Below are 144,179 nucleotides of genomic sequence, written 5' to 3' on the forward strand. Positions count from 1 at the left end.
CACAACAGGGAACCTTTCTTTACAACCTTAGTCAGATAGATGGTTTTTATTACAAGTATTAAAGAGGTCTCATGAGTCCATTTTGTGAGGGAAATGACAAATTTTTCTAACTCAAAGTAAATTACCAGACATGGCCAACAAGCACACAAAACACTGAGACTCCTAAGCCTGATTCATGCAGGCACACATCTTTGAAATGTGCTGTTTCCCCATCCAGTGACATATTTTAAGGCAGGTGCTGAACAATGGGAAGGACATGAGGGGCAGAGCACAGCCCTATCTTGCAGCTCCCATCAGAGCTCTAAACAGCCTTCCCTGGGACTAAGAATAGAGTTTTCTCCCACACAGAATGCTGCACAAATTTTCAAGAGTTTGATTCACAGTACTCTTTGAAGCAGGAAGGAACTGGGACCCTCCCCAGCCTCTGCGTAGAGTGTGCACAGGAGAGTTGTCTGGATGATGCTGTTCACTGAGGCTCGGGGAACCTTGCCCTCCCCCAGGGCAACAGATCTGCAGGGCTAAGAATGACCAACTCATGCCATGGCAAGATTTTCCCTGGGCCAACAAGTGCACTGGGCATTTCCACTGCAATGCAGTGACTCCCAAAGACAGTAACAGCACTGGGAAAGGGCATTTGGATACCTGGGTGGCCAGTCAGGTGAGGGGCAGCACTGCCTGACACAGCTGTGCTAAGTATGTCCCTCTGGAGCTAAACCTCCAGCGGATCCCACTCATTGCCTTCATCAGGTCTGGCAGCAAGGATATCACACAGAAGCACAGCAACACACTTGGTTTACTCAAACTAAATCGTTTAGCTTCCCTTCAAGAAATGACTGAAAATGCACCAGTCTGGAATAATCAAGGCTGGGAGCATTGCTCTGCGTTTTGTATAAATAAAGTGATCCTTTACAAGACATTGTGGTAATGCCCATGGGTGGGTCTGCTATGGCAGAGATGTGGACTCTCATGAATACAGGTTTTGTTCCTGGAATAGAAAAATTGCAAATAAATGATGCATGTGCATGACTTTCTGTTTGTATTGCACTGAAGGAAAGGGGATGGAAGCAGCAACCTAGATGTACTGAGTTGCCTCAGTAAACCCAGGGCACAATCCACCACATGATTCCATCACCCAATTGTGAAAGCTCAGCAACTTGGTTCCTGCTTGCTGCTGCTCTTGGTAGACAATTTTGAGGTGTTTCTATCTGTGCCAGCCATCTCTGCCTCTTTTAGTTTCTGTCCCAGGGTGTAGATCAGACTATGAGTTTACAAAACGTTCCATCATGATTTCAGGACCAGTGGCAGCCTCTCATGTACTGGAAATAATTCTTCAAGTTTGGCCATAAGAAACCTGATACAATGTGCTTGAGAGGAAATGAGATTGTCTGATATACATGCAGGAAACTCATTTTGTCTGTGCCAGACTCAGCTGCTACAGAAGCACATATTTTTGAGGTAAAAAGATATGAGTTGGAGTCTTAGAAGGCACAGTCACATCCCCAAGTTCACTTTCTGCTTTGCTTCCCTCATTCTACTAAGCTGCAGAATGGATTCTGAGTGTTCAAGCACATAGGGTGTGAACTGCAGCAGAAATCTTTAAAAATTTCAGTTAACTGGGGTGTGAAAAGACAAGGAAAGATTTTTGGCAAAATGCACCTCTAAATACTTATTTAAAGCATCAAAGAAACCTGGAAGAAGAAAAAAGATGAAGACAAAGAGCAAGAGGAAGAGGAAGAGGACGAGGAAGAAGAAGAAGAGAAGAAGAAGAAGAAGAAGAAGAAGAAGAAGAAGAAGAAGAAGAAGAAGAAGAAGAAGAAGAAGAAGAAGAAGAAAGAGAAGAAGGAAAAGAAAAAAAAAACAAAACAAAAAGTAATGCCAATTTGTGGGGTTTTGTCTCCAATGCCTCAGCCTCATTTAGCAAGGAATGGATCAAACTTTGCAGAACGGAAGGCTCGGTGTGGAAAATGGACTTTGCACCAAGGCACTGAAGGTGTGTCTGGCCCACTAAGAATGTCCAATCCATGGCAGAGCCTGGAGCCTGGTGGAGGCTGAGGCCAGGACCCAGGAGTTGAGGCCCCTGGGGCTGAGGTGGCAGAGTCTTTGCTGCACCCTGGTGGCTCTGCCTTATTGGTCCTGCAGGGCTGCAGCATGGATGCGGTGGTGGAAATGGGTTTAAGGCAGGAGGTGCAGGGCTCCTCTGCATGCTGCACACTCCCTGCTTGGCCTGAGCACAGGAAGATTCAAGTCCTCCTTGCTGGAAAAAGAAACTCTGAAGAAGATTCTGGGTGTCCTCTATGAGACACAGATGAACACAGTGACTTCTCAGGTAGGGAGGGCAGGACACACACCACAGCGGGATTCACATGGCTTCATATCTTGGGGGTTTAAAAGTTAGTCATGAATGATGTGTTGCCTTTCTGAATAAAAAGACTCCTTATTTTATGTAACTATAAAGTGAAGCTTGAATGTTCTTCTATATGCATATCCTACATTACATATAAAAGAATACTAAGTCATCCATTTCCACTTACCTATTCAAAAAAATACCAACTATTTATTCTTAAGTGAATTGAACAGAAGTAATACTGAATGGAGCACTATAAATAATGCAGTGAAAAATAAAATGGAAAAACCCCAAAGGCATCCCTCCCAAGATGACAGGTCTGCCATTGACCAGATCCTTTCTCCTGTCCTCACCTGCTGTGCAGGCCTGTGTCTCTTCACTGCTGGGTGGAGAGAGAGCCAGGACACAAGTTCTCTTCCATCTCAGGAAAGATCAGGGACATGACCTTCTTTCAGCATTTTCAGTGGCTGTAATTTATAATTAACTCAGCAGCTGTGCTGTGGAACATTCATTGTTTCTAACAGTCCACTCCTTAACTGATTAAGAAGAGAATAAGGTGTCTGTCAATGTCATTTTTATAATGACCCCTTGAAGTGAAATTTCCAGGTTAAATGTATATAAGATGAGCTTGAGGGTCGCAGATTTTACACTTGAAGCCTCAGCATAAAGATAGAGCCTGGTAGAGGAAGACTGAGTCTGCTCAGATCTATGTGGAGATCTAAAGTCAGAGAGATGGTCCAGGCAGAGGTGCAGGACACAATGGCACCTAGCAGGAACCATGGCTAAAAAAGGCCCAGGTGCAGGCCACCTCATCCTTGACTAAGTTCTCAGGAAAGCATCACACACTGCACGTTGGACAGGAGAGAGCTGGAATGGTTCCAGAGCTCCTCCCTACATGCCTGAGGCCCCCTCTCTCACTCAGGGGAGCTCTGTATGAGAAGGTCAGTCTGTTACAGAGCCCAACCTGACTGAATGTTTTCCACCCAGATGCAGATCTGAACTGCCACATGTGGACTCACCATAGCTATGGAGCAGGACAGATGTTTACAGGGAGCAAGTCAGGAGATGGGGACACTGCAGGCAGGTCAGGGTATGAAGCCTTAAATAAGAGACCAGGCCCTCACCAGCCCCAGTTTCCTCCAGCATTAACCAAACCCTGCAAGAGTGTGCATTAAAAACTGAGTAACTGAAAGGAGTTAGTCACAAAATTATATATTATAGTGATAGCTTGAAGATACAAAAGTAAATGGTAGCATCCGTAAGTAAAATGAGATGTGACCCTTAATGGATATGTGGTGTCCATTGATGTCCCCAAACCACATGCATCAGAAGGAAATAGCCTGATGAAGAGAGCAATAAGGAGCACAGACAATGTGTAAAAATCACAGCTACTTAATAACAACAAAGCTGGTATACAATAAGTGCACCAGTGAATTTTATCCAGTATTTAATAAAGAATAAATACTGATTGTTTTTCAATTCTTCAATCAAGTTGAAGGAAAAACCACCACCAACTTCTTTTATGTGACAAAATAATTCTGAGAATGAAGCCAGATAATAATGTGTTAAAAATAATATAAATGAAAACACTCTGTTGGCTAATATTCCTACCAAACATACAGAAACATGTTCAGCTTAATGTTTGCCACGTTAACTAACCAGCATATTCAAAATTAACTAACATGATCAATACTGGGCTAATCTCAGTGGTGCAAGTATGATCCCTCTCTCACAAACTATCTGTTTCCACTGGTTTTAACATGTTGTATCTTACTATATTTTACTATATGTGATAGTATAAAGAAAATTTTTTAGAGGCAAGGAGGTAATATAGAAACCATTTTTTGTTTTCTGTTAACTGGTTCTAAATACCCTGTAATTCTTTCATTCTCTTGAATGGCTTCACACTGTCTTGATATGCTTGATGCTATAGTATACAAAGTTATACTCAAATAATTCAAGGAATGAGGCACTATGGTGACTACTATTATGTTACATTATCTGGGAGTGAAATACAATGATGCTTAAATTGTTCCATTCTGACAAGTGTTGTTCTATTACAATGTCCTCTTTTATCTCAATCTCCATCCTTTTTTAAAAAATTAAACTATGATACCCTTTATAGTTTGACTATTATCTTCTTTTGAAATCTTGTAAGGTCTCCAGTCTAGGTTTTATTGGTCTTGTTCTGTACTGTTTTGATCAATTCTATTATACCTGGTGATATAGGAAACTCTTTTTAAAAATAGAAAGAGGCACAATGGTAACCATTTGTGATCATCTGATACTCTATTTTTGCATCATGTCCTATGCCCACCCTTCTGTTCTAACCAACTCTGTTTTATTTAGTCATGTTAGGATTTATTCTCTTCAAAAAAATGTAATAAGAACTGTGGGAGTAAAAAAAAACTCAAAAAGTGTAATTGTTATTGTAAAAAAGAGAGAAAAGGAAGGTGGTCTAAGGGATATAACTGCATGCTTGAGTGTGTAGGATGGAAAACCATATTACTGAGCTTTTGTTGGATCATTGAACAGAACTTTCTGCAATCTCACTGTATGAATGTCCACTTTATATGCTTTAATTTTATAATTTGGACAACTGTTTCTAAGGTGACAAGATGTAACCTATTAACTAGTGATTTCTTACTGAATTTTTTCTTGAAATTCTGTATTACTTGTACCCTTTTACTGCTTTGTTTTTTATTTCCTATCTTTGTTCTCTTTAATTAAAAAATAATCAAACCTGGAATGGATATCTTTTATTTATTGATTGATTGATTGATTTATTGATTGGGCACTGGAGATCCAGCTCATGACCTCACACATGCCAGGCAGGTGCTTAAGCCACTGAGTTAAATCCCCAGCCCACCAATGGATATCTTTTACATCTTGTCATCTTCTGAGAAGTTGCCTCTTCTCTTGAACTTGATACTAGCAAGCATACCCACAGTGAATAAAATCAGTCAAGGCCAAATAACATTCAAACAAACCAGCTTCAAAGAAGATCAGTCATAGAAGACAATGTAAGTAATATAGGATTTCAGTTTTAGTTAATAGGAAATTAAGGATAGTTGCCATGGTATAACCTGCTATTTTGGGGTTATCTCTGTGTGCCCTCAAATCTAATATGAGTAGACAGACAAGAACAAAATATAACCAAACTAAATAGAGCAACAAGACTACTGTAGATTTTAAATCCTGATACACTTTTAACAATGTCCTCTGCCTTCTATTTTTAGGCAATTCCTCACCTTTCTCCTTCTCCGGATACTATTATTCACTGTTCAGAGTGATATTAGTCTAGTCTCTTATGTTACACTGCAGTTTAAAAGCTTTCCCACATTATTTACATGCGTAAGAGTTTGTCTCCAGTGTGAATTCTTTCATGTTTCTTACAACCTCCCCATGTGCTAAAAGCTTTCCCACATTGCTTACATACATAGGGTTTCTCTCCAGTGTGAATTCTTTCATGTTTCTTACAATTTCCCCATGTGCTAAAAGCTTTCCCACATTGCTTACATACATATGGTTTCTCTCCAGTGTGAATTCTTTCATGTTTTTTACAATATCCATGTTTGGTAAAAGCTTTCCCACATTGCTTACATACATATGGTTTCTCTCCAGTGTGAATGCGTTCATGTTGCTTACAATGTCCAGAACTAGTGAATCCTTTTCCACATTGCTCACATACATAGGGTTTCTCTCCAGTGTGAATTCTTTCATGACCGTTACAGTTTGCACGTGTGTTAAAAGCTTTGCCACATTGCTTACAAACATATGGTTTCTCTCCAGTGTGAATTCTTTCATGTCTCTTACAAACTCCCCGTCTGTTAAAAGCTTTCCCACATTGCTTACATACATATGGTTTCTCTCCAGTGTGAATGATTTCATGTATCTTACAATCTCCCCATGTGCTAAAAGCTTTTCCACATTGCTTACATACATATGGTTTCTCTCCAGTGTGAATTCTTTCATGTCTCTTATAGTTTGCACGTGTGTTAAAAGCTTTGCCACATTGCTTACAAACATATGGTTTCTCTCCAGTGTGAATTCTTTCATGTCTCTTACAAACTCCCCGTCTGTTAAAAGCTTTCCCACATTGCTTACATACATATGGTTTCTCTCCAGTGTGAATTCTTTCATGCTGCTTACAATCTCCCTGTGTTTTTAAAGCTTTCCCACATTGCTTACATACATATGGTTTCTCTCCACTTTGAATTCTTTCATGTTTCTTACAGTCTCCCCATGTGTTAAAAGCTTTCCCACATTGCTTACATACATATGGTTTCTCTCCAGTGTGAATTCTTTCATGTTTCTTACAATGTCCATTTTGGGTAAAAGCTTTCCCACATTGCTTACAAACATATGGTTTCTCTCCAGTGTGAATTCTTTCATGTCTCTTACAAACTCCCCGTCTGTTAAAAGCTTTCCCACATTGCTTACATACGTAGGGTTTCTCTCCAGTGTGAATTCTTTCATGTCTTTTACAGTCTCCCCATGTGTTAAAAGCTTTCCCACATTGCTTACAAACATATGGTTTCTCTCCAGTGTGAATTCTTTCATGTTTCTTACAATATCCATGTGTGGTAAAAGGTTTCCCACATTGCTTACATACATATGGTTTCTCTCCCGTGTGAATTCTTTCATGTTCCTTACAACGTCCAAGTTGGGTGAAACCATTTCCACATTGCTTACACACATAGGGTTTCTCTCCATTGTGAACATTTTCATGTATTTGAAAATGAATTTTACTGCTAAAAGCTTTCCTACATTTCTTACATATATGCGATTTCTGCCCAGTGTGAAGTTTTTCATGGATTACACAATAAGTGTGTGTGCTGAAAGCTTTCTCACAGTGCTCACATTCATAACGTTTTTCTCCAGAGTGAAGTCTTTCATGTACTTGACAATATGTACATGTTGTAAAAGCTTTCCCACATTGATTACATACGAAGGGTCTTTCTCCTCTGTGAATTCTTTCACGTTTCTTACAAATTCCAAGTGTGGTTAAACCTTTCCCGCATTGCTTGCATACATAGGGTTTCCCTCCACTGCAATATTTTTCATGGATCTGAACATTGTCATGTGTTTCTGTTTCTTTCGCATTCACATTACCTTCTTCAGTACCAAGGAAGACTTCTTTACACTGATTCCATACATCTCCAGATGTATGTCCATAGGATTTCCCTAGCTTGTCATTTCTGTAAAGAAAAAATCACATATAAGATTTATAACCATATTACTAAGTTTTTGCAGTCTCGCTGTTTGAATCCCCACTTCATATGTTTCACTTTTGTATTTCATATCTATTTCCATGAGCAGCATATGTAATCATCATCTTGCGATTTCTTACTGTTTAATTTCACTTTGAAATTAGCATTGTCTCTACTTATTTTGTTTTGTTTAATCTTTCCTTATATAAATTTAGAAAAAAAAATTCACAGTGAAATGGGTCTCTGTTTAATGACTGCATTAATGTCAAGTTCTGTTTTTAATGCCTGCTAAGAAATTCTGACCATGAAGCAACAGAATGGCCTTGTAAGATATGTTGAAAACAACCATTCCCAAAAGACTGGCATACATTTAGAAATCTTAAAATTTGGTACTTTGAAATGCAGAATCTTTAGCTTCACTTTGGGCATGGGCACATATGTGTATCACATACAGATTATTCTGATATGTTTCCCCATTCCAATCTCCCTTCTGTCCTTAACCTGTAGTTCCCTTTTCCATATTGTCAGTCTTATTTTTCTCTATCAACTTTCTTTCATTACATTCCACAATTTATATTTTGGTGTCTCATCTAAAAGAAACCCTGTGACCTTTTATGTTTTATAGCTGAGCTATTTCACTGAATTGATGGGTGAAAGACCCATCTATTTCTTATGGCAAATGACATTATATTATTTATTTTTCGACATTATATAACACATATTTTCTTTTCTGGGCTGGGAATGAACAACAGGTATTAGCATAAAATCTGTAGCTTTTTAAAAATCTATTTTAAGAGATTTTCGCTGATCATTAAGCTGTGAAGTTTGAACTTGAAATTGCCATTCTGCAAAATCTGATTCCTAGTGTGCTGGGTTTACAAGAATGCACAATCACAGAGAGTCTATTAATATTTTCCTTCTCTACAAATCCAGTGATAGATAGATAAGCTTCAAGGCCTGATCTGTTATAACTTAATCTGCTTTGTATATGAGTAAGCATGTATCAGTATTTTATGCAGATTTGAGATTTTAAAAATATCCAGGACAAGTGTGAGGGGATCAATTTCTAGAGACAACTGCATACTGATATTCAAAATGAGTGCAATAACATTCCACCAGCCTACTAAGAATATTAATCAGAATGGCTGATTCTCTAGAGAATGTCTTGGAAACATGAGCACTCAGTTTTATTTCAAATTCTATTGCAATCTTAGCAATTGTTAGATAATGAATGTGTTATATTCACATGTAGACATGGGTAGAAAAACTGAAGGCAACTCAAAGTGTATCCTTTTTGTATTCATCTATATGCAATGTCATACATTTTCATGATTTAATTCGCTCATATATACACTAGCTTATACATCTTCAGAGAATATTACTGACATTAAATTGAATGGTGTCTCTTTCTTTGGTTGTCATTTTTCTGCTACTCACTAATTACTGAGGAACATTCCTCTCCTTGTGAGTGCGAATTACCTTAAGTAGCTCCAGTAAATTTTGCCTTCTTTTTCAGCTTCCTGGATATCCCAGAGTCCTCCTGAATTGTAGACATAGAAATACCAGGACTCTTTAGAGTAATACATACAAATTAATAGGTTTTGTTTAGAGTTATGATATAATGTGTCCAGGTCTGAGATATTTTTAAAAATATTTTCATATTCTTTTTCATGAAACAGCACTAATGAGCAAGAAACAATATTCTGACAGCATGAGGGGCAAAAAGATTTTATCCTTACCTATCAGAGTCATGTTCCTAAAGGTTTCGCCCATCACATCTCTGTAGAGCTTCTTTTGGGATGGACTCAGCAAAGTCCACTCCTCATTGTTGAAGTTCACGACCACATCCTCAAAGGTCACCACCTCCTAAAGGATCATACATATATTTCTCAATGGAAGGTTGAGACCCCAGGTTTGGGATATCTTAAACTTTCTCCTAGAAATCTGAATCAAAAGCAAAGTGTGGTGGTGCATATCTATAATCCCAGCACTCAAAAGGCTGGGACAGGATGGCATCAGTGTGGTCAGGGCAATTCTAGGCTCCATAGGGTGTTCAAATCCACCTGATATACATACAGAAAGCTTGTCTCAATAAAACAAAACTAAACTAAATAAATACAACCAAACAAAACAGCTGAATGAAGACTGATTTCTTCCAATTTTAATCCATGTCTTGGTCATTAATTTTGTGTATATACACATTTTTGAAGACAGCAAATTTGATGCTAGATTGCAACTCACTGCTAATGTAAAAGCCAAATAGGAGCACTGATTCTTGTGCTGAATCATGGCAAGATTCCCCTTGCACTGTCTCTAAAGCAGAGCTCACAGTGAGAAGCCTGCAGGACCAGCAACCACAAAGCACAGAGGCAGATAAATATCCCATCAATTGACTGGAAAGTCAAGCAAGCACCTCCCCTCCCCGGTCAGCAGTGGTGGTTTGGCAAATTGCAGCCCTTCCAGGGGGAAAATCAGCAGCAGCTCCTGAGATCCATGCCAACCTGGAATTTAGGACACTGGGAAGCCAGTCAAGCACCACTTCTCCCTGGTAAGTGGTGGCAGTCTGTCAGACTGCAGCCCTTCCAGGGGGAGAACCAGCAGCAGCTCCTGAGATCCATGCTATGTTGAAACTTAGGATGCTGTGAAACCAAACAAGCAGCCTGTCTCACTAGTAAGCAATAGTGAACCTACTGATGCACCACCTAGAATCAAACATCCCACTTCCCTACCCCTCTTCTCCTGTCACCCCCCATTAGCAAATGGGAACCAGAAATCTGAGCATCTCCTGGGAAGTTGACCATAGCAAATAAGGGGGACTTCCTTCTACTATTACGTTTAAGGAAAATGTTTTTATTATTGTTTCACTCTATTCTGATTAATGGTACTGCTCCATTCAATATTCTGTTTGGATAAGTTCTATAACATTCTATATTTCATCTCACTTTGATATATGTGATTAAAGAACAACTATTACAAAGATAACAAAATATACTGTGATACCTATTACTGTTATCCCAGTAACCTGTTGTGAAGTTGTGTACCAATTTCACTGTGTGATCTTAGTTGGCCTTATGCTGCCTTGTTCTGTTGTATTTTACCAATTTCAATATTCAAAAAAAATCTCATCAATCACTTTGATAGACTACAGATGATGTCTCTTCAACTCTCATTTAAGCCAATGAGTACTTTGTTCTTAATATACTTAAGCAGAATTTTGAAACATTAATTTGCTTTCATAGAACAAAACATAAATAACATCAAATATGGTACATAAATAATAACTCAAGTGTTAGTGGAAAATGGCTGTATTTTTAAAATATGTATATAAAATGAAACCAGGCCCAAGCTGTAAATTATACCTCACTGTTACCAAGTGATCACTTTCAATTCAAATATAAGAAATATATCTTGGGAGGCTGGTGAAGGACTTCTTCCTTGAATTTGGGGCTATCCTAAGTTACAGAGCTGTCTAAAATAGACAATCCCTGACTGAGACACCGAACAAAGTGAAACTTAAAAAGAGACTGCATAAGATATCTTTGGTTTGTTTTAAAACATTATAGGCACACAATACAGAAAAATTCCAACAATACACAACACTTTCTGAGGAACAATGTGGATATCTTCCATACTACACAGAAAACACATTCATAGTTGGGTATTTAGCTCAGTGGCATGAACGCCTGCCTGGAAAGCATAGGTCATGAGTTTGATCCTTGGTACAAAAAAAAATTCAAATTTCACTTTCATGACCCTGGTGCATAATTAGAGCTAATCAAAATTAGATCTCAAGTATGGAACACAAAAATAATGGGTTGACAGGGTTGTGGAATACTGATTGTTGCCAGAGCTGGTGTTGATCACCTCAATGAAGCAATCAGAATCCAACTTTACTTCATACTTACTCTAAGAACTACCTGACTTTCAGTGAAGACCCTCACTGTTGTATGTCCTGCTATTTCCTTCCTGCATCCTCTCCTGTCAGTCACTTCCACATCCTTTCCATACTCCTCTGATCCATCCTAAGCAGAAAACCCTTCATGCCTAACTATTGATATCACTGCCAAATTTCTATTTAGGGCTTCTCATTTACATCACTTAGATAAGTCCATTGGAGAGCATCTCTATATTTAAACTGTCTATGAACAACCAAGCTACTAAATCAGCTCTTAACTTAGAGATGACACCCCTATTCCTTTCCATTCAGAAGGATATCACGTGTATATGTCCATGCAAATGCCTAAATTTTGGGATTTTTCGATGAGAATTTAACAGGTAGCCCTTTCTGGAATTTGTCTTTCACAAATATTTACCCTGTCCTTGATAACACTTTCATATTTGCTTCATTTTTCTCAGACTTCAAAACTCTATGGCTTTTCTTACAAACCTAGACTGTGAGCGGGGTTGCCACCTAAATTATTAAGTATGCTCAGAAATTATTTTGCACTGATCTGTATAATACACAGGAGTTCACCAGGTGTTTGGGAAGCCTTTCTCCACTGAGGCACACTACTACAAATCCCTGAATTCTCAGGACCTTTGTCACTACCTGTCCTGAGGATGGAAATATGAGAACATACTATAATTTAAGGAGATCACTATAAATACAAAAAAGCCAAGTTTATGTTGAGCCATTGTGGCTATGACGCCACATATTACAGACATTAATAAATTCCAGACATTCCAGATCTGCTACTCTGAGGAAAGAGAGCAGAGACCAAGTTCATTACTGCTCTACAAGCTACAAATCATCATGGTCAGGGTCTTCCCAAGCTCCTTCCAATGCCTAAGATGGTGGAGTTACCAGGCTAGCAATGAATTTGAAAGATGATACTTGAGTCTGCTGCTCTCATAGTGAAGCCAGGGGTTTGGGGACCTCCAAATCACCCTTGCCACTAGCAAGAGGCAAAAGGGACAGTGAATGACCCATGGGCAATGCTGCAGGACCTCAGAAGCTGAAGCTAACTAAATACCTGGGGCTCCAGACACCGGAACTACTCCTAAATACTTGTAACTGGTTTCACCCAATCCACCCTATTTCTGGGCTTCCATCCACAACCTCACTATTCCATGGTTCCAGGATCTCTCAGGTTCTTTGCTAATCAGGCCACAGGACATCGAACGTACTAAATGAGATCCAGCAAGCATTTTGCTACCACTATTGTACTCAGAACAGATAAATCATGCTGAGACAACAGAAGAGACAGAAGTCACAGCCAGCAATGGCCCGCCTGATTGGACAGTTCATATAGCCTGCCCCTTTATCACCAATTGCCTCCTGCTCTACTGCTCTCCTTCTGAGTCAAGAATAAACAGGGAAAGGAACCCCTCCCTGAAAGTGAGGGTCCCAAATGATAGACTGTAGTGCAGAGACTTCTGGAGCTGTCATTCTTCTACAGTGGCGAACTCAGCTCGACAGAGCAGTGTTTGTACTGAAGAGCTTACCTCAGGCTTTTAATTTTCAAATCCATTTTATTTCAAGGAAAAAAGAGCACATCAAGTAAAATTGAATTTCAAAACATGTCAATCAGGGAGCAAAACTGGTATATACATTGCACATTGTCATCCCCAGATCATTCACCCAGACCACAAGACATCTCTAATCAGTTTTCCAAACAGTCTGTTACAGGCACCTGAGTTATTTAAATACTCTTGGCATGAACCAGGGCTAGGTCCTCCAAGGAGCCCATGCAGGAGACCAGATACCTTACAACTATGGGGAAGACTGACACCTCATGCTATGGGCCAAGGCTAAAGACAATGATAAGCAAATTCATCCATATCCTAAGGATAGATATTCTAAATAGTTCCCTAGCACTCTGAGGAAGTCAGGAGTCACCATTCAAAGAAATGTATCCTTATCCTAAAGAGTGACATTCTAAATAGTTCCTATCATACTGAGGAACTCAGAATTCACCCTCCCAAACCCCTAAGGGAAGAGTCACAGCTGCCTAAGAATGCCTGCTTTCTATGTGACTCCCTTCCCCCTTTTTTCCCAATTTAATCAGCTTTACCTGAACTTAATAATCCTATTGGATACCATAGCTCTTTCCCATCTTATATCCATTTGCACTGTGAGTTTCTAGTTTTCCCCACCTTAACCTCATTTCACCACATGATTTTACTTTATAAAGTTCCCTGGAAAGGACAATGTTTGGCAACCTGCTCAGGACTCCGTCTCTCTCTCAGGCAGCTTTCTTTCTCTCAATAAGTACATTCTTATCTTAACCTCTGTTGTTCCTAAAATTCATTCTTTGACTTTACAGAAAAAAAACCCCTCATATTAAACATAGTAGACCGGGAGATTCATTCTGCTATAGCAATATCGATATAAACATTTCTCTTTCTTGAAGTCAGAGAAATCAGTTAAAGTTTGTATCACACAATGTTGATCTCACCTTGCCAGGTATACTTGCATTGAAGGCCTTTATCCCTGCCTTTAAGTGCTGCTTCATTTCCTGAAAGTGAACTGATCTGTAATTTTGGTTATGGAATCTAAAATGCATTAAGGAAATGACTCAAAATTTCTTATGAATGGTTTACCACCAGCCATGGAGGAAGTCAGAGAGCAAAAATTCTTTGTTTTGATTTCTTCATTCAAACCAAAGGATGTACTTGAAAGAGTTTTGCCCTAGAAACAATTACAGGACCTCATGGTGGTCGTTCAAGGTGGGAGAATGTGAAATCAGGGGTGCTTACTCATATGGTCACTTCCTCTTTTCCCCTTGAATACAACTTCCTCTTTCCTTCCCAGGGTCCTAAAGAAAATTCCCATCAGCTCCTGGCATGACATAAATGTCCCTTCCAAGCACCACATGCAGTCAAAAGTCACATATATGCCATATCCCCCTAGTCAGTTGGAAAAAAAAAGCTGAAGTTTAAGTTGAGCCATTGTGGCTATGAGGCCCTGCATAGCCTCATAGTCTTGGTGGCTGTGGGCTCCTCTCCATATTCTTTAAGTAAAGGACCACATTTACATTTCTTATATTCTGCTTCTCTATTGTGCTAATTTATCTCCTCAGTAACCTCAGTAATCTAACCCATTTTAAACCTATCTCACTACATGATTTTATTCTATAAAGTCCCTAGAAAAGTCAGAGTCCTTTGCTACTGGCTCAGCACCCCTTCTGTTTCTCTCAGACAGAAACTTTCTGATAGGATTTTTGGTGTAGTAAAGAAGAGAATATAAATTCAAAATGGCCTTTATTCTAAGATGATAGAACCCCAGGACCACTGGGCATCTGGCTTTTTCTTCTGGAAATGTGTGGGAGGCATACATAGAGTTTTTGACTTGGGTGGTGCTTAAAGGTGGCATTGGTGATATGCAAGTAGCTGATTGAGATTCTTTTCTGGCCACAGTAGGTTGAATAGGGAAGAGGAAAGTGACTTCAAGGTAAAAGTCCACTGGTTCCACCTCCCACTTCCAAAATATCCTATTTAGAGAAAAATACTTTCACTTTTTTCTCTCAATAAATATATTCTGCTCTCCAACTCTGTTGTTCCTAAAATTCATTCTTGCATTTTAGAGAACACAAACTCATACCAGACATATAAGGTCAGGAGTTTCATTCCACTGTATCATGGTGTGGCTGCCTGTATTTCTAACTAACTCAGCTGCCTGTAACTTTAAGAATTGTTTACCACTTTGACTTAGAGTAATTGTAGCAAATAAAATGTTCTTAATGGATATAGGGAAGTATACCATTAAATTGAAAAAATGATTATCACAGTTTTTTGACCCAGCATCAGCCAACATTTTCAACTTTCAAGTATGTGGGAAAACAAAAAATAAAAAGAACTCAGAAAATAGCAATCTTATAGGGGACAGTACATCATTCACTGTAATTGCCATGTTATCTTCAGGTATTTCTTAGACCACAAAAGAAACACTGAGCCTATTAATTAACACATATCAGTTTCAATAAATGTGCTCATAGCCCTGCATCTTGAAAACTGTGATTTTTTTTTGTATGAGGGATTGCACTCATAACCTTTGGCTCTCCAGGTAGCTGCTTGTGTCACTGAGCTCAATCCCCAGCCCCAACAACTTTAGATACTACATATAACTATTAACAAGGTTTAATTTGCCGTTGACCTATTTAGTTATAGACTTTGTAAACCTACATTTTCACAAATAAAATTATTTTCTTTCCTTGCAATTTATATTAAATTATTTTAGGTACCACGGATCAAAGTTACAACCTAGCACTTCCCAGGAAGGCGTTTCTGCCTGCTGAGCTAAAGCCCTGGCCTGTATTAATGAATATTTTTAAATGTATAAACATCACCTTGTCCATTCAAATAGTATTGTGATTTTAGCAAAGGATGTCAATATAGACAGAAATAGATATACAATCAGAGAGGAAATGGAACCTCAAAGAGTCAATGCAAAAAACTAAATACAACAATCACTGCTACAGGCGCTGCTTTAGAAAGGCAGACCTGAAGGTGAAGATGCAGTGACCATGTCTACATGCTCCTGAAGAGAGAAAAAACAGCTTGAAATGTACTAAAGTTACCACCACTTCCTCCAGGAAGTTCAGATGTGCATCAATTAACATACTCAATGACCAAAACAACTGGCCTATTGTTCCCACAAAATGCCTTGGCACTTTCCACATACCTTTTCTGGCTGACTTGTTCCCCTGATCAATAATATTAGTTAAGCAGCTATAAGCTTATAGGTTGATTATAGTCTGAGACCGACACTGTACCCACATTGTGACTTTCTTGTATAAATGATTCCTGACAATAGGTCTGTGGCCAAAACACCGAAGACCACTCCTGAAAATTCAGGGCTATTCTTCTCTCTTTTTTTCTAAGAAAATTTTTGAACTTCATTTTGTGACTTCATTTCTCAATCTTGCGCATTTGACAGCAAGCAGGGCAGGGTTATATTTCTCTTATTTCAATTTAAATATGAAATGTCTGCTAAAGGCCATGTTGCAAAGCCTGAATTTCAAGCTGCTTGTTTGCCATGAGTTTCACATTTCCATGAGCTTTTAGAAGTCCTCAGTCTAGTGAACTGCAAATGTTTTGGAGGAAGGAGGTCACTGTTGTCCTGTAGCACAATAGGTGCCATTCCAATGTCTGTGTTTGTCACTATCTCCTGGATACCTGTACATGGCCTTCTTTCCTCTGCAGCATCATTCAATAATACTCATTTTACATAACTCAACTTTCACTCAGCTCTATTATTGTTTTTTTTTTTAATACTTTTTCTGTCTCCTAGGCTTTTTTAATTTTTTCATTTAATTTTTGATTTAAAGACATAGTCTCTCTTTGGAGTTCTGGCCAGCCTTGCACTCACTATGTAGGTTAGACGTCTTTGAATATATGGCCATTGTCCTGTTTGAGCTTCTTCATTGCTGGGGAAAAGAGGTGGGCATTATACCACATGGCATTTGTCTTTTTTCTCCTCTCCTTTTCACTACTTTTCTTTCATTTCAGTGCCACTGTCATTTAATCCTGGTGTTTGCTTGTGTCAGTAAGGTTTCTGCAGCTTGAGTTGAGTTTGTGAACAATAATATAGGAAACCAAGCAACCCAATTGAGAAATGTGGAATTTCATTAGCAGGTCTCAGGACCACTTGTATACAGAAACCCTACCCCCATTTGAGGATCTAAAAAAGACGCTCTGAACTGGAAAGTTAGAGATGTTTTAAAAGATAAAATCACAAAAAGACCCTGTTGGATATCATTTAGCTAGAATTTTATAATAAATTTTGGATGACAAACGTATTCTGCTTCTTTTGTTGAGCAGGTTAATTTTTTTCTTTGGGTACAGCTCATTTTGCTTTTCTCCTGGGACTTATACCCTGTGTGATTTTCCATTCTTCTGAGTGAAATACAGGGCACTAGTTAAAGGCAAAGCTCAAGATGGCATGTATTATGTCAACCTACAACACAGCTAAGTTACAAGCCTCAATATTTTCTAGGGTAAAAAGACACATATCTATAATCCCACCCTTAAGACGCTGAGACAGGAGTGTTGCTTTGAGGTTAGGGCAATTCTGCACTCCATAAAGGGTTCAAAACTAGCTGATATACATAGAGAAAACTTGTCTCAATAAAACAAAACTAAACTAAGCTAAACAAATAAAACCAAGCAAAACAGCTGAATGGAGACTGATTTCTTCAAATCTTAATTCCATGTTTTGGGGATTAATTTTTGTATATACACATATTTTGAGACAGCAAATTTAATGCTCTATTGCAACTCACAGCTAATGTAACAGCCAAATAGAAGTACTGATTCTTATGCTGAGTCACTGCAAGAGTCACTGTGCACTGTCTCCTACAGCAGAGCTCATAGTGAGAGCCTGCAAGACCAGCATCCATAAAGCACAGAGGCGGACAAATATCTCATGAATCACTTTGATGTACTAACAATGATATCTCTTCAAATCTCATTTAGGCCACTGAGTCCTTTGTTCTTAATATACTTAAGTAGCATTTTGATATTTTAATTTGGTTTCATAGAACAAAACATAAATCACGTCAAATATGATACATAAATAATAACTCAAATGTCCATGGAAAACTGCTGTATGTAAAAAATGTATAAAAAATGAAACCACGTATAAGTTTCAAATTATAGCTCAGTGCCACCAAGTGATTACTCTCCATTCAGATGTAACAAATATGTCTTGGGAGGCTAATGCAGGAGAACTTCCTTGAGTTTGGGGCTAGCCTAATTTCCAGAGGTGTCTCAACTATAGAAACCCTGACTGAGACACCCCACAGACAATGTGAAACTTGAAATGTGACTGCACACGACACCTTTGGTTTGCTTTAAAAATTATATCCATACAATATAGAAAAATTCCACAATATTCAACATTTTCTGAGGAACAATGTTGATATCATACAGAGTATACAGAAAACACTTTCAGAGCTGGGTATTTAGCTCAGCAGCATGAACACCTACCTAGCAAGCTTGAGATCATGAGTTCAATCCCTGTTACAAAAAAATTCAAATTTCACCTTCATGACACTGGGTCATAATTAGAGATAATCAAAATTAGATGTCAAGTGAAGAACACAGAATTCATGGGTTGACAAGGATGTGGAATACTGATTTTTACCAGAGCTGGTGTTTTTCACCTCAAGGAAGAAATCATAAGCCAACTTTATCTTCATGCTTACCCTAAGAACTACCTGACTTTCAATACTCTCTGTTTCATGTCCTGCTATTGGCACAATGCGTCCTGCCAGTCACTTCCACATCCTTTCCATGCTCGTCTGATCCACCCTAAGCAGAAAACCCTTCATGACTAAACTATTGATATCTCCGCACAATTTTAATTTATGGTATCTCCTTTAACCACTTAGTAAAGTCCATTGCAGAGCCTTTCCATACTTCAACAATGTATATGATCAACCAAGCTATTAAATCACCTCTTAATTCAGAGATGACACCCATATTCTTTTCCATTCAGAAGGATATCACGTGTATATGTTCATGCAAATGACTACAGTTAGGCATTTTTCAATGAGAATTTGAAAGGAAGCCCTTTCTGGATTTTGTCCTTAGCAAACACACTTTCCCCAGCCCTTGATGACACATTTATATCTGCTTCATTTTTCTCAAAATTTAAACCTCTATGGCTGTTCTCCCAAACATCATCTATGAGCACATGTGTCACATAAAGTATGTTCAGAAATTCTTTGCATTGTTCTTTGCAATACACAGCAGTTCATCCGGTGTTTGGGAAGCCTTCCTCCACTGAGGAGCATCTCTACACATCTTTGAATTCTCAGAACCTTTGCCTCCACCTTTCATGAGCATGGAAATACGAGAACATAGTATAAATTTAGGCGACTACAAAATACATAAATGCATAAGTTTAACGAGAACAGTTGGGGCTGTGAGGTCCTGCATCACAGACACTTAGAAACTTCTGGCTTTCAGATCTGTTACTGACAGGAATGAGAGCAGAAACCTAGCTTATTACAGCTGCACCCAGCTTGAAACCACATCGGAATCAGGGTCTCCTCATGCCCCTTCCTGGGCCCAGACTGTTGGAGGAGCAAGGGCAGTAGGCAATTTCAAAAATGGCATTGTGGCCTGATGGTATCACAGTAGCAACACCGTTTTAGGGACCCAGAACTGTCCTGGACCCAGCGAGAGGTAAAACGGACAGAGGATGACTTACTGCTATCACGATAGGATCCCAGGGTCTGAGGCTAAGCACCCAGGCTCTAGACAGCACAGCTACTTCTCACCACTTTTTTTTTAATTTTTATTTTATTTTTGGTCTTTTTCCTTTTTATCAGTACCAGGGATCGAACTCATGACTGCATGATTTCAAGGCAGGCGCTTATGCCGCTGAGCTAATCCCCCGGACCCTTCTCACCACTTCTAACTGGTTTCAACCAGATTCCACCCCATTTCACTGCTCCCATCCCATAACATCACCATTGTGTAGTTTGGAGGTCTCCCAGGTTCTTTTTAAGCAGTTCACAGCGAATAGAAGCAAAAAATAGTGGTCTAGCAAACATCTAGTGCTCCCTTTTTTGCCCTGGCCTTGCAATTGACGCCATGACACCGGAAGACACCGCCTACCTTGGCCCGCCTGATTGGACAGTTCTTACAGCCAGCCTCTTCATCACTGATTGGCTCCTGCTCTCCTGCCTGCCTTCCCCACCAAGAATAATTACAGAAAAAAAAACCCACCCTGTAACTGTGGATCCCCAATAAAAGATGGTGAAGTCTTCTGGAGCTGGCTGTCTTCTGGAATGTTGACCTCAGCTCTTCTGATAGGTATTTGCACTGAAAGTCTTTACCTCAGTCCTTGTTTTTTCTCCCAAACCCATTTTATTTGAAAGTTAAAAAGTAAAAAAGTGATCCAGGGATTTAGCTTAAGCGCCTGCGTGGCAAGCTAGAGGTCATGCATTCCATCCAAGATCTGGCTACCACAAACTGTGCTGCTATAAACGTGGGTGCACATATACCACTGTGGTATGATGATTTTTATTCTTTTGGGTAGATACGCAAAAGAAGAATAGCTGAGTTGAGTGGGACCTGTAGACCTAGTTTGTGTGGAATCTCCACACTGATTTCCACCGTGGTTGCTTTACCACCAACAATGGAGAAGGGTTCCTTTTTCCCCCACAACCCCTCCAGCATTCGTTATTGCTTGATTTCTTGACAGTGGGCATTTTTTCTGGGGCAAGGTGACATATCAGTGTTATTTAATTTTGAATTGTAAAATGACGAGTGATGCAGAACATTTTGTCACATATTTATTTGCTCTTTCTATTTCTTAATCTGAGTACTGTATATTTCATCTCAGATGCACATTTCTGGATTGGGTCTTCAAATCACTCAGACTCACTGAGTCCAGCAGAGTAACATTAAGGCCTGACCACCACTGTGAATGCCCCTACACAATTCCTGCCCTAAGTCAAGTGTGACTGGGTCTGACATGCCCTGAGGGCAGATCCTCATGTGCAGGTGTACGTCGGGGGGGATGCAAGCCTGGGCCACTGTCAGGTTCCCACCCAAGACCGGGCTGGCAGAGCAGAAGGGCAGCACCACGGTTTAATCCACAGTCTCCAGATTCTTCTTCTGTATTCCTGGGTAGAAATATGGAACAGAGCTGTCTGTCTTACAGAAATATAAGATTATATGTGTTCACAAAGAAAAACCTGTGTTGTTCAGAGCCTCAGAGCCTCTGGCTTCCTGTCAGAAGCTGTGCTCTGCCTCAGCAGAGTGGCATATAGGACACCAGTCTAGAGGCGGTCACAAAGCTATGTGTTCCATAGATTTACAGCAGACTTTGGGACCCACAACAGATGCTGGCTCAGGCACAAAGTGTGTGTACAGAAAGGACTATAAAGACTCTCAGATGACAGAGAGTATCTTCGGCTCAGTGCTACACTGTACTTAACTTTGAGAATTTGCATGAAACTCTAGCCAGTATTATTGAACCTGTGATTATCCATGGAGATTTTAAAAATGTTTTCTAAGGAAAGTAGAAAAAGAAACAGTTATGTACAGCTATGTTTCAATGCAGTACACTGACAGCTCTGAACACAGCAGATAATGTCATGAGGCTGGGGATATGCACATCACCACCTCAATAACGCCAAATTTCTACAAATGCTGGAGGTAAAATATGGAAATACTTTAACAACAAAAACAGTTGAAATAAAATATACTAAATATGCACGTAATATACCAAATATAAACTAGGCCTGGTGGCTCTTGTGTGGAGCCCAGTACTTGAGACACTAAGGAAGGAGAATTGTTTGAGACCACTCTGGGTTATAATGTGACCTCAATGCCAGCCTGAACTTCATAGCAACATGCATCCTCAAATAGATAAATACATCAAATCCAATGAGCAAAATAGTGTACTAGTGATGGCCTTGTGACATTAGCATCACAATCATATTTATACTGACCTGTAGTCTACTGGAAAACCTAAGTCACAGCCGACTTCTCAATAAAATATTACACCATTTATCAAATGGAGTACACTAGTGATTATTTGTTGTTCATCATTGATATTTGGTGGTGATGGAGCAGTGCTTGCTGCTGCTCTCCACAGAAAAATGACTATTGCTGCAGTAACAGGAATCTGCATGAATCACTGCAATATGTCCTTAACTCTTTGGGGAAGACACCCACTAAAGGAGGCACTGCACTAATGAGAATTACTAATTTTAGTCTTTTGTACACTTTAAAAACTGACTTCAGTAGTAGTTGAACTACTTAAATACATTTCCACCAACAAGATTAAATAGTTCCTTTTCTCCTGTAGTCTTCTGAATGTTCTTTAGATCTTATGGTGATTAGTTCTCTCTGTAATGAAATGATGTCCCCATTTGCATTTGTCTATTGTGCAAAAATGCTCAATAGTTCTTCAAGTATTTCTTGGCAATTTGTACATAGTCTGAAAAATGTGTGTTCCTTTCACGTTCCTATTGCTTTTACGTGTAAGCTGTCAAGGAGTAATGGGCAAAATTTCTCTCTTTCTACAGTTTATTTCTTCATCATTTTGGTTTGACTTTTTTGTGGCATCTATGCTTATGCACGAGGATTAAAATCTTACAAAGTCCTTTTTGCTTGTTTGTCACCCTACCTATTTTCTACACAAAAAAGCAGCAATAGTATTTAAAAACATGTTTTTTAATACCTCTACATTCAGAACATGGAATGTCTGGTTCTTTCATGTTTCACTATGTTTTACTCCAATAGAGGCATATTTGAGACTGCTGCACAAATTACCAAAAAAAGTACACTTCCTGAATAAAGAAAAATCAAAATTTTCAGTAGTTATTCATTTACCCTATCGTACATTTATATTCTTGACCTCAACGTACTTGTTTCCTTAAACTTCACATGCAGGCATAAAAACAACTGTTTCACACTCTGCTAAACCATCTAGCAATTGCCTCCCAAAGTCAGCTTCAAAGCAATTATCATCCCATCTCATTCTCTCCTGATGCTTGAACTAAAGAAATCATCTTTAGCCTAATCTTTGTAGGTAACTCCTTACCAATGCAATTATTTAAATGGAAAATGATCAAAAATTGCATACTTTTTATTAGTATTTATAAAATAACAAGTAATATAAAAGTGACAATTCTACTATATTCAATACAAGAATGAATGGGTTAAATTGACAAGTGCCCAAATGATGCTCAGGATGGTCACTGCAAAAACAAATGTGTTTCACAAGTGATTCTCCGAAATAACTGCTATATGGCCAACCGATAAAAGGACAACTACTGTTGTGCAATTGTGAGTATTAAAAAATGTTGATGCTGGGGAAGAAAGGGAGGAGATCTAAAGCACTGAGCTACATCTGCAGAACTTGAAGATATATTTTGAGACGAGGTCACTCTAATTGTGTAGGTTAGACTCAACTTCCTCTTCCACTAATTTAAGTGCACTGAGGTGCTAGGATTACAAGCATGCATCAACAGGACCAGCAAGATTTACTTTCATGGTAAAATGAGAAAGTGCATAGACTCAGGATATATTCTTATAGATTCAGTATTCTATTATTAGCTGTAATACAAACTCTAAATATTCCCATTGATGGTAAGCAGAAATATGCTGCAGGGAATCTGGCCACATGCTGTAGTACATACAGACTGACAATGTACTTCACAGTGTCTTTTACTTTGTGAAGTATATCAGGTTCTTCAGGCACAATATAGATATAGTTTTAGTGGTGATTACATAAGAGGTAAGTAATTTATTTTCCCAAGGATAATTGAGACTTGGGCAAGATATCTTCACTGGATTAAGGGTATTTAATGCAATGTTCACTTGTGTTTTCATAACACCACAGTTTTTAACAACATAATTCCTAAGCAGATTTTGTATTCAACAACACAGCATTAAACATATTACAAATTACATGAATGTTAAAATGGAAGTGAAAACCACAGGCCACAGGAAACCAGCTGGGACTCATGGCCCAGTGTATGTGTTTAAAGATAATCAGTACACACCACAAACATCATGCACTGGTCCTGATAAATAAAGTGATATGCCATTGTATAAATTCACAATTCAGCAAAACAGAACATAATCTGAATCTTAATTTAGCAAATTTACTTTTTATTGTGTTGACAGCTCAAAATTTAGGTTTCCCTTCATGCCATTACTTCAGTATTTTAGGAAAAAACAGTAATAATTACAAAATATATAATGCATTCACAGCATCAAGGAATAAAATAAAGGCATTTGCATGATAGATCTAATAACAACATTTCCCCCCAAACAACTCCATATTTAAGAAAAATTGATTTCAAAGTATGGTTACTCATAAATCATGCCAAATTTTATAATTTCTGGAGATATTGATATATATATATATTGTGATGTGCTATTGGAGACAAGTTATGATTCTGTCAGTATGGCACAATCAGAAATTCACAGTAGTATGGTTTACATTTGGTACATGTGGGGAAACCTTACTAGCAAATAAAGATGTAATATCAACATAACAAGTAAAATTCTGATGGTTAGAAAAACAAAGGTTTACTTAAATGACAAATATTGGCTCCACCGAGAAACAAAATCAGGCAACATAATTTACATGGTATGATATCCAGTGATGTAAGGAAATCAGCAGATGTCTTGTCACAACTTGGAAAACATAACATTCATTAATGTACAAGTTATGTGAAATGAACATAACTTTGTCAAAAACACATACTCCAACCTCTACAAATGTATATCTTAATGCCAAATATTGCATCAACTTCAGAAACATCATTTATGGAAGAGAAAATGAAGCATGTGCATCAAAAGATTAAAACAATGCCATGTTAAAATTACAGTTCACAAAAAAATAAGAGACTAGACTAATATCACTCTGAACAGTGAATAATACTATTGCTCAATTTTATACCATAATGCTACAGAATTAGCTTTGGGTTTCTTAGTGTCATTTCTTCTTCAGAGTATCTGTTCATTACATTATGCATTATATTATTTGTTCAAATAAATAGGTGAGAAATTCTTCCGATGTGTGAATCTCTATGTGTATATCTATCCTTTCTGTGTTATGGGGGAAAACAGATCAAAATAAGACAACAAAACAAATTCCTACAAAATCATATGAACGAGACATATAAGACCACAATATTAGGTGATATAAAATACTTACTATGCTTTCTCTTGTTATTTTCAATAGAATTGTCGACATCACCAGGGACTATACAATTAAGCATAACATTATATAGCTATTTTTATAAAAACACAATTTGAAGACGTTGTAGGATGTGAAAGCAGTTAATAATCAAACCTGATGTAGAACCCGTGGTTTAAATCGGTGTGCAGAGGAGGAGCTGCGCGGATCCGGAGCACCTGCAGAGGCCCCTTCCTTTGTCTGGAGGAGGAGGGATCTCGGGTTCCTGGGGCACCTCGGCCCGTGCCCAGCCGCGCCTGGCCATCGGTGTGCAGGGGAGGAGCTGCGCGGATCCAGAGCGCCTGCGGAGGTCCCTTCATTTGTCTGGAGGAGGAGGGATCCCGGGTTCCTGGGGCACCTCGGCCTGTGCCCAGCCGCGCCTAGCCGTCGGTGTGCAGAGGAGGAGCTGCGCGGATCCGGAGCGCCTGCGGAGGCCCCTTCCTTTGTCTGGAGGAGGAGGGATCTCGGGTTCCTGGGGCACCTCGGCCCGTGCCCAGCCGCGCCTAGCCATCGGTGTGCGGGGGAGGAGCAGCGCGGATCCGGAGCGCCTGCAGAAGCCCCTTCCTTTGTCTGGGGGAGGGGGGATCCCGGGTTCCTGAGGCACCTCGGCCTGTGCCCGGCCGCGCCTAGCCGTCGGTGTCCAGAGGGGGAGCTGTGCGGATCCGGAGTGCCTGCAGAGGCCCCTTCCTTTGTCTGGAGGAGGAGGGATAACAAGTTCCTGAGGCACCTCAGCCTGTGCCCAGCCGCGCATAGCCATCTGCGTGCACAGGAGGAGCTGGGTGGATCCGGAGTGCCCACAGGAGGCCCTTCCTTTGTCTGGAGGACTGTGGACGTCTCTGCGGGCAGGGAGGGATCACGGGCTCCTGAGGCACGGCGGTCGGTGGTGAGTACCCTGGCCCGACTGGGATCCAGGAGCTGTGGATCTACCGGGGGGCAGGTGGGCGCGCAGTGTCCCTGGGGCCCAGCTTGTCTGGAACCGCAGGGTTCTGAACGGGCAGAGGAGGGCCATTGGTTCTGCAGGCCCAATGGCCTGGGGCAGAGTGGTGCCAGAGTCTCAGTAGCTGCAAACATAGAAGGGGATTTTCAACAGATCCTGAGGAGGCTTTCAAATAACACTTGAAACACAGAAATATAGGAAAATGACAAAACGAAAGACCAAATTACAACCTCAAACCTCCAGCCCATCTCAGGAAACCCTAGGAGAAATGTATTTAGAAGAAAATATATTCCATCCTCCTCATATATCAGACACAATAGCTACTGAAGTTGACAAGCAACTCCAGGAAGCTTTAAAGAAATTCAAACTCGAAATAATATCCCAGATAAAAGAAGAAATGATAAAAGATTTGAAAGAGAGTCTAAATATATCTAAAGAAAACACAGATAAACAATTGGAGGAACTAAACAAAAAGATAGAATCCCTGGATGAGCAATATAAGAAACAAACAGAATACATAATGCAGATGCACAGAGATATACAGGAAATAAAAAACTCCACTGAAAGTTGTAAAAACCGCCTTAATGAAAGTGAAGATAGAATTTCAGACCTTGAAGACAGGATTGCAGCTAGTGAACAGGAAAGGAAAGATCTTTTAAAAATAACAAGGAATCAGGAAACAACAATTCAACAACTGCAAGATGATGCAAAGAAGAATAACATAAGAATGATAGGGATTAATGAAAAAGAAGAAGACAACATAAAGGATATCAAGAGGATATTTAGAGAAGCAATAGCTGAAAACTTCCCAAGCATGAGATCAGAAACTGACATCAGGATCAGTGAAGCATATAGAACTCCAAATAGTCATAAACAAAATAAAACTACACCCAGACATATAATAATCACCATCCCAGAAATCCAACACAAGAATACATTATTAAAAGCTGTCAGAGAGAAAAGACAGATCACTTATAAAGGAAAACCTATCAGAATCACAGCAGACTTCTCAGCACAAACAATAAAGTCAAGAAGAGCATGGAGTGAAGTATTCCAGATCCTAAAGCAAAATGATTTCCAACCTAGACTGATATATCCTGCAAAACTATCATTTAAAATAGATGGTGAAATACGATACTTCCATGACAAAGAACAGCTGAAGAACTTCCTGAACACCAAACCAACCATGCAAAAAATATTGAAAGACAGTTTAGATACACAAAGGAAAAAACCACTAAGCAAAGCAAATAATTAAACAGAACAGAAAGATAAAGATGCAACAGCAGAGAGATAAGAATCCTACAATTAACCAACATTTAACAGTAATTACCATTAATGTAAATGGTCTCAATGCACCAATCAAAAGAAACAGACTAGCAGAATGGATCAAGAAACAAAATCCAACCATATGCTGTTTACAGGAAACCCATCTAACCCAGAAGGATACTCACACACTGAAAGTCAAAGGATGGAAAACAATTCTTCATGCATCAGGAATCCAAAAAAAGGCAGGAGTAGCCATTCTGTTTGCAGACAACGTGAACTTTAAACCAACAATGACCATAAAGGATAAAGAAGGTCACTACATACTCGTAAGGGGAAAACTCCAAGAGGAAGAGATAACTATCTTAAATATATACGCACCAAACTCCAGAGCGCCCAGTTATATAAAACAATTATTAATAGAAATGAAAACTCAAATTATCAGTAACACAATTGTAACAGGACACCTTAATACGCCATTGACACCAAGGGACAGATCAACCAGACAGAAAATGAGTAAAGAAATAACAGAACTGAATCATACCTGTGAACAAATGGGTTTGATAGACATATACAGAATGTTCCACCCAACAACATCAGAATACACATTCTTCTCAGCAGTACATGGATCATTTTCGAAAATAGACCATATATTAGCTCATAGAACATATTTAAACAAGTGGAAAAGAGCTGAAATCATCCCTTGCATGTTATCGGATCACAGCGACCTGAAATTAGAAATTAACGATAAAAGATACTGCAAAAATCCCACAAACACATGGAAACTGAATAACACACTCTTGAGTAATCAGTGGGTCACAGAAGAAATTAAAGAAGAAATCAAACAATACCTAAAAGAAAATGAAAATGCAGATACAACTTACCGGAATCTGTGGGATGCAATGAAAGCCGTCCTGAGAGGAAAATTTATTGCACTGAGTTCCCACATCAGGAAAACAGAACAAATACAAATAAATAACTTAATGCTACACCTCAAACAGCTAGAAAAAGAAGAGCAAGTCAAGCCCAAAGCCAAAAGAAGAGAAGAAATTATAAAAATCAGAGGAGAAATCAATGCAATAGAGACTAAGAAAACAATCCAAAAGATCAACAAATCAAAGAGTTGCTTCTTTGAAAGAATAAATAAAATCGATAAGCCCCTAGCCAACCTTATTAAAAAAAAGGGAAGAAAAAGCTCAAATTCATGCAATAAGAAATGAAAAAGGAGAAGTCACTACAGACCCAATAGAAATACAGAAGATCATCAACACCTATTTCGAAAACCTCTACTCTCAAAAGTTTGATAACACAGAAGAAATAGACAGTTTCTTAGAAGCATATGAAGTGCCAAAGCTAGATCAAGAGGATATAAAATTGTTGAATAACCCAATCTCGGTTACTGAAATTGAAAATGTAATTAAGTCCTTACCCACCAAGAAGAGCCCAGGCCCAGATGGATTCACTGCAGAATTCTACAAGAAATACAAAGAAGACCTAATGCCGACACTCCTCAAACTATTCAATGAAATTGAAAGGGAAGCAATCCTTCCTAAGTCATTCCTGGAAGCAAATATTACTCTAGTACCAAAACCTGAGAAAGACCCAACTATAAAAGAGAACTATAGACCGATCTCCCTAATGAACACAGATGCAAAAATCCTCAATAAAATATTGGCAAATAGGATCCAGCAAATCATCAAGAAGATTATACACCATGACCAAGTGGGATTCATCCCAGGAATGCAAGGATGGTTCAACATACGCAAATCAATAAATGTAATCCACCATATCAATAAAGCCAAAAATAAGAATCACATGATCATTTCTATAGATGCAGAAAAAGCCTTCGATAAGGTCCAACATTTATTCATGATAAAAACTCTACAGAAAATTGGAATAGATGGTCTTTACCTCAATATAATACAGGCCATTTATGACAAACCAACAGCCAGGATCATACTAAATGGCCAAAAATTGAAAGCCTTTACTTTAAAATCAGGCACAAGACAAGGATGTCCTTTATCACCACTCCTATTTAATATAGTACTGGAAGTACTAGCCAGAGCAATTAGGCAAGAAAGAGAAATAAAAGGGGTAAAGATAGGAAAACAAGAAGTTAAGTTGTCATTGTTTGCAGATGACATGATACTCTACATAGAAGACCCCCTAAGCTCCATTGAAAGACTCTTAGATACAATAAATAAATTCAGTAATGTGGCTGGATACAAAATCAATACTCAGAAATCAATAGCATTCCAATACACGAACAACAAAACCACAGAGAGAGAAATAAGGGAAACTGGACTATTCACATTAGCACGCAAAAAAATGAAATATTTAGGAATTACTCTTACGAAAGAAGTGAAAGACTTATACAGTGAAAACTATAATACACTGAAAAAGGAAATTGAAGATGATCTCAGAAAATGGAAAGACATCCCTTGCTCATGGATAGGAAGAACAAACATTGTGAAGATGGCCATTCTCCGAAAACTCTTATACAGATTCAATGCAATCCCAATAGAAATACCATCAACATACCTTATGGATCTAGAGAAATCACTCCTAAATTTCATCTGGAACCAGAAGAGACCTAGAATCGCAAAAGCAATTCTAAGCAGCAAAGACAAAGTAGGAGGCATCACAATCCCTGACTTGAAATTATACTACAAAGCAACAGTAGTAAAATCAACATGGTATTGGAATCAAAACAGAGCTGAAGATCAATGGAATAGATTAGAAGATACAACCACAACTACAAACACACTCAACCACCTTATCTTTGATAAAGGAGCCAAGCAGGTTCACTGGAAGAACAACAGTCTCTTTAATAAATGGTGCTGGAAAAACTGGCTCTCCATTTGCCGAAAACTAAAGCTAGACCCATGTCTATCACCATGTACTAAATTAAAATCTAAATGGGTCAAAGATCTGAATATTAAAACAGAAACGCTAAATCTATTGGAAGACAAATTGGGTAGAAACCTTGGAGACATAGGAGTGGGTAGAGAATTCATGAATAGGACTCAAACTGCACGGGAAATACTTCCCAGAATCAATAACTGGGACCACTTCTTATTAAAAAGGTCCTGCATGTCAAAAGAAATCTCCAGCATAGTGAAAAGAAAACCCACAAACTGGCAAAAGATTTTAGTGAACTCTCTCTCAGACAAGGGACTCTTGTCTAAAACATATAAAGAATTAAAAAAAACTCAGACCTCCAAAATTCAAAGATCCAATCCAAAAATGGGCATCTGAGATGAATACGCAATTCTCAGATGAAGAAATGCAAATGGCAAATAAATACATGAAAAAATGCTCATCATCATTGGTCATTAGAGAAATGCAAATTAAAACCACACTGAGATACCATCTCACTCCTGAAAGAATGGCCAGGATCAAGAAAACCAACAACAACAAATGCTGGAGAGGCTGTGGGGAAAAAGGAACTCTCCTGCACTGTTTGTGGGAGTGTAGACTGGTACAGCCTTTGTGGAGGTCTGTCTGGAGATTTCTCAAAAAGTTGGGATTGGAAATCCCATTTATTCCAGCTATTCCACTTCTAGGCATATTCCCAGAAGAACTGAAAGCATCATACCACAGGGATATATGTGCACCTATGTTTATAGCAACACAATTTGTAATCGCCAGATCTTGGAAACAACCCAAGTGTCCATCAACTGAGGAATGGATAAAAAAGTTGTGGTATTTCTATACAATGGAGTATTATTCAGCTATAAAGAAGGATCGCATTGAGATATTTATCAATAAATGGGAGCAGCTTGAGACCATACTCATAAGTGAAATAAATCAATCTCGCATGTATGAATACCGAATAGTTTCCCTAATGTAAGTAATGATTCAAATATATAAAAATATGTGATAATCATGATTCCCCATTATGTGGCCTTGAAGCCTTATAAAATTTTCACTTATTAATTAGAAAGGCTTTATTCTGGGCTTTTTGATATGGAAATATTTGAAGCTGTAGTATATGAAGTTTTATCCAAATATTTTAAGGAAAAAGACAGACACTATGGTAACTACTATTCTTTAAAAAAATTATTTAGCTATTTCTTATGTTTATTTTAATTAAGGGAAAAATTTTAAAAATTAGGATATATAGTAGTAACTCTTCTTGATCTCCTATTAACTTGTTTTGAAGTCCTGTAATACTCCCAAGATCTTGTTTTGACTGATTAGACTCTGTTCCATTCTGTGCAATAGTAGCAAGTCTGAGGGTATAGGCAACTAATTTTAAGGCAATAAGATTCACAAAGATGCCCATTCTGGTTTGACTATTGTCTCCTTTGGAAGTCCTGTAATGTTCACAATGCCTAAGTTTTATTGGTCTTGTTCTCCACTGTTTTGTCCAACTTTGTAATATCTAATGAGATAGACAATTCCTTTTAAGGAAACAAGAGACAATGTTGATAACCATTGTTAATAACCTTGTACTCTGTTCTACATCATGTGCTATGTCTATCCTTGGTTTTGACTTACAGCTTTGTTTTGACATATTTGACTTTATTCTCTCCCCCCCCAAAAAAGTAATAAGAACTAAGGAGTAATAAAATCCAAAATGTGTAAATTTTGTTGTAAAAAAGAGAGGGAGGGAAAAAAAAAGAGCTCTAACGGATATAACAGCAAGTGTGTTTAGGGATGTTAAATAGCTGACTATATTAATGTTTTTGGATCATTGAACACAGCTGTTTGCAGTCTCTCTGTTTGAATGTCTACTTTGTATTCTTTGATACTGTGATTTGAGCAACTATTTCCAAGATGATAATATGTAATCAATTAACAGGTGATTTCTTACTGTTATGCTTTTTTTTTTGTAGTTCTGTATTTTGTGTAACCTTACGCTGCTTTGTTTTGTTCTGTGTTTTTCTCTTTTTCCTCTTAAATAAAAAAAAAAAAAAACCAAAAAAAAAAAAAAAAAAAAAAAAAAGAACCCGTGGTTTCCTGCCAGGACCAGCAAGTCAGGCCAAGGCACAAAATATGATTCCAAGTCTGGAAGAACTCCATTCCTCACCTGGGGACCAGCCCGAGGTTGCCCACTGGGACCAGTGATTTGGGACCAGCGAGTTGGAACCAGGGAGTCGGGCCAAGGCACAGAATCCTTTCCCAGTCTGGGGTAATTCTCTTCCTCACCTGGGGACCAGCCCAAGGATTCCTGCTGGGACCAGCAAGTGGGGCCAAGGAACAGATTCCAATTGCAGTGTGGGGGAACTCCCTACCTTGCCAGCAAGTTCAGCATAGGCATGGAATCCTGTCCCAATCTGGGTGAACTCACTCCCTCACTTGGAACAACACTTGAAGCTTGAAAATACAGCAAAATGACAAAATGAAAGACCAAAATGCAATCTCAAACATTCAGCCCATCCTCAAAAAGCCTAGGAGACATGTGCATAGAAGAAAACACATTCAACATAACGGAAATACCTGAAATAATAGTAACTGAAATAAAGAAGCAACTTTGGGAAGTATTAAAGAAATTCAAACTAGACATAATCTTGTAGGTAAAAAAAAGACATGTTAAAAGAAATGAAGGAGATTCTGAACATATCTAAAGAAGACACAGTTAAAAAATTGGAGGAACTAAACAAAAAGATAGAATCCCTGGATGAACTCCATAAGAAACAAACAGAATACATAATGCAGATGCAAAGTGATATACAGGAAATCAAAAACTCCACTGAAAGTTGTAAAAACTGCCTCAATGAATGCGAAGACAGAATCTCAGACCTCAAAGACAAGATTGCAGCCAATGAACAGGTAAGGAAAGATCTTTCAAAAATAACAAGAAATCAGGAAATAACTATTCAACACCTGCAAGATGATGCAAAGCAGAACAACACAAGGTTGATAGGGATAAATGAAAAAAGGAGACAACATAAAGGATGTCAAGACAATATTTAGGGAAGTAATAGCTGAAAATTTCCCAAACACGATATTGGAAACTGATATCAAGATCAATGAAGCATATAGAAATCCACATAGCCATAACCAAAATAAATCTACACCCTGACATATAATAATGACCATGCCAGAAACTGAGCAAAACAATAGAATATTAAAAACTGTCAGAGAGAAGAGACAGATCACCTATAAAGAAAATGTATCAGAATCACAGCAGACTTCTCAGCACAAACAACAAAGTCAAGAAGAGCATCCAGTGAAGTATTTCAGATCCTAAAGGAAAATGATTGCCAACCTAGACTGAGGTAACCTGAAAAACGGTCCTTCAAAATCAATGGAGAAATAAGATACTTCTATGACAAAGAAAAGCTGAAAAACTTCATGATCACCAAGCCAACTCTGCAAAGAATACTGAAAGACATTTAGGAAAAAACCTAGATACATTTAGGAAAAAACCTCTAAACAAAACAGACAGTTAAAAAGAGCAGAAAGATAAAGATGCAACAGCAGAAAGATAACATGTCAACAATACACCAATATATAACAGTTCTAACCATTAATGTAAATGGTCTCATTGGACCAATAAAAGAAACCAACTGGCAGAATGGATTAAGAAACAAAATCCAACCATATGCAGTCTGCAAGAAATCCATCTAAATCCAAAAGGATACTCGCAGACTGAAAGTCAAAGGATGGAAAACAATATTTCATACAACAGGAACCAAAAAAACAAAACAAAACAAACAAACAAAAAACACAGAGGTAGCTATTCTGTTTGCAGACAATGTGAACTTCAAGCCAATAATGATCAGAAGGGATAAAGAAGGTCACTAAATACTGGTTAGGGGAAAGCTCCAAGAGGAAGAGAAAACTATCTTAAATTTATATGAACCAAACTCCAGAGCACCCAATTATATAAAACAAGTACTAACAAAGATGAAAAATCAAATTAGCAGTAACACAATTCTAACAGGAGATATTAACACACCACTGACACCAATGGACAGATCAACCAGACAGAAAATGAGCAAATAAATAAAAGAACTGAATCGCACCTGTGAATAAATGGACTTAATAGACATATACAGAGTATTCCACCCAACAACAGAATACATTCTTCTCAGTATTACATCGGTCATTCTCTAAAATAGACCATATATTAATACACAGAGCATATTTAAATAAATGCAAAAGGGTTGAAATTATCCCTTGCAGGCTACCAGACCATACCATGATGAAATTAGAAATTAATCATGAAAAATACTGCAAAAATCCCACAAACACATGGAAACTGAATAACACTCTTGAGTAATCAGTGAGTCACAGAGGAAATTAAAGAAGAAATTAAACAATACCTACAAACAAATGGAAACACAAATACAACGTACCAGAATCTGTGTGATGCAATGACAGCTATTCTCTAAGGAAAATTTATGGCATGAGTTCCCACATTAGGAAAACAGAACGAATACAAATAAATAACCTGATGTTATACGTCAAACATCTAGAAAAAGAAGAGCAAGTCAAGCCCAAAGCCAAAAGAAAAGAAGAAATTATAAAAATAAGAGCAGAAATCAATGCAATAGAGACTAAAAAAACAATCCAAAAAATCAGTGAATCAAAGACCTGGTTCTTTGAAAGAATAAATAAAATTGAAAAGCCCCTAGTCAACCTTATTTAAAAAATGGAAGAAAATGTTCAAATACATGCAATAAGGAATAAAAGAGGTGAAATTACTACAGACCCTATTGAAATACAGAAGATCATCAACACCTGTTTCGAAAACCTCTACTCTCAAAGGTTTTATAACACAGAAGAAATAGACAGATTCCTAAAGCATATGAAGTACCAAAGCTAGGTCATGAGATGTAAATCTACTGAATAACCAAAATTCTATTAATGAAATTGAAAACATAATAAAATCGTTACCTACAAAGAGGAGCCCAGGCCCAGACAGATTCACTGAAGAATTCTGCAAGAAATATAAAGAAGACTTAATGCCAACACTCGGTAAACTCTTCAATGAAATGGAAAGGGAAGCAATCCTTCATAAATTGTTCTGAGAAGCAAATATTTCTCTAGTACAAAAACCAGAGGAGGACCCAACTGAAAAAGAGAACTACAGACCAATCTCCCTAATGAACAAGGATGCAAAAATCCTCAATAAAATATTGGAAAATAGGATGCAGCAAATCAACAAGAAGATCATATATCATGAACAAGGGGGATTCATCCTGGCATGCAGAGATTGTTTAATATATGTAAATCAATAAATGTACTACACCATATCAATAGAGCCAAAAGTTATAAGCACATGATCTTTACTATAGATGCAGAAAAAGCTTTTGATAAGGTCCAACATTCATTTATGATAAGAACTTTGCAGAAAATTGGAATAGATGGTCCTTACTCAATATAATTAAGCCTGGCAATGACAAAACAACAGCCAGTACCATACTAAATGGTAAAAAATTAAAGACCTTTACTTTAAAATGAGGCCCAAGGCAAGGGTGACCCTTATCACAGCTCCTATTTAATATAGTACTGGAAATACTGGGCAGAGCAATTAGACGAGAGAGAAATAAAAGGTGTAAAGATACGAAAAGAAGTTAAATTATCATTATTTGCAGATGACATGATACTTTATATAGAAGATCCCCGAAGTGCCATTGAAAGACTCCTAGATATAATAAATTCAGTAATGTAGCTGGATACAGAATCAATACTCAAAAATCAATAGCATTCCTACACACTAACAATAAAGTCACAGAGACAGAAATAAGAGAGGCCACAACCTTCACACTAGCAACCAAAAAAAAGGAATTACTCTCACAAAAGACGTGAAAGACCTATACAGGGAAAATTATAACGCACTGAAAAATGAAATTGAAGATGATCTCAGAAAATGGAAAGACATCCCTTGCTCATGAATAGGAAGAATAAATATTGTGAAAATGGACATTCTCCCAAAACTTTTATTCAGATGCAATGCAATCCCGATAAAAATACCATCAATATACCTCATAGAACTTGAGAAATCACACCTAAAATTCATCTGGAATGAGAAGAAACCTAGAATAGCAAGGACAGTTAGAAGCAGCAAAAGCAAGGCAGGAGGTACCACAATCCCTGACTTGAAGACATACTACAAAGCAACTGTAGTATAATCAACATGGTACTGGAAGCAAAACAGAGCTGAAGATCAGTGGAATAGATGAGAAGATACAACCACCACTACAAACACACTCAACTCCCTTATCTTTGATAAAAGGGCCAAACATGTTCACTGGAAGAATGACATTCTGTTTAATAAATGGTGGTGAAAAACTGGCTCTCCATATGCCTAAAACTAAAACTAGACCCATGCCTATCACCATGTACTAAAATAAAATCTAAATGGATCAAAGATGTAAATATTAAAACACAAACACTAAATCTATTGGAAGACAAATTGGGTAAAAACCTTGAAGACATAGGAGTAGGTAGGGAATTGATGAACAGGACTCAAACCACATGGGAAATGCTTCCCAGAATCAAACATTGGGATCACCTCTTATTAAAAAGTTTCTGCACATCAAAAGAAATCTCCAGTATAGTGAAAAGAAAACCCACAAACTGGGAAAAAAATCTTAGTGAACTGCCCCTCAGACAAAGGACTTCTGTCTAAAACACATAAAGAATTTTCAAAAATGAGACCACCAAAATTCAAAGACCCAATCCAAAAATGAGCATCTGAGATGAATAAACAATTTTGACATGAAGTAATACAAATGACAAATAAATACATGAAAAAATGTTCACCATCAATGGTCATTAGAGAAATACAAATTAAAACCACACTGAGATTTCATTTCACTCCGGAAAGAATGGCCAAGATCAAGAAAACCACCAACAACAAATGTTGGAGACACTGTTGGGAAAAAGGAACTCTCTTGCACTGTTCATGGGAGTGTAGACTGGTGCAACCATTGTGGAGGTCAGTCTGGAGATTTCCAGAAAGCTGGGACTGGAAGCACCTTTTGACCCAGCTATTCTACTTCTAGGCATATTCACAGAACTGAAAGCATCATTCCATAGTGATATATGTGCACCCATTTTTATAGCAGCATAGTTTGTAATATCCAGATCTTGGAAACAACCTAAGTGTTCATCAACTGAGGAATGGATTAAAAAGTTATGGTGTTTTTATACAATGGAGTACTACTCAGCTATAAAGAATTATCACATTGTCATATAAATAAATGGACACAGCTTGAGACCATATTCAGAAGTGAAATAAATCAAACTCAAATGTATAAATACTGAATATATTCCTAGTATAAGAAATGATAATACATAGAAGTATGTGGTAATCATGATACCCAATCATATTGGTTTGAATCCATATAATGTTTTTACTCATTAAGTGCAATGGTTTTATCCTGGGTTTCTTGATTTTAGTATCGAGGATAGTGCGAATAGCTATTCTGAAGAAAATAACACATCATAAAAGCTAGTGCTGATTTAATATCTTCTTTGGAACTCCCATCAAGCTGTTGTACATATTTCCACTAGTTTTACCATGTTGTGTCTTAATATATTTTACTGTATGTGATAGTATAAATAAAAATTTTTACAGGCAAAGAGATAATATAGAAATCGTTGTTCATTTTCTGTTAACTGGCTCTAAATACCCTGTAATTCTTTCATACCCTTGAATGGCTTCACACTGTCTTGATATGATTGATTCTATAGTATACGAAGTTATACTCAAATAATTCAAGGAAAAAGGCACTATGGTGACTAGTATTATGTTAGATTATCTGGTGGTGAAACAAAATGATGCTTTACTTGTTCAGTTCTGACCTGTGTTGTTCTATTACAATGTCTTTTTTATCTCGATATCCACCCTTTTTAAAAAAAATATACTATTTTTTATTTTTTTCTATTAAAGGAAAACTAAATTAAAAAATAGCAGGATATATTATAGTAACTATTTGCTTTCCTATTAACCTGATTTGAACCCCAGTATTGCTCTCCCCATCTTGTTCTGCCTCATTTTACTATATTCTATTTTGTTTGATAGTATCAAGTTTGAGGGTAGAGGCAACCACTTTGTAGGCAATAAGATTTAATATGATGCCCATTATGATTTGACTATTATCTTCTTTTGAAATCCTGTAAGGTCTCCAGTGTAGATTTTATTGGTCTTGTTCTCTACTGTTTTGATCAGTTCTATTATAACTGATGATATAGCAACTCTTTTGAGGCACAATGGTAACCATTTTTGATCAGCTGATATTCTATTTTTGATTCAAATACTATGCCCATCCTTATGTTCTAACCAAATCTGTTTTGTTAACTCACTTGAGGTTTTATTCTCTTCAAAAAAAAGTAATAAGAACTATGGGAGTAAAAAAAACTCAAAAGTGTAATTCTTATTGTGAAGAAGAGAGGAAACGAAGGTGGTCTAAAGGATATAAGTGCCTGTTGGAGTGTGTAGGAAGGAAAACCATATTACTGAGCTTTTGTTGGATCATTGAACAGAACTGTCTGCAATCTCGCTATAGGAATGTTCACTTTAGATGCTTTAATTTTATAATTTGGACAACTGTTTCAAAGAAGACAATATATAACCTATTAACTAGTGATTTCTTACTGTATTTTGTTTCTTGAAATTCTGTATTATTTGTACCCTTTTACTGCTTTGTTTTTTTATGTTCTTTTTTTTTCTCTTTAAATAAAAAAATTAAACCTGGAATTTATATCTTTTATTTATTTAATTTTTTTTTCTTGGTACTGGGGATCAAACTGGAAAGCTCACACTTGCCAGGCAGGGGCTTAAGCCACTGAGCTAAATCCCCAGCCCCACAATATATATCTGTCACATTTTATCATCTTCAGAGTAGTTGCCTCTACTGTTGGACTTGATACCAGCAAGCATACCAAATGTGAATAAAATCAGTCAAGGCCAAATAACATTCAAACAAACAAGCTTCAAATAACATCAGTCATAGTAAGACAGTGTAACTAATATAGAGTTTCAGTTTTAGTTAATAGAAAATTAAGGACAGATACCATCATAGTATAACCTTCTATTTTTGGGTTATCTCTCTGTGCCCTCAAATCTAAGGAGTAGACAGACCACAACAAAATATAATCAAACTAAACAGAGCAACAGAACTACTGTAGCTTTTAAATCCTGATTCACTTTTAACAATGTCCTCTGCCTTCTTTTTTTAGGCAATTCCTCACCTTTCTCCTTCTAAGGATACTATTATTCACTGTTCAGAGTGATATTGGTTTAGTCTCTTATGTTCAATTTCAGCATACATAAAAATAAAGACGTCAACTACGAACAGAATGAATGAGACACATTATGGTAATCATTACCAACTTCCCCAAAATCAGTCTTGAAGATCAAAAAAGGGTGCATCATCCTGTAATTATTTGATTAGTTCTATAATGTTCAGTATATATTCAATGCATGTGAAGATGGGAACAAATATTTTGAAGAAAACTAGAGACAGTAAGATAGAAAATGAACATCTCAGTGGACTTGATGTGAAACCTGTGTTTCCTTAACTTATTTCCTTGTGAACTGTTCTGTTTTGTCATGTTTAGTCTTACCATCTTTAAGATAAAAAACAAGTCTGTACAACAGATAAGCATATTAATAAGTTCCTGTTGGATCATGGAGGTGAACTGTTCACAGTGTCATTATTTGAATATCACTTTGTATGCTTTAATTTTGTGACTTGAACAATTACTTCTAAGATAACAATATGTAACTAATCAACTAGTGATTTCTTATTGTTTATTTTTCAGAACTTCTGTATTATTTCTACACTTTTGGTTTTTTTTTCTTTAAATAAAAATAATTCATCAAAAATATAAAAATTAAGTTTTAAAGACAAAATATTAAGTACATAGACACTATTCATACTTGAAAGTGAAAAGCCCATTTCAGTTTACCATGTTTAATTACAAGATGCCATGCTGAAGCACACAGACACTTTAAAAAATCTAAAGAGGTATAAGTGATTAACTGAAAACCATAAAAAATATGTACTTGAGTAGAGCTCCACTTCAGATTTGTCATTTCTGGAAAATTTGTGAAGAAATATTGACATCAAACTTCTGTATTGATTATTTCTTCAGGTCTATTTGGAATTTTTAAACTAAACTTAGATCTAAACTGTCTGAAGAGTGCTGCTTTTTCTATGTATTTAACAACAAAAATGGATTGCCGTATTTCTCACGTTGTTAATACACATAGGATCCAGTGAGCTCTTTCAGATATGCAGCAATGATCATGTGTGCTGAGATAAATACATAACACATAGGATTTATCTCTTGTGTGAATTTCTTCACATATTTTACTTACAACCTGGCTGCTGAAAGTGTCTCCACTAGCTTATGTAGACAGTGGTTCTACTGAGTGTGAATTGTTTCATGTGTTTTGCAATAACTGTGTGTGGTAAAAGCTTTGCCACATTGTTATATGCATAGGGTTTCTCACCAGTGTGGAGTCATTGATGTATTTTACAAAATCCATGTGTGGTGAAAGCTTTCCCACATTCTTCACATAAACAGGGTTTCTCAACAGTGTAAATTTTTTCATGTATTGGACAATGAGCATTCCTGCTGAAACCGTTCCCACATTCCTTACATATATAAGTTTTCTTCCCAGTGTGAAGTTTTTCATGCATTATGCAATATGTACTTGTGCTCAAAAAATTCATGATGCTTACATGCACTGTTTTTTTCTTGAGTGTGAACTTTCATGTTGCTTACAACTTCCCTGTTGGGTAAAAGCTTTCCCACACTGCTTACATATATAGGGTTTCTCGCCAGTGTGAATTCTTTCATGTTGCTTACAATGTCCATGTGTGGTAAAACCTTTCCCACATTGCTTACATACATAGGGTTTCTCTCCAGTGTGAATTCTTTCATGTTTCTTAAAATATCCCTGTGTGTTAAAAGCTTTCCCACATTGCCTACATACATAGGGTTTCTCTCCAGTGTGAATTCTTTCATGTATTTTACAATTTCCCCGTGTGTTAAAAGCTTTACCACATTGCTTACATACATATGGTTTCACTCCAGTGTGAATTATTTCATGTGCCTTACAATGCCCATGTGTGGTAAAAGCTTTCCCACATTGCTTACATACATAGGGTTTCTCTCCTGTGTGAATTCTTTCATGTTGCTTAAAATACCCCCGTGTGTTAAAAGCTTTCCAACATTGCCTACATACATATGGTTTCACTCCAGTGTGAATTATTTCATGTGCCTTAAAATGTTCATGTGTGCTAAAAGCTTTCCCACATTGCTTACATACATAAAGTTTCTCTCTAGTGTGAATTCTTACATGAACCTTACAATGTGCACGTGTTTTAAAAGCTTTCCCACATTGCTCACATACATATGGTTTCTCGCCAGTGTGAATTCTTTCATGTTGCTTACAATTTCCATGTCGGGTAAAACGTTTCCCACATTGCTTACATACATAGGGTTTCTCTCCAGTGTGAATTCTTTCATGATTCTTAAAATCTCCCTGTGTGTAAAAAGCTTTCCCACATTGCTTACATACATAAGGTTTCTCTCCAGTGTGAAATCTTTCATGTTTTTCACAATCTGCATGTTTGTTAAAAGCTTTCCCACACTGCTTACATACATATGGTTTCTCTCCAGTGTGAATTCTTTCATGTGTTTTACAATTTCCCCGTGTGTTAAAAGCTTTACCACATTGCTTACATATATATGGTTTCACTCCAGTGTGAATTATTTCATGTGCCTTACAATGTCCATGTGTGGTAAAAGCTTTCCCACATTGCTTACATACATAGGGTTTCTCTCCAGTGTGAATTCTTTCATGTTGCTTACAATGTCCAGATTTGGTGAAACCTTTTCCACATTGTTGACATATATAGGGTTTCCCTCCACTGCAATATTTTTCATGGATCTGAACATTGTGGTGTGTTTCTGCTTCTTTCACATTCACATTACCTTCTGCAGTACAAAGGAATACTTCTCTACACTGATTCCAAGATGTATGTCCACAGGATTTCCCTAGCTTTTCATTTCTGTTAAAAAAAAATACCACATATAGGATTGATAACTATATTACTAAGTTTTTATGGGAGAGTTGAACAAAACTGTTTGCAGTCTTGCTGTTTGAATCCCACTTCATATGTTTCACTTTTGTATTTCATTAACTATTTCTATGAGCAGCATATGTAATCACTGTCTTTAGATTTCTTACTGATTATTTTCATTTTGAAAGCAGTATCATTTCTACTTACTTTGTTCTTTTTTACTCTTTCTTTACATTAAATAAAAAAATAAGAAACATTCACAGTGAAATGGGTCTCAGTTTAATGACTGCATTAATATCAAGTTTTGTTTTTAATGCCTGCTAAGAAATTCGGACCATGAAATAACAGAATGGCCTTGTAAGACATGTTGAAACCAACCATTCCCAAAAGAATAATACACATGTAGAAATCTTAAAATTTGGTACCTTTTCAAATGCAGAATCTTTAGCTTCACTTTGGGCAAGGGTACATATGTGTATCACATACAGATCATTCTGATATGTTTCCCCATCACAATCTCCCTTCTGTGCTTAACCTGTAGTTCCCTTTTCCATATGGTCAGTCTTACCTTTCTGTATTAACTTTCTTTCATTTCATTCCACAATTTATATTTTGGTTTCTCATCTAAAAGAAATCCTGTGACCTTTTAGGTTTTATAGCTGAGCTATTTCACCGAATTGATGGGAGAAAGCACCACCTATTTCTTATGGCAAATGACATTATATTATTTATTTTTTGACATTATATAACACATTTTTTTTCTTTTCCATGTTGGGAATGAACAAAAGCTATTAGCATAAAATCTATAACTTTTTAAATCTGTTTTAAGACATTTTCACTGATCATTAAGCTGTGATGTTTGAACTTGAATTTGCCATTCTGCAAAATCTGATTCCTAGTGTGCTGGATTTACAAGAATGCACAATCACAGAGACTCTATTAACATTTTCCTTCTCCACAAATCCAGTGATAGATAGCTAAGCTTCTTCAAGGCCTGATCTATTATAACTTGATCTGCTTTGTATATGAGCAAGCATGTATCAGTATTTTATGTGGATTTTGAATTTTTAAAAATATATCCAGGACAAGTATGAGGGGATCAATTTCTAGAGACAACTGCACACTGATATTCAGAACGAGTGCACTTAACATTCCACCAGCCTTCTAAGAATTTTAGTCAGAATGGCTGATTCTTTAGAGCATGGCTTGGAAACACAAGCACTCTGTTTTATTTCAAATTCTATTGTAATCTTAATAATTTTTAGATAATGCATGTATTGTATTCACATGCATATATGGGTAGAAAAACTGAAGGGAGAATGTCATAACTCAAAGTGTATGCCTTTCGTACACATCTATATGCAATGACATACATTTTTATGATTTAATCCACTCATTATACATACCCTAGCTTATATGTCTTCGGAGAATATTACTGACAATAAATTGAATGGTGCCTCATTTCTTTGGCGGCATTTTTCTGCTGACTCACTAATTACTCAGGAACATTCCTTCTCCTTATGAGCGCGAATTACCTTAAGTATCTCCAGTAAATTTTGCATTCTTTTTCAGCTTCCTGGATATCCACAAGTCCTCCTGAATTGTAGACATACAAATACCAGCACCCATTAGAATAATATACACAAATTAATAGATTTTGTTTAGAGTTATGATTTAATGTGCCCAGGTCTGAGCTATTTTTAAAAATATTTTCACATTGTTTTTAATGAAACAGCACTGATGAGCGACATACAATATTCTGACAGCATGAATGACAAAAGTATTTTGTCCTTACCTATTGCAGTCATGTTCCTAAAGGTTTCACCCATCACATCTCTGTAGAGGTTCTTTTGGGATAGACTCAGCAAAGTCCACTCCTCATTGCTGAAATTCACAACCACATCCTCCAAGGTCACCACCTCCTAAAGCATCATACATATATTTCTCACACAAAGGTTGAGACACCAGGTTTTGGGAAATCTTATATTCTCTCCTACAAATTTGAATCAAAAGCAAAGTGTGGTGGTATATATCTATAATTCCAGCACTCAAAATGCTGAGGCAGGATGGTTTCAGTGAGTTCAGGGCAATTCTAGGCTCCACAGGATATTCAAATCTAGCTGATATACATACAGAAAGCTTGTCTCAATAAAACAAAACAAAAGTAAACAAATACAACCAAACAAAACAGCTGAATGAAGACTGATTTCTTCAAATTTAAATCCATGTCTTGGTCATTAATTTTGTGTATATGCACATTTTTGAAGACAGCAAATTTGATGATAGATTGCAACTCACTGCTAATGTAAGAGTGAAATAGGAGCACTGATTCTTGTGCTGAGTCACTGCAATAGTCCCTGTGTTCTGTCTCTAATGCAGAGCTCACAGTGAGAAGCCTGCAGGACCAGCATCCACAAAGCACAGAAGCAGATAAATATCCCATCAATCAAATGGGAATCCAAACAAGCACCTCCCTTCCCTGGTACGTGGTGATGATGTGCCAGACTGTGGCCTATCCAGGGGGAAACCAGCAGCAGCTCCTGAGATCCATGCCATGCTGCAATTTAGGACACTTGGAAGGCAAGCAAGCACCACTTCTCCCTGGTAAGCGGTGGCGGTCTCGCAGAATGTGGCCCTTCCAGGGGGAGAATCAGCAGCAGCTCCTGAGATCCACGCCAAGTGGGAACTTAGGACGCTGTGAAACCAAACAACTGGCCTGTCTCCCTACTAAGCAATAGTGAACCTACTGATGCATGGCCTAGAATCAAACATCCCACTTCCCTACCCCTCTTCTCCTGTCAACCCCCATTAGCAAATGGGAACCAGAAATCTGAGCGTCTCCTGGGAAGCAGACCATAAAAAATAAGGGGGCCTTCCTTGTACTATCTCTTTGGAGGCAAATATTTTTATTACTGTTTTGCTCTATTCTGATTAATGGTATTGCTCTATTCAATATTCTGTTTTGATAAGTACTATAATGTTCTGTATTTCATCTCATTTTGATATATGTGTTTGAAAGAACAACTATTGGGGCTGGGGATTTAGCTCAGCGGCATAAGCACCTGCCTTGCAAGAAGACAGTCGTGGGTTCGATCCCCGGTACTGATAAAAAGGAAAAAGACAAAAAAAAAAACTATTATAAAGATAATAAAGTATACTGTGATACCTATTACTGTTATCGCAGTAACCAGTTGTGAAGTTGTGTACCATTTTCACTGTATGATCTTAGTTGGCCTTATTCTGCCTTGTTCTGTTGTATTTTACCACTTTCAAAATTAACAAAAAGAAAAAAAATCTCATCAATCACTTTGATAGGCTATAGATAATGTCTCTTCAAATCTCATTTAGGCCAGTGAATACTTTGTTCTTAATATACTTCAACAGCATTTTGAAACATGAATTTGGTTTCATAGAACAAAACATAAATAACATCCAATATGGTACACAAATAATAACTCAAATGTTAGTGAAAAATGCTGTTTGTAAAAAATAAGTATATAAAAGGGAATGAGGCCCAAGCTGTAATTTATAGCTCACTGTCACGAAGCGTTCACTTTCAATTCACATATAAGAAATATGTCCTGTGAGGCTGGTGAAGGACTTCTTCCTTGAATTTGGGGCTATCCTAAGTTACAGAGCTGTCTAACATAGAGAAACCCTGACTGTGACACCCCACAGACAAAGTGAAACTTGAAAAGAGACTGCATAAGACACCTTTGGTTTGTTTTTAAAAATTATAGCCATACAATATGGAAAAATTCCAAAAATATTCACACTTTATGAGAAACAATGTGGATATCTGCCATACAACAAAGAAAACACTTTCATAGTTGGGTATTTAGCTCAGTGGCATGAACGCCTGCCTGGAAAGCATAGGTCATGAGTTCGATCCTTGGTACAAAAAAAGATCCACATTTTACCTTCATGACACTGGGGCATAATTAGACATAATCCAAGTTAGATCTCAAGTATGGAACAGAAAATTCATGGGTTTACAAGGATGTGAAACACTAATTGTTGCCAGAGCTGGTTTTGATCACCTCAAGGAAGCAATCAGAACCCAACTTTAACTTCACACTTACTCTAAGAACTACCTGAATTTCAGTGAAGACCCTCTCTGTTGTATGCCCTGCTATTGGCTTCCTGCATTCTGTCAGTCACTTGTACATCCTTTCCACGCTACTCTGATCCATCCTCTGCAGGAAACCCTTAATGCCTAACTATTGATATCACTGCAAAATTTAGAGCTTGTCCTTTACACCACTTAGTAAATTCCATTGCAGAGCATTTCCATATTTAACTGTCTGTGAACAACCAAGCCACTAAATCAGCTCTTAATTCAGAGATGACGCACCTATTCCTTTCCACTCAGAAGGATATCACGTGTATATGTCCATGCACATGCCTAAATTTCACCATTTTTTGATGAGAATTTAACAGGTAACCCTTTCAGGAATTTGTCCTTCACAAATTTTTACCCTGTCCTTGATAACACTTTCATATTTGCTTCATTTTTCTCAGACTTCAAAACCCTATGGCTGTTCTCACAAACCTAGTCTGGGAGCAGGAATGCCACATAAATAACTAAGTATGTTCAGAAATTATTTTGCACTGATCCGTATAATACACAAGAGTTCATCACTTGTTTGGGAAGCCTTTTTCCACTGAGGCACACTACTACACATCTCTGAATTCTCAGGACCTTTGCCACTACCTGTCATGAGGATGGAAATATGAGAACATATTATAAATTGAGGAGATCACTACAAATACAAAAAAACCCAAGTTTAAGTTGAGCCATTGTGGCTATGAGGCCCTGCATTACAGATATTACTAAACTTTGGACATTCCAGATCTGTGACTCTGAGGAAAGAGAGCAGAGACCTAGCTCATTACTGCTCTACAAGCTACAAAAAGTATCATAGTCAGGGTCTTCTCAAGCTCCTTCCAATGCCTAAGATTGTGGAGTTACGAGGCCAGCAGTGAATTTCAAAGATGATACTTGAGTCTGCTGCTGTCATAGTGAAGCCAGGGTTCTGGGGACCCCAAATCACCCTTGCCAACAGCAAGAGGCAAAAGGGACAGTGAATGACCCATGGACAATGCTGGAGGACCTCAGGAGCTGAAGCTAACTAAATACCTGAGGCTCCAGACACCGGAATTACTTCTAAATACTTGTAACTGGTTTCACCCAATCCACCCTATCTCTGGCCTCCCATCCACAACCTCGCCATTCCATGGCTCCAGGATCTCTCAGGTTCTTTGCTAATCAGGCCACAGGACATCAAAAGTACTAAATGAGATGCAGCAAGCGTTTTGCTACCAGTATCCTACTCAGAAAAGGTAAATCATGCTGAGACACTGGAAGAGACAAAAGTCACAGCCAGCAATGGCCTGAAAATTGGACACTTCATATAGCCTGCCCCTTCATCACTGATTGACTCCTGCTCTACTGCTCTCCTTCTGAGTCAAGAATCAACAGGGAAAGGAACCCCTCCCTGCAAGAGAGGATCTCAAAAGATAGACTGTAGAGCAGGGACTTCTGGAGCTGCCATTCTTCTACAGTGGTGAACTCAGCTCGACCAGAGGAGTGTTTGTACTGAAGAGCTTTACCTCAGTCTTATAATTTTCAAATCCATTTTATTTCAATGAAAAAAGAACACATCAACTAAAATTAAATTTCAAAACATGTCAATCGGGGGTAACACTTGACTATACATTGCACACTGTAATCCCCAGATCATTCACCCAGAGCACAAGACATCTGTAATCAATTATCCAAACAGTACTGTTACAGGCACCTAAGTTAGTTAAATAGTATTGGCATAAGGCAGGGCTAGGTCCTCCAAGGAGTCCATGCAGGAGACCAGATACCATGCAACTATGGGGAAGACTGACACGTCATGCTATGGGCCAAGTATCAAGACAAATGATAAGCAAATTCATCCATATCCTAAAGACTGATATTCTAAATAGTGCCTTAGCACTCTGAGGAGGTCAGGAGTCACCATTCAAAGAAAAGTATGCTTATTCTAAGGACTGACATTTTAAATATCTCCTATCATCCTGATGAACTCAGGTGTCACCCTCCCATAACCCTAAGGGAAAAGTCACAGCTGCCTAAGAATGCCTGCTTCCTATGTGACTCCCTTCCCCTTTGTTCCCAATTTAATCAACTTTTACATGAACTTATAATCTTATTGGCTACCATAGCTCTGTCCCATCTTATGCCCATCTGCATTGTGAGTTCCGATTTTTCCCCACCTTAAACTCAGCTTACTACATGATTTTACTCTACAAAGTTCCCTAGAAAGACAGTGTTTGGCATCCCGCTCAGGACCCCTTCTCTCTCTCAGGTGGCTTTCTTTCTCTCAAGAAGTATATTGTGCTCTTAATTTCTGTTGTTCCTAAAATTCATTCTTTCACTTTAGAGAACCCAAACTCATACCACACCTAGAAGGTCAGGAATTTCATTCCACTATATCAGGGTATGGTTGCCTCTATTTCTAATTAAATCAGCTGCCTGTAAATTTAAGAATTGTTTATCAATTTGACTTGGAGTAACTGTAGCAAATAAAATGTTCTTAATGAATATATGGATATATATCATTAAAATGAAAAAACGATTACCACAGTTTTTCTACCTAGCACCAGCCAACATTTTCAACTTTCAAGTATGTGGGAAAACAAAAAATAAAACCAACTCAGAAAATAGCAATCCTATAAGGGACAGTATATCATTCACTGTAATACCCATGTTATTGGCAGGTATTTCATAGGTCACAAAAGAAACATTGAGCCTATTAAATACCAAGTATCAGTTTCAATAAATGTGCTCATAGCACTGCATCGTTGACAATTGTGATTTTTTTTTCTGTATGAGGGATTGAACTCGTGACCTTGTGCTCTCCAGGAAGCTCCTTGTATCCTTGAGTTCAATCTCCAGACCCAACTACTTTAGATCTAAATATGACTATTAACAATGTTTAATTTGCCATTGACATATTTAGTTATAAATTTTGTAAATATTAATTTTCACAAATGAAATTATTTTCTTTCCTTGCAGTTTAAATTACTTTTTTTTTTTAGGTACCGGGCATCAAAGCTACAACCTAGCACTATCCAGGCAGGTGTTTCTGCCTCCGAAGATAAATCCCTGGCCTGTATTAATGAATATTTCACTTTATTCATTCAAATAGAACTGTGATTTTAGCAAAGGATATCAATGTAGAGAGAAATTGATATACAATGAGAGAGGAACTGGAACCTCAAATAGTTAATGCAAAAAACTAAGTACAACAATCACTGCTACAGGCACAGCTGAAGAAAGCCAGACCTGAAGGTGAAGATGAAGTGACCAGGTCTACATGGTCCTGAAGAGAAAAACAACAGTTTGCAATGTACTACAGTTACCACCACCTCCTCCAGGAAGTTCAGATGGGCATCAATTACCATACTCAATGACCAGAACACCTGGACTATTGTTCCCACAAAATGCCTTGGCTCTTTCCACAGACCTTTTCTGGCTGACTTGTTCCCCTGTTGAATATTATTAGTTAAGCAGCTATAAGCTTATAGGTTGATTGTAGTCTGAGACCCACACTGTACTCACATTGTGACTTTCCTGTATAAATGACCCCTGAGAATAGGTCTGGGCCAAAAACCCAAAGACCACTCCTGAAAAATCAGGGCCATTCTTCTTTCTTTGTTTCTAAGAAAATTTTTGAACTTCTTTTGGTTTATGACTTCATTTCTCAATGTTGTGAGCCATTAAACTTGCTGCATTTGATATCAAACAGGGCAGGATTATATTTCTCTTATTTCAATTTAAATATGAAATGTCTGCTAAAGGCCATGTTCCAAAGCCAGAATTTCAAGCTGCTTGTTTGCCCTGAGTTTAACATTTCCATGAGCTTTTAGAAGTCCTCAGTCTAGTGAACTGCAAATGTATTGGAGGAAGGAGGTCACTGTTGTCCTGTAGCACAATAGGTGCCATTCCTAAGTCAGTGTTAGTCCCTGCCTCCTGGATGCCACTACATGGACTTCTTTCCTCTGCAACATCATTCAATAATTCCCATTTTTCATAACTCAAATTTCACTCAGCTCTATTATTGTTCGTTTTTAATAATTTTTCTGTCTACTGGGTTTTTTTTTTTTTTTCATTTTAGTTTTTGATTTAAAGACATAGTCTCACTTTGGAGTTTGGGAAGCCTTGCACTCACAATGTAGGTTAGGTGTCTTTGAATATATGGCCATTCTCCTGTTTCAGTTTCTTCATTGCTGGGGAAAAGAGGTGGGCATTATAGCACATGATGTTTGTCTTTTTTCTCTTATCATTTTCACTACTATTCTTTCATTTCAGGGGCACTGTTATTTAATCCTGAGGTTTGCTTGTGTCAGTAAGGTTTCTGCAGCTTGAGCTGATTTTGTGAACAATAATATAGGAAGCCAAGCAACCCAATTGAGAAATGTGGAATTTCATTAGCTGCTCTCAGCACCACTTGTATACAGAACCCCCACCCCCATTTCAGGATCTAAACAAGAGGCTCTGAACTGGAAAGTTAGAGATGTTTTAAAAGATAGAATCACCAAAAGATAGTTGGAAATCATTTAGCTAGAATCTTATAATAATTTTTGGATAACAACTGTATTCTGCTTCTTTTGTTGAGCACGTTAATTTTTTTCTTTGGGTACAGCTCATTTTGCTTTTCTCCTGGGACTTATACCCTGAGTGATTTTCCATTTTTCTGAGTGAAATACAGGGCACTAGTTAAATGCAAAGCTCAAGATGGCATCTATTAAGCCAACCTACAACACAGCTAAGTTACAAGCCTCAATATTTTCTAGGGTACAAACACACAGATCTATAATCCCAGCACTCAAGAGGTTCAGACAGGAATGCTGCTTTGAGGTTAGGGCAATTTTGTGCTCCATAAATGGTTCAAATCTAGCTGATATACATAGAGAAAACTTTTCTCAATAAAACAAAACTAAACTACACAAATAAAACCAAACAAAACAGCTGAATGGAGAGTGATTTCTTCAAATTTTATTCCACATCTTGGGGATTAATTTTTGTATATATACATTTTTGATACAGCAAATTTGATGCTATATTGCAACTCACAGCTAACATACCAGCCAAACAGGAGCACTGATTCTTTTTTTTTTTTAAAGAGGAAAAAGAGAAAAACACAAAACAAAACAAAGCGGTGTAAGGGTACACCTAATACAGAACTACAAAAAAAAAAAAAAAACATAACAGTAAGAAATCACTTGTTAGTAGATTACATATTATCATCTTGAAAATAGTTGCTCAAATCACAGTATCAAAGAATACAAGGTGGACATTCAAACAGGGAGACTGCAAACAGCTGTGTTCAATGATCCAAAAACATTGATATAGTCAGCTATTTAACACCCCTAAACACACTTGCTGTTATACCCCTTAGAGCTCTTTTTCTTTTCTTTTTTCTTTTTTTTCCCTCTCTTGCACTGATTCTTATGGTGAGTCACCGCAAGAGTCCCTGTGCACTGCCTCCAAGGCAGAGCTCATAGTGAGAGCCTGCAGGACCAGCATCCATAAAGCACAGAGGCAGACAAATATCTCATGAATCACTTTGATGTACTAACAGTAATATCTCTTCAAATCTCATTTAGGCCACTGAGTCCTTTGCTCTTAATATGCTTAAGCAGTATCTTGATATTTAAATTTGGTTTCATAGAACAAAGCATAAATAACATCAAATATGATACATAAATAATAACTCAAATGTTCATGGAAAACTGATGTATGTTAAAAATGTATAAACAATGAAATCAGGTACAAGTTTCAAATTATAGCTCAGTGTCACCAAGTGATCACTCTCCATTCAGATATAAGAAATATATCTTGGGAGGCTGATGCAGGAGAACTTCCTTGAGTTTGGGGCGAGCATAAGTTACAGAGCTGTCTGAAATATAGAAACCCTGACTGAGACACCCCACAGACAATGTGAAACTTGAAAAGTAACTGCATACGACACCTTTGGTTTGCTTTAAAAATTATATCCATACAATATAGAAAAATTCCACAATATTCAACATTTCTGAGGAACAATGTTAATATCATACATAGTGTGCAGAAAACACTTTCAGAGTGGGGTATTTAGCTCAGCAGCATGAACACCTACCTAGCAAGCTTGAGATCATGAGTTCTATCCCTGTTACAAAAAAATTCAAATTTTGCCTTCATGACACTGGGTCATAATTAGAGATAATCAAAATTAGATCTCAAGTGAAGAACAAAGAATTCATGTGTTGACAAGGATGTAGAATACTGATTCTTACCAGAGCTAGTGTTTTTCACCTCAAGGAAGAAATCATAAACCAACTTTAACTTCATGCTTACCCTAGAACTACCTGACTTTCAGGGAAGACCCTCTCTGTTGTATGTCCTGCTATTGGCACTCTGCGTCCTGACAGTCACTTCCACATCCTTTCCACTCTCATCTGATCCACCCTAAGCAGAAAACCCTTCATGACTAAACTATTGATATCCCTGCACAATTTCAATTTATGGCATCTCCTTTACACCACTTAGTAAAGTCCACTGCAGAGCATTTCCATATTTCAAAAATGTATATGATCAACCAAGCTATTAAATCACCTCTTAATTCAGAGATGACACCCACATTCCTTTACATTCAGAAGGATATCACTTGTATATGTTCATGCAAATGACTACATTTAGGCATTTTTCAGTGAGAATTTAACAGGCAGCCTTTTCTGGAATTTGTCTTAGCAAGCACACTTTACCCTGCCCTTGATGACACTTTTATATCTGCTTCATTTTTCTCAAAATTTAAACCTCTATGGCTGTTCTCCCAAACATCGTCTATGAGCACATGTGTCACATAAAGTATGTTCAGAAATTCTTTGCATTGTTCTGTATAATACACAGCAGTTCGTCCGGTGTTTGGGAAGCCTTCCTCCACTGAGGCACATCACTACACGTCTTTGAATTTTCAGAACCTTTGCCTCCACCTTTCATGAGCATGGAAATATGAGAACATCGTATAAATTCAGGCGATCACAAAATACATAAATGCATAAGTTTAAGGAGAGCAGTTGTGGCTATCAGGTCCTGCAGCACAGACATTTATAAACTTCTGGCTTTCATATCTGTTGCTGACAGGAATGAGAGCAGAGACCTAGCTTATTACAGCTGCACCCAGCTTGAAAACACATCGCAATCAGGGTCTCCTCATGACCCGTCCTGGGCCCAGACTGTTGGAGGAGCAAGGGCAGCAGGCGATTTCAAAAATGGCATTGTGGCCTGGTGGTATCACAGTGATGACAGCATTCTAGGGACCCAGAACTGTCCTGGCGCCAGCGAGAGTTAAAAGGGACAGAGGATGACTCACTCTACCACTAGTGGACCTCAGGGTCTGAGGCTAAGCACACAGGCTCTAGACAGCACAGCTGCTTCTCAACACTTGTTTTTATTTTTTTTCCTTTTCTTTTTCTTTCTTTCTTTCTTCATTTATTTTATTTATGTATTTATTTATTTTGGTCTTTTTCCTTTTTATCGGTACAGGGGATCAAACTCATGTCTGCCTGCTTTCAAGGCAGGCGCTTATGCCGCTGAGCTAAACCCCCAGCCCCTTCTCACCACTTCTAACTGGTCTCAACCCGATTCCACCCCATTTCACTGCTCCCATCCCATAACATCACCATTGCGTAGTTTGGAGGTCTCCCAGGTTCTTTCTAAGCAGTCCACAGCGAATAGAAGCAAAAAATAGTGGTCTAGCAAACATTTAGTGTTCCCTTTTGTGCCCTGGCCTTGCAATTGACGCCATGACACCGGAAGACACCGCCTACCTTGGCCCGCCTGATTGGACAGTTTTTCAGCCAGCCTCTTCATCACTGATTGGCTCCTGCTCTCCTGCCTGCCTTCCCCACCAAGAATAATTGCAGAAAATAAAACACCCTGTAACTGTGGATCCCCAATGAAAGAAGGTGGAGGCTTCTGGAGCTGGCTGTTTTCTGGAATGTTGACCTCAGCACGTCTGATGGGTATTTGCACTGAAAGTCTTTACCTCAGTCCTTGGTTTTTCTCCCAAACCCATTTTATTTGAAAGTTAAAAAGTAAAAAAAGTGGTCCAGGGATTTAGCTTAAGCACCTGCCTGGCAAGCTAGAGGTCCTGCATTCCATCCAAGATCTGGCTACCACAAACTGCTGCTATAAACGTGGGTGCACATATATCACTGTGGTATGATAATTTTTATTCTTTTGAGTAGATACCCAGAAGGAGAATAGCTGAGTTGAGTGGGAACTGTAGACCTAGTTTGTGTGCAATCTCCACACTGATTTCCACAGTGGTTGCTTTACCACCAACAATGGAGAAGGGTTCCTTTTTCCCCCACAACCTCTCCAGCATTCGTTATTGCTTCAATTCTTGACAGTAGGCATTTTTTCTGGGGCAAGGTGACATATCAGTGTTATTTACTTTGCAATTCTTAAATGACGAGTGATGCAGAACATTATATCACATATTTATTTGCTGTTTCTATTTCTTCATCTGAGAACTGTGTATTTCACCTCAGATGCACATTTTTGGATTGGGTCTTTAAATCTGGGAAGACTGAAATTTTTTAGTTTTTCATGCTCTCAATAGTAATACTTTGTCTGAGGAACAGTTGGCAAACATTTTCTCTCACGTTGTGGGTTGTCTTTTCACTCTGTTAGTTATTTCTAGCTGTTAAAAAGTTTTTCAGTAGGGTGAGATTCTCACTTAATTCTCTTCGATTTTTGCTGTTCAAAAATCGAAGTTTTCTTCATAAAGACTTTGCTTACATGAATGTCTTCAAGAGTTTTACTTACTCTATCTTGCAGCAGATTTAATGTTTCTGTTTTAATATAAGATCTTTGATCTATTCTGATCTTAGCTTAATACACATTGAAAGATAATATTCAGAATGTATGGAGCCAGTTTTTCCAGCACCATTTATTAAAGAGACTGCTTTTCTTCCAATGACTCTGTTTGGCACCTTTGTCAAAGATAAGAGGGTTTAGTGGTCTGGGATTGTTTCCCCATCTTCTAATTTGTTCCTTTGATCTTTACATCTGGTTTTTGTTTGTTTTGTTTTTTGTCAGTACCACATCTTTTTTTTTTATCACAATACCTTTATAGTACAATTTCAAGTCAGGGATTTTGATGAACCCTATCTTTCCTTTGTTGCCCAGGATCACCTTTGCTACTCTAGGTCTCTTCTGGTTCCAGATGAATTTTAGGATTTATTTTGTGTAATTCTTTCAGATATGCTATGGGGTTTTGATTGGGATTGCACTAAATCTGTACAATAGCTTTGGAAGTATGGTCATTTTCACTATATTGAATTTCCCTACCCAAGACTATGGGATAGCTCTTCATTTTCAAATATCTTCTTCAATCTCCATTTTGAGAGTACTGTAGTTTACAATGTAGAGATCATTTACATCCTTTATTAGATTGATTCCTAAGTATTTCATTTCGTTGGATGCTATTGTAAAAGTTATTGTTTCCTTGATTTCTCTTTCCATGGGTTTTTTATTCTTGTTTATGAAGTCTATTGATTGTTGAGTGTTGCCTTTGTAACCAGCTATATTACTGAATTTGCTTCTTAAACTAGAAGTCTTTTGGTGGAATTTTTAGGGTCTTCTACGTAGAGTATCATGGCTTCTGCAAATAATGACATTTTAAGCTTTTCCTTTCCTATCTTTATTCCTTTTATTTCTTTCTCTTGTCTAATTGCTCCAGCTAGTTTCCAGGACTATACTGAATAAGAGTGGAGACAGTTGTCTCCACTTGTTTTGTTCCTGATTTTAGAGTGAAAGCTTTCAGTGTTTGTCCACTTAGTATGAGGATGACTGTTGGTTTGTAATAAAAGGCTTTTATCTTGAGATAAAGATCATCTCCCCAATTTTTGTAGGTTTTTTATTATGAATAGGTGATGCACTTTGTCAAAATCTTTTTCTGCATCTATTGAAGTGATCAAATGAGTTTTGCTTTTGGATTTGTCAATACGGTGTATTATATGTATGGATTTATGTAAGTTGAACCACCCCTGAGTACCACGGAATAATTCCAGTTGATCGTGATGTAAAACCTTCTTGATGATATTCTGCAGTCTGTTTGCCAGTATCTTATTGGGGATTTTTGCTTCAATGTTCACTAGGCAGAATGGTCTGTAATTCTCTTTCTTATTTGGATTGTTCTCTGGTTTTGGTATTAGATGTAATGCTTGCTTCCAGGAATGAACTGAGAAGTACAATTTCCCATTTGATTTCATTAAATTTTGAGAAGTGATGGTGTTAGGTCTTCTCTAAATTTCTTATTTATCCCTGCCATTTCATGGCTACCCTGCTTTCTTTCAAGGATCAGTGGACTCTTTGCATAATGGGCTGCAAATGTTTTCAGGATTCACGTTCAATCCTCCAGGAATAAATGTCCACTGATGTCAGAAAATATTCTGAGAAAAGGCCAGGGCAGGACACAACAGAACAGAGAGTTGGAAGTTTCTGTTAGAGGCATCAGACTTCATTTTCATGATTTTCATTCATTTCTATTAATTTTCCACCAAGAAACCCAGTATGTGAACACAAAAGGAGCACAGTTACCATGTATAGTGAAGACATTACATTTAAATGATAGTAATGGTCTGCAACAGTGTAAGGATGAAATAAAAGCAACCATCAGTACTCCAAGACAAGCTTGCTACTCATTCAGGCTCAAAAGAATGCTGAATTCTGAAAGTGATCATATTGCCAATCATGGGGGTGACAATTATTGCTGAAATGGAACCTAATCCCATTAAACATTTCCTTCTGGTGAGGCAGGGACACCCAAGGACTTGACACTCAAAGTTCCCCTTCCCGTATAGTTCCCTTGTCACTAATTGGCACTCAGCTCTTTGTTGTACTCTACTTTAAAAAAAAAAAAAAAAACATGGCCCCATGATGAAAAAACGCGGCAAGACCCCAAGATGACGAATGGGACAAGACATCTTTTTTAAAAGAAGCACTTTTATTTGCACTGTGTGCCCAGCGACACAGTGCAAATGGAATTTGCAAAGCTGTGCAACTGAGTTAGAGTTTTGACTGATTTTTATAGTTCATTTATGATTAGCTCATTGATCAGTAAGTACATAGTGATGAGAAACAGAAATAAGGTGGGCCTTTGTTCCCCTATGCTTGAGGACAGAGGCATTTCACAGTGGGTGGTTGGCCAATTCATAGCCCTTGGTCTGCCAATTTCAGGAACATTTGTCTCTCATAAAGGGAACAGTGGTTGGCACAGCATCATTTGTCTCTTACAAGGGGAACAAAATTTGACATAGGACACAGGTCACTAATGTGGGGGGGATGACGCATTACAGAACAGCAGAATGACATGGTCAGTTAATTTATACCTATGTGGTTGGTGCTTGATTACTAGGGCAATGAGCTCAGTAGAATGATAATATTACTAATAACTATCTTTTTAAGTAACTATTTTTGTTAATTATCTTTTAATCAATTATTTTAATTTTTAGCATCTCAGTATAACACTCTTCAGGATTTTAATACTCCTAGAAGTCATATAATCCCTAAAGCCTGGTGATCCATTTGTTAACACCTTTTGGCTTCAGAAATGTGTAGGAGATTACTATGATTGCTTCTATATGTATAAACTGCAGCCATGTGTGTTAGAACCCATGAACCAAATCTGGTCTCTGGATCCTTCTTTCAGGTTCTGAAACTGTTCTCTGGCTCCTTGATCTCATAAAAAACTTACTTTTTCCTTTTCACTTTTTTCCAAGATATTTATGCTTTGGAAACAGTCACAATCAAACAACCCTCATGGAAACCCTGAGATAAAGAATATATTTATATTAAATTCTATAAGTCAGGTATTTTGTACCTGTATAAAAGTAAAGAAATATATATCTAATATAATTCGGCTAGCTGTATGTTCTGAATAATCTTCCAAATGCATCAAATCATTCTTCAACTAATTATGTAAATGAGTTTTTAATCTATGTAAACCCTAATAGTTTTTTAGCATTTACCTGTTTCAGTTTGACTCCAGCAATTCTTTGGAGATCAAAACCACTTAATTTCCTGTACAATCCATTCTGTGCCAAGCAGGCATAACTGGCATCTGGTCAGGAATTCTTGGTAAAAAACAATGAACTGCTAGAAACACTGAGACTCATGTTTCATAGTACTTAGCAAGTTGATGGAGGCCTCCGTAATTATCTACCAATTTCACTTATAAGTACTGACTTATAAAAGTTATGCAGAATACTCACAATGATGTAAAGAGGTGTATAATCATGCCTTCTGAGAAATCACTATAATACCCCTCGATATGTTAAAAAGGTAGCATATGTTGATAAGTTAGCAATATATTTGTTGATAATAACACTTCCATCTACAGGTAAAGAAAATGTACATGCAACAAAATTTTCAGGAAACTTACAGCTGGAAGGTAAGTTTTTATTGGAGCCTATTCCTAAATACCTAGCCCCCAAAGAAGTACTCAGCAAAGGACCAAAAGAATGAGAAAAGTGGCATTGTGTTGAGGGCAACATGAAGAGTGAACTCTTCAGAACTCATAACTCTGCTAACCAGCCAGCAACCTGTCACTAGGCAGCCCATATTTAATCAGAACAAGCAAGGAAGTGAGTGGACAATGGTAAAAAGCTGAGCAGGGCCCTGGGAGAGGTTCAAGGAACCCACAGAGCAACAGATGATTCTAATTAAGAAAAATTATTCAGGAAGTCTAAGTGGCCTCAGCTGTGGCCTATCTTGTTCCTTGCGGTGTCTCCTCATTCTCAATTCAATCATGCCCAGGCCACACCACAGCCCTACACATGTATTCATCTTCAACCATTTCCAACAACTCTCTCTTATTTTGTTTTGTTGACTCCCAGGATGGGTGGCCAGCTTAAGGTGGGGAAGCATTGAGGAGAACTCCAATTTAAACTCATCATAGTCCATCAGTTCCTAACAGCAGTTATTTACCAGTATAGCCAGCAATTGTCAGAGGATGTTAGCAATCCTAGCTACCCCCTCAGCCAAGCTTTTACATTGCACTATATCGTCAGAGGCCAGACTCTTCTTCAGGATGTCCAAGGCTAAGCTAACATGAGACCTGCATTAACTACTGTCTTAGTTATTTTTTACTTGTTTCTGAGACAAAATACGTGAAGCCCAAGTTGAGAAAGGAAAGGTTTATTTCTTCATTTTTTGGAGGTTTCAGTCCACACTCAGTTGGCTCCAAGGCAGGTGTACATGGCTGGGCCACATTTCATGGCAGCAGCAAACAGCAAGCAGGAACCAGCAAAAAGCAAGACACACTTTTTTCCTGCCATTTTATTACATCCTGGCTCCACCCCTATGTGGGTGTAGCACTAACACCATCAATCCACATACTACACAATGAACCATCACAAATGCATAATGCAAACTCATGAAGCCTGGCGGACTCAGGCATAAACCATGACATTCAACCCCTGGCCCCCCATGACTCATGTATATCCATTATACAAAAGGCATTTAGTCCACTTCCAAGAGTTGACAACGTCCTATGTTTCAGCATTCCTGAACAGTCCAATTCCCAAGTCTCCTCCAAGATCTAAGGCAAACTCTTAACTGTAACCCCTGTACAAATCAAACAAGGTTAAATGTTTCCCAAATGCAAAGGCACAAGGTAAACATTACCATTCCAAAAGTTACAAGAATGGGAATATAAAGTACTGGAAACAAAAGAAGTCCAGCAGGGTGAACATTAAGTCCTAGAATTCCATGTTCAGCATCAGAAGCAATCTGGTTCCAAACTCCAAAAGGCTTGGGTAATTCCACCCCCATGGCATTTCCAGCAATTTTAACTCCAGCAGCTTTTCTCTTACATCTTCTCTGCTCTCTTTTTGCAGCTTCCCTTGAATCAACCACATTCTTGCCTTTTCCAAACATCTGCAGTCTCCACCGCACCTTTGGCCTCACCCTTACGTCTTCACAAATTGCCCTCTCAGGGGCACACCTTTTGGCCTCCCAGGCACTTTGCAATTGAGGTGGATGCCATCTTGCCTCAGAATTTGTGCATTTTCCTTGCACCTAAAATCAGCACCTTGTGGATGCCACCAAGGTTTGCTGCTGACTGGAGCAGTACCTACACTTTTATGCCTATTGGCTATAGGGGTTAGTTGACTGGATTGCAGTGCTCTGTTCACATGATTGTGAGGAAAAGCTTCTCAAAGGGGCCACCATTCTGGAACCTCAAGTGGCTTCTGTTGCCATTCTAGAACATGGCACTCTGCAGCTTTTCCCTCTGAGCAAATTCTTTCACTTTTGCAGTGAGGTTGCACAGGGTGGGGACCCCCTTCCTATGATGCCCTGGGCCATCTTTCTTATCTCTCTGTTTCTCCTCAGGAATCAAAATCTCAACTCTGTCTTTGCAATCCACAGTCTTCCTGGAATTTTCCTTCTGGCCAAACTCACAGCATTGTACACTATCCTGCTGATCTCTTTGCTTTAGATATGCAACATAAATCTGGTTAAAAGCCCCCAACAATAGCCATGCCACAGCCTCAAGGTTTGATTGCTTTTTAATTTTTTTTCAAATTAATCAGTCCATTGCCCTTTGTCTCAGTCTCAGCAAAGTCTCTGGGCAGTAGCAAAATGCAGACAAACCTTCTGCCAAGCCATAACACACATCAGGTGGAGTTCAACAACCAATGCAGTCCTTCTTCCAACAGAAAACTCCCAAGCCTGGTTTTTATCATCAAGCCTTCTATCAGCCTTCTGGTCTCCTGAGCTCTGACCAGAATCCCCTCTACAGAACAGCCTAAGCTGCTCCAGCTCTACGCATCCAGGCAACATGTCCAAACCTTTCCAAACTCTGCCCACAAGCCATTTCAAAAGCCTCTCGAAAAACATGGTCAAGAATAGTCACAGCAAAAGACCCCACTCCCAGGTACCAAATTCTGTCTTAATTACTTTTTACTTGTTGCTGAGACAAAATACCTGAAGCCCAATTTCAGAAAGGAAAGATTTATTTCTTACAGTTTTTGCAGGTTTCAGTTCACACTCAGTTGGTTCCAAGGCAGGCAGGTATGGCTGGGCCACAGTTCATGGAGCCTGCAAAAAGCACACAGGAACCAGCAAAAAGCAAGATACACCTTCTTCCTGCCATTGAATTACATCCTGGCTCCACCCAATGTGGGTTTAGGACTGACACCATCAATCCGAACACTAGACAACGAACCATCATAAATGCACAATGCAAACTCATGAGGCCTGGGGGACACAGGCATAAACCATGACATTCCACCCCTGGCCCCCAGGACTCATATACATCCATTATGCAAAAGACATTTAGTCCACCTCCAAGAGTTGCCAAAAGACCTTCCTATCAAGGTCACTTAGGTCTTCTCAGGAGTTATCTTAGAACCATGCATAACACCTCATGGCTCTTCTGTCAGTGTCAGCCACTTAGAAGAGTCACAATCATTGCTTCACCACGATGCTCTCTGTGAAAGCTTGGGAGATTTTTCTCCTGTGACTCTTCTTAGGCACACCTTGCATTGAAGGTGACTTTCCTCTGTGGTTTCATCATCTCCTTGATGAGACAACTAGGGACTCACTGAATATCTTACGATGATTCAATCAGAGGTTATTTTATATCCTTGGTCTCCACCACCCTTGAAGGCCTGGGGCCAAAATATTGGCTATCCATTTAGCCCATTTGTTTCTCTAAGTTTTGGCTTCCAAACCTTAGCTGTCAAACATCCAAAAGAAGTTTTTCATAACAATACAGTATATTAGAGGCAGTAAGTGTAATATTACTATTTTATCTAAACATGAAACATCTTAGAACATTAAATGAATCCTATTGTCTTCAATCCATGGACATTTTAGCATTTGAATACCTACAGTATTAACAGTTGCATATTTTACATAATATATCAGGAATCAGAACCATACACAGTATTGCATCATGACAATCACAAGATTTTTGTAATAATCTAAATTCTTGTTTGACATAAATTATCCCTTTTAGTCAATCACCCTTATCTAATACACAAGAAGTTTTTTGTATATTATTGAAAAACTTATTGATCTTTAGTTGAATGTGAATCTCACAAGTCTTTGTTAGCAGCAAAGGTGTGCACATGAGACAAAAATCTGTTACCATAAGTAATCCCTGTTTTACAGTCATGGAGTCTTATGCATCCAGAATTATGAATATATGCAATACATCATATAGTGGATTAAAATCAACTGTCATAACCATGTGAAACCTTTATACAGGCATCATCAAACCAAAAATATGTATTACTTCATTTGATAATGACCAATGTGAACATTTAGGAATAAATTTCATAAATTTATTTGACATGTCTCCTATAGTGATCTGGAGATCATTGAGGTCTCTAATCAATGGATAAAAACTGGTTAAAAATGTTACCAGACAGCTGCTTTCTTATTTATCAATCAGAGCTTCGTCCACCAATCTAACTGCTAAGGGACTTTATTTATATTTTTAAATTTATTTTTATTTAAAGAAAGACAAAACAAAACAGAAAGCAGGCATAAATAGTACATACATTCAAAGTAAAGAATAAACAGTAATAAGTCACTAGTTTGTGTGTTTTATTGTCCTCTTTCAAATAATTGTTCAAGATACAAAAGTGGACCATATAAATGGGAATTCAAACAGGGAGACTTCAAGTAGTTCTGTTCAACTATCTAATAAAAACTAAGTAATATGGCAGTCAATCCTATACACTTAATCATGTATGTATTTATCCATATCTTCATTTATGTTGAGTTTAAACAAAGCAAAGCAGATTAAAATCACTCTAGTTGAAGATTAATAGTATTGCTTGATTTCACATCATGACACGATGGAACCAGCACTGGGTACTGTAGGCCCCTTTTTTCTCCTTCAAAGTATTTGTTCATTTCATCATGTATCATAAAATCAGTTCTTCTAAATTATTGATAGGTTTTATGGAAGCATGCATCTTAACATGTGTTACTATCCTTTCTATATTAGAGGGAGAAACAGAACAAAGCAGGACAGAGCAAAACATAATCCTAGAGATACATAAAACTAAAAAGACATTTAAAACTGCTGTACAAGGACTTCTACCTTGGTTACTGTGTTGTCTCTTGTTATCATCAATAAAAATGGCTATATCATCGGATAAAGTATAATTGAATATATCACTGCATAACAGTATTAACAGAAATAGAACTTTGTAGATAGTGTAGAGCTACTAAAACAGATATTAATCAAGTTAGAATGGGTATTATAGAGAGTCATTTCTATTTTCAGTATAATTGTCTACACTCTGACGATACTATCAACCTAACGGTTTTGAATAAATAGTCAATAACAAGAAGCAATCAAACAAATCAGATTTAAATAAATTCAGCAATGATATAACAGTATAAGTTATAGAGGAATCTGGTTTAAGTTAACAGGAAATTGAAGATGATTAATGTGGTATATCCTGATATTTTTGGGATAGCTGTCTGTGCCCTCAGATTTAGTGCTTGTATAAAAACTGGGATGGAATAACTTCTATCTAAACAGAGTGGTACAAGTAATATGGGTTTTAATTCCTGATACACTTATAGCAATATCTTCTTCTGTCTTTTTAAAGTCTATTCTTCCCCTTCCCTCCCCCAGGATGTACTGTGTATTTTTGGGTCTCCCCAACACCCTTGCCTTTATATTGTGTGGGCAACCTGCTATTTATCTAAGTGTTTCTGAACTTTCTCACTCCAGGACTTGATCTCTAGTTATATTTCTTTACTTATTAAAGCCTTTCTTTCCAACCTACCCATAAATACTGGTCCAGTTGCCCCTATTACTCTCTCATTCCCTATCACATCGAGTTCTATGTTATCATATTCAATTTTGGTCCAAATACCCTTCTTCAGGTCAATTATACTTCCTATAAAGAGCATCTCAGTTGGCCCTATTTCTTGATCCACTCTGCCTGTGATTCTCTCTTTTTTTCCTTAATTTAGTGTATATAGGACATCTGCATTAGAAATTATATCGAACCTTCTGTCTCATTTCTGTTGTTCTATTTTTCTGTCATCAGTTGTCTATTTGTCTTCTTCACTTTGTTCATTTTGTTAATTGGCTCTAAATACGCTGTAATTTTTTCATTCTCTTGAATGGCTTCACACTGTCTTGATATGATTGATTCTATAGTATACGAAGTTATACTCAAACAATTCAAGGAAAGAGGCACTATGGTGACTACTATTATGTTAGATTATCTGGTGGTAAAACAAAATGATGCTTTAATTGTTCTGTTCTGACCTGTGTTCTTCTATTACAATGTCTCTTCTATCTCGATCTCCACACTTTTTTTAAAAAAAATTCTATTTTTTAAAGGAAAACTAAATTAAAAAATTGAGGGATATATTATAGTAACTGTTTTGTTTTCCTATTAACCTGATTTTTAACCCCAGTATTGCTCTCCCCGTCTTGTTCTGCCTGATTTTACTATATTCTATTTTGTTTGATAGTATCACGTTTGAGGGTATAGGCAACCACGTTGTAGGCAATAAGATTTACTATGATGCCCATTATGGTTTGACTATTATCCTCTTTTGAAATCCTATAAGGTCTTCAGTGTAGATTTTATTGGTCTTGTTCTGTACTGTTTTGATCAATTCTATTATACCTGATGATATAGCAATTCTTTTTAAAAATAGCAAAAGGCACAATGGTAAACATTTTTGATCAGCTGATATTCTATTTTTGCATCAAGTACTATGCCCATCAGTATGTTCTAACCAACTCTGTTTTGTTAACTCACTTGAGGTTTTATTCTCTTCAAAAAAAGTAATAAGAAATATGGGAGTAAAAAAACCTCAAAAGTGTAATTGTTATTGTGAAGAAGACAGGAAAGGAAGGTGGTCTAAGAGATATAAGCGCCTGTTTAAGTGTGTAGGGAGAAAAACATATTACTGAGCTTTGTTGGATCATTGAACGGAACTCTCTGCAATCACACTGTAGGAATGTTTACTTTATATGCTTTAATTTTATAATTTGAACAATTGTTTTGAAGAAGACAATATGTAACCTATTAACTAGTGATTTCTTACTGTATTTTTTTCTTGAAATTGTGCATGATTTGTACCCTTTACTGCTTTGTTTCTTATGTTCTTTTTTTCTCTTTAAAAAAATTAAACTGGAATTTATATCTTTTATTTATTTTTTGGTACTGGGGATCAAACGGATTACTTTACACTTGCCAGGCAGGAACTTAAGCCACTGAGCTAAATCCCCAGCCACCCAATATATATCTTTCACATCTTATCATCTTCAGAGAAGTGGCCTCTCTACTCTTGGACTTGATGCCAGCAAGCATAAAAAATGTGAATAAAATCAGTCAAGGCCAAATAACATTCAAACAAACCAGCTTCCAATAAGATCAGTCGTAGTAAGACAATGTAAGTAATACAGGGTTTCAGTTTCAGTTAATAGGAAATTAAGGACAGTTACCATCATGGTATAATCTGCTATTTTTGGGTTACATCTTTGTGCCCTCAAATCTATTATGAGTACACAGACCAGAACAAAATATAATCAAAATAAACAGAGCAACAGAACTACTATAGCTTTTAAATCCTGATACACTTTTAACAATGTCCTCTGCCTTCTTTTTTTAGGCAATTCCTCACCTTTCTCCTTCTCAGGATACTATTATTCACTGTTCAGAGTATATTAGTTTAGTCTCTTATGTTCAGTTTCAGCATACATTAAAATAAAGACATCTACTACGAAGAGAATGAGACACATTATGGTAATCATCAACTTCCCCAAAATCAGTCTTGAAGATCAAAAAAGCCTGCATCATCCTGTAATTATTTGATTAGTTCTATAATGTTAAGTATATATTCAATGCTTGTGAAGATGGGAACAACTATTTGGAAAAAAACTAGCAACAGTAAGATAGACAATGAACATCTCAGTGGACTTGCTTTGAAACCTGTGTTTCCTTAACTTGTTTCCTTATGAACTGTTCTGTTTTGTTTTGTCATGTTTAATCTTACGATCTTTAAGATAAAAAACAAGTTTGTAGAACATATAAGCATATTAATATTTTTTTGTTGGATCACTGAGGTAAAATGTTCGCAGTGTCATTATTTGAGTATCACATTCTATGCTTAATTTTGTAACTTGAACAATTACTTCTAAGATGACAATATGTAACAAATCAACTAGTGACTTCTTATTGTTTATTTTTCAGAAATTCTGTATTATTTCTATACATTTTTGGTTTTTTTTAATAAAAATAATTCACCAAAAATATAAAATTAAGTTTTAAAGACAAAATATTAAGTACATAGACACTATCCATACTTGAAAGTGAAAAGCCTATTTCATTTACCATGTTTAATTACAAGATGCCATGTTGAAGCACAAAGACACATTAAAAAATAAAGAGGTATAAGTGATTAACTGAAAACCATACAAAATGTGTACTTGAGTAGAGCTCCACTTCAGATTTGTTGTTTCTGGAAAATTTGTGAAGAAATATTGACATCAAACTTCTGTATTGATTATTTCTTCAGGTCTTCTTGGAACTTTTAAAGTAAACTTAGATTTAACTGTCTGAAGAGTGCTGCTTCTTCTATGTATTTAACAATAAACATGGATTGCCGTATTTCTCACACTGTTAATACACATAGGATCCAGTGAGCTCTTTCAGATATGTAACAGTGATCAGGTGTGCTGAGTATTCACATAACATATAGGATTTATCTCTTGTGTGATTTTCTTCATGTATTTCACTTACAATCTGGCTGCTGAAAATGTCTCCACTTGCTTACGTAGCCATCCCAATGTGAACTGTTTCATGTGCTTTCCAATGACTGTATGTGTTAAAAGCTTTGCCACATTGTTATATGCATAGGGTTTCTCACCAGTGTGGAGTCATTGATGTATTTTACAAAATCCATGTGTGGTGAAAGCTTTCCCACATTCTTCACATAAACAGGGTTTCTCAACAGTGTAAATTTTTTCATTTATTGGACAATGAGCATTTCTGCTGAAACCTTTCCCAAATTCAGTACATATATAAGATTTATGCCGAGTGTGAAGCTTTTCATGCATTATGCAATATGTACTTGTGCTCAAAAAATTCTCATGATGCTTATATACACTGGTTTTAACTTGAGTGTGAACTTTCATGTTGCTTACAATGTCCATGTTGGGTAAAAGCTTTCATATATAGGCTTTACATATATAGGGTTTCTCTCCAGTGTGAACTCTTTCATGTTGCTTACAATGTCTATATAGGGTAAAAGCTTTCCCACATTTCTTACATACATATGGTTTCTGGTCACTGTGAATTCTTTCATGTTCCTTACACTGTCGATGTGTGTTAAAAGCTTTCCCACATTGCTTACATACATAGGGTTTCTCTCCAGTGTGAATTCTTTCATGTTCCTTACAATATCTATGTGTGGTAAAAGCTTTCCCACATTGCTTACATACATACGGTTTCTCTCCAGTGTGAATTCTTTCATGTCTTTTACAATCTGCCTGTGTGTTAAAAGCTTTCCCACATTGCTTACATATATAGGGTTTCTCTCCAGTGTGAATTCTTTCATGTCGCTTACAATGTCTATGTCGGGTAAAAGCTTTCCCACATTGCTTACATGCATATGGTTTCTCACCAGTGTGAATTCTTTCATGTTCCTTACACTGTCTGTATCTGTTAAAACCTTTCCCACATTGCTTACATACATAGGGTTTCTCTCCAGTGTGAATTCTTTCATGCTTCTTAAAATATCCCCGTGTGTTAAAAGCTTTCCCACATTGCTTACATACATACGGTTTCTCTCCAGTGTGAATTATTTCATGTTGCTTACAATTTCCATATTGGGTAAAACCTTTCCCACAATGCTCACATACATATGGTTTCTCTCCAGTGTGAATTCTTTCATGTTGCTCACAAGCTCCATGTTGGGTAAAACCTTTCCCACATTGCTTACATACATAGGGTTTCTCTGCAGTGTGAATTCTTCCATGTATTTTACAATTTGCCCGTGTGTTAAAAGCTTTCCCACATTTCTTACATACATATGGTTTCACTCCAGTGTGAATTATTTCATGTCGCTTACAATGTCCAGATTTGGTGAACCCTTTTCCACATTGCTGACATACATAGGATTTCTCCCCACTGCCATATTTTTCATGGATCTGAACATTGTGGTGTGTTTCTGCTTCTTTCACATTCACATTACCGTCTGCAGTACAAAGGAATACTTCTCTACACTGATTCCAAGATGTATGTCCATAGGATTGCCCTAGCTTGTCATTTCTGTCAAAAAAAATCACATATCAGATTGATAACCATATTACTAAGTTTTTATTGGAGATTTGAACAAAATTTTTTGCAGTCTCGCTGTTTGAATCCCCACTTCATATGCTTCACTTTTGTATTTCATTATTTCTATGAGCAGCATATGTAATCATTGTCTTTAGATTTCTGTTTATTTTCACTTTGAAAGTGGTATCATTTCTACTTACTTTGTTTTTTTTTACACTTTCCTTACATGAAATAAAAAAATAAGAAACATTCATAGTGAAATGGGTCTCAGTTTAAGGACTGCATTAATGTCAAGTTTTGTTTTTAATGCCTGCTAAGAAATTCTAACCATGAAATAACAGAATGGCCTTGTAAGACATGTTGAAAACAACCATTCCCAAAAGAATGCTACACATTTGGAAAACTTAAAATTTGATACCTTTTGAAATGCAGAATCCTTATCTTGACTTTGGGCATGGGTACATATGTGTATCACATACAGATCATTCTGATATGTTTGCCCATCACAATCTCCCTTCTGTCCTTAACCTGTAGTTCCCTTTTCCATATGGTCAGTCTTACTTTTCTCTATTAACACTTTCATTTCATTCCACAATTTATATTTTGGTTTCTCATCTAAAAGAAACCCTGTGAACTTTTAGATTTTATAGCTGAGCTATTTCACCAAATTGTTGGGAGAAAAAACCACCTATTTCTTATGGCAAATGACATTATATAATGTATTTTTGTCATTATATAACACATTTTTTTCTTTTCCATGGTGGGAATGAACAACAGCTTTTAGCATAAAATCTATAGCTTTTTAAATCTGTTTTAAGACATTTTCACTGATAATTAAGCTGTGAAGTTTGAACTTGAATTTGCCATTCTGCAAAATCTGATTTCTTGTGTGCTGGATTTATAGGTATGCACAGTCAGAGAGTCTATTAATATTTTCCTTCTCCACAAATCCAGTGATAGATAGCTAAGCTTTTTAAAGGCCTGATCTATTATAACTTGATCTGATTTGTATATGAGCAAGCATGTATCAGTATTTTAAGTGCATTTTGAATTTTTAAAATATATCCAGAACAAGTATGAGGGGATCAATTTCTAGAGACAACTGCACACTGATATTCAGAATGAGTGCACTTAACATTCTAGCAGCCTTCTAAGAATTTTAGTCAGAATGGCTGATTCTTCAGAGCATGGCTTGGAAACACAAGAACTCCGTTTTATTTCAAATTCTATTGCAATCTTAGCAATTTTTAGATGATGAATGTGTTGTATTCACATGTATATATGGGTAGAAAAACTGAAGAGAGAATGTCATAACTCAAAGTGTATGCCTTTCATACACATCTATATGCAATGTCATACATTTTCTTGATTTAATCCACTCATTATACATACCCTAGCTTATACGTCTTCAGAGAATATTACTGACAATAAATTGAATGGTGCCTCATTTCTTTGGCGGCATTTTTCTGCTGACTCACTAATTACTCAGGAACATTCCTTCTTCTTATGAGTGCAAATTACCTTAAGTATCTCCAGTAAATTTTGCATTCTTTTTCAGCTTCCTGGATATCCCCAAGTCCTCCTGAATTGTAGATATAGAAATACCAGTGCTCATTAGAATAATACATACAAATTAATAGATTTTGTTTAGAGTTATGATATAATGTGTCCAGGTCTGAGCTATTTTTAAAAATATTTTCACATTGTTTTTAATGAAACAGCACTGATGCGTGACATACAACATTCTGACAGCATGAGTGACAAAAGTATTTTGTCCTTACCTATTGCAGTCATGTTCCTAAAGATTTCGCCCATCACATCTCTGTAGAGGTTCTTTTGGGATGGACTCAGCAAAGTCCACTCCTCATTGCTGAAGTTCACGACCACATCCTCAAAGGTCACCACCTCCTAAAGGATCGATCATACATATATTTCTCACACGAAGGTTGAGACACCAGGTTTGGGATATCTTAAATTCTCTCCTACAAATCTGAATCAAAAGCAAAGTGTGGTGATATATATCTATAATTCCAGCACTCAAAATGCTGAGGCAGGATGGTTTCAGTGAGTTCAGGGCAATTCTAGCCTCCATAGGGTGTTCAAATCCAGCTGATATACATACAGAAAGCTTGTCTCAATAAAACAAAACAAAACTAAACAAATACAACCAAACAAAACAGCTGAATGAAGACTGATTTCTTCAAATTTAAATCATGTCTTGGTCATTAATTTTGTGTATATACACATTTTTGAAGACAGCAAATTTGATGATAGATTGCAACTCACTGCTAATGTAAGAGTGAAATAGGAGCACTGATTCTTGTGCTGAGTCACTGTAATAGTCCCTGTGTTCTGTCTCTAATGCAGAGCTCACAGTGAAAAGCCTGTAGGACCAGCATCCACAAAGCACAGAGGCAGATAAATATCCCATCAATCAACTGGGAAGCCAAGCAAGCACCACTTCTCCCTGGTAAGCAGTGGTGGTCTGGCAGAATGTGGCCCTTCCAGGGGGAGAAACAGCAGCAGCTCCTGAGACCCACACCATGTGGGATCTTAGGATGCTGTGAAACCAAACAACTGGCCTGTCTCCCTACTAAGCAATAGTGAACCTACAAATGCACTGCCTAGAATCAAACATCCCACTTCCCTACCCCTCTTCTCCTGTCACCCCCCGTTAGCAAATGGGAAACAGAAATCTGAGAGTCTCCTGGGAAGCAGACCATAACAAATAAGGGGGATTTCCTTCTACTATCTCTTTGAAGGCAAATATATTTGTTGCTGTTTTGCTCTATTCTGAGTAATGGTATTGCTCTATTCAATACTTTTTGATAAGTACTATAATGTTCTGTATTTCATCTCATTTTGATATATGTGTTTGAAAGAACAACTATTGGGGCTGGGATTTAGCTCTGCGGCATAACCACCTGCCTCGCAAGCACAGTCATAGATTCGATCCTCGGTACCGATAAAAAGGAAAAAAAAAAAAAAACAAAAGAAAGAACAACTATTATAAAGATAATAAAGTATACTGTGATACCTATTACTGTTATCGCAGTAACCAGTTGTAAAGTTGTGTACCAATTTCACTATATGATCTTAGTTGGCCTTATTCTGCCTTGTTCTGTTATATTTTACCACTTTCAAAATTTAAAAAAAGAAAAAAAAATCTCATCAATCACTGTGATAGGCTGCAGATAATGTCTCTTCTAATCTCATTTAGGCCAGTGAGTACTTTGTTCTTAATATACTTCAGCAGCATTTTGAAACATGAATTTGGTTGCATAGAACAAAACATAAATAACATCCAATATGGTACGCAAATAATAAATGTTAGTGGAAAATGCTGTTTCTAAAAAATAACTATATAAAATGGAAACAGGCCCAAGGTGTAATTTATAGCTCACTCTCACCAAGCATTCACTATCAATTCAGATATAAGGAATATATCTTGTGAGGCTGGTGAAGGACTTCTTCCTTGAATTTGGGGCTATCCTAAGTTACATAGCTGTCTAACATAGAGAAACCCTGACTGTGAAACCCCACAGACAAAGTGAAACTTGAAAAGAGACTGCATAAGACACCTTTGATTTGTTTTTAAAAATTATACCCATACAATATGGAAAAATTCCAAAAATATTCAACACTTTCTGAGAAACAATGTGGATATCTGCCATACAACAAAGAAAACACTTTCATAGTTGGGTATTTAGCTCAGTGGCATGAACACCTGCCTGGAAAGCATAGGTCATGAGTTCGATTCTTGGTACAAAAAAAATCCACATTTTACCTTCATAGCACTGGGGCATAATTAGAGATTATCAAAATTAGATCTCAAGTGTGGAATAGAAAATGCATGGGTTGACAAGGATGTGAAACACTGATTTTTGCCAGAGCTGGTGTTGATCACATCAAGGAAGCAATCAGAACCCAACTTTAACTTCACACTTACTCTAAGAACTACCTGAATTTCAGTGAAGACCCTCTCTGTTGTATGTCCTGCTATTGGCTTCCTGCATTCTGTCAGTCACTTGCACATCCTTTCCACGCTCCTCTGATCCATGCAATGTTCATCTATATTTGTATCCTACATTACATATAAAAGAGTATTAAGTCATCCATTTCCACTCACCTATTCAAGAAAATACCAACTATTTATTCTTAAGTGAATTGAACAGGAGAGAAGTAATACTGAATGGAACACTATAAATAATGCAGTGGAAAATGAAAGGGAAAAACCCACATGCATCCCTCCCAGGATGAGAGGTCTGCCATTGACCAGCTCCTCTCTCCTGTCCTCACTTAATGTGCAGGCCTGTGTCTCTTCACTGCTGGGTGGAGAGAGAACCAGGACACAAGCTCTCTTCAATCTCAGGAAAGATCAGGGACATGGCCTACTTTCAGCATTTTCAGTGGCTGCCATTTATAAAAAACTCAGCAATTGTGCTGTGGAACATTCATGGTTTCTAACTGTCCACACCTTAACTGATTAAGAAGAGAATATGGTGTCTATCAAACTCATTTTTTAAAATGAACCTTAAAGTGGAATTTCCAGGTTAAATGTATATAAGATGAATTTGAGGATCGCAGATATTTCACCTGAAGCCTCAGCATAGAGCTAGAGCCTGGTATAGGAAGACTGAATCTGCTCAGATCTACGTGGAGATGTAAAGTCAGAGAGATGGTCCAGGCAGAGGTGCAGGACACCATGGCACCTAGCAGGAACCATGGCTAAAAAAGGCCCAGTCCAGGCTGCCTCATCCATCAGTGACTTCTAAGGAAAGCGTCACACATTCCACACTGGAAAGGAAGAAGCTGAAATGGTTCCAGAGCTCATTCCTACATGCCTGAGGCCCCCTGTCTCACTCAGGGGAGCTCTGTATGAGAAGGTCAGTCTGTTACAGAGCTCAAATTGACTGAATGTTTTCCACCCAGGTGCAGATCTGAACTGCCACATGTGGACTCACCATAGCTATGGAACAGGACAGGTGTTTACAGGGTGCAGGCGAGGTGATGGAGGCACTGCAGGCAGGTCAGGGTACAAAGCCTTAAATAAGAGACCAGGCCCTTACCAGGCCCAGTTTCCTCCAGCAGTAACCAAACCATGCAAGAGTGTGCATTAAAAACTGAGTAACTGAAAGGAGTTACTCACAAAATTATATATTATGGAGATAGTTTGAAGATACAAAAGTAAATGGTAACATCCATAAATAAAATGAGATGTGACCCTTAAAGGATATGTGGTGTCCATTGATGTCCCCAAACCACATGCATCAGAAGGAAACAGTCTGATGAACAGAGCAATAAGGAGCACAGGCAATGGGTAAACATCACAGCTGCTTAATAACAACAACAAAGCTAGGATACAATAAGTGCACTGGTGAATTTTATCCAGGATGTCGTAAAGAATGAATACTGATTGTTTTTCAATTCTCCCATCAAGTTGAAGAAAAAACCACCACCAACTTCTTTTAAGTGACAAGTCATCCTGAGAATGAAGCCAGAAAATAATGTGTTAAAAATAAAATAAATGAAAACGCTCTGTTGGCTAATATTCCTAACGAACATACACAAAAGTATTCAGCTAAATGTTTGCCACATTAACTCACCATCATATTCAAAATTAACCAACACGATCAACACTGGGCTCAATCTCAGTGGTGCAAGAATGTTCCCTCTCGCGCACAAACTAGTAAGTGTTGCTTCACACTTTCACAGCATAAGGTACAGCTAACCTCTGAAGAGATTTGGAAAGACAGCTTTGAGAACCTCAAAAGTTCACCATTTTTGCATGATATAAATCATTCATAGACTATCAGTAGGAGGAATGGACCTCAGCACAGCATGACAAGCTCCATCCTTGACATGGTGCTCAGGTGCTGACAAGCTGCAAGCTTAGCTTCTAGGGTCAGAAAGGAGACAAGGCTTGCAACTCTTTTCAACATACAGTACTCGAAGTCCTGGCCATAGAATTTAATCCAGAAAGAGAAAGCAAAGCCTTCCAAATCAGAAAGGAATAATTAATTGTTGTTACAGTTCTCCTGAGGGTGCAGCATTGTATATAAGAAATTTAAACTACATTGACAACCTTATAGAACAAATTCACAAATCACTTAAATTGCAGGATACATGAGCAACATGCTCTAATCAATTCATTACTACGTACTACAAACAAATTGTAGCGTCAAATACAAAGAACACAATTCATTTCACAAATAATCAAAAATAACTAATGATTAGGGAAATTGAAGCAAACTCACATCTTCTTGGAATGCAATAAGTAGAAGAGCACTAACAGAAGAAAAGCCATACTGTGATGAGGGATGGGAAGAATTCATGTTATAATGTACATGCTACTCAGAGCAACCAGGTGTTTCAGTGCCATTCCTGTCAAAGTATCCGTGCCATTTTCCTAGATACATAAAAAAATATGAAAATTCACAAGGAAGTACAAAGAGTCTTCCTATAGCCATAGAAAGAACATTAAAAGTAGAGGCATCAAAATACTAGTTTCCAGGTATTATAAAGTAACAGTAGTTAAAAGGGTTTTACACTGGAAGAAAAGGACCACAGACTAAAACAGCTTGCCCAGATGCACACCAAGTGACAAAATCACTAGGAATTTTGTTTCTTCTTTCCTTTCTTTTCTTCCCTATTTTTTCATTTTCATTTTATATTCAGGGTCTTGCTGTGTCATTGGAGCCTGAGCTGAACTCAGAATATGTTGCAGGCTTGTCTGGAACTCCAGGAACCCTGCTGCCTCAGCCACTTGAGTACAGGCATTACAGGCATTTTCACCATTCCTTGCTCAGCCAGTAAGTTTTTTTTTTTTTATTTAAAGAGAAAGACAAAAATAAATGAAGCAAGACAGTAAAAGGCTAGAAGCAACACAGAATTTCAGAGAAAAAAACATACAGTAAGAGTTCACCAGTTAATAGATCACACATTGTCAAGTTACAAACAGCTGTCCAGATTACAAAATTAAAGCATACAAAGTGGAGATTAATACAGTGAGATTGCAGTCAGTTCTGTTCAATGACCCAAGAAAAAGTCAGCAATATGGTTCTCTTTCCTACACAGCTAAATAAAGTTGCAGTTGTATCCTGGAGATCACTTTCCTTCCTCTCTTTTTTACACTAACAATCGCGCATTTTAGTTTCCATTACTTCCACAGTTTTTTTACTTTTTCTTTGAAGAGGAATGGAAAAAAGTTTGAAAAAAAACAGGCCAAAAAACAAAAAACAAAGCAAGACGGAGCACATCAATTTCTCCATTATGGTAAACCTTATGCTAGGTGTGCTGACTAACGTTCAGACGCAAAAGAACCTCACAAAGATTTCTCACTAGAAAGTCTATTTTTGACTTTTCATTTTTATCATTTTTTTTTGCTCGCTTTCTTCTTTCTTTTTTTCTTCAGACAGGGTTTGCTATGCAGTTCAGTCTGGCCTTGATCTTCCCTTGTGGCCCAGAATGACCTAAAACTCATCACAAACTTTCTGCCTCAGCCTTCAGAGTCCTGGAATAACAGGTGTGCAACAACATCCCTGATTGTGTTTTCCTCTTTAAATTTTGTCCAAAACAAAACTCCTCAAAGTTTTTGATATTCTCAAAGTTCATTAGGTTGGTTATACAAAACCAAATCAGAGAGTATTGAAAACACCCTGAAGAACTTTCAAAATCCTCACTAACATATAACATAATATAACATAACAGAGCACAATATAGTATAGCCTAATAACACAAAAATAAATAAAAAAAGAACCACATAACTCTGCTTTAAATATCTGCTTCCAAAAATACAGCAAGAATTTCTAAGTTATCCATACACCAGCAATATGATGCATTTTCTTTGAAATAAATGTTGGTATCCACTCAAATGCTTGTGTAAGAATGAGAGTGGCAGCTTCCTTTTGAAGTCTGACCCAAAAACATAAAAAATGGCCATCACAAGATGGGTGACAGGTGCATGTGCTTGCTTCAGCCACATAATAGTGGGTGGTGGCAGCACAGAGAGAGCCCAGCATGGAAACACTGCTTCAAGGAAACCAACCAAAGAGTATTACAACTGAAAAGGCTCAGCACCATCACCTCTAGGAAAGGGAAACTACTCATCAGGGACACAAAGCCCATGGTCGGATTGGCATGGGAGGAAAGGAAGGGACAGCAGCAGCTAGGAAACAAGTTCCCCAGGAGTGATGCACATGTGTCCTTCATCAGTACGGGGTGATGATGTCACCTCCCCATTTTTGCCAGAGCTGGTTTTGATCACATCAAGGAAGCAATCAGAACCCAACTTTAACTTCACACTTACTCTAAGAACTACCGAAATTTCAGTGAAGACCCTCTCTGTTGTATGTCCTGCTATTGGCTTCCTGCGTTCTGTCAGTCACTTGTACCTCCTTTCCATGCTCCTCTGATCCATCCTCTGAGGAAACCCTTAATGCCTAACTATTGATATCACTGCAAAATTTCTGTTTAGAGCTTCTCCTTTACACCACTTAGTAAATTCCATTGCAGAGCATTTCCATATTTAAACTGTCTATGAACAACCAAGCCACTAAATCAGCTCTTAATTCAGAGATCACACACCTATTCCTTTCCACTCAGAAGGATATCACGTGTATATGTCCATGCAAATGCCTAAATTTCAGCATTTTTTGATGAGAATTTAACAGGTAGCCCTTTCTGGAATTTGCCCTTCACAAATTTTTACCCCGTCCTTGATAACACTTTCACATTTGCTTCATTTTTCTCAGACTTCAAAACTCTATGGCTGTTCTCACAAACCTAGTCTGTGAGCAAGGGCGCCACCTAAATAATTAAGTATGTTCAGAAATTATTTTGCACTGATCTGTATAATACACAGGAGTTCATGAGTTGTTTGGGAAGCCTTTTTCCACTGAGGCACACTACTACACATCTCTGAATTCTCAGGACCTTTGCCACTACCTGTCATGAGGATGGAAATATGAGAACATACTATAAATTGAGGAGATCGCTACAAATACAAAAAAGCCCAAGTTTAAGTTGAGCCATTGTGGCTATGAGGCCCTACATTACAGACATTAATAAACTTTGGACATTCCAGATCTGCTACTATGAGGAAAGAGAGCAGAGACCTAGCTCATTACTGCTCTACAAGCTACAAAAACATCATAGTCAGGGTCTTCTCAAGCTCCTTCCAATGCCTAAGATTGTGGGGTTACCAGGCCAGCAGTGAATTTCAAAGATGATACTTGAGTCTGCTGCTGTCATAGTGAAGCCAGGGTTCTGGGGACCCCAAATCACCCTTGCCAACAGCAAGAGGCAAAAGGGACAGTGAATGACCCATGGACAATGCTGGAGGACCTCAGGAGCTGAAGCTAACTAAATACCTGAGGCTCCAGACACCAGAATTACTTCTAAATACTTGTAACTGGTTTCACCCAATCCACCCTATCTCTGGCCTCCCATCCACAACCTCGCCATTCCATGGCTCCAGGATCTCTCAGGTTCTTTGCTAATCAGGCCACAGGACATCAAAAGTACTAAATGAGATGCAGCAAGCATTTGGCTACCAGTATCCTACTCAGAAAAGGTAAATCATGCTGAGACACTGGAAGAGACAAAAGTCACAGCCAGCAATGGCCTGAAAATTGGACAGTTCATATAGCCTGCCCCTTCATCAATGATTGACTCCTGCTCTACTGCTCTCCTTCTGAGTCAAGAATCAACAGGGAAAGGAACCCCTCCCTGCAAGAGAGGATCTCAAAAGATAGACTGTAGTGCTGGGACTTCTGGAGCTGCCATTCTTCTACAGTGGTAAACTCAGCTGGACCAGAGGAGTGTTTGTACTGAAGAGCTTTACCTCAGTCTTTTAATTTTCAAATCCATTTTATTTCAATGAAAAAAGAACACATCAACTAAAATTAAATTTCAAAACATGTCAATCGGGGGTAACACTTGAATATACATTGCACATTGTAATCCCCAGATCATTCACCCAGAGCACAAGACATCTGTAATCAATTATCCAAACAGTACTGTTACAGGCACCTGAGTTATTTAAATAGTATTGCCATAAGGCAGGGCTAGGTCCTCCAAGGAGTCCATGCAGGAGACCAGATACCATGCAACTATGGGGAAGACTGACACGTCATGCTATGGGCCAAGTCTCAAGACAAATGATAAGCAAATTCATCCATATCCTAAAGACTGATATTCTAAATAGTGCCTTAGCACTCTGAGGAGGTCAGGAGTCACCATTCAAAGAAAAGTATGCTTATTCTAAGGACTGACATTTTAAATATCTCCTATCATCCTGATGAACTCAGGTGTCACCCTCCCATAACCCTAAGGGAAAAGTCACTGCTGCCTAAGAATACCTGCTTCCTATGTGACTCCCTTCCCCTTTGTTCCCAATTTAATCAACTTTTACATGAACTTATAATCTTATTGGCTACCATAGCTCTGTCCCATCTTATGCCCATCTGCATTGTGAGTTCCGATTTTTCCCCACCTTAAACTCAGCTTACCACATGATTTTACTCTATAAAGTTCCCTAGAAAGACAGTGTTTGGCATCCCGCTCAGGACCCCTTCTCTCTCTCAGGTGGGTTTCTTTCTCTCAAGAAGTATATTGTGCTCTTAATTTCTGTTGTTCCTAAAATTCATTCTTTCACTTTAGAGAACCCAAACTCATACCACACATAGAAGGTCAGGAATTTCATTCCACTATATCAGGGTATGGTTGCCTCTATTTCTAACCTACTCAGCTGCCTGTAAATTTAAGAATTGTTTATCAATTTGACTTGGAGTAACTGTAGCAAATAAAATGTTCTTAATGAATATACGGATATATATCATTAAAATGAAAAAATGATTATCACAGTTTTTCTACCTAGCACCAGCCAACATTTTCAACTTTCAAGTATGTGGGAAAACAAAAAATAAAACCAACTCAGAAAATAGCAATCCTATAAGGGACAGTATATCATTCACTGTAATACCCATGTTATTGGCAGGTATTTCATAGGCCACAAAAGAAACATTGAGCCTATTAAATACCAAGTATCAGTTTCAATAAATGTGCTCATAGCACTGCATCGTTGACAATTGTGATTTTTTTTTCTGTAACTCGTGACCTTGTGCTCTCCAGGAAGCTCCTTGTATCCTTGAGTTCAATCTCCAGACCCAACTACTTTAGATCTAAATATGACTATTAACAATGTTTAATTTGCCATTGACATATTTAGTTACAAATTTTGTAAATCTTAATTTTCACAAATGAAATTATTTTCTTTCCTTGCAGTTTAAATTACTTTTTTTTTTTTAGGTACCAGGCATCAAAGCTACAACCTAGCACTATCCAGGCAGGTGTTTCTGCCTCCGAAGATAAATCCCTGGCCTGTATTAATGAATATTTCACTTTATTCATTCAAATAGAACTGTGATTTTAGCAAAGGATATCAATGTAGAGAGAAATTGATATACAATGAGAGAGGAACTGGAACCTCAAATAGTTAATGCAAAAAACTAAGTACAACAATCACTGCTACAGGCACAGCTGAAGAAAGCCAGACCTGAAGGTGAAGATGAAGTGACCAGGTCTACATGGTCCTGAAGAGAAAAACAACAGTTTGCAATGTACTACAGTTACCACCACCTCCTCCAGGAAGTTCAGATGGGCATCAATTACCATACTCAATGACCAGAACACCTGGACTATTGTTCCCACAAAATGCCTTGGCTCTTTCCACATACCTTTTCTGGCTGACTTGTTCCCCTGTTGAATATTATTAGTTAAGCAGCTATAAGCTTATAGGTTGATTGTAGTCTGAGACGCACACTGTACTGACATTGTGACTTTCCTGTATAAACGACCCCTGAGAATAGGTCTGGGCCAAAAACCCAAAGACCACTCCTGAAAATTCAGGGCTATTCTTCCTTCTTTTTTTCTAAGAAAATTTTTGAACTTCTTTTGGTTTATGACTTCATTTCTCAATGTTGTGAGCCATTAAACTTGCTGCATTTGATATCAAACAGGGCAGGATTATATTTCTCTTATCTCAATTTAAATATGAAGTGTCTGCTAAAGGCCATGTTCCAAAGCCAGAATTTCAGGCTGCTTCTTTGCCCTGAGTTTAACATTTCCATGAGCTTTTAGAAGTCCTCAGTCTAGTGAACTGCAAATGTAATGGAGGAAGGAGGTCACTGTTGTCCTGTAGCACAATAGGTGCCATTCCTAAGTCAGTGTTAGTCCCTGCCTCCTGGATGCCACTACATGGACTTCTTTCCTCTGCAACATCATTCAATAATTCCCATTTTACATAACTCAAATTTCACTCAGCTCTATTATTGTTTGTTTTTAATAATTTTTCTGTCTACTTGGTTTTTTTTTTTTTTTTTCATTTTAGTTTTTGATTTAAAGACATAGTCTCACTTTGGAGTTCTGGGAAGCCTTGCACTCACTATGTAGGTTAGGCTGTCTTTGAATATATGGCCATTCTCCTGTTTCAGTTTCTTCATTGCTGGGCAAAAGAGGTGGGCATTATAGCACATGGTGTTTGTCTTTTTTCTCTTCTCCTTTTCACTACTATTCTTTCATTTCAGGGGCACTGTTATTTAATCCTGAGGTTTGCTTGTGTCAGTAAGGTTTCTGCAGCTTGAGCTGATTTTGTGAACAATAATATAGGAAGCCAAGCAACCCAATTGAGAAATGTGGAATTTCATTAGCTGCTCTCAGCACCACTTGTATACAGAACCCCCACCCCCATTTCAGGATCTAAACAAGAGGCTCTGAACTGGAAAGTTAGAGATGTTTTAAAAGACAGAATCACCAAAAGATAGTTGGAAATCATTTAGCTAGAATCTTATAATAATTTTTGGATAAAAACTGTATTCTGCTTCTTTTGTTGAGCACGTTAATTTTTTTCTTTGGGTACAGCTCATTTTGCTTTTCTCCTGGGACTTATACCCTGAGTGATTTTCCATTTTTCTGAGTGAAATACAGGGCACTAGTTAAATGCAAAGCTCAAGATGGCATCTATTAAGCCAAACTACAACACAGCTAAGTTACAAGCCTCAATATTTTCTAGGGTACAAACACACAGATCTATAATCCCAGCACTCAAGAGGTTCAGACAGGAATGCTGCTTTGAGGTTAGGGCAATTTTGTGCTCCATAAATGGTTCAAATCTAGCTGATATACATAGAGAAAACTTGTCTCAATAAAACAAAACTAAACTACACAAATAAAACCAAACAAAACAGCTGAATGGAGAGTGATTTCTTCAAATTTTATTCCACATCATGGGGATTAATTTTTGTATATATACATTTTTGATACAGCAAATTTGATGCTATATTGCAACTCACAGCTAACGTACCAGCCAAATAGGAGCACTGATTCTTTTTTTTTTTAAGAGGAAAAAGAGAAAAACACAAAACAAAACAAAGCGGTGTAAGGGTACACCTAATACAAAAAAAAAAAAAAACATAACAGTAAGAAATCACCTGTTAGTAGATTACATATTATCATCTTGAAAATAGTTGCTCAAATCACAGTATCAAAGAATACAAGGTGGACATTCAAACAGGGAGACTGCAAACAGCTGTGTTCAATGATCCAAAAACATTGATATAGTCAGCTATTTAACACCCCTAAACACACTTACTGTTATATCCCTTAGAGCTCTTTTTCTTTTCTTTTTTTCTTTTTTTTCCCTCTCTTGCACTGATTCTTATGGTGAGTCACTGCAAGAGTCCCTGTGCACTGCCTCCAAGGCAGAGCTCATAGTGAGAGCCTGCAGGACCAGCATCCATAAAGCACAGAGGCAGACAAATATCTCATGAATCACTTTGATGTACTAACAGTAATATCTCTTCAAATCTCATTTAGGCCACTGAGTCCTTTGTTCTTAATATACTTAAGCAGTATCTTGATATTTAAATTTGGTTTCATAGAACAAAGCATAAATAACATCAAATATGATACATAAATAATAACTCAAATGTTCATGGAAAACTGATGTATGTAAAAAATGTATAAACAATGAAATCAGGTACAAGTTTCAAATTATAGCTCAGTGTCACCAAGTGATCACTCTCCATTCAGATATAAGAAATATATCTTGGGAGGCTGATGCAGGAGAACTTCCTTGAGTTTGGGGCTAGCCTAAGTTACAGAGCTGTCTGAAATATAGAAACCCTGACTGAGACACCCCACAGACAATGTGAAACTTGAAAAGTGACTGCATAGGACACCTTTGGTTTGCTTTAAAAATTATATCCATACAATATAGAAAAATTCCACAATATTCAACATTTTCTGAGGAACAATGTTGATATCATACATAGTGTGCAGAAAACACTTTCAGAGTGGGGTATTTAGCTCAGCAGCATGAACACCTACCTAGCAAGCTTGAGATCATGAGTTCTATCCCTGTTACAAAAAAATTCAAATGTTGCCTTCATGACACTGGGTCATAATTAGAGATAATCAAAATTAGATCTCAAGTGAAGAACAAAGAATTCATGTGTTGACAAGGATGTAGAATACTGATTCTTACCAGAGCTAGTGTTTTTCACCTCAAGGAAGAAATCATAAACCAACTTTAACTTCATGCTTACCCTAGAACTACCTGACTTTCAGGGAAGACCCTCTCTGTTGTATGTCCTGCTATTGGCACTCTGCGTCCTGACAGTCACTTCCACATCCTTTCCACGCTCATCTGATCCACCCTAAGCAGAAAACCCTTCATGACTAAACTATTGATATCCCTGCACAATTTCAATTTATGGCATCTCCTTTACACCACTTAGTAAAGTCCACTGCAGAGCATTTCCATATTTCAAAAATGTATATGATCAACCAAGCTATTAAATCACCTCTTAATTCAGAGATGACACCCACATTCCTTTACATTCAGAAGGATATCACTTGTATATGTTCATGCAAATGACTACATTTAGGCATTTTTCAGTGAGAATTTAACAGGCAGCCTTTTCTGGAATTTGTCTTAGCAAGCACACTTTACCCTGCCCTTGATGACACTTTTATATCTGCTTCATTTTTCTCAAAATTTAAACCTCTATGGCTGTTCTCCCAAACATCGTCTATGAGCACATGTGTCACATAAAGTATGTTCAGAAATTCTTTGCTTTGTTCTGTATAATACACAGCAGTTCATCCGGTGTTTGGGAAGCCTTCCTCCACTGAGGCACATCACTACACGTGTTTGAATTTTCAGAACCTTTGCCTCCACCTTTCATGAGCATGGAAATATGAGAACATAGTATAAATTTAGGCGATCACAAAATACATAAATGCATAAGTTTAAGGAGAGCAGTTGTGGCTATCAGGTCCTGCAGCACAGAGACATTTATAAACTTCTGGCTTTCATATCTGTTGCTGACAGGAATGAGAGCAGAGACCTAGCTTATTACAGCTGCACCCAGCTTGAAAACACATCGCAATCAGGGTCTCCTCATGCCCCGTCCTGGGCCCAGACTGTTGGAGGAGCAAGGGCAGCAGGCGATTTCAAAAATGGCATTGTGGCCTGGTGGTATCACAGTGATGACAGCATTCTAGGGACCCAGAACTGTCCTGGCGCCAGCGAGAGGTAAAAGGGACAGAGGATGACTCACTGCTACCACTAGTGGACCTCAGGGTCTGAGGCTAAGCACACAGGCTCTAGACAGCACAGCTGCTTCTCAACACTTGTTTTTATTTTTTTTCCTTTTCTTTTTCTTTCTTTCTTTCTTCATTTATTTTATTTATTTATTTATGTATTTATTTATTTTGGTCTTTTTCCTTTTTATCGGTACAGGGGATCAAACTCATGTCTGCCTGCTTTCAAGGCAGGCGCTTATGCCGCTGAGCTAAACCCCCAGCCCCTTCTCACCACTTCTAACTGGTCTCAACTCGATTCCACCCCATTTCACTGCTCCCATCCCATAACATCACCATTGCATAGTTTGGAGGTCTCCGAGGTTCTTTCTAAGCAGTCCACAGCGAATAGAAGCAAAAAATAGTGGTCTAGCAAACATTTAGTGCTCCCTTTTGTGCTCTGGCCTTGCAATTGACGCCATGACACCGGAAGACACCGCCTACCTTGGCCCACCTGATTGGACAGTTCTTCAGCCAGCCTCTTCATCACTGATTGGCTCCTGCTCGCCTGCCTGCCTTCCCCACCAAGTATAATTGCAGAAAATAAAACACCCTGTAACTGTGGATGCCCAATGAAAGCTGGTGAGGCTTCTGGAGCTGGCTGTTTTCTGGAATGTTGACCTCAACACGTCTGATGGGTATTTGCACTGAAAGTCTTTACCTCAGTCCTTGTTTTTTCTCCCAAACCCATTTTATTTGAAAGTTAAAAAGTAAAAAAAGTGGTCCAGCGATTTAGCTTAAGTACCTGCCTGGCAAGCTAGAGGTCCTGCATTCCACACAAGATCTGGCTACCACAAACTGCTGCTCTAAACGTGGGTGCACATATATCACTGTGGTATGATAATTTTTATTCTTTTCAGTAGATACCCAGAAGAAGAATAGCTGAGTTGAGTGGGAACTGTAGACCTAGTGTGTGTGCAATCTCCACACTGATTTCCACAGTGGTTGCTTTACCACCAACAATGGAGAAGGGTTCCTTTTTCCCCCACAACCTCTCCAGCATTCGTTATTGCTTGCTTTCTTGACAGTAGGCATTTTTTCTGGGGCAAGGGGACATATCAGTGTTATTTACTTTGCAATTCTTAAAAGACGAGTGATGCAGAACATTATATCACATATTTATTTGCTGTTTCTATTTCTTCATCTGAGAACTGTGTATTTCACCTCAGATGCACATTTTTGGATTTGGTCTTTAAATCTGGGAAGACTGAAATTTTTTAGTTTTTCATGCTCTCAATAGTAATACTTTGTCTGAGGAACAGTTGGCAAACATTTTCTCCCACGTTGTGGGTTGTCTTTTCACTCTGTTAGTTATTTCTAGCTGTTAAAAAGTTTTTCAGTAGGGTGAGATTCTCACTTAATTCTCTTCGATTTTTGCTGTTCAAAAATCGAAGTTTTCTTCATGAAGACTTTGCTTACATGAATGTCTTCAAGAGTTTTACTTACTCTATCTTGCAGCAGATTTAATGTTTCTGTTTTAATATAAGATCTTTGATCTATTCTGATCTTAGCTTAATACACTTTGAAAGATAATATTCAGAATGTATGGAGCCAGTTGTTCCAGCACCATTTATTAAAGAGGCTGCTTTTCTTCCAATGACTCTGTTTGGCACCTTTGTCAAAGATAAGATGGTTTAGTGGTCTGGGATTGTTTCCCCATCTTCTAATTTGTTGCTTTGATCTTTGCATCTGGTTTTTGTTTGTTTTGTTTTTTGTCAGTACATCTTTTTTTTTATCACAATACCTTTACAGTATAATTCCAAGTCAGGGATTTTGATGAACCCTATCTTTCCTTTGTTGCCCAGGATCACCTTTGCTACTCTAGGTCTCTTCTGGTTCCACATGAATTTTAGGATTTATTTTGTGTAATTCTTTCAGATGCTATGGCGTTTTGATTGGGATTGCACTAAATCTGTACAATAGCTTTGGAAGTATGGTCATTTTCACTATATTGAATTTCCCTACCCAAGACTATGGGATAGCTCTTCATTTTCGAATATCTTCTTCAATCTCCATTTTGAGAGTACTGTAGTTTACAATGTAGAGATCATTTACATCCTTTATTAGATTGATTCCTAAGTATTTCATTTGGTTGGATGCTATTGTAAAAGTTATTGTTTCCTTGATTTCTCTTTCCATGGGTTTTTTATTCTTGTTTATGAAGTCTATTGATTGTTGAGTGTTGCCTTTGTAACCAGCTATATTACTGAATTTGCTTCTTAAACTAGAAGTCTTTTGGTGGAATTTTTAGGGTCTTCTACGTAGAGTATCATGGCTTCTGCAAATAATGACATTTTAAGCTTTTCCTTTCCTATCTTTATTCCTTTTATTTCTCTCTCTTGTCTAATTGCTCCAGCTAGTTTCCAGGACTATATTGAATAAGAGTGGAGACAGATGTCTCCACTTGTTTTGTTCCTGATTTTAGAGTGAAAGCTTTCAGTGTTTGTCCACTTAGTATGAGGTTGACTGTTGGTTTGTAATAAAAGGCTTTTATCTTGAGATAAAGATCATCTCCCCAATTTTTGTAGGTTTTTTATTATGAATAGGTGATGCACTTTGTCAAAATTTTTTCTGCATCTATTCAAGTGATCAAATGAGTTTTGCTTTTGGATTTTTCAATACGGTGTATTATATGTATGGATTTATGTACGTTGAACCACCCCTGAGTACCAGGGAATAATTCCAGTTGATCATGATGTAAAACCTTCTTGATGATATTCTGCAGTCTGTTTGCCAGTATCTTATTGGGGATTTTTGCTTCAATGTTCACTAGGCAGAATGGTCTGTAATTCTCTTTCTTATTTGGATTGTTCTCTGGTTTTGGTATCAGGGTAATGCTTGCTTCCAGGAATGAACTGAGAAGTACAATTTCCCATTTGATTTCATTAAATTTTGAGAAGTGATGGTGTTAGGTCTTCTCTAAATTTCTTATTTATCCCTGCCATTTCATGGCTACCCTGCTTTCTTTCAAGGATCAGTGGACTCTTTGCATAATGGGCTGCAAATGTTTTCAGGATTCACGTTCAATCCTCCAGGAATAAAAGTCCACTGATGTCAGAAAATATTCTGAGAAAAGGCCAGGGCAGGACACAACAGAACAGAGAGTTGGAAGTTTCTGTTAGAGGCATCAAACTTCATTTTCATGATTTTCACTCATTTCTATTAATTTTCCACCAAGAAACCCAGTATGTGAACACAAAAGGAGCACAGTTACCATGTATAGTGAAGACATTACATTTAAATGATAGTAATGGTCTGCAACAGAGTAAGGATGAAATAAAAGCAAGCATCAGTACTCCAAGACAAGCTTGCTACTCATTCAGGCTCATAAAAATGCTGAATTCTGAAAGTGATCATATTGCCAAGCATGGGGGTGACAATTATTGCTGAAATGGAACCTAATCCAATTAAACATTTCCTTCTGGTGAGGCAGGGACACACAAGGACTTGACACTCTAAGTTCCCCTTGCCATATAGTTCCCTTGTCACTAATTGGCACTCAGCTCTTTGTTGTACTCTACTTTAAAAAAAAAAAAACATGGCCCCATGATGAAAAAACGCGGCAAGACCCCAAGATGACGAATGGGACAAGACATCTTTTTTAAAAGAAGCACTTTCATTTGCACTGTGTGCCCAGCGACACAGTGCAAATGGAATTTGCAAAGCTGTGCAACTGAGTTAGAGTTTTGACTGATTTTTATAGTTCATTTATGATTAGCTCATTGATCAGTAAGTACATAGTGATGAGAAACAGAAATAAGGTGGGCCTTTGTTCCCCTTTGCTTGAGGACAGAGGCATTTCACAGTGGGTGGTTGGCCAATTCATAGCCCTTGGTCTGCCAATTTCAGGAACATTTGTCTCTCATAAAGGGAACAGTGGTTGGCACAGCATCATTTGTCTCTTACAAGGGGAACAAAATTTGACATAGGACACAGGTCACTAATGTGGGGGGGATGACGCATTACAGAACAGCAGAATGACGTGGTCACTTAATTTATACCTATGTGGTTGGTGCTTGATTACTAGGGCAATGAGCTCAGTAGAATGATAATATTACTAATAACTATCTTTTTAAGTAACTATTTTTGTTAATTATCTTTTAATCAATTATTTTAATTTTTAGCATCTCAGTATAACACTCTTCAGGATTTTAATACTCCTAGAAGTCATATATTCCCTAAAGCCTGGTGATCCATTTGTTAACACCTTTTGGCTTCAGAAATGTGTAGGAGATTTCTAGGATTGCTTCTATATGTATAAACTGCAGCCATGTGTGTTAGAACCCATGAACCAAATCTGGTTTCTGGATCCTTCTTTCAGGTTCTGAAACTGTTCTCTGGCTCCTCGATGTAATAAAAAACTTACTTTTTCCTTTTCACTTTTTTCCAAGATATTTATGCTTTGGAAACAGTCAAAATCAAACAACCCTCATGGAAACCCTGAGATAAAGCATATATTTATATTAAATTCTATAAGTCAGGTATTTTGTACCTGTATAAAAGTAAAGAAATAAATATCTAATATAATTCAGCTAGCTGTATGTTCTGAAAAATCTTCCAAATGCATCAACTCATTCTTCAACTAATTATGTAAATGAGTTTTTAATCTATGTAAACCCTAACAGTTTTTTAGCATTTACCTGTTTCAGTTTGACTCCAGCAATTCTTTGGAGATCAAAACCACTTAATTTCCTGTACAATCCATTCTGTGCCAAGCAGGCATAACTGGCATCTGGTCAGGAATTCTTGGTTAACAACAAATGAACTGCTAGAAACACCGAGACTCATGTTACATAGTACTTAGCAAGTTGGTGGAGGCCTCCGTTATTATCTACCAATTTCACTTATAAGTACTGACTTAGAAAAGTTATGCTGAATACTCACAATGATGTAAAGAGGTGTATAATCATACCTTCTGAGAAATCAGTATAATACCCCTCGATATGTTAAAAAGGTAGCATATGTTGATAAGTTTGCAATATATTTGTTGATAATAACACTTCCATCTACAGGTAAAGAAAATTTACATGCAACAAAATTTTCAGGAAACTTACAGCTGGAAGGTAAGTTTTTATTGGAGCCTATGCCTAAATACCTAGCCCCCAAAAAAGTACACAGCAAAGGACCAAAAGAATGAGAAAAGTGGCATTGTCTTGAGGGCAACAGGAAGAGTGAAATCTTCAGAACTCATAACTCTGCTAACCAGCCAGCCACCTGTCACTAGGCAGCCCATATTTAATCAGAACAAGCAAGGAAGTGAGTGGACAATGGTAAAAAGCTGAGCAGGCCCCTGGGAGAGGTTCAAGGAACCCACAGAGCAACAGATGATTCTAATTAAGAAAAATTATTCAGGAAGTCTAGGTGGCCTCAGCTGTGGCCTATTTGTTCCTTGCGGTGTCTCCTCATTCTCAATTCAATCATGCCCAGGCCACACCACGGCCCTGCACATGTATTCATCTTCAACCCTTTCCAACAACTCTCTCTTATGTTGTTTTGTTGACTCCCAGGATGAGTGGCCAGCTTAAGGTGGGGAAGCATTGAGGAGAACTCCAATTTAAACTCTTCATAGTCCATCAGTTCATAACAGCAGTTATTTACCAGAATAGCCAGCAATTGTCAGAGGATGTTAGCGATCCTAGCTCCCCCTTCAGCCAAGCTTTTACATTGCACTATATCTTCAGAGGCCAGACTTTACTTCAGGATGTCCAAGGCCAAGCTAACATGAGAACTGCATTAACTACTGTCTTAGTTATTTTTTACTTGTTTCTGAGACAAAATACGTGAAGCCCAAGTTGAGAAAGGAAAGGTTTATTTCTTCATTTTTTGGAGGTTTCAGTCCACACTCAGTTGGCTCCAAGGCAGGTGTACATGGCTGGGCCACATTTCATGGCAGCAGCAAACAGCAAGCAGGAACCAGCAAAAAGCAAGACACACTTTTTTCCTGCCATTATATTACATCCTGGCTCCACCCCTATGGGGGTGTAGCACTAACACCATCAATCCACGTACTACACAATGAACCATCACAAATGCATAATGCAAACTCATGAAGCCTGGGGGACACAGGCATAAACCATGACATTCGACCTCTGGCCCCCAGGATTCATGTATATCCATTATACAAAAGACATTTAGTCCACTTCCAAGAGTTGCCAACGTCCTATGTTTCGGTATTCCTGAACAGTCCAATTCCCAAGTCTCCTCCAAGATCTAAGGCAAACTCTTAACCATAACCTCTGTACAAATCAAACAAGGTTAAACATTTCCCAAATGCAAAGGCACAAGGTAAACATTACCATTCCAAAAGTTACAAGAATGGGAATATAAAGTACTGGAAACAAAAGAAGTCCAGCAGGGTGAACATTAAGTCCTAGAATTCCATGTTCAGCATCAGAAGCAATCTGGTTGCAAACTCCAAAAGGCTTGGGTAATTCCACCCCCATGGCATTTCCAGCAATTTTAACTCCAACAGCTTTTCTCCTACATCTTCTCTGCTCTCTTTTTGCAGCTTCCCTTGAATCAACCACATTCTTGCCTTTTTCAAACATCTGCAGTCCCCACCGCACCTTTGGCTTCACCCTTACGTCTTCACAAATTGCCCTCTCAGGGGCACACCTTTTGGCCTCCCAGGCACTTTGTAATTGAGGTGGATGCCATCTTGTCTCAAAATTTGTGCATTTTCCTTGCACCTAAAATCAGCACCTTGTGGATGCCACCAAGGTTTGCTGCTGATTGGAGCAGTACCTACGCTTTTCTGTCTTTTGGCTATAGGGGTCAATTGCCTGGATTGCAGGGCTCTGTGTACATGATTGTGAGGAAAAGCTTCTCCAAGGGACCACCATTCTGGAACCTCAAGTGGCTTCTGTTGCCATTCTAGAACATGGCACTCTGCAGCTTTTCCCTCTGAGCAAATTCTTATACTTTTGCAGTGAGGATGCACAGGGTGGGGACCCCCTTCTTTGATGCCCTGGGCCATCTTTCTTATCTCTCTGTTTCTCCTCAGGAATCAAAATCTCAACTCTGCCTTTGCAATCCATAGTCTTCCTGGAATTTTCCTTCTGGCCAAACTCACAGCATTGTACACTATCCTGCTGATCTCTTTCTTTTGATATGCAACATAAATCTGGCTAAAAGCCCCAACAATAGCCATGTCACAGCCTCAAGGTTTGATTGCTTTTTAATTTCTTTTTCAAGATTAATCAGTCCATTGCCCTTTGTCTCAGTCTCAGCAAAGTCTCTGGGCAGTAGCAAAATGCAGACAAACCTTCTGCCAAGCCATAACACACATCAGGTGGAGTCCAACAACCAATGCAGTCCCTCTTCCCCACAGAAAACTCCCAAGCCTGGTTTTTATCATCAGGCCCTCTATCAGCCTTCTGGTCTCCTGAGGTCTGACCAGAATCCCCTCTACAGAACAGCCTAAGCTGCTCCAGCTCTATGCATCCAGGCAACATGTCCAAACCTTTCCAAACTCTGCCCACAAGCCATTTCCAAAGCCTCTCGAAAAACATGGTCAAGAATAGTCACAGCAAAAGACCCCACTCCTAGGTACCAAATTCTGTCTTAATTACTTTTTACTTGTTGCTGAGACAAAATACCTGAAGCCCAATTTCAGAAAGGAAAGATTTATTTCTTACAGTTTTTGCAGGTTTCAGTTCACACTCAGTTGGTTCCAAGGCAGGCATGTATGGCTGGGCCACAGTTCATGGAGCCTGCAAAAAGCACACAGGAACCAGCAAAAAGCAAGATACACCTTCTTCCTGCCATTGAATTACATCCTGGCTCCACCCAATGTGGGTTTAGGACTGACACCATCAATCCGAACAGTAGACAATGAACCATCATAAATGCACAATGCAAACTCATGAGGCCTGGGGGACACAGGCATAAACCATGACATTCCACCCCTGGCCCCCAGGACTCATATACATCCATTATGCAAAAGACATTTAGTCCACCTCCAAGAGTTGCTAAAAGACCTTCCTATCAAGGTCACTTAGGTCTTCTCAGGAGTTATCTTAGAACCATGCATAACACCTCATGGCTCTTCTGTCAGTGTCAGCCACTTAGAAGAGTCACAATCATTGCTTCACCACGTTGCTCTCTGTGAAAGCTTGGGAGATTTTTCTCCTGTGACTCTTCTTAGGCACACCTTGCATTGAAGGTGACTTTCCTCTGTGGTTTCATCATCTCCTTGATGAGACAACCAGGGACTCACTGAATATCTTAGGATGATGCAATCAGAGGTTATTTTATATCCTTGGTCTCCACCACCCTTGAAGGACTGGGGCCAAAATATTGGCTATCCATTTAGCCCATCTGTTTCTCTAAGTTTTGGCCTCCAAACCTTAGCTGTCAAACATCCAAAAGAAGTTTTTCATAACAATACAGTATATTACAGGCAGTAAGTGTAATATTACTATTTTATCTAAACATGAAACATTTTAGAACAATAAATGAATCCTATTTTCTTCTATCCATGGACATTTTAGCATTTGAATACCTACAGAATTAAGAGTTGCACATTTTACATAATATATCAGGAATCAGAACCATACATAGTATTGCATCATGACAATCACAAGATTCTTGTAATAATCTAAATTCTTGTTTGACATAAAATATCCCTTTTAGTCAATCACCCTTATCTAATACACAAGAAGTTTTTTGTATATTATTGAAAAACTTATTGATCTTTAGTTGAATGTGAATCTCACAAGTCTTTGTGAGCAGCAAAGGTGTGCACATGAGACAAAAATCTGTTACCATAAGTAATCCCTGTTTTACAGTCATGGAGTCTTATGCATCCAGAATTATGAATATATGCAATACATCATATAGTGGATTAAAATCAACTGTCATAACCATGTGAAACCTTTATACAGGCATCATCAAACCAAAAATATGTATTACTTCATTTGATAATGACCAATGTGAACATTTAGGAATAAATTTCATAAATTTATTTGAGCTGTCTCCTATAGTGATCTGGAGATCACTGAGGTCTCTAATCAATGGATAAAAACTGGTTTAAAATGTTACCAGACAGCTGCTTTCTTATTTATCAATCAGAGCTTGGTCCACCAATCTAACTGCTAAGGGACTTTGTTTATTTACTTATATTTTTAAATTTATTTTTATTTACAGAAAGACAAAACAAAACAGAAAGCAGGCAAAAATAGTACATACAATCAAATTAAAGAATAAACAGTAATAAATCATTACTTTGTGTGTTTTATTGTCCTCTTACAAATAATTGTTCAAGATACAAAAGTGGACCATATAAATGGGAATTCAAACAGGGAGACTTCAAATAGTTCTGTTCAACTATCTAATAAAAACTAAGTAATATGGCAATCAATCCTATACACTTAAACATGTATGTATTTATCCATATCTTCATTTATGTTGAGTTTAAACAAACCAAAGCAGATTAAAATCACTCTAGTTGAAGATTAATAGTATTGCTTGATTTCACATCATGACATGATGGAACCAGCACTGGATACTGTAGTCCCCTTTTCTCTCCTTCAAAGTATTTGTTCATTTCATCATGCATCATAAAATCAGTTCTTCTAAATTATTGATAGGTTTTATGGAAGCATGCATCTTAACATGTGTTACTATCCTTTCTATATTAGAGGGAGAAACAGAACAAAGCAGGACAGAGCAAAACATAATCCTAGAGATACATAAAACTAAAAAGACATTTAAAACTGCTGTACAAGGACTTCTACCTTGGTTACTGTGTTGTCTCTTGTTATCATCAATAAAAATGGCTATATCATCGGATAAAGTATAATTGAATATATCACTGCATAACAGTATTAACAGAAATAGAACTTTGTAGATAGTGTACAGCTACAAAAACAGATGTTAATCAAGTCAGAGTGGGTATTATAGAGAATCATTTCTATTTTCAGTATAGTTGTCTACACTCTGACGATACTATCAACCTAACGGTTTTGAATAAAATAGTCAATAACAAGAAGCAATCAAACAAATCAGATTTAAATAAGTTCAGTAATGATATAACAGTATAAGTTATAGAGGAATCTGGTTTAATTTAACAGGAAATTAAAGATGATTACTGTGGTATATCCTGATATTTTTGGGATAGCTGTCTGTGCCCTCAGATTTAGTGCTTGTATAAAAACTGGGATGGAATAAGTTCTATCTAAACAGAGTGGTACAAGTAATATGGGTTTTAATTCCTGATACACTTATAGCAATATCTTCTTCTGTCTTTTTAAAGTCTATTCTTCCCCTTCACTCTCCCAGGATGTACTGTGTATTTTTGGGTCTCCCCAACACCCTTGCCTTTATATTGTGTGGGCAACCTGCTATTTATCTAAGTGTTTCTGAACTTTCTCACTCCAGGACTTGATCTCTAGTTATATTTCTTTACTTATTAAAGCCTTTCTTTCCAACCTACCCATAAATACTGGTCCAGTTGCCCCTATTACTCTCTCATTCCCTATCACATCGAGTTCTATGTTCTCATATTCAATTTTGGTCCAAATACCCTTCTTCAGGTCAATTATACTTCCTATAAAGAGCATCTCAGTTGGCCCTATTTCTTGATCCACTCTGCCTGTGATTCTCTCTTTTTTCCTTAATTTAGTGTATATAGGACATCTGCATTAGAAATTATATCCAACCTTCTCTGTCTCATTTCTGTTGTTCTATTTTTCTGTCATCAGTTGTCTATTTGTCTTCTTCACTTTGCTTTTTGCTCTATTCATTGTGGCCTCTCTACCACTGTTCCTGAAATCTTGGTGATTTTCTCTCTCTTTAGAACGTCCTATTGTATTCTCTGTAGGGTTGGATTGGTGGTTGTGAATTCTCCCAGTTCGTCTTTATCTTGGAAGCATCTTATTTCTCCATTAATTTCTAGGAAAACTTTTCAGGATACATCAATCTGGGCCATAGGTTATTTTCTTTCAGGACTTGGAATGATTCACTCCATTTTCTTCTCGATTTGATGGTTTGTGCCAAGAAGTCTGATGTAATTCTGATGGACTTTCCCTTATAGACGATCTGTTTCTTGTCTCTGACAGCTTTTAATATTCTGTTCTTATATTGGATTTCTGGTATCTTGATTATTATATGCCTATGTGTAGTTCTGTTTTGGTTTAGGTGGCTGGAGTTCTGTATGCCTCATACAGCTGAGAATCTTTTCCTATGCTTGGGATGTTTTCCTTATTTTTGTGAATAGAATTTGTAGTTCCTTTGTTTGCACTCCTGCTGCTTCATTCACATTCGTTATTCTTAAGTTATACATCTTTTTGTCATCATCTAGCATTTGTATTTTTACTACTTGTTTCCCTGTTATATTTAAGAAATTTTTCCTTTCATGATCCTACAGTGCAAACCTGTCCTCTAGTTTGGATAATCTACCCTAGTTTCTTGCAATTAATTTTGCCAGCTTGCAAAGGAGTTTTTAAATTCATGTTCTCTCTTTGAACCAGCTTCCTTTCTTCTAACTTTTCTCTATTTTCCTCATGAAACAATTCTCCCCTTTTTTTGTTTTCTTCCCTTTTTCCATGTTTTTTTTCTTGAGAGGTGCTTAGCATTTCTTAAATTATTCTATTTATATCTTGCTTTACTCGGTTAAATACTTCACCTTTCAAATTATCTATGCATTCCTGAAGATATTGCTGTATGTCTACTGAGGCCATGTCTGATATTGCATGATTGCTTTCCTCATTCTGCTTTGCATTTACAGTTCCTGGATCCATGCTCTCATGATTGGGGAATGGGAACCCTTTCTTGTTGCTTCCTCTTATTATTTTTTGTTCCTTCCATACAGGTGTATATGGGAGGTCCAGTTTCTTTGTTTGTTGGTTACAGTTTGTCTGAAGTGCTGATTGTATGTCCCCCCCCCCCAGTGCAGTATACCATGTGGATACAGACCAGGGAAGCCTATGCTGGGCCTGCCCCCTCTGGATTAATCAGCCTGCTGAAGGCTTCACTGCATTAGGGCATTGGGACTGGTATGGGCTAGCCTATTGGTTTCAGCCTGAGGCATGACACAGGTCAAGTGCTCCCCATCAATCCCACTTGAGAAGGGAGAAGCTGACCGAAGTCACTGCAGCCCCTTGTTCTGGACAATTGCCCTGTCCCAGAATGTCATCTCTTGGAGGCTCTATGGAAGGTGTTTATTCCCGTCATTCACCACAGGTCGATGCAGGGTTCCCTGCCAGCTCAGCTTGTCAGTTAAGATCACCGACTCCCATCCTCAGTGCAAATGCATCTCCAGTGAGATGAAACTGATGAGCTTTTGTGTAGTTCCATAAATCTTGGCTGCATGAGATCAAGTGTAGGAGTGGCAGCAAGTTCAAGTGGCAGCACCAAGACTGTAGCTGTTTCAGTAGAAGCACTGGGACTGTATTTTTAAATGGTTTCTCTCAGCTTAATTCTTTCCAGGCTTGGGAGGGTCTATCTCCCTCTGCCTGGGTCTCACTATGCTGTATTATTTTTGGAATCTAAGGTGACATCTCAGAGAATCTCTGTAGCCTGCTGTTACCTATCCACCATCTTTTCTCCTCCAGGACTTTGTTTATTCATCCTAATAATAAATTTCTAAATAATGAGACTATAAATCAGTGATGAAGAACAACATATTGCATTCATATACCCAGTCTTTGTGACATTTCGAGCAGCTAGCAAACAATGTGAAACCATGCTTCATAAATTCACAACCCAAACATATCTTTGATCAAACAATGCAAACTTGGAAAAAGAGAAAAGTTACTGAGCTTAAAATGAAAGGATCAGCTGTTCACAGAGTAGACAAATGGACAAACAGACAGATGATTAGTGTGGATTCAAACAAACACAGAAATCAGCACACAACTTGTCGGGGTCTGTGAGAATATTTAAGTTCCCAAAAGGCCATTTACGTACTTGTACCATGCCTCTTTGTTAAACTAGCTGCCCTCTTAAACCCCATGCTTTTTGTCTCATTGATCTATCTCTAACAGTGGGGTGTTAAGGTCTCCGATTTCAATTATATACTTGTGTTCGGTTTTTCATGTCCATTAGTATTTGTCTCATATAGCTGGGTGCTCCTGTATTTGATGCATATATATTTGTAATTCTTCCTCTTGTAGTTTCTCACTTACACATATGTAGTGGTCTTCTTTATCTCCTTTAAACATTTTAGGTTTAAAGTTCACATTTTCTGCAAACAGAATAGCTATCCTGCTTTTTTCTGGGTTCCTGTTTCATGGAAAACTGTTTTCCATCTTTTGTCTTTTAACCTGTGAAGTTTTTTTTTTTTTAGTAAAATGTGTTTCTTGTATACAGCATATTGTGGGTTCCTGTTTCTTGATTCACTCTGTCAACCTGTTTCTTTTTATAGGTGAGTTGTGCCCATTTACCTTTTTAGATATCACTGATATGTACTTACTTGACTTTGCCATGTTGTATTCCTGTCGCTGATTTCCTGCTTTTCTCCCTTGTTCAATTTCTTGCCGAGCCTAGTCATTTCTTTCTGTTGTTCTGGAGATTGTGGTCATTTTTATCTCCATCTAGCATGTCTTTCAGTAATCCTTCGAGGGTTGGTTTGTTGGACATGAATTTCTTCAGTTGTTCTTTCTAATCAAAGTATCTTGTTTCTCCATTAAATTTGAAAGACACTTTTTCTAGGTACATTGGTCTAGGTTGAAAGTTGTTTTCTTTTAGGGCTTGAAATTTTTCACACCAAACTCATCTTAACCAGAACGTTTGTGCTGAAAAGTTTGCCTTAATAGTAATCATAGTCTTTCCTGGACAGGTGAGTTGTGTCTTTTCTCCAACAGTTTTATTATTCTGTTTTAATGCTGTATGTCTGGGATCTTAATTATTATATGTTTGTGCATAGACTTATGTTTGTTGTGACTGTTTAGCACCCAACAACATCAGAATACAAATTCTTCTCAGCAGTACATGGATCATTTTCTAAAATAGACCATACATTAGCTCACAGAACATATTTAAACAAGTGCAAAAGAGCTGAAATCATCCCTTGCATGTTATCGCATCATAGCGCTCTGAAATTAGAAGTTAATGATAAAAGATACTGCAAAAATCCCACAAACACATGGAAACTGAATAACACACTCTTGAGTAATCAGTGGGTCACAGAAGAAATTGAAGAAGAAATTAAACAATACCTAAAAGAAAATGAAAATGCAGATACAACTTACCGGAATCTGTGGGATGCAATGAAAGCCGTCCTGAGAGGAAAATTTATTGCACTGAGTTCCCACATCAGGAAAACAGAACGAATACAAATAAATAACTTGATGCTACACCTCAAACAGCTAGAAAAAGAAGAGCAAGTCAAGCCCAAAGCCAACAGAAGAGAGGAAATTATAAAAATCAGAGCAGAACTAAAAGCAATAGAGACTAAGAAAACAATCCAAAGAATCTACGAATCAAAGAGTTGGTTCTTTGAAAGAATAAATAAAATCGATAAGCCCCTAGCCAACCTTATTTTAAAAAGGGAAGAAAAAGCTCAAATTCGTGCAATAAGAAATGGAAAAGGAGAAATCACTAAAGACCCAATAGAAATACAGAAGATGATCAACACCTATTTTGAAAACCTCTACTCTCAAAAGTTTGATAACACAGAAGAAATAGACAGATTCTTAGAAGCATATGAAGTGCCAAAGCTAGATCAAGAGGATGTAAAACTGTTGAATAACCCAATCTCTGTCACTGAAATTGAAAATGTAATTAAGTCCTTACCCACCAAGAAGAGCCCAGGCCCAGATGGATTCACTGCAGAATTCTACAAGAAATACAAAGAAGACCTAATGCCGACACTCCTCAAACTATTCAATGAAATTGAAAGGGAAGCAATCCTTCCTAAGTCATTCCTGGAAGCAAATATTACTCTAGTACCAAAACCTGAGAAAGACCCAACTATAAAAGAGAACTATAGACCGATCTCCCTAATGAACACAGATGCAAAAATCCTCAATAAAATATTGGCAAATAGGATCCAGCAAATCATCAAGAAGATTATACACCATGACCAAGTGGGATTCATCCCAGGAATGCAAGGATGGTTCAACATATGCAAATCAATAAATGTAATCGACCATATCAATAAAGCCAAAAATAAGAATCACATGATCATTTCTATAGATGCAGAAAAAGCCTTCGATAAGGTCCAACATTTATTCATGATAAAAACTTTACAGAAAATTGGAATAGATGGTCTTTACCTCAATATAATAAAGGCCATTTATGACAAACCAACAGCCAGCATCATACTAAATGGCCAAAAATTGAAAGCCTTTACTTTAAAATCAGGCACAAGACAAGGATGTCCTTTATCACCACTCCTATTTAATATAGTACTGGAAGTATTAACCAGAGCAATTAGGCAAGAAAGAGAAATAAAAGGGGTAAAGATAGGAAAAGAAAAAGTTAAGTTATCTTTGTTTGCAGATGACATGATACTCTACATAGAAGACCCCCTAAACTCCATTGAAAGACTCTTAGATACAATACATAAATTCAGTAAGGTGGCTGGATACAAAATCAATACTCAGAAATCAATAGCATTCCTATACACAAACAACAAAATCACAGAGAGGAAAATAAGAGAAACTGGACTATTCACATTAGCAAGCAAAAAAATGAAATATTTAGGAATTACTTTCACGAAAGAAGTGAAAGACTTATACAGTGAAAACTATAATACACTGAAAAAGGAAATTGAAGATGATCTCAGAAAATGGAAAGACATCCCTTGCTCATGGATAGGAAGAACAAACATTGTGAAGATGGCCATTCTCCCAAAACTCTTATACAGATTCAATGCAATCCCAATAGAAATACCATCAACATACCTTATAGATCTAGAGAAATCACTCCTAAATTTCATCTGGAACCAGAAGAGACCTAGAATCGCAAAGGCAATTCTAAGCAGCAAAGACAAAGCAGGAGGCATCACAATCCCTGACTTGAAATTATACTACAAAGCAACAGTAGTAAAATCAACATGGTATTGGAATCAAAACAGAGCCAAAGATCAATGGAATAGATTAGAAGATACAACCACAACTACAAACACACTCAACCACCTTATCTTTGATAAAGGAGCCAAGCAGGGTCACTGGAAGAACGACAGTCTCTTTAATAAATGGTGCTGGAAAAACTGGCTCTCCATTTGCCGAAAACTAAAGTAGACCCATGTCTATCACCATGTACTAAATTAAAATCTAAATGGGTCAAAGATCTGAATATTAAAACAGAAACACTAAATCTATTGGAAGACAAATTGGGTAGAAACCTTGGAGACATAGAAGTAGGTAGAGAATTCATGAACAGGACTCAAACCACACGGGAAATACTTCCCAGAATCAATAACTGGGACCACTTCTTATTAAAAAGTTCCTGCATGTCAAAAGAAATCTCCAGCATAGTGAAAAGAAAACCCACAAACTGGCAAAAGATTTTAGTGAACTCTCTCTCAGACAAGGGACTCTTGTCTAAAACATATAAAGAATTAAAAAAACTCAGACCTCCAAAATTCAAAGATCCAATCCAAAAATGGGCATCTGAGATGAATACGCGATTCTCAGATGAAGAAATGCAAATGGAAAATAAATACATGAAAAAATGCTCATCATCATTGGTCATTAGAGAAATGCAAATTAAAACCACACTGAGATACCATCTCACTCCTGAAAGAATGGCCAGGATCAAGAAAACCAACAACAACAAATGCTGGAGAGGCTGTGGGGAAAAAGGAACTCTCCTGCACTGTTGGTGGGAGTGTAGACTGGTACAACCTTTGTGGAGGTCTGTCTGGAGATTTCTCAAAAAGTTGGGATTGGAAATCCCATTTATTCCAGCTATTCTACTTCTAGGCATATTCCCAGAAGAACTGAAAGCATCATACCACAGGGATATATGTGCACCTATGTTTATAGCAGCACAATTTGTAATCGCCAGATCTTGGAAACAACCCAAGTGTCCATCAACTGAGGAATGGATACAAAAGTTGTGGTATTTCTATACAATGGAGTATTATTCGGATATCAAGAAGGATCACACTGAGATATTTATCAATAAATGGGCGCAACTTGAGACCATACTCATAAGTGAAATAAATCAATCTCGCATGTATGAATACCGAATAGTTTCCCTAATGTAAGTAATGATTCAAATATATAAAAATATGTGGTAATCATGATTCCCCATTAGGTGGCCTTGAAGCCTTATAAAATTTTCACTTATTAATTAGAAAGGTTTTATTCTGGGCTTCTTGATATGGAAATATTTGAAGCTAGAGTATATGAAGTTTTATCCAAATATTTCAAGGAAAAAGACAGGCACTATGATAACTACTATTAAATCGGGTTATTTGGTGATGAAGCACGAGGTTGCTGAAACAATCATGCTTTGACCTCTATTGTTATATTGTTATGTCCTGTTTTAACTCAATCTCTCCCTTATTCTTTAAAAAAATTATTTAGTTATTTCTTATGTTTAGTTTAATTAAGGGGAAAATCAAAAAAATTAGGATATATAATAATAACTCTTTTTGATTTCCTATTAACTTGTTTTGAAGTCCTGTAATACTCCCACGATCTTGTTTTGACTGATTAGACTCTGTTCCATTCTGTGCAATAGTATGAAGTTTGAGGATATAGGCAACTACTTTGAAGGCAATAAGATTCACTAAGATGCCCATACTGGTTTGACTATTGTCTCCTTTGGAAGTCCTGTAATGTTTACAATGCCTCAGTTTTATTGGTCTTGTTCTCTACTGTTTTGTCCAACTTTATAATATCTAATGAGATAGACAATTTTTTAAGGAAACAAGAGACAACGTTGATAACCATTGTTGATAACCTTGTACTCTGTTCTACATCATGTGCTATGTCTATCCTTGGTTTTCACTGACAGCTTTATTTTGCCATATTTGACTTTATTCTCTCCCCCCCAAAAAACAGTAATAAGAACTAAGGTGTAATAAAATCCAAAATGTGTAAATTTTGTTGTAAAAAAGAGAGGGAGGAAAAAAGAAAGAGCTCTAACGGATATAACAGCAAGTGTGTTTAGGGATGTTAAATAGCTGACTATATTAATGTTTTTGGATCATTGAACACAGCTGTTTGCAGCCTCTCTGTTTGAATATCCACTTTGTATTCTTTGATACTGTGATTTGAGCAACTATTTCCAAGATGATAATATGTAATCTATTAACAGGTGATCTCTTACTGTTATTTTTTTTTTTTGTAGTTCTGTATTATGTGTAACCTTACACTGCTTTGTTTTGTTTTGTGTTTTTCTCTTTTTCCTCTTAAATAAAATTTAGAAAAAAAAAGTCTCCTTGGACCAGCACTGTCCCATTCAAGGCAGAGAGAAGGCTGGGCTGGGCTCTCTGCAACTGGAGCAGGAGGCTGGTGTCCAATTCTACAAGATGTCCCAGCTGAATTGGATCAACCTGAGCTCACTGAAACTAAGCACTGCGTTCAGAAGATTTTGGCTTTGGCCTGTGGGCCTCTGAGGAGTGCATGGGACACTTGACAAGGAGAAAGACTGCCAGTCTTGGGACCTCATGCAACCCTGAGGCATGCAGAAATGAGTTGGTCAAAGCTGAATGAGAAACTTTGCTGGGGTGGATTTGTTTGGAGTTGTCTGTGACAGGCACTGGGAAGTTCTGGGCCCTGCAAGGAGCAAGGACAGTTGGTGATTGTTCTCCTTCTGCTGACGCATGGTTGGTTCATAACTAACTTCAAGTCCCAATTCCACAGCTTTGGTCATCCGCACCTCCAGTGACCTCACCAGCTCTGGGATCAAAGTAAAAACTAGGGTCAGGCACCCACTCCTAAGGAATTCCATAACTGGCACTTTTACTCACACCATGACAGGTGTCTTGAACTCCACTTAAGCCAAGTCCTGCAAAGCACCTGCTTTTCCCTTCCCATCCCCTTTTAACCCATCCCCTTGTATTTCTTTCAGTTTTGATTTTTACTCCTATCTCTATAATTATTCTCAACATCAAATTCTAAGGTAATTTTAATTAAAAGTTAAGATATCATGCATTTCAACATATTCAATTCAGTAGCATGTCATCACATCACCAATTTGTACAATTTCCACATTCATTGAGTTCCAGCACTCTGCTCAGTTTTGGACCCTTCCATATCCTTGTACTCTCTTAGTATTCCCCACTCACTCTGATTTTTCCACCCTGTGATTTAGTTCTCTGGGTCTTTAAAATTCATGCATCAGATTATGTTTGGCCAAATATTCCTAGAGAAGACTAGCTGCTATTGCTCTTTGATAGAAGAGAAAATCCTGGGTAGACTAAAGTGTACAGATAAAATGTAAAGACTATTGTTTATCTACTCTCATCTTTTCATGTTGGAAAAGCTTTCCCATGATTTCAGTGGTACAAGGGAGAAAGATCTGATTCTTTACATTTGAAAAACAGACACAAGAATAATGTAGAATCCACAATAAGAAATCTTGGCTTACAAGCAGCAGGCAGATAAATAGTTTGTATTAGAAGTGACAAAGAGGTGTCATGAGTCCATTCTGTAAGAAATGAAAAATTCTTGTAATTCAAAAGAGAATCACCACATGTAAACAAATGTAGAAAATGCTGAGCTTCCCAAAGCTGATTCATGCAAGCACACATCCCTGACATGTGCTGTGTCCCCATCTGATGGCGGGTTTTAAGGCAAGTGCTGAATATCACTGGGGAGAACATGTGTGCAGAGAAGAGCCCTGTCCAGTAGCTCCCATCACAGCTCTACACAGGTGTCCCCGGACCTTGCAGTGCTCACAACAGAGATTTATCCCACACAGAGATCCACATAACTTTTCAGGCTTTGTGTTTAAGACTGTGGTTCACTGCACTGTTTGAAGCAGGAGGACACTGGGAGCCTTGCTACACTTCACATAGAGAGTTCAAGGGATTAGAGTGGGTCACGAGAACCAGGGAAAGCCGCAGGGATGCTGAGCTCAGTCTCTCTGGGCCCACAAGGGAAGAGAAAAAGGAATCTGATCACAAAGTAATACACTGATGAGAGTAGGATGTGTGCATGGAAGATCTTGGTCTTGAAAATGAAATGTCTCTGACATCAATGTGTGTTCACACACAGACATGTAAGAATCTATGCCCAAGATTGGTGTCTCAGCAGTGTACTTACTTATGCAAACCCTGACTCAAAATAAAAAAGAAATTTGAAATCAGAATTTACTGTAGTTCAGTGCACGGGCCTGCATTCAATTCCCTGAATTGAGTTAAGGAAAAAAATTGGGAGCAAGCTGAAGGGCTACAAAGCACCATCACCTGGTCTTTCTGGAGAGCAGTGTGCCCAAGCAGCTTGAGCCTCCACATCTTTCTTGGGCACTTTGATTTTAAAGAATGATCAGTTCCATGAGGGATGGGGAAAGGAGGGTTTTCATCCAAGAATACAAAGTCTCATTAACAATGGAGATGAAATTTTCAATGATTACTAAACTGCATGGTGACCACAGTTAATAAGAATGATAGCTTTCAAAACTAAAGTGGTAGACACATTAACTGGATTGATTCTTTCTACAAAGGAGCCATAGATCAAAAGCACATGTTACCCCACAAACATTCATAACTATTGTGAATTACCAAAGGAAGATACCCTATACCTGTACTGCCAGCACTCAGGGAGAGTAAGGATGGAGGACAACAAGTTTAAACCCAACTTGGAGAGCTGAGTAAATTATTTAGAGATTTTGTCAAAAATTTAAAAAAAAACAACAAATTTTAAAGTGCATGGGCATATAGCTCATACAGATATCCCTGGGATCATTGAACACAGTGTATTAACCATTATTCTGTTATGAAAAAAATTAATCTATTTATAAAATTGTCTTCATGCTTTATTAATATCTACCTGTGCTACATTAAAATAAAAAAGAAGAAAAAAATTGTTTGTTTGTTTGTTTTATTTTCCTTTGAGACAAGGTATTGCTATGTACTGCAGGCTGACCTTGATTCAACAAGTATTTCAGGCTAGCCTTGAACTCCCTGTGATCCTCGTGTCTATTCGTCCCATGTGCTGGGATTACAGGCATGCACCACCATGCCTTGCAAGAAAGTGTTTTTTTTTTAATTGTCAAGAGGATAAACCCAAATGAAATAAAACAATAGAGTTAATCAAAACAAAAGGATGATCATAGTACATCAGTTAAAAATAAAATCCAACAGTAGGTTGTGTGGCCTCTCAGCTGGTATAGAAAATGACTCAACAACTTGCTGAACTCCAAATTTCTCCATATAATTGGGAAAATACCTAAATTTATATCAAGTACCAAGGAAAGAACAGAGAACTTTGATTTACTAATTCCAATGTATGGGATTTATCCCAAGAAAAAAAGATATATGCTCAATGCAGTTTTTCTAAGAGGAACTTGACTTGTGTACATGGTCAGTAACAGAATAACTAAGTAAAACTCTACCTATTCATATAATATAAATATTCAACACTATGCAAATACACAAATGATGTGAGCAGAACTGGGGAGTATGGTTAGAGACAGCCGAATACTGACAAGATGGGTATTCTGCAGCAGGTTCAACAATGTGGGTGAATTGGGATTTTTTTTGTGGATTTAAATTTTTAAACTGCTGATCACACTTTCTCACCCCTCAAAGCCCCATGCCACATTCAGACTCCTCACAAAGCTTAAACACCCAAGAGGCGCCAATATTAAAACAAGCAGAAAGCCCTTATCAATGGAATGGACTGGAGACAAAGCATGTGCAGGTAGAATAATAACTGCTGTCTTAATTTAACATCTAGGGCCTCTCTCAGTCTGCAGGGAGGAGATCCAAGTGGAATAAAATCGTCCTCTTGGGGTAAATGTCCGCGGCTCACTGACAGCAGAGGCCATGTGAGATTCTGAGTCTCCCTGCCACAGGTTCCAACCAGGGCTGGGCTCTCAAAAGCACCTAGTGGGGGTGGCAGGAGGATCCCAGGCCCCTTGCCAGGCTGGCCATGAGGACCCCGACAGAGAGGAGGAAGGAAAGGAGAGAGGGCCCTGAAGACCTGAAGCTAGGTCGCCCCAGTGCCGCGCCCGCAGCCTCCCTGGACCCCCTACCAAGGGCACCTGCTCCGCAAAAGTCGGGGCAACCAGGCCGCACCGCCACTCAACACCGGCTGCCTTCCGCCTCCCTGGCCAGACCCCAGTCCCAGCCCAGCCACAGCCTAGGCAGAAAGGAAGGAAGAGTACTCAGGTCTCCAGAAGGGATCGCTAGCGGCAAAATGGCCACTCCGTGCATCCCCTGTGAAGCGAGGCCGGGGGCGAGGCGGGACTGAGTGGGATGTGGAGGCCAGTGGCTAGGGACCGTCCCTGGGCGCGGGCCGCCCAGGTTGGGCCAGGTGGAGTGTAATCTTCGCTGGCGGCCAGGGGGTGGGGCCAAGGGATGTGAGTGGCGGGGCCAGAAGCTGGGAACTAGGAGGTGCAGAGCCCTCCAGGAGGCAAGAATGAGGCGGTGGGCGTGGCAGTGGGGGTTAGGGTTTCTCTGAAGCTGGGTGTGGCTGCAGGTTGAGCTTCTGGGAGACTGAGCACCAGGCCTGCTGTGAGAGGAAGCAGAGGAGTGGACTGAGTCTGAGGCTTGGAATTTATAGATGTCTGGACTCAAATCTTCCCGGGCCTGACACCTTAGGTACACTGCTTCTCTTCTGGGAGCCTCAATTTCCATTATTGTTATTCTATTATTTTGCTTTGAAATACTGCGTGGTTTTTTTCCATTACAAAAACAAACTGTGAAGAATGGCAACACTCATCTCTTGGCACTGTTGTGAAGATCCAGTGAAAACCCTGCAGAGCTCTTCCCATGGTTCCTACCATACAGGAAGTGCTCAGATGCCATTGTTATTTGTGTTGTTGCCCTTCTTTTATTACAGAGAAATGAGTGCTTTCGGTATCCGTCGTCTGATGTCTTCATAACATAAATATATGTTTACATGTTAATATAACATACAAACAAGCATGTGTAACACTTACAGGTGTAAGGACAGGACCTCTCTGAGGTGCTTTACATATGTTAATTCTTACAAGAGTAGGGGTTAGGAATTATTTTCATTTTCATAGCTGAGTGAGCCGAGACACCAACATTTAATACCTTTTCCAATGACAAACATGTGGACAGAATTTTAACCCAGTGGGCCTCATACCAACACCCCCGTTAACTAACCCATACTTGGCACAGCACTGCTACAGTTCTGCTTTCGATTTTTCACATGAGTGAGGCATCAAATTGTTCATGGGAGGTTGCACAGGTAGCTAGAGGCAGTGTGTGTCAGGGTTCACTAGAGGATCAGATTTAATTTGTGTGTGTGTGTGTGTGTGTGTGTGTGTGTGTGTGTGTGTGTGAGACACATAATGGATTTACAAAGTAGGATTAGAATGGCCTTCTACAGAGTCACAGGGAGAACACAAAAGGGCCATGTTCTCCTTGGAGATGCAGAAGAATTGGCTGAAGGTAACATGGACTGTTCGTGGACACTGGGTGAACATTTGTTGGCCTGCTTTGGGAACTCAGGAAAGATTTTCTGGGGTGAGGTCCCAAGGTCAGGGAATGTACATGTTCAATATATCAGCAACAGTGGTAGTCAGTGTGGAGCAGAGCAGACAATCACTGTTTTTGTTGTATAATTCTTACAGTTTGCTATCGCATATTTACATTCTTATATAGTGCTCTAAGCAGTCCATGGTGGCCAGGAAGCAGAGTAAAGGGATAGCACCAGGGAGGAAGAAGCCAGAGACCAGATGGAGTACCTAAAGTCATTTCTCCATGACCCATACAGATGAGCCCAGAAGTAAACTTTACTAATCCCTTGGACAGCTCTCAAGCCCATTAGGTTGACAATGAAGTCAATGATCACATAGCAGAAGTTCTGTGATGTTAAAATTATACGTGATTTACATATGTGCATATATATATATATATATATATATATATATATATATATATATTATTTTCGGTTATTTCCATCTTTAAAATTCTACCCAAAGTCAAAAAATAGTGAACTTTATGTAATAGAAATAAACTTTCCTTAGGTAAATTTTATAAAATGAACTGAAAAATAAATGAACAAGAGTTTTAAAAAGAACAGGGTTTAAAAATACTCACAACGAGCCAGAAATCTTTACTTTGCTTTGAACAACTACTTGAAAGACAGTTAAACAATTTCTGTGTTAAACAAGCAAGATCTGGAATATTCAACTGCGCACTGAGTATCTTCCCCTTGGAAATCAGTGCTACAGCTATACAAACACAAGAATGACTACAGCAACTTTATTTTTGAGCTCAAAACTGAAAACACCAAAAAGGGCCTCAGCTGATGGACACATGAGGATCTGTGCTTCATCAACACAGTGGGATGTAATGGCTCAGCCACTGACAAGGAGCAGTACGTGGGAAAACTAACATGGTTATGAGGATTTAATAAATCCTCCCAGCTCCCCCTAAAACAAAAACAAAAATCTTCTGCATCCTGTGTGGTTACTGACCTGTCACCTCTAGAAAATACAAAGTGTTTCCCAGAGACAAAAAGCAGACACATTGCGTAGGATTGAAGGAAGAAATTATGAGGAGCAATAAGGAAAATGTGAAGGTGACATATACGTCACCACTTTGGTGACGATTTTCAAGGGGCTCATGTATGACAAGATTCCTAGAGGATTTTTTGTTTGTTTTTAGTTTTAGTTTTGTTTATTTTTGGTACCAGGAACCAAATTCAGGACCCTGTGCTTGCCAAGGAGCACTTTGCCACTGAACTATATCCCTGCCCCATGTCAAGTTTCATCCAATTTTGTATTTAAACCTGTAAGTTCATTGTATGTCAATTATAATGAAATAAAATTGCTTTTAAAACACTTCTCATCTGAGCTATCCACAAAAGCTTTATTTATTTATAGATTTACTAACAAGCAATTTTGTTTTTTATAGATTTATTTCTAAGCAGTATTATTTATAGATTATTTTATACGAAGTTTTGTTTATTTACAGATTTATTTAATTTTGCTGTGCTGAAGATTGAATCCAGTGCCTTGGTACTTTTATCATAATTTATTCCCAGACAGGGCCTTACTAAGTTGCTAAGTTGTTTACATTGGGCTGGAATTTTATTACATTTGTTACCGTTTTTGTATACTTAAGTATAACAAAGGTAATTAAATTGAGTAATCTCAAGTGAATCAATAAATACAGCTTAACAAACAATAGCTGGGTGTGATGTTATATGCATGTAATCCTGGCACTTAGGAAGCTCAGACAGGAGGATTGTTGCAAGTTCTAGGTCAGCCTAATTTACATAGTGAATTGAAGGCCAGCCTGAACTACACAGTGAGAGTCTTAAAAAATAAATTAATAAAATAAAATAAGATAAACCCTGGACTAAGTCAAGGAATTATCTTCTAGTCCAAAGCATGGGCATGGTCAGAGGATTTACTTTAGAAGGTGTTATGGTTTGTATCTGGGTGTCCCCACCAAAGCCTCATGAAGTCACAGAGGCAGCTAAACCTAGCATCTGTGATTGGTTCATTGTTTAGTGCTGTGATTGATGATGAAATAGCGTCAACTTCCCAGGGTTTGAATTACCCAAGTAAAAGAGGTCTCACCAGTCCATTTTGTGAGAGAAGTGAGAAAGTCTTATAATTCAAAAAGAAATCACCACCTGTGGCCAAAAGGTGCAGAAAACATTCAGCCTCCCAAAGTTGATTCACACAGGCACAAATCACTGAGATGTGCTGTGTCCCATCCAATGGCACATTTTAAGGCAGGAGCTGAACAGCAGTGGAGAGAACATGGGGGACAGAGCAGAGTCCTGTCCTGTAGCTCCCATCACAGCTGTATATGGAACCATCCTTAGACCTCACAGGACTAAGAAGACAGGTTTCTCCAACACAAAATGCAACACAAGATTTCTTTTCAAGAGATTGATTCACAGTACTGTTTGAAGCAGAAAGGAACTTAGACCGTCCCTAGCCTTCACGTAGACGGTGCCCAGGAGAGCTGTTTGGAGAATGCTGTGAATGATTGTTGGAGGGAACTCTGGCCAGGGCCATAGAGGTGCAGGTCTAGGGGTGAAAAACTCATAGCACAGCAAGGTTTTTCATGGGCTAACCAGTGCAATGGGAGTCTACACAGCAAACCAGTGCTTCCCGACAACAGGGACAACACGGAGCAAGGGAATTTGGATGCCAGAGTGGCCAATCAGGTGAGGGGTAGCCCTGACTGACACAGCTGAGCAGAGTAACCCTCTCGAGCTGAACCCCCAGCAGGTCCACCTCACTTCCTTTTCAGGTCGCTCAGCAGTGACATCACACAGAAGCACAGCAACACAATTGAAGTTTGCTCAAACTAAATCATTTAGCTTCTTTTGAAGAAATGATTGAAAATTACAAGTCTGAGAAAAACAAGGCTGAGAACAGCATTCTGCATGTTGTGTAAATAAACTGATCCTTTACAAGTCATGGAAATAATGACTGTGGGTGAGTCTGCAATGGCAGAGGTGTGAAAAGTCATGCATGCAGGTTTCACAATTGCAAAAGAATGACTCCAAATAAATGCTACATAGACATGACTTCCCTTTGGCACTGCACTACAGCAACCTAGATTTACTGATCCACCTCAGTAAACCCACGGCAAAACCCAACAGACGATTCCATCACCCAAATGTGAGGGTTCAGCAGCTCTGCTCCCTGCTTGATGCTGCTGCTGGTTGACAATTTCAAGGTGTTTCTATCTACACAAGCCATCTATGCTCCTCTCAGCTCATGATTGCCTTGGTGTGGATCAGACTATGTCTTTACATAAAATCCCATCATGATTTCAGGATGGTAGCAGTCTCTTGTTTACTGGAAATTATTTTTGAAGTTTGGGTGTAAGAGTCTTTAGACCATGTGCTTAGCAAGTTGAGGGGAAATGAGATTGTTTGAAGTAAATGTAGGAAACTCATTTGTCAGTGGCAGATTCAGTTGGTATTGACACCCATATATTATGGGTAAACAGGCATGAGTCAGGGTTTGCTGTACAAAATGCTGGAAGGCACAGCAGTGTCCACAAGTTCAGTTTCTGCTTTGCTTCCCTCCTTCTACCAAGGTGGAGAGTGGATTCTCAGCATTCAAGCACCTAGGGTTTGAACTACAGTAGAAATCTGTAAAAAGTTCTGTTAACTGGAAAGTGAAAACACAAGGAAATGTTTTTTGGCAAAATGCAGTTCTAAATATATGCTTAAATAATCAAAGAAGCCAGGAAAAAATAACAACAAAAGAAATATCAATAATAAGAACCCAAAAGTTTACCAAATCAGAAAGGAAGAATTAAGAGGTATCTCTGTTTCCTGAGGACACAACGTTTCATATAAGAAAGTTAAAACTCAACTGAAAAACTTTTAGAACAACCTGACAAATAACTTCAGTTTCAAGGTACAAAATCCACAAGTCATCATCAATTCATATCTATGTGCTTCAAATAAACTGCAGCCCGAAATACAAGGAACACCATTCATTTAATAATTCATCGAAAAGAATTAATACTTATGTAAAATTTGAACCAAACTCACCTCTTCTTGGAAAATTGTAGAAATTGAAGCAATGAGTGAAGTGGCACTAAGAGAAGAAAAGACAGACTGTGATGGTGGATGGGAAGAATTCATGTTGTTATAATGTACATGCTACCCACAGCAAGCAGGTGTTCAAATGCCATTCCTGTCAAAATATCAGTGCCATTTTCCTAGAAATAGAAAAACAATATGAAAATTCAGATGGAAGGACAAAGAGTCTATCCTATAGCCATGGAAAAATATTAAAGTTAGAGACAACAAAATACAGAGTTTTCTGGTATATAATATAGTGACAACAGTAAAAAGGGTCCTATACTGCGAGAACTGCACCACAGATTAGAAAGGCCAGCCCAGTAGAGACCAACTCATACAGTCACCAGGAATTTTGTTTTGTTTTTCCCTTTTCCTTCCCTTCCCTCCCCTCCCCCTTCCCCTCTGCTTTCCTTCATTTCCCATTCCTTTAGTTTTCTTTCTTTTTCTTTTTCAGTTTTTGGTCAAGTTCTTCCTGTGTAGCTCTGGCCTAAGCTGAACTGAGAGTGTGTTGCAGGCTTGTCTGGAATTCCCAGGAATCCTGCTGCCTCAGCCTCCTGAGTGCAGGCTTTGCAGGCATTTTCAACATTCCATGCTCAGCCAATGAGTTTTTAGCAACACTATGATGAAAACAGGACTGGTGGAGTGTCTGGTAATGCCAGCAGTCTGGAAGGCTGAGGCAGCAACACCACAAATTTAAAGACAGCCTTAGCAATATAGCCACTTATCCAGAATCTGGATGAAAATAAAAAGAATTTTAAATGTGGAAAACCATGGAGCTAAGTGAAAATTTCAGTATACAATCCATAGAAACTGAGTGCAAAACAAAAACTTGGAAAGTCCAATGGTAGAAAAAATAATATTTTAAACTGTCCTGGCCTTCTGGAAAGCAGTGTGCCCCACATGGCATTAGCTTTCACACTTTTCTTGTGGTTTCACTTCAAACAGTCATGAAAATCCATGAGGGATTAAAAAAAAAAAAACAGAATGTGCTTCAAGGACACCAAGCCTCAATACCAGTGCAGAAGGCATTTGCAGTGATATTCTGAAGTGCATGATGACCACAGTTACAAAACAGAGAATCTCCAAACAGTGTTAATGGGATTTTCAATCCTACTTACTTTGAAAAAAACTGCCAGTTAGGAAGTTGGTACATAGCTTAACTAGATATACTCTCTCTGCAAAGTGTCTAAAGATCAAAGCCAAATATTTCATTCTATGAATGCACAAAATTTTTGCTGATTATCAACTCAAGATAATACTTGCAATCCTAGCACTGTGGGAGATGGAGGGAGATTGAATAAGGAAAGGTTTAAGCCTGGCCTGGGAAACTCACAATCTTAGTGAGATCATGCTTTAAAATTTATAAAAAGATTAACACATTTTACAAATGTATGAAAATACAGATCATTAAGAAATCATTGTGCACAATACAGTAGCCAATGTTATTCTCTCATTATTCTTCTGTATTTTATCCTTTTACAGACTTAACAATAGCATCTTTCATGTGGTCCTTATTAATATGTACTTGAGATACATTAAAATAAGACAAGAAAGTATTTTCAAAAAAACAGTAATCCTTTGCTCAAATCCTACTTCCATATATAAAGTTAGTACAAAAATAAAAAGAACCATCAAATGCTCTTTATACTAAGCTCTCCAAATCCTAAGAGTATATATTCAGTAGCATATCTACATTCATCTCAGATAAAAGGTCAAAAAAGTTGAAACAACTCAACTTCTTGGCAGTAGATCAATGTCTACCTCATGGTAAACATAATGCTCAGTTTGCTAACTAAAGTATGTATGTAAGAAAAATTCACCAGGATTTGATTTGTCGAGTTATAGATGGTTTTTGTGGCTTTTTAAACCTTTTAAATGTATTTTTTTATTTTGATTTATTTATTTACATTTGAGACAGGATTTTGCTAAGAAGTTTAGGTTTTCATTGAACTCACATTGTAGCCCAGGCTGACCTCAACTCACAGCAATCTTGCTGCCTCAGCCTTGCAACTTCTGACATGAGAGATGTTTACTACCAAACCTGGCGCTCGCTTACTTTTTAAATTTTTTTCCAAAATTAAATTACCCAGGATTATGTGATATGTCATAGTTTATCAGGTGAATTATAAAAAATGAAATCAGAAAGCACTGAAAATGCACTGAAGGAGACTCAAAATCCTCACCAACACTAAACATAGTGTAATATAATATAACAAAACATAACATAATATAACATAACATAACATATTATAGCATAAAAGACACAATAAAACAAAGCAAAACAAAATAAGAAAACAGGGTTGGAGGTTTAGTTCAAAAGTATAAGTGCCCACTTGGCAAACCTGAGGTCATAAGTTCAATCCTCAGGACCAAAAAGAAAACAACCATCTGTGATTTTAAAAAACGTTTCCAAGTGTACCTTAACAGTTTGTAAGCTAATCACACATAAGACATATAATCTGGCAATTTCACATCTAAGTATTTTTTCTTTGCAATAAAAATCTATGTTCACTCAAGATCATGTATAAGAATGGTGGTGGCAGCTGGCTTTCCAGGGCCAACATGGAAATCGAACAAATGGGATCACTAGATGGGTGACAGATGCATGAACAAGTTGCAGTTGGCAGGTTCAGCCCCATGAGAGTGTGTGGTGGCTCCACCAGCAATTAGCAGCAGTATGTGGAGAGCCCAGCACACAGATGCTGCTTGAAGGAGACCAACCAAGAGCACTGAGAGTGAGCAGGCTCAGCGCCATCATCTCTAGGAAAGGCAAACTAACCAGCATGGACACAAAGCCCATGGTCTGCTTGGGATGGGAGAACAGGAAATGAAAAAGTGATTACGATACAAATTCCCCAGGAGTGATGCCCATGTGTCCTTCATCAGCACAGGGTGATGATGTCCATGGCCTTGCAAAGCCTCCCCTTGCCCTCACCCCCTGTTGTCCCTCCTCAATGGAGGTCAGAGTACGGAGCACTACAGTGTGTGGCTGAGGAAAACATCTAAGGATGAAATGATCATTCATAGGCATGTGAGAGTAAAACTTGCTATGATTCCTCCTTTCCAGTACACATGGGTGTTATAACATGAAACATTTCATATCCTTCAAGGAAAATTATTATGGGCATTCTGGGAACAGCTCCATGCTCCTTCATGATAACGAAATGAAACTAACATAAGTCCAGAAAAGACAGTCAAAATAAAATTTGAGGAATCTCTTAATGAAGAAACTGTGCACCTCATCCTCAAGGGGAAGGATCATTTGGATGGAAAAGTCTAAAAACACACATATTTTGCTTGTTTTTTAACTTGCTGTTTCTCAGGACAAGATTAGCTCACAATAAAAACAAAGGAAGCATCAGAGGGGGAGCCTCAACTGTGGACCCCAGCACATGACCTTACTTTCTTGGTGACAAGTCCAAAAAGAACTCTGAAGGCTCTGGTCACCAGGCACTGTGGTTCGGTGACAGTTGGCCTTAATGGATGGCTGGCTCAAGAGAGTGAACAAGGAACATGCTACACTGCTTTCCCAGAGCTAGTGGCCCCATCATCAGGACCCCGTGTCAGGGAACCATGTGGGAACATATGGAGAGGATGGTTCGCTTGGTCCAGATGCTTCAGGAAGCTCAACTGGAAACGCCCAGCTGTCAGCAACCCAGGCCAGGATGCATTGGCACGCAGAGGTGCCCCGAGGCACCCAGAGACAAGAGGAAGCACAGAACACATATTCCTAGGCTCAACCACCAGCCACTCAGAGACACTGAGTCCAGGACTAGTTCAGATACAGGGAAGTTAAGTTCTCACCTGAGCAGCCCTGTGGCACTTGGCCACCTGTGTATTCAAGTCCTGGCCATGTACAAGCACCTCAGTCTTGGTTTACAACACTAAACTGTGGGGTGCTGAGTGGATCCAGAGTGCAGGGTCACTGCGTAGAAAATGGGGGATCCACGGCAAGGGATTAGCTGTGACCTTGGCCCCATGAAGACCTGCTACAGAGGCTGTCCTGATTCCCAGGGATGACCTTCCATGCCCCTCACTGACACACACATGGGGAAAACGGTTCTGTTCTTTGGAAAGGAGATTGGAGAGTCACTCTAGGGGTTTCAGGGTATGATTAGGGCTGGAATTCTTAGGGATGGCAAAGTGTCCATGGCCCACAGGTATCATTGCAAAGTGAGTGGGTGTCATCAAGCCAAATACACATGAAGACACCCTGTGTGAAGACACTTTTCTGAGTATTGTCCATGATCTTGTAAGCAGAACAGGTGTAACAACTGCCCTTTCGAGTTTTGATGTTCTTTGGAGGCCACAGAGTCAGCATTGGCAGCAGAACAGATATGGTTCATCTCAAGGAAGTCTTTCTGTGTATAAGGCCTTGTTTGGAAGTGGTTACAGACCATGTAGGAGGAGTTCTACAGAGACCAAGAGAACTGGGCAGCAGATCTTTGCCTGACCTAGACACTGCAGAATGGCGGGATACATATTTCTTTTTATTTAAGAGGAAAAAGAGAAAAACACAAAACAAAACAAAGCAGTGTAGGGTTACACATAATACAGAACTACAAAAAAAACATAACAGTAAGAAATCACCTGTTAATAGATTACATATTATCATCTTGGAAATAGTTGCTCAAATCACAGTATCAAAGAATACAAAGTAGACATTCAAACAGAGAGACTGCAAACAGCTGTGTTCAATGATCCAAAAACATTAATATAGTCAGCTATTTAACATCCCTAAACACACTTGCTGTTATATCCGTTAGAGCTCTTTTTTTTTTCCCTCCCTCTCTTTTTTACAACAAAATTTACACATTTTGGATTTTATTACTCCTTAGTTCTTATTACTTTTTTTGGGGGGGGAGAGAATAAAGTCAAATATGTCAAAACAAAGCTGTAAGTCAAAACCAAGGATAGACATAGCACATGATGTAGAACAGAGTACAAGGTTATTAACAATGGTTATCAACATTGTCTCTTGTTTCCTTAAAAGGAATTGTCTATCTCATTAGATATTATAAAGTTGGACAAAACAGTGGAGAACAAGACCAATAAAACTTAGGCATTGTGAACATTACAGGACTTCCAAAGGAGACAATAGTCAAACCAGAATGGGCATCTTTGTGAATCTTATTGCCTTAAAATTAGTTGCCTATACCCTCAGACTTGCTACTATCGCACAGAATGGAACAGAGTCTAATCAGTCAAAACAAGATCTTGGGAGTATTACAGGACTTCAAAACAAGTTAATAGGAGATCAAGAAGAGTTACTACTATATATCCTAATTTTTTTAATTTTTCCCTTAATTAAAATAAACATAAGAAATAGCTAAATAATTTTTTTAAAGAAGAGTAGTTACCATAGTGTCTGTCTTTTTCCTTAAAATATTTGGATAAAACTTCATATACTATAGCTTCAAATATTTCCATATCAAAAAGCCCAGAATAAAGCCTTTCTAATTAATAAGTGAAAATTTTATAAGGCTTCAAGGCCACATAATGGGGAATCATGATTATCACACATTTTTATATATTTGAATCATTACTTACATTAGGGAAACTATTCGGTATTCATACATGCGAGATTGATTTATTTCACTTATGAGTATGGTCTCAAGCTGCGCCCATTTATTGATAAATATCTCAATGCGATCCTTCTTTATAGCTGAATAATACTCCATTGTATAGAAATACCACAACTTTTTTATCCATTCCTCAGTTGATGGACACTTGGGTTGTTTCCAAGATTTGGCGATTACAAATTGTGCTGCTATAAACATAGGTGCACATATATTCCTGTGGTATAATGCTTTCAGTTCTTCTGGGAATATGCCTAGAAGTGGAATAGCTGGAATAAATGGGATTTCCAATCCCAACTTTTTGAGAAACCTCCAGACAGACCTCCACAAAGGCTGTACCAGTCTACACTCCCACCAACAGTGCAGGAGAGTTCCTTTTTCCCCACAGCCTCTCCAGCATTTGTTGTTGTTGGTTTTCTTGATCCTGGCCATTCTTTCAGGAGTGAGATGGTATCTCAGTGTGGTTTTAATTTGCATTTCTCTAATGACCAATGATGATGAGCATTTTTTCATGTATTTATTTTCCATTTGCATTTCTTCATCTGAGAATCGCGTATTCATCTCAGATGCCCATTTTTGGATTGGATCTTTGAATTTTGGAGGTCTGAGTTTTTTTAATTCTTTATATGTTTTAGACAAGAGTCCCTTGTCTGAGAGAGAGTTCACTAAAATCTTTTCCCAGTTTGTGGGTTTTCTTTTCACTATGCTGGAGATTTCTTTTGACATGCAAAAACTTTTTAATAAGAAGTGGTCCCAGGTATTGATCTGGGAAGTATTTCTCGTGCAGTTTGAGTCCTATTCATGAATTCTCTACCCACTTCTATGTCTCAAGGTTTCTACCCAATTTGTCTTCCAATAGATTTAGCGTTTCTGTTTTAATATTCAGATCTTTGACCCATTTAGATTTTAATTTAGTACATGGTGATAGACATGGCTCTAGCTTTAGTATTCGGCAAATGGAGAGCCAGTTTTTCCAGCACCATTTATTAAAGAGACTGTCGTTCTTCCAGTGACCCTGCTTGGCTCCTTTATCAAAGATAAGGTGGTTGAGTGTGTTTGTAGTTGTGGTTGTATCTTCTAATCTATTCCATTGATCTTTGGCTCTGTTTTGATTCCAATACCATGTTGATTTTACTACTGTTGCTTTGTAGTATAATTTCAAGTCAGGGATTGTGATGCCTCCTGCTTTGTCTTTGCTGCTTAGAATTGCCTTTGCGATTCTAGGTCTCTTCTGGTTCCAGATGAAATTTAGGAGTGATTTCTCTAGATCTATAAGGTATGTTGATGGTATTTCTATTGGGATTGCATTGAATCTGTATAAGAGTTTTCGGAGAATGGCCATCTTCACAATGTTTGTTCTTCCTATCCATGAGCAAGGGATGTCTTTCCATTTTCTGAGATCATCTTCAATTTCCTTTTTCAGTGTAATATAGTTTTCACTGTATAAGTCTTTCACTTCTTTCATAAGCGTAATTCCTAAATATTTCATTTTTTTGCTTGCTAATGTGAATAGTCCAGTTTCCCTTATTTCTCTCTCTGTGGTTTTGTTGTTTGTGTATAGGAATGCTATTGATTTCTGAGTATTGATTTTGCATCCAGCCACATTACTGAATTTATTTATTGTATCTAAGAGTCTTTCAATGGAGCTTAGGGGGTCTTCTATATAGAGTATCATGTCATCTGCAAACAATGACAACTTAACTTCTTGTTTTCCTATCTTTACCCCTTTTATTTCTCTTTCTTGCCTAATTGCTCTGGCTAGTACTTCCAGTACTATATTAAATAGGAGTGGTGATAAAGGACATCCTTGTCTTGTGCCTGATTTTAAAGTAAAGGCTTTCAATTTTTGGCCATTTAGTATGATGCTGGCTGTTGGTTTGTCATAAATGGCCTTTATTATATTGAGGTAAAGACCATCTATTCCAATTTTCTGTAGAGTTTTTATCATGAATAAATGTTGGACCTTATCGAAGGCTTTTTCTGCATCTATAGAAATGATCATGTGATTCTTATTTTTGGCTTTATTGATATGGTGGATTACATTTATTGATTTGCGTATGTTGAACCATCCTTGCATTCCTGGGATGAATCCCACCAGGTCATGGTGTATAATCTTCTTGATGATTTGCTGGATCCTATTTGCCAATATTTTATTGAGGATTTTTGCATCTGTGTTCATTAGGGAGATCGGTCTATAGTTCTCTTTTTTAGTTGGGTCTTTCTCAGGTTTTGGTACTAGAGTAATATTTGCTTCCAGGAATGACTTAGGAAGGATTGCTTCCCTTTCAATTTCATTGAATAGTTTGAGGAGTGTCGGCATTAGGTCTTCTTTGTATTTCTTGTAGAATTCTGCAGTGAATCCATCTGGGCCTGGGCTCTTCTTGGTGGGTAAGGACTTAATTACATTTTCAATTTCAGTAACCGAGATTGGGTTATTCAACAATTTTACATCCTCTTGCTCTAGCTTTGGCACTTCATATGCTTCTAAGAAACTGTCTATTTCTTCTGTGTTATCAAACTTTTGAGAGTAGAGGTTTTCGAAATAGGTGTTGATGATCTTCTGCATTTCTATTGGGTCTGTAGTGACTTCTCCTTTTTTATTTCTTATTGCATGAATTTGAGCTTTTTCTTCCCTTTTTTTAATAAAGTTGGCTAGGGGCTTATCGATTTTATTTATTCTTTCAAAGAACCAACTCTTTGATTTGTTGATCCTTTGGATTGTTTTCTTAGTCTCTATTGCATTGATTTCTGCTCTGATTTTTATAATTTCCTCTCTTCTTTTGGCTTTGGGCTTGACTTGCTCTTCTTTTTCTAGCTGTTTGAGGTGTAGCATCAAGTTATTTATTTGTATTCGTTCTGTTTTCCTGATGTGGGAACTCAGTGCAATAAATTTTCCTCTCAGGACGGCTTTCATTGCATCCCACAGATTCCGGTAAGTTGTATCTGCATTTTCATTTTCTTTTAGGTATTGTTTGATTACTTCTTTAATTTCTTCTGTGACCCACTGATTACTCAAGAGTGTGTTATTCAGTTTCCATGTGTTTGTGGGATTTTTGCAGTATCTTTTATCGTTAATTGCTAATTTCAGGGCGCTGTGATCCGATAACATGCAAGGGATGATTTCAGCTCTTTTGCACTTGTTTAAATATGTTCTATGAGCTAATATATGGTCTATTTTCGAAAATGATCCATGTACTGCTGAGAAGAATGTGTATTCTGATGTTGTTGGGTGGAACATTCTGTATATGTGTATCAAACCCATTTGTTCACAGGTATGATTCAGTTCTGTTATTTCTTTACTCATTTTCTGTCTGGTCGATCTGTCCCTTGGTGTCAATGGCGTATTAAGGTCTCCTGTTACTATTGTGTTACTGATAATTTGAGTTTTCTTTTCTGTTAATAATTGTTTTATATAACGGGGCGCTCTGGAGTTTGGTGCGTATATATTTAAGATAGTTATCTCTTCCTCTTGGAGTTTTCCCCTTACGAGTATGTAGTGACCTTCTTTATCCTTTTTGGTCATTGTTGGTTTAAAGTTCACGTTGTCTGCAAACAGAATGGCTACTCCTGCCTTTTTTTGGATTCCTGCTGCATGGAGAATTGTTTTCCATCCTTTGACTTTCAGTGTGTGAGTATCCTTCTGGGTTAGATGGGTTTCCTGTAAACAGCATATGGTTGGATTTTGTTTCTTGATCCATTCTGCTAGTCTGTTTCTTTTGATTGGTGCATTGAGACCATTTACATTAATGGTAATTACTGTTAAATGTTGGTTAATTGTAGGATTCTTATCTCTCTGCTGTTGCATCTTTATCTTTCTGTTCTGTTTAATTATTTGCTTTGCTTAGTGGTTTTTTCCTTTGTGTATCTAAACTGTCTTTCAATATTTTTTGCAGGGTTGGTTTGGTGTTCAGGAAGTTCTTCAGCTGTTCTTTGTCATGGAAGTATCGCATTTCACCATCTATTTTAAATGATAGTTTTGCAGGATATATCAGTCTAGGTTGGAAATCATTTTGCTTTAGGATCTGGAATACTTCACTCCATGCTCTTCTTGACTTTATTGTTTGTGATGAGAAGTCTGCTGTGATTCTGATAGGTTTTCCTTTATAAGTGATCTGTCTTTTCTCTCTGACAGCTTTTAACAATCTATTCTTGTGTTGGATTTCTGGGATGGTGATTATTATATGTCTGGGTGTAGTTTTATTTTGGTTATGACTATTTGGAGTTTTATATGCTTCACTGATCCTGATGTCAGTTTCTGATCTCATGCTTGGGAAGTTTTCAGCTATTGCTTCTCTAAATATCCTCTTGATATCCTTTATGTTGTCTCCTTCTTTTTCATTAATCCCTATCATTCTTATGTTATTCTTCTTTGCATCATCTTGCAGTTGTTGAATTGTTGTTTCCTGATTCCTTGTTATTTTTAAAAGATCTTTCCTTTCCTGTTCACTAGCTGCAATCCTGTCTTCAAGGTCTGAAATTCTATCTTCACTTTCATTAAGGCGGTTTTTACAACTTTCAGTGGAGTTTTTTATTTCCTGTATATCTCTGTGCATCTGCATTATGTATTCTGTTTGTTTCTTATATTGCTCATCTAGGGATTCTATCTTTTTGTTTAGTTCCTCCAATTTTTTATCTGTGTTTTCTTTAGATATATTTAGAATCTCTTTCATTTCTTTTATCATTTCTTCTTTTATCTGGGATATTATTTCGAGTTTGAATTTCTTTAAAGCTTCCTGGAGTTGCTTGTCAACTTCAGTAGCTATTGTGTCTGATATATGAGGAGGATGGGATATATTTTCTTCTAAATACATTTCTCCTAGAGTTTCCTGGGATGGGCTGGAGGTTTGAGGTTGTAATTTGGTCTTTCGTTTTGTCATTTTCCTATATTTCTGTGTTTCAAGTGTTATTTGAAAGCCTCCTCAGGATCTGTTGAAAATCCCCTTCTATGTTTGCAACTACTGAGACTCTGGTACCACTCTACCCCAGGCCATTGGGCCTGCAGAACCAATGGCCCTCCTCTGCTTGTTCAGAACTCCGCGGTTCCAGACAAGCTGGGCCTCAGGGACACTGTGCGCCCACCTGCCCCCCGGTAGATCCACAGCTCTTGGATCCCAGCCGGGTTAGGGTACTCACCACAGACCGCAGTGCCTCAGGAGCCTGTGATCCCTCCCTGCTGGCAGAGATGTCCACAGTCCTCCAGACAAAGGAAGGGCCTCCTGCGGGCACTCCGGATCCACCCAGCTCCTCCTCTGCACGCAGATGGCTATGCGCGGCTGGGCACAGGCCGGGGTGCCTCAGGAACCTGGGATCCCTCCTCCTCCAGACAAAGGAAGGGGCCTCTGCAGGCACTCCAGATCTGCGCAGCTCCTCCTCTGCACACCGATGGCTAGGCGCGGCTGGGCACAGGCCAAGGTGCCCCAGGAACCCGGGATCCCCCCTCCTCCAGACAAAGGAAGGGGCTTCTGCAGGCGCTCCGGATCCACGTAGCTCCTCCCCCGCACACCGATGGCTAGGCGCGGCTGGGCACAGGCCGAGGTGCCTCAGGAACCCGGGATCCCTCCTCCTCCAGACAAAGGAAGGGTCCTCCGCAGGCGCTCCGGATCCGCGCAGCTCCTCCCCTGCACACCGATGGCCAGGCATGGCTGGGCACAGGCCGAGGTGCCTCAGGAACCCGAGATCCCTCCTCTTCCAGACAAAGGAAGGGGCCTCCGCAGGCGCTCCGGATCCGCGCAGCTCCTCCGCTGCACACCGATGGCCAGGCGCGGCTGGGCACAGGCCGAGGTGCCCCAGGAACCCGAGATCCCTCCTCCTCCAGACAAAGGAAGGGGCCTGCGCAGGCGCTCCGGATCCGCGCAGCTCCTCCTCTGCACACCGACGGCTAGGCGCGGCTGGGCACAGGCCGAGGTGCCCCAGGAACCGGGATACATATTGATGACTCCTTACTTCTCAGATATTCATGGAGCACCAGCCCTGAGCCCTTGAGTGCAAAGACATGGCAGATATCAGTCTTTCCCTTTGTTGAGCTGACCTGTAGTTGGGAAGGGCAGGGAAAAACTGTGTCACACTTCCTTAAAGAAGGAAGTGGTGTCATGCCACTAAGCAAGGACTGCCTCACAGGAAGCATTCTGTCAGCCTCTAGGGATCCCAAGGCCCACACTGCCACACTGTAGTTGGGAGAGGGTGGGAGTGGACACTGAACTTGTTGGGCTTGAGACCCATGTGCCCCCGCTAAGGTAACCTGTGTAGGTAGTGTTCGAAGAGAGGTCAGACCTCTTGATTTGCTACCTCCCTGTTAGCTCTAAGGATGCATCTCCTGTCCTTGACTCCTCACTGGAGCTGAACTCCAAGGTGGATCCCCAGGCCAACCTTCTAATGGACCATCTGGAGCCTCCTAAGTCCATGGTGCCTAAGTCACAGGGTAAGGAGCCCTGGATGTGGGTTGTGGCCTTGACAGGGTAGAATGTGCTACTGAACTCAACAATGTGCCCAGATGATGGGAGACACAGGAACCTGATTCCCTCAGCAGTCAGTGTGGGGATGCAGTCTGGGAGGCTTTATAGGGGCTGTGTTCATGCACACAGCTGCTTCTGACAGGCAGTGGGAAGGTTTGGCCCTGAGAAGTCCCTGGAAAGTCAGTGATGTTTTCTTCTCCTGAAACTGCAGAGGCAATTCCAGTGCATGCTGAATTTGCACCCACAGAGCTCATGCCAGCTCCACCTGCAGCTTCTTCACCAGCTCTAACCCCATAGAAGAGCAGACACATGTTGTCCTTTCTCCACCAGCTGCAGAGCTGGATCTCCTGGTGGCTCCCCAGCAGGAGTCATCTCTTGACCTCTACCTGCAGGCAGCTCTTGACCCACTCCTGCCATTCCCCTCTCTTCCAGATTTACCCATTATTCTATTTATTATTATTCTATTCTGGGATGCCAGTGATAGAATCATTGCAAATGAAATTGAAGGATTTATTCTTGTTTCAGTTGATGAGTTTGGTACCATTTAGTGCCTTCTCCATATTGTGAAACCTTCACCAGTGTCCTCTTCCAGAACATTTTCATCAACTCACTACACAAATATATTTTCTTTTCTTTTCCTTCTGACTAGATTCTGGCCACCACTCATCCAATGGCCTTGTAATTTACCTGTCCTACCTTTTCCACATCACTGCAGTTGTGTTTCTCCTCTGACTTACCCTGCTGTAAGTAACTGTTTAATCTCTCCTTGTCTGAGAAGGGAATATCCAGACAGATTGCATCAATTTCTCATGCACGTATTCATGGACTCGTGGCAGGGCATAGAAAAAGAATTCAGGAATTTTTTGTAATTCTTAGGATTCTTTGTTTCATTAATTATGTTCCTGGCTTTATAGACATATACACATCAAAACTGGTCCATGTTTAATTACATGTAGGTCATTTCATGTCTGTTTTATATGAAGGAGACTAACACAGTTTCTTTTGTTACAGAGCAGCACCATGGGAGTGTCACACCCATGTTTATACTTTAGATATTTCCAATGATAAATTATTAATTTTAATTTATGAGTGCTTAACAAGAAAAAAAATCACAAAAGTAAAGTATTGTAGCTGTAATACAACCATTAAAATGTGAGGCACTGTGTGTTCCAAGTAAAGTCTATGGCCTAGAATAGAAAGTGCAGTGTTGCAGGCAGGATGTCCATTGAATTACCCTGTGGTTTATTTCCATACAGTGTCATGAATATGGCTGCCTATGCCCTCTTCTCTGGACAGAGTAAATTTGCATAAAGTCTGGCTCAGTATGCCACCACCTATAAGTCACATATTTCTCCAGTAATTCAGTAAAAGAATGAGACACATGAACACAGGCTGATTAAGAATAATGAGGCCTTGTGTACATAATTAAAGAAATATAATGGCCATGGAGGCAAATAAATGGGAGAAATGAGCACTGGGAAACAGCAATGGCATCTGGTCCCAGGTAGTAAAAACAAGCCCAGAACTAGAATCTGCTAGGCTCGTGCCCAGGCCGCAAAGATGGAGGGCACCCAAGAGCTCTCCATGACTCCTCAGGGGCTGAGGGTGGGGGGAGGTCTTCAATCACAGATCTGCTGTGTCATGGTGTAAACCCCTGCAGCCTTCACAGAGGCCAGCTGATTGGTTGCTCCACACTATAAATACTCCAGGCTGAAGTTATTCCCCCAAGTCCTGGCTGCACTGTGATGCCACTGGGGCCTGCACAGCAGAAGAGGTTAGGTCACTGATTCAGCAGCCACTCGGTTTCCCACAAAGAAATAGCTGAGCACGTGGGTGCCCCAGTGTGAGCTAAGGTGTAGCTCCTGAATTCGATGGATGATAGAAAGTTTTCCCATGGTCTTTGAACCAAGTGGGCCTATAAAGTGTCACAGGCTTGGGCAAGGCATCAGTGACAGTGAGTGGTGAGTTCTAAGTCCAGGTCTTGCCCTGCCCAAGGGACTGCATGTGACAATGGCAATGTGAGGTAACCTGAGGATGAGGACCTTAGTAGGGATGGTATCAAATTACAGGCAGGTGTGGATAGGGACAGTGCTGAGGTGAAGAGAATCCCATGTGACCCTCTAGTGCCTCACCCCCGAGCATGCTAGAATTTCCACAGTAAAGGACTATGTGTGTTATTCCACTCCCAATGGACATTTGAGAACCAGTGCCGAGAGAGGGACAATGCCAGGTCCTAGGCACAGGACATGGGCAGAGTGAAGAGGATAGGGGAGAAGTCCAAAGGAGAAAGACCTCCTAGCACAGGACCCAGCCAACTCCCAAAGGCATTAGAAAAACAGCCACCAAGCTCCTGGGACCTGAGCCTAAACATGTGGGACTGATTTCAAGCAGCATCCCAAGGGATACACACACATGTACGCACACACACACACACACACACACACACACACACATACACGAACACACAATGATGCCATGATCACACACTGGGTTGCTCAGAGGAAAATTGATCTGATCTATTCAATCTATGTGCCTCAAATTCTCACCTTATTCCTCGGCTGAAAGAGGCTGGCACCAACACAGAAAAGGACAATATGTCAGTGGCCACCCAGAAGCTGGAAGCCTGGAGGAAAGGGACAAACCAATGCAGAATATAGTGGAAGAGAAGACCCAGCGCTATACCCCAATAAAGCAAGGGCACACAGAGGTCAAGGTCACTACATGAGGGGATCTGAACAGCCTCACTGAGATGGAACTGATGCCTGAACCTGAGACATGCAGGCCCTAATGCTGTACAGAGCAGAGTCTGTGTGGCAGAAGACAGAGGACCAACAATTTAGAGATGCAAATTCAAATTTTTTTAGTCAATAAAGAGATGAGAAGAGAGAACAGAGGGCCTGGTGAGAATAAGGGAAGGGAAGAGTGATCAAGGGACAGGTGTGGGGCAGAACCTCACAACTGATATAGCACATCAGTGACCACTGATGAATGCATGGCTGCAAACTTAGGTACAACAGATAAACTTCAGTTCTGTCAGGTTCTATGGGTTAGGAATTCAGGAGGTGCTGCTGGGGGATCCACCTTAGGTTCTCCAAATCAGGCTGCAGAATCAGTGGAAGCACATCTGTGGCAAAATCTGTTCTCAGGCTCTCTCTCTCTTGCTAATAGTCAGGAACAAGGTTAGAATGGAGGTCTGATGTCTGCTCTGTCTCTTACCCTTTTTCTCTGCAAAGAGTCAGCCTCTCCTCAGGGAAGATGCAGAGATAGCAATACAGAGAGGAAGAAAAAACAAAAGAGAGAGAAAGGAAGGAAGAACAGAGGAGGGAGAGATCAGGAGGTTGGTCACAGGCATTTTATGTGAGAACCTTGATAGTAACATCCCATCACATCTGCCATGTTCTGTTATTAAGAATAAGTAAGGAATTGGGGAGAGAGCTCAGGATAGAGTACTTCCCTACCATGTGTGAGGACCTGGGCTAAATTTTAGCCTGGCTAATACAAAGCTGAACAAAATTCACTACCTGTGACCTATGGTCAAGGAATGGACTACTCAGGAAGTGGCCATCAAAAGGTGAGCTGTCAGCAGTTGAGCATGCTGGCCATGGGTGTAGTGACTCACACAGGTGTGAATGAGGCACAGTGCTGGTAGATCTGGGGGTGCATCTGCATCCATACTGCTTGCCTAGCCTGTGTGAGGTCCTGACTTGAGGCCATAGAACCAATACATAGAAGAAATTGAGATGCTTAGGGAACAAAATGATGGTTAATCTGATGAACTTCTGCCCCCTCATGATGACACCAGGCAAACATGTCCAGGAGGTGAATGTCATTTACACCACCATACAGAAGGATCTAGGCCTGTGTGCAATGTGTTCACCTCCCTCCCACCTTTCATCGATTTCACCTCTAATTCTGTACACTGTGTACACATGACACCAGCCCACAAATTTAAAAGTGTCATCTCTCACCTCTGATGATGTCCCTAAGAAGCAGATGCCAATATGACCTCCATAGCTCAGGGGGACACACTGGAAAGGACATGAGAGGCATGGTGTCTTTTCTAAGTTGACAAGGGAAGTAGGAAGGAGGAGTTGGGTCTAAAACTAGGTCTTCTCTGAATGGGGACCCTGGCTTCATTGCAGTTTTTCCTTTCCCGTGGGGAAGCTTTGCCTCCTGCCAAGGATCCATTACTGGGGTGGAGCAGTTGTCTACAATCTGAAGAACACTGGGCAGTCATTCCATGTGCTTCCATGGTATCCAGAGCAAGAATCTCTGGGGGATTCCAGATGACCCAGTGCCACACAGACATTATAGAGGGAGCTGGTAGGTGCCTTAAATCATCAGTGTACCAGGTATTGACCATGTTGCAGTGACCAGAGCAGATACAAACACTGGTCTCTTGTGCTTCCATGTTATGAAGGCAACACAGGCACCCTGGAGAGCAGGCCATGTACCACCCACATTATGGTGAATGTGTCTAACTTCTTGGCCTCTGTACATATGTACATAAAATAGGGGAAAGCGAGACTCACAAAGGCACACAGAATGGAGTGATGCATATGAACTGAAGGTGGAGGAAAGGCAGGCAGGATGCACTCCCACTGTCCACTCACTTCTCAGATAGTTATAGAGCAGCACCCTGTTGAGCAACCATTAGAGTAACACTGCAGACTCCACTTGCTTTCTCGCAGAGGCAACGGGCCACAAGGGTAGAAAAGGGAGTTGCATTTCAGGCTTCCTACAGAGTGTAGGACAGGTGGTAACAGCACTGTCCAGGGACCTCTGACAGCAAGTGAGGGCTGATTATGGTTAGCACACAGGATACCCTGGGAGGGCCATTTGGGAGGGAGGCCAGACCTGTAGTGCTGCTTACACCTGTCCTCCTCAGGATCAGAGTTTCTCTTCTTGGCTCCTGGCAGGTGCTGCTAAGCAAGGTGGTACAATCAGCCCAATCTAATTTGATTGAGTTGGGTCAAGCCTAGCTCACTGAAAATGAGAACTGTAGTGAGAAGGAATTGTCCTGGGTCTGTTGGTTTCTCAGGAGGACATGGGACACTTTAGAGGGAGAAAGACTCTCAGACTTGGGGCCTCCTGCAACACAGAGGCATGCAGAAGTGAGTGGGGTGAGGGAGAATGGGAAGTTTTCCTGGGGTGCATTTGTGCACAGAGCTATCCCTGACAGGCCCTGGGAGGTTTTGGGGCCTGCAAGGAGCAAGGACAGTTGGTGATTTTTCTAAAGCACGGCTGGTACTGGACTGAGCTCAAGGTCTACTTACAGATCTTGTGCCAGCTCCACGTCCAATGACCTCAACAGCTCTGGGATCAACCTGAAAATAAAGGGCAGATAACTGGTCTGGTGGAATTCCAAGGCAGGCCTGTTGCTGGCTCCATGGCAGGTGTCCTGAGCTCCACTTAGGGCTCAAGTGCTGCAAAGCACCTGCCCTTTGCTTCCCCTTCCCTTTACCTCTTCTATTTCTCTCAGTTTTCCTTTCTACTCTTAAGTCTACAGTTCTTTGAAACATTAAATTCTAAGATAATTTTAAGTTAAGATTTCATTAGTTTCCACATGTTCAGTTGAGTCACACGTAAGCACATCATCAATTGGTACAATCTTCACACCTGTCGAGTGCCAGCTTTCTGCTCAGTGTTGGACCCATCCATACCCCTGTTCTCTCCTGCTAGTCCCCACCCAGTGCTGACCTTTCTCTCACTGTGATTTACTACCTTGGGTCTTTCTTCTTCTTTTAATTTTTATTTTGAAAGTATACAACAGAACAAGTCAGAATAAAGCCAACTAAGATTGTACAGTGAAATTGGTACAGAACTTCACAGCAGGTTACCGGAACAACAGTCATAGGTATCACAGTATATTTTGTTATCTTTATAATAGTTGTTCTTTCAATCCTGTATATCAAAATGAGATGAAATATAGAACACTATAGAACTTATCAAAACAGAATATTGAATAGAGCAGTACCATTAATCAGAAAAGAGCAAAACAGTAATAAAAGTATTTGCCTTCAAAGAAATGGTAGAAGGAAGTCCCCCTTATTTGCTATGGTCAATCTCCCAGGAGATGCTCAGATTTCTGGTTCCCACTTGCTAATGGGCAGGGAGGAGGAGGGGAAGGAGGATAGGGGAAGTGGGATATTTGACTCTAGGCCATGTAGCAGTAGGTTCACTATTGTTGGCAAGGAGGCAGAATGGTCATTTGTTTTCACATCATCCTCAGTTCCAATATAGCATGGATTTCAGGAGACACTGCTAGTTCTCCCCCTGGAAGGACTGCAGTGGGCCTCACTACCACTGCTTACCAGGGAGCAGAGGTGCTGGCTTGGCTTCCCAGAGTCCTAAGTTCCAACATGGCGTGGATCTCAGGAGACACTGTTAGTTCTCCCTCCTGGAAGAGCTGCAGTGGCCCACACTTACCAGTGAGTACCCTGGGTCTTTCATATCAGTGCATCAGATTCTGCTTGGCCAAACATTTCTGGAGGAGACTGGCTGCTACTGCTCTTTGAAAGAAGAGAAAATCATAGAGAAAAAAGTCTACAGGGAAAATGTACAGACTATTGTGTATGTACTAATCTTTTCATTTTTGAAAATGTTTTCCATGATTTCAGTGATGCAAAGGGAGCTACAAAGGGCTGATTCATTGCATTTGAAAAACAACAATAATGCAAAAACCAAAACAGGGAACCTTTCTTTACAACAGTAGTCAGATAGATGGTTTTTATTACAAGTGTGAAAGAGGTTTCATGAGTCCATTTTGTGAAGGAAATGGCAAATTCTTGTAACTCAAAGGGAATCACCAGACATGGCCAACAACACAAAACACCGAGCCTCCTAAACTGGTTTCATCCAGGCACACATCCCTGAAATGTGCTGTTCCCCCATCCACCTACACATTTTAAGGAAGGTGCTGAACAACAATGGGAAGGGCAGAGCACAGCCACCTCTCACAGCTCCCATCAGAGCTCTAAACAGCCTTCCCCAGAACACCTAGGACTAAGAATAGAGTTTTCTCCCACACAGAATGCTGCACAAATTTTCAAGAGGTGGATTCACAGTACTCTTTGAAGCAGGAATGAGCTGGGATCCTTGCTAGCCTCCACATAGAGTACGCACAAGGAGAGCTGTCTGGATGATGCTGTTCACTGCAGCTGGGGGGAACCTTGCCCTGGCCCCAGGGCCACAGAGGTGCAGGGCTAAGGATGACAAACTCATGGCATGACAAGGTTTCCCCAGGGCCAGCCAGTACACTGGGCAATCCAGCACCTCCCAAAGCCAGAGACAGCATTGGGCAAGGGTATTTGGATACCAGGGTGGCCAGTCAGGTGATGGAGAGCCCTGCCTGACACAGCTGTGCAAAGTGTGTCCCTCTAGAGCTAAACCTACAGCAGATCCCACTCATTGCTTTCCTCATGTCTGGCAGTGAGGACATCACACAGAAGCATAGCAACATACTTGAAGTTTACTCAAACTAAATCATTTAGCTTCCCTTCAAGAATGACTGATGACTTCCCTTCAAGAAATTCCCTTCAAGAAATGACTTCCCTTCAAGAAATGCACCAGTCTGGAAAATCAAGGCTGAGAACGTCACTCTGCATTTTGTATAAATAAACTGACCCTTTACAAGATATGGTGGTAATGCATGTGGGTGGGTCTGCTATGGCAGAGATGTGGACTCTCGTGCATACAAGTTCCGTAACTGCAATAGAAATTTTCAAATAAATGATGCATGTTCATGACTTTCTGTTTGTATTGCACTGCCGGAAGGGGGATCCATGCAGCAACCTAGATTTACTGAGCTGCCTCAGAAAACCTAGTTCAAAACCCACCAAACAATTCAATCACCCAACAACGAAAGCTCAGCAATGTGGTTCCTACTTGTTGTGGTTGGTAGTTGACAATCTTGAGGTGTTTCTATCTGTGCCAGCCATCTCTGACTCTCTTAGCTTCTGTCAGCCAGGGGGTGAATCAGACTACATGTTTACAAGAAAGTTCCATTATGATTTCAGGACCAGTGGCAGCCTTTCATGTACTGGAAATAATTTTTCAAGTTTGGCCATAAGAAACCTATACCATGTGCTTCACAAGTTGAGGGGAAATGAGATTGTTTGAAACACCTACAGGAAACTCATTTTGTCTGTGGCAGACCCACTTGCTGCTGAAGTCCATATTTTCAATGTAAAAAGCCATGAGTCAGGTGTTGTTGTACGATATGCTAAAATGCACAAAAACTTCCCCAAGTTCAGTTTCTGCTTTACTTCCCTCATTCTACCAAGCCACGCAGTAGAGGTTTGTAAAAACTTCAGTTAACTGGAAAGTGAAAAGACAAAGAAAGGTATTTGGCAAAATGCAACTCTAAATATGTGCTTAAAGCAACAAAGAAACCAAGAAGAAGACAAAGAAGTCAAAGACAAAGAAGTCCAAGAGAACGACAAAGACGAAGACGAAGAAGAAGAAGAAGAAGAAGAAGAAGAAGAAGAAGAAGAAGAAGAAGAAGAAGAAGAAGAAGAAGAAGGGAAGAAGAAAAGAAGAAGGGGAAAGAAAGAAAAACAAAAAGTAGTGCTAATGTGTGGGGTTTTGTCTCCAATGCCTCAGCCTCATTTACAAAGGAAAGGATCAAAATTTGTGGAATGGAAGTGTCACTGTGTAAAATGGACTTAGCCCCAAGACACTGATGGTATGTCTGGCCCAATATGTAAGTCCAACCCAGGGCAGAGACTGGAGCCTGGTGGAGGCTGAGGCCAAGACCCAGGAGTTGAGGCCCCTGGGGCTGAGGTGGCAGAGGCTTTGCCGAACCCTCATGGCTCTGCCTTTTGGGGCCTGCAGGGCTGCAGCATGGATGCGGTGGTAGAAAACTGTGTAAGGCAGGAGGTCCTGGGCTCCACTGCATGCTGCACACTCCTTGTGTGGCCTGAGCACAGGAAGATTCAAGTCTTCCTTGCTGGAAAAATAGACTCTTAAGAAGGTTCTGGGTGTCCTTTAAAAGACACAGATGAGCACAGTGACTTCTCAAGTAGGGAGGGAGGGACACCCACTGCAGCGGGATCCAAATGGCTTTATGTGTTGGGGGTTTAAAAGTTAGTCATGAATGATGTGTTGCCTTTCTGAATAAAAAGACTCATTTTATATATCTATAAAGTGATGCTTGAATGTTCTTCTATATGCTTATCCTACATTACAGATAAAAGAAAATTAAGTCATCCATTTCCACTCACCTATTCAAGAAAATACCAACTATTTATTGTTAAGTGAATTGAACAGGAGAGAAGTAATATTGAGTGGAGCACTATAAATAATGCAGTGGTACATAACATGGAAAACCACAAAGGCATCCCTCCCAGGATGAGAGGTCTGCCACTGACCAGCTCCTCTCTCCTGTCCTCACCTGCTGTGCAGGCCTGCGTCTCTTCACTACTGGGTGGAGAGAGCGCCAGGACACAAGATTTCTTCAATCGCAGGAAAGATCACGGACATGGACTAGGACATGGCATTCTTTCAGCATTTTCAGTGGCTGTCATTTATAATTAACTCAGCAGCTGTGCTGTGGAACATTCATGGTTTCTAACGGACCACACCTTAACTGATTAAGAAGAGAATATGGTGTCTATCAATCTCATTTTTTATAATGACACTTAGAAGTGGAATTTCCAGGCTAAATGTATATAAGATGAATTTGAAGGTAACAGATATTTCACCTGAATCCTCAGCATAGAGTTAAAGCCTGGTAGAGGAAGACTGAGTCTGCTCAGATCTCTGTGGAGATCTGAAGTCAGAGAGATGGTCCAGGCAGAGGTGCAGGACACCATGGCTAAAAAAGGCCCAGTCCAGGCTGCCTCATCCATCAGTGAGTTCTAAGGAAAGCGTCACACACTCCACACTGGACAGGAGAAAGCTGAAATGGTTCCAGAGCTCCTTCCTACATGCCTGAGGCCCCCTGTCTCATTCAGGGGAGCTCTGTATGAGAAGGTCAGTCTGTTACAGAGCTCAAATTGACTGAATGTTTTCCACCCAGGTGCAGATCTGAACTGCCACATGTGGACTCACCATAGCTATGGAACAGGACAGGTGTTTACAGGGTGAAGGCCAGGTGATGGAGGCACTGCAGGCAGGTCAGGGTACAAAGACTTAAATAAGAGACCAGGCCCTCACCAGCCCCAGTTTCCTCCAGCAGTAACCAAACCATGCAAGAGTGTGCATTAAAAACTGAGTAACTGAAAGGAGTTACTCACAAAATTATATATTATGGAGATAGTTTGAAGATACAAAGGTAAATGGTAGCATCCATAAATAAAATGAGATGTGATCCTTAAAGGATATGTGGTGTCCATTGATGTCCCTGAACCACACGCATCAGAAGGAAACAGTCTGATGAACAGAGCAATAAGGAGCACAGGCAATGGGTAAACATCACAGCTGCTTAATAACAACAACAAAGCTGGGATACAATAAGTGCACTGGTGAATTTTATCCAGTATATAATAAACAATGAATACTGATTGGTTTTCAATTCTTCTATCAAGTTGGAGAAAAAACCACCCCCAACTTCTTTTAAGTGACAAGTTATCCTGAGAATGAAGCCAGACAATAATGTGTTAAAAATAAAATAAATGAAAACACTCTGTTGGCTAATATTCCTAACGAACAAAAGTATTCAGCTAAATGTTTGCCACATTAACTCACCAGCATGTTCAAAATTAACCAACACGATCAACACTGGGCTAAATCTCAGTGGTGCAAGAATGTTCCCTCTCGCACAAACTATTGTGTCGCTTACCACATTCACAGCATACAGCACAGCTAACCCCTGAAGAGATTTGGAAAAACAGCTTTGAAAAGCTCAAAAGGTCACCATTTTTTCATGATAAAAATCATTCATAAACTATAAGTAGGAGGAATGGACCTCAGCACAGCATGACAAGCTCCATCCTTGACATGGTGCTCAGGGGCTGAAAAGCTGCAAGCTTAGCTTCTAGGATCAGGAAGGAGACAAGGCATGCAACTCTTTTCAACATACAGTACTAGAAGTCCTGGCCATAGAATTTAATCCAGAAAGAGAAAGCAAAGCCTTCCAAATCAGAAAGTAAGAATTAATTGTTGTTGCTGTTCTCCTGAGGGTGCAGCATTGTATATAAGAAATTTAAACTCCATTGACAACCATATAGAACAAATTCACAAATCACTTAAATAGCAGGATACATGAGCAACATGCCCTAATCAATTCATTACTATGTACTACAAACAAATTGTAGCCTCAAATACAAAGAACACAATTCATTTCACAAATAATCAAAAATAACTAATGATTAGGTTAAATTGAAGCAAACTCACATCTTCTTGGAATGCAATAAGTAGAAGAGCACTAACAGAAGAAAAGCCATACTGTGATGAGGGATGGGAAGAATTCATGTTATAATGTACATTCTACCCAGAGCAACCAGGTGTTTTAGTGCCATTCCTGTCAAAGTATCAGTGCCATTTTCCTAGAAACATAAAAAAAATATGAAAATTCACAAGGAAGTACAAAGAGTCATCCTATAGCCATAGAAAGAACATTAAAAGTAGAGGGATCAAAATAGTAGTTTCCAGGTACTATAAAGTAACAGTAGTCAAAAGGGTTTTACACTGGAAGAAAAGGACCACAGACTAAAAAAGCTTGCCCAGATGCACATCAAGTGACAAAATCACTAGGAGTTTTATTTATTTCTTCTTTCCTTTCTTTTCCTTTCCTTTTCTTCCCTATTTTTTCATTTTCTTTTTATAGTCAGGGTCTCCCTGTGTCATTGTAGCCTGAGCTAAACTCAGAATATGTTGCAGGCTTGTCTGGAACTCCCACGAATCCTGCTGCCTCAGCCACTTGAGTACAGGCATTACAGGCATTTTCACCATTCCTTGCTCAGCCAATAAGTTTTTAACAACACTATGATGAGACCGGGTCTGGTGGTGTGGCTTGTAATCCTAGCAGTCTGGAAGGCTGAGTCAGGAGCATCACAAATTCAAGTTAAGCCTCAGCAATTTAGCCATTTATTTAAGGACCTGGCTTAAAACAAGAAAAGTGTTAAAAGGTGAAGACAAAGAAGCCAATGCAAAGCTCTGTATTCAAGTCCTAGAAATTGAACAGCAACAACAACAACAACAACAACAACAACAACAACAACAACAACAAAAACGTTACAACTGACACCAGGAGGGAAAATAAATTTTTACACTGGCCTAGCCTTCTGGAAGGGAGTGTGCCCCAAGTAGCTTTAACCTTCCCACCTTTTTTGTGATTTGACTTCAAACAATCATCAAATTTCATGAGGAATCAAAAAAAAAAAAAAAAGAAAGAGAATGTGCTTCAAAGACACTAAGCCTCAATCCTAGTGCAGAAGGCATTTGGAGTGATCTTGTGAAGTGCCTGCTGACCACATTTAGAAAAGCAGAGAATCTACTAACAGTGTTAATGGGATTTTCAGTCCTACTCACTGTGAAAGAAGCTGCAGGTGAGGAATGTGGCGGACAGCTTAACTAGAGTGACTCCATTTACAAAGTGTCAGAAGACCAAAGCCAAACATTTTATTGCATGAATAAACAACACTGCTACCAATTGCGAACTCAGGATAATATACACCTGTAATCCCAGCATTCTGGGAGAGGGAGGAATGATGAAGAAAGGTTTAAGCCTAGCCTGGGACATTTAGAAAATTAGTGAGACCATGTCTTAAAATTTGTACCAAACCAAAGCTTTTACAAATGTATGAAAATATTAATCTTTAAGAAATCTCAGAAGTCACTGAACAAGGTACTTTAATCACTATTAATCTATACTTATTTTATCTTTAAAAAGTGTATCTTTATATGATTCTTATTATTATTTCAAAATAAAAATAGTAATCCCTTGTCAAATTCTGGTACTAAATATAAATTTAGGACAGAAAAAAAAAAAACAGAATGATCAAAATCTCTTCATACTGAACTACCCAAATCCTAAGAGGATATATTCAGCAGCATATCTACAGTCATCTAAGTAAAAAGCCTTTAAAAATTTGAAAGAGTACAAACACCTGGAAGAACATCAATGTCTCCATGATGGTAAACCTTATGCTAGGTGTGCTGACTAAAGTACACATGCAAGAGAACCTCACAAAGATTTCTCACTAGAAAGTCTATTGTTGACTTTTTATTTTTATCTTTTTTTGCTCCCTTTCTTCTTTCCTTTTTTCTTCAGACAGGGTTTTGCTATGCAGTTCAGTCTGACCTCGATCTTCCCTTGTAGCCCAGGATGACCTAAAACTCACCACAAACTTTCTACCTCAGAGGGCTAGAATGACAGGTGTGCAACAACATCCCTGATTGTGTTTTCCTCTTTAAATTTTCTCCAAAACAAAACTCCTCAAAGTTTTTGATATTCTCAAAGTTCATCAGGTTGGTTATACAAAACCAAATCAGAAAGTACCAAAAACACCCTGAAGGACTTTCAAAATCCTCACCAACATATAACACAATATAACATAACAGAGCATAATATAGTATAGCAAAATAACACAAAACAAAATAAAAAAGGAACCACATAACTCTGCTTTAAACATCTGCTTCCAAAGATACAGCAAGAATTTCTAAGTTATCCATACACCAGCAATATGACGCATTTTCTTTGAAATAAATGTCAGTATACACTCAAATGCTTGTGTAAGAATGAGTGTGGCAGCTTCCTTTTGAAGTTCGACCCAAAAACATAAAAAATGGCCATCACAAGATGGGTGACAGGTGCATGTGCTTGGTTCAGCCACATAATAGTGGGTGGTGGCAGCACAGAGAGAGCCCAGCATGGAAACATTGCTTCAAGGAGACCAACAAAAGAGTATTACAACTGAAAAGGCTCAGCACCATCACCTCTAGGAAAGGGAAACTACCCATCAGGGACACAAAGCCCATGGTCTGATTGGCATGGGAGGAAAGGAAGTGACAGCAGCAGCTAGGAGACAAGTTCCATAGGAATGATGTACATGTGTTCTTCATCAGTATGGGGTAATGATGTCACCTCCCCTTGTACTCACCACCTGCTGTCCCCCCTCCCTGGAGGTCAGAGGTTTGAGCACTACAGTGTATAGCTGAGTTGAACATCTAAGGATGAATAAATAATCATTCCTAAGCACGTGAGAGTAAAACTGGCTATGAATCCTCCTCCCCGGATATATGGGGTTTATAACATGAGAACATCACATTGTTTGGTAAAATTATTATGGGTATTCTGCTTCCTAATGGAACTGAAATTAAACTAATATAAGCCCAAGAAAGGAAGTCATCCTAACATTTGACGAATCTTTAACAGAAGACAATGTGTCTTTCATCCTCCGAGACAATGGATCCTTTGGATGGACATTTCTGTTTGGCACCCAGCCTGACACATCTGAAGCATCTACATGTTTGCTGCATTAAAATTTTCAAAGTCTAAATGTAAACACAGTTTTCTAGCATTTTAACTTGTTGCTTCTAAGGAGGACATAGATTTGTTCCACAACAAAAATAAAGGTGATATCACAGAGGAAGGTCAAATTGTGGACCCCAGTGCATGACCTCACTTTCTTGGTGACAGGTCCAAACAGAACTCTGAAGGCTCAGGTCACCAGGCACCTTGGTCTGGTGACAGTTGGTCTTTACAGACAGTTGGCTCAAGACAGTGAACAGGGAGCAGGTTATGCTGCTTTCCCAGGACACGGGACCCCAGCCTCAGGATCCCACATAGGTAGACCATGTGGGAATGGCTGAAAAAATGGTTCACTCATCCCAGAGCCTTCAGGATGATTGCCGGCAAATGTCAAATGACAAGCACATTAAAGGACAGGGCTCATTGTCCCCAGCCTTCTGGGACCCAGAGGCAGGAGAGAGACCAGGACAGGTATCACAAGACTCAGCCAAAGCCACTCAGACTCACTGAGTCCAGCAGAGTAACATTAAGGCCTGACCACCACTGTGAATCCCCCTACACAATTCCTGCCCTAAGTCAAGTGTGACTGGGTCTGACATGTCCTGAGGGCAGATACTCATGGGCAGGTGCAGGTCCGGAGGGGATGCAAGCCTGGGCCACTGTCAGGTTCCCACCCAGACCGGGCTGGCGGAGCAGAAGGGCAGCACCCCTGTCTAATCCACAGTCTCCAGATTCCTCTTCTGTCTTCCTGGGTAGAAATATGGGACAGAGCTGTCTGTCTTACAGAAACATAAGATTATCTGTGTTCACAGAGAAAAACCAGTGTTGTCTCAGAGCCTCAGAGCCTCTGGCTTCCTACCAGCTGTACTCTGCCTCAGCAGAGTGGCATATAGGACACCAGTCTAGAGGCAGTCACAAAGCTATGTGTTCCATGGCCTTGCAGCAGACTCTGGGACCCACAACAGGTGCTGGCTCAGGCACAAAGTGTGTGTACAGAAAGGACTATAGAGACTCTCAGATGACAGAAAGTTATCTTTGGGTCAGTGCTACACTGTACTTAACTGACAGCATTTGCATGAAACTCTAGCCAGGGTTATTGACACTCTGATTATGCATGGAAGTTTTAAAAATGTTTTCTAAGGAAAGTAGAAATAGAAACAGTTATGTACAGCTATGTTTCACTGCAATACACTGACAGCAATGAACCCAGCAGACAATGTCATGAGGCTGGGGATATGCACATCACCACCTCCATAAGGCCAAAGTTTCTACAAATGCTGGAGGTAAAATATGGAAATACTTTAACAACAAAAACAGTTGAAATAAAATATCCTGAATATGCACTTAATATACCAAATATAAACTAGGCCTGGTGGCTCTTGTGTGGAGCCCAGTACTTGAGACACTAAGGAAGGAGAATTGTTGGAGACCACTCTGGGTTATAATGTGACCTCAAAGCCAGCCTGAACTTCATAGCAACATGCTTCCTCAAAAAGATAAATACATCAAATCTAATGAACGTAATAGTGTACTAGTGATGGCCTTGTGACATTAGCATGACTATCATATTTACACTGACCTGTAGTCTACTGGAAAACCTAAATCACAGCTGACTTCACAATAAAATATCACATCATTTATCAAATGGAGTACATCAGTTAGTATTTGTTGTTCGTCATTGGTGTTTGGTGGAGATGGAGCAGTGCTTGCTGCTGCTCTCCACAGAAAAATGACTATTGCTGCAGTAACAGGAATCTGCATGAATCACTGCAATATGATTAACTCTTAACTCTTTGTGGAAGAGACCCACTAAAGGAAGCACTGCACTAATGAGAATTACTAATTTTAGTCTTTTGAATACTTTAAAAACTGACTTCAGTAGTAGCTGAACTACTTAACTACATTTCCACCAAGATTAAATAGTTCCTTTTCTCCTGTAGTCTTCTGAATGTTCTTTAGATCTTATGGTGATTATTTCTCTCTGCAATGAAATGATGTCCCTATTTGCATTTCTCTATTGTGCAAAAATGCTCAATAGTTCTTCAAGTATTTCTTGGCAATTTGTACATATTCTGAAAAATGTGCATTCCTTTCAAGTTCCTATTGGTTTTACATGTCAGCTGTCAGGGAGTAATATGCAAAATTTCTCTCATTCTGTAGTATATTTCTTCATCCTTTTGGTTTGACTTTTTTTGTGGCTTGTATGCTTATGCAGGAGGATTAAAATCTTACAAAGTCCTTTTTGCTTCTTTTGTTACCCTATCTTATTTTCTACACAAAACAGCAGGAATAGTTTCAGAACATGGAATGTTCGGCTCTTTCATGTTTCACTATGTATTACTCCAGTAGAGGCATATTTGAGACTGCTGCACAAATTACCAAAAGAGTACACTTCCTGAGTAAAAGAAAAATCACAATTTGCAGTAGTGATTATTTTACCCTATCGTACATTTATATTCTTGACCTCAACGTACTTGTTTCCTTAAACTTCAAATGCAGACATAAAAACAACTGTTTCACATTCTGCTAACCCATATAGCAATTGCCTCCCAAAGTCAGCTTCAAAGCCATCATCATCCCATCTCATTCTCTCCTGATGCTTGAACTAAAGAAATCATCTTTAGCCTAATCTTTATAGGTAACTCCTTACCAATGCAATTATTTAAATACAAAATGATCAAAAATTGCATATTTTTTGTTAGTTTTTATAAAATAACAAGGAATATAAATGTGACAATTCTACTGTATTCAATACAAGAATGAATGGGTTAAACTGACAACTGCCCAAATAATGCTCAGGATGGTCACTGCGAAAACAAATGTGCTTCACAAGTGATTCTCTGGAATAACTACTACATGGCCAACTGATAAAAAGACAACTACTGATGTGCAATTGTGAGTATTAAAAAATGTTGATGCTGGGGAAGAAACGGAGGAGATCTAAAGCATTAAGCAACATCTGCAGAACTTGAAGATATATTTTGAGACAAGGTCACTCTAATTGTGTAGGTTAGACTCAACTTCCTCTTCCACTAATTTAAGCCTGCTGAGGTGCTAGCATTACAAGCATGCATCAACAGGACCAGCAAGATTTACTTTCATGGTAAAATGAGAAAGTGCATGTATTCAGGATATATGTCTTATAGATCCAGTATTCTATTATTAGCTGTAATACAAACTCCAAATATTCCCATTGATGGTAAGCAGAAATATGCTGCAGGGGATCTGGCCACATGCTGTAGTGCATAGAGGCTGACTGTAGTGCACATTGTCTTTTACTTTGTGAAGTATATAAGGGTCTTCAGGTACAAAATAAATATAGTTTTAGTGGTAATTACATAAGAGGTGAGTAATTTATTTCCCAAGAATAATTGAGACTTGGGCAAGCTATCTTCACTGGATTATGGGTATTTACTGCAATGTTCACTTGTGTTTTCATGACACCACAGTTTTTAACAACATAATTCCTAAGCAGATTTTGTATTCAACAACACTGCATTAAACACGTTAGAAATTACATGAATGTTAAAACGGAAGTGAAAACCACAGGCCACAGGAAAGCAACTGGGAATCATCGCCCAGTGTATGTGTTTAAAGATAATCACTACACACGACAAACGTCATACACTGGTCCTTATAAATAAAGTGATATGCCATTGTATAAATCCACAATTCAGTAAACCAGAACACAATCTGAATCTTAATTTAGCAAATTTACTTTTTATTGTGTTGACAGCTCAAAATTTAGGTTTCCCTTCATGCCATTATTTCAGTATTTTAGGAAAAAACAGTAATAATTACAAAACATATAATGCATTCACAGCATCAAGGAATGAAATAAAGGCATTTGCATGATACAACCAATAACAACCTTTTCCCTCAAAACAACTCCATATTTAAGAAAAATTGATTTCAAAGTATGGTTACTCATAAATCATGCCAAATTTTATAATTTCTGGAGATATATATATTGTGATGTGCTTTTGGAGACAAGTTATGATTCTGTCAGTATGGCAAAATCAGAAATTCACAGTAGTATGGTTTACATTTGGTACATGTGGGGAAACCTTACTAGCAAATAAAGATGTAATATAAACATAACAAGTAAAATTCTGATGGTTAGAAAAACAAAGGTTTACTTAAATGACAAATATTGGCTCCACTGAGAAACAAAATCAGGCAACATAATTTACATGGTATGATATCCAGTGATGCTAGGAAATCAGCAGATGTCTTGTCACAACTTGGAAAACATAACATTCATTAATGTTCAAGTTATGTGAAAAGAACACAACTTTTTCAAAAACACATGCTCCAAGCCTCTATAAATGTATATCTTAATGCCAAATATTGCATCAACTTCAGAAACATCATTTATGAAATAGAAAATGAAGCATGTGCATCAAAAGATTAAAACAAAGCCATGTTAAAATTACAATTCCCCCCAAAAAATAAGAGACTAGACTAATATCACTCTGAACAGTGAATAATAGTATTGCTCAATTTTATATCATAATGCTACAGAATCAGCATTGGGTTTCTTAGTGTCACTTCTTCTTCAGAGTATCTGTGCATTACATTATGCATTATATTATTTGTTCCAATAAATAGGTTATAAATTATTCCCATGTGTGAATCTCTATATGTATATCTATCCTTTCTGTGTTATGGGGGAAAACAAATCAAAATAAGACAACAAAACAAATTCCTAGAAAATCATGATATGAAAGAGACATATAAGACTACAGTATTAGGGGATATACAGTACTTACTATGCTTTCTCTTGTTATTTTCAATAGAATTGTCCACATCATCAGGGACTATATAATTAAGCATAACATTATATAGCTATTTTTATAAAAACACAACTTTGAAGACGTCGTAGGATGTGAAAGCAGTTAATAATCAAACCTGATGTAGAACCCATGGTTTCCTTCCAGTACCAGCGAGTCAGGCCAAGGCACGGAATCCCATCCCAGTCTGGAGGAACTCCCTTCCTCACCTGGGGACCAGGTGGTTGCCCACTTTGACCAGTGAGTTGGGACCAGCAAGTCAGAACCAGGGAGTCGGGCCAAGGCACAGAATCCTTTTTGAGTCTGGGGAAATTCTCTTCCTCACCTGGGGATGAGCCCGCAGATTCCTGCCGGGACCAGCGAGTGGGGCTGAGGAACAGATTCCAATTCCAGTTTGGGGGAACTCCCTACCTTGCCAGCAAATTCAGCCGAGTCATGGAATCCCATCCCAATCTGGGTGAACTCACTCCCTCACTTGGAACAATAATTGAAGCTTGAAAATACAGCAAAATGACAAAATGAAAGACCAAAATGCAATTTCAAACATCCATCCCATCCCAAAAAATCCTAGGAGCCATGTGCATAGAAGAAAACACATTCCACATAACTGAAATACCTGAAATAATAGTAACTGAAATAAAGAAGCAACTTTGGGAAGCATTAAAGAAATTTAAACTAGAAATGATCTCGTAGGCAAAAAAAGAAATGTTAAAAGAAATGAAGGAGATTCTAAACATATCTAAAGGAGATACAGTTAAAAAATTGGAGGAACTAAACAAAAAGATAGAATCCCTGGATGAACTCTATAAGAAACAAACAGAATACATAAAGCAGATGCAAAATGATATACAGGAAATCAAAAACTCCACTGAAAGTTGTAAAAACTGCCTCAATG

General features: G+C 38.7%; 1 protein-coding gene across 7 annotated transcripts; it reads right to left on the minus strand.

Annotated features, from left to right (window-relative positions):
- Positions 1-5,093: 5,093 nt before the first annotated feature.
- Positions 5,094-89,352, minus strand: LOC134475050 (zinc finger protein 345-like). 7 transcript variants are annotated; one of them, XM_063244418.1, is made up of 8 exons: positions 84,734-86,197; positions 70,573-70,699; positions 44,211-44,337; positions 43,951-44,011; positions 19,978-21,137; positions 9,297-9,423; positions 9,037-9,097; positions 5,094-7,545 (listed from the first exon to the last, which is right to left on the minus strand). In XM_063244418.1, the coding sequence occupies exons 5-8, from the start codon at positions 19,978-19,980 to the stop codon at positions 5,691-5,693; spliced, it is 2,046 nt and encodes a 681-aa protein (XP_063100488.1). In that variant the 5' UTR covers positions 19,981-21,137; positions 43,951-44,011; positions 44,211-44,337; positions 70,573-70,699; positions 84,734-86,197; the 3' UTR covers positions 5,094-5,690. The 7 variants fall into 7 exon arrangements, 5 of the variants coding, with proteins under 5 accessions (XP_063100488.1, XP_063100486.1, XP_063100485.1 ...); XM_063244416.1 differs by lacking the exons at positions 19,978-21,137; positions 43,951-44,011; positions 44,211-44,337 and adding exons at positions 54,131-56,908; positions 61,485-61,559 and having other exon boundaries at positions 84,734-86,196; XM_063244419.1 differs by lacking the exons at positions 5,094-7,545; positions 9,037-9,097; positions 9,297-9,423; positions 19,978-21,137 and adding exons at positions 23,095-26,274; positions 42,327-42,403; positions 54,131-56,908 and having other exon boundaries at positions 61,485-70,699; positions 84,734-89,349.
- Positions 89,353-144,179: the final 54,827 nt, after the last annotated feature.

This window comes from Cavia porcellus, unplaced genomic scaffold (genome assembly GCF_034190915.1).
Source record: "Cavia porcellus strain 051 isolate PalLab524CR breed Dunkin Hartley unplaced genomic scaffold, mCavPor4.1 scaffold_50, whole genome shotgun sequence".
Taxonomy (NCBI): Eukaryota; Metazoa; Chordata; class Mammalia; order Rodentia; family Caviidae; genus Cavia; species Cavia porcellus.

Bases quoted from the DNA above. Each gene is read 5' to 3' on its own strand.
- LOC134475050 (XM_063244418.1), bottom strand. The intron at 9,098-9,296 runs GTAAGGATAAAA...TCTACAATTCAG, and splicing joins TAGGAACATGACTCTGATAG to GAGGACTCTGGGATATCCAG. The intron at 7,546-9,036 runs GTAATTCGCACT...TTTTCTTTACAG, and splicing joins ATTTACTGGAGCTACTTAAG to AAATGACAAGCTAGGGAAAT.